We start from the raw sequence: 103,747 nt of genomic DNA on the forward strand, positions 1-103,747 counted from the left end.
GCAGGGGGGCGGTGGCGGAGGGGCGAACGCGTCGGCGCGCTCCGCGCTCCCCAACCAGAGCTCGCCGAGCGCCGCGGCCGCCGCCGCCGCCGCCGAGCCGCGCGGGTGCCCGGATGTGCGGCGCTCGCGGAAGCCCCGCCCCCGCCGCCGGCTCCGCGCGCCCCCGCCCTCCGCCCCTCTGCGCGCTGCTTTCCCCTCCCTCTCCCGCCCTCCCCCTTTTTCGTGCCTGGAGGTTGCGGGTCAGCGCGAGCCACTGCAGTGAGTCCGTCACGGCTCCGGCGTGAGCTTGAGCGCGAAGCTGCAGCCCGGGAGCCGCCTGGCCCTCGCCTCCATCTCCCGCGCCTCTCCGCCTCGACTCCTGCTCGCCGCCTCTCCTCCCGCTCTTTCGGTTCCTGAATCTCGACCTTAATTTTTCTTCTCCCCCGCCTGCTCCCGCGTGCCCAGTCACCCCGTCGGCGCGGGCCCCGCGGCGCCGCCTCCCCTCCCCCAGCCCGCACCCCCTCCCCCGCGGGTGTCCCGAGGGCCGCAGCCGCCCCAGCCGAGCGCAGCTGGGCCGCCACCGCCGCCGCTTCCTGCGGGAGCCCGTCTGAGCGCCGACACTCTCCTCCGTCCGAGCCAGCCGCCGACCGCCCGCCAGCAAAATGGTGAGACCTTCGCTTCCCCCGTGCACCAGCCCTCCCCCGCGCGCCGCGTCCAGGGGCGGGGGCGGAGGCGAACCCCGACGCCCCCGGCGGGCTTCCCCCGCTGGAAAATTCGAGAGACCCGGCCGGGCTGCTGCCCCGGCGGGTCCGAGAGCCCTGGGCGGCCCCGGGGGTGTCGGGCCGGTGCTCGGCGGCGCCCCTGCCCTCGCGGCCGCCGGGTTCCGCCTCTGCCTCGACCCCCACCCGCTCCGGCCGTCGGCCTGGAGCCGCCCCGGGCCGCCCCTTGGGACTCGGGGCGGCCCCTCCTCCAGGTGGAGCCCCCGGCCGCCCCCAGACTCTCCCCAGTCCGGGGCTCTTCCGAAATCCGGCGGAAAGAAAATGTGACAAATGGCTCTTTATATAAGACCCGCTTTCTCTCCGGGGCTGCGCCTGCTCCCACTCCCACTCCATTTTCGAGCAGGAGCCTCCCTCGGCAGCCATCCTGCCGCCCGCTTCCCCCTCTGCTGTCGGTGCGGGTTCCGCCGCCGGGAGCCGCCGTGCGGGGCTGCTCCCGCGGCGGCCGGTCTCCGCCTGGCGGGCCGGGAAGGGCCGACCAAGGTGCCGATTCACGGCCGCGGACCCGGACTCCGTCTTGGCTAAATGGGGATGCTGTCTTTTTTACGCTTTCTTCCTGCCCCGGGTTTTTGTTGTTGTTGTTGTTTTTTCGTTTTCTTTGTTGCCTCGTCAAGTCTCTCTCTCTCGGTGGTTGTTTTTGAATCATGGCGATTTAAATTTGTCTTTCCTTACCCTCACAGTCATCCCGAGGCAGAACTCCCTGCTGTAGTGTTTCCAGCCGACGCTAGGGGTGTGTCTCCCCGCCGCTGTCACCGCGGCCGGGAAGTCCACGACGCCCTGTTAGCCCGTTACCGGTGCTCTGGCCCCGGCCCGGGGCGGCCGGTGTCGCTGCCTTTTGTCGTCAGGGGTTGTGTGCCGGGCGGCCGAGGCTCGCCGTGCTCCCCCGGGGGCATCCGAGAGTCGAGCCTGTGATTTGGTTGGCGAATGCTTTTTCCAAAAGTCTTTCCCCAATTTGGCAGAAGGTTTTCAGAAGGATGTGGGGTGGTAATGTCTTGCACCTTTTCGTGGTCATTGCGTTTCATCCTGTGTGCAGAATTTCGGTAGCGTTTCAAAATAGAGTGATGGGTGAGTGAAGACATTCTGTGGATTGCAGCGTGTAAACTCCATTTGGCGTGATTGGGTGAGAAGAAAGTGACGTTAGAATAGTCAAGTAAGTCAGCTTTTATTTAAAACACAGGCCAAGTGATTTAAGTTCACTTACTAGCTACCTTAAAGTCCAACCTAGGAGCGGACTTAATACATGGTCAGTGATGTTGATACGCATAAGCTTTTCCCTGCCAACTTGGGAGGCGTCTTGGGCAACTTTGGTCACAAGAATAACAAAAAATGTAGGCTTTTCCAGGCTGTTACAGAAAACATCTTCGTTCAGTCATTCATATACAACTTCCTTATACATGTATTTTACTCAAAAGTCAGGATCTTGAAGATCATTGTGGATTGCAGGGAATATTTTTACCTGCATTTATAAACTAAATTTTCAGGAACAATCATCTTGTTGTTTGTACATTATATAGCAGAATGATCTAGTTTGCAAGTATTTTTCTTTCTTGTAGTGTCTTCCCCTAACAACCCCCCCACTCCCACTTTTTTTTTTTTTTTTTTTTTTTAACCACAGGCTGAATTTGGGAAATCATCTTTTAGCTCTTAAATTTTTATCTTCCCGGTACTCAGTGTTTTCTTATATTTTAAAAAGACTTTGAGATTTACCATACAATATTGTTTTCTTCCAGGTCATCATTTCCCTCTTCTTTCAGGTTTTCTTTTCAGTATTTATTTTCTGATTACTTGGCTCTTTTTTCTACCATCCTTTCAATATTATCTTAGGATCTACATTACTTGTTTTGACAGTGGCTTCTCAGCTTTAGTATTATTTTGGTCAGTTGAACACAGCACTGGTTTCAGAGTGGCAAGGCCAAGTATCTATAGCTCAGCTCTGCCATATGGGATATTGATTAACTCGAACGAATTGGGCTTTGGAAGGATCTGGTTCATTTTCCTAGCATACAATTTTGAAAATTTTCACTCCCTTTTGAAAATCTTTATAACTCTTACTGAGTATCATGAACATTTACATTTTTGTCAACATTTTAATTTATGAATTAATTTATGAGTATCAGTGATTAAGTAAGGGGAAAGTAAAAGGCTTATTAGGTTAGATTGAAACAGTCAAGAATCTTGACAGGTATTGATTTTAGTTGCTGTCTTAAAAGTACTGTACTTTTTCTTCTGAAAATTAAACCTCTAATTGAGTTTCATTTTTTAATTTTTTAAATCCTTACCTGAGGATATGTTTTGGTGTTTATTTTGTTTAATTTTAGAGAGGGAGGGAGGGAGGGAGGGAGGGAGGGAGAGAGAGAGAAACATCAAATGGTTGCCCTGACTGGGAATCAAACCTGCAACCTTTTTTTTCTTTGGTGTATGGGACTACACTCAAACCAGCTGAGCCACCCAGCCAGGGCTCTAGTTGAGTTTTAAACTGCCGAGCACTTGGGGAGGAATAGTGATTATGTATCTGACTACAAAACAATGAGTACTGACCTCCTGGGAATTTCCCCCAAATCACTAAGGGTCAGTTGCCTTTGATAAAATAAATAGATGTTATTGAAATAAACATATATCTTCACAATTCTCTAGGTAGGCATGTATAGTTTTAGAGTACTTAAATGTTACATGTAAAGTAATGGATAAAGAATAAAAATAATCAAATAGAAGAATGTTTAGGTCGCTGTGATTAAAAACAGTCTCTGAGTAATTTTTAAAGGAGTAAATTTTGTAGAGGCATTTTAAGAAACCTCCTTAACTTTTCACATATCAGAAATAGTTTTTACTATGTGCTTAGTATAATTTAGAAATATGACCAGGCTTTTTGTGTCTGTTCTTATTAGACTGGATAATATTAATTTTGTTTTGGATGAATATATGGCCAAGACCGGTTTGGCTCAGTGGATAGAGCGTCGGCCTGCGGACTGAGGGGTCCCAGGTTCGATTCCGGTCAGGGGCATGTACCTGGGTTGCGGGCACATCCCCAATGGGGGATGTGCAGGAGGCAGCTGATCGATATTTCTCTCTCTTCGATGTTTCTGACTCTCTGTCTCTCTCCCTTCCTCTCTGTAAAAAATCAATAAAAATATATTTAAAAAAAAATATATGAACCGAGTACATAAGTAATTTGCTACTTTAAATTTTGTTACCTAGAGCAACCTTGCATATAATAATGATCTTATGACTTTGTGTTTTTTACCTTTTTATTAAAATTATTGCCATGATACATAAATAGAATTTAAAACACATTTATTGCTGTTTACATTAACTGTACTTAGAATTGTACATCACATAGTCTATCTAGTTCAGATTCTCTGACAAAGAAAGAATAATCATAAAAAAATCGAACAACATATCTTATGGCCAGCAGAATTAAAATTCACATCAGTCATGAGGAAAAAATTTCTCCACTCATGTTTAATTTTCTCATCATAGTGGATGAGAAAATTAAGAAGGCTCAGAGTTCAAGGTAAAGAAGCTGACTTAAGGGTAGGTCAGTAACCATGGGGGACAGACCACTGTTGGAGGACCAGGCATCTGTCATAGATAGTAAGGCAAGCAAAAGTACAAAGCCGTATAAGGAAGTCAGCTTGGGCCAGAAGGATTAAGCGAGTTAAACAGACTATGGGCCCAGAATCTGGGCAAGCATAAGGGATTCAGTCATCCTATATAATAAAAGGCTAATATGCAAATAGACTGTACAGCGAAATGATGTATCTGTATGATGCACACTGACCACCAGGGGGCAGACTGCTCAGCCAGAAGCCTTTCTCACGGCTGGCAAGAGCCTCTCCCGCCTCCGTGGCAGTGCTAAGGACCCCTCGGGGAATATCTGCCTGCCGGCTTAGGGGAGTGAGAGGGTGCAGCCCGGGCTGAGGGACACCCCTCCCCCCCATGCACGAATGTCATGCACCGTGCCTCTAGTATTAACAAATATTTGCAGATTTTGTCTGTTGTTCACTGGTTATTGTGCTTGGGTGTAGAGAGTTGTAAATTGATTAAGGCAGGTTTCCTACCTTCATTTATGTAGAGAACATAAGGCAAATGTCAGTAGATGTGAAAAAAGTTAGCATGAGCGATCATATGAATAGTATACACAAAGCCCAATAGAAATTGAGGAAAAAGCAAGATCAGTTTCATCTGGGGTTAAGGAAAGTTTTATGAAGGAGGTGACAATTGAGCTGGGTCTGAAATGATTATTGGGATTGCAGTAGGCAGAGTTGCAGGCAGCTAGGAAAAGACTCTTAAAATCCTGGAGATAAGAACAGACAACATATTTGGAACACTGATCCTCAAAATGTGGTTCCTGGACCAACAGCATCAGCAGCATCTGGGAACTTGTTAGGCTCTGCACTAGAACAACTGAATTTAAACTTGGAATGGTGCCAAGCAGTATAGATGTTAAAGATCTTTCAGGTAATCCTAATACATGCTAAATTTTGAGAGCCACTACTTAGAGGATAGCAAGGATTGTATTTAAATTTTAGTTGAGTATCTTTTATGTTTGTACTGACTATGTAAACATAAGACATAATTGTAATTTCCAGAGAACTTAGGTAGAGTAAATAAACTAAACATGGGTGCTGTAAAAGCACAGGTCAGGGGAGAGACTTAATGTAAACTGGGGTGGGGATGGAGCAGGGAGGTGAATGTCACTCAAAGAAAGCTTCTCTGGAAGAGATGTTGCCTGAGCTGAGTTTTAAAATGATGATTATTTAGCCAGTGGGAAACTTGGCTCTAGATGAGAGTTTGATGTTTAAAGCCATGAAGGCTTAAGATATTCAAGCCTGTTCAGCATGGCTGGAGAGTAAGGGTTTAGGGTAGAAGGTTAGAGAGAGGTGGGTCAGGTAAATTGAGTCAAGATCTGGGGGAGAGGTTTGCATGTCCTATGAAGAAATTTACATTTTTCCCTTAAAGGCTGTGGGAAGCTATTATTTTTAAGCAGGAGAATGACATTATCACATTACAGTAGTTTCTCCCCTTTCCCCAGGGGGATACTGTACAAGATCCCTAGTGGATTCCTGAAACCACAGAGAGTACTGAACCCTATGTACCTAGGTTATGTGAATGTGGCCTCTCACATACAACCAAGACTGCTACTAAGTGACTAATGGACCGGTGGCGTATAAAGTGTGGACACGCTGGGCAAAGGGATGATTCACATCCTAGGAGGGAGGGAGTAAGACTGAGCAGGCTGGTGTGGCATTCATCACCCTACTCAGTATGGCACCCAACTTAAAACTTATGAACTGTTTGTTTCTGGAATTTTACATTGAATGTTTTTAGACATTGATTCACCACAGGTAACTGAAATCAAGGAAAGAGAAATGTGGATGAGGGGAGTCTATGGTACTTTTTTCAAGAGATCAGTTAGTTGGTCGTGTGGATAATAAAATAGAATAGATGAATCTGGACATGGGGATGATCAAGAAATTATGGTAATTCATGTGAGAAATCAGGACTTGAAAGGAGGTAGTAACAGTGCATATGGAGTGGAGGTATGAGAGACATTTAGGAGGTAGGAGATAGGACTTGGTGACTACTGGATTATGGGGAAGAAGAGGGGTGAATCCTGTTGTGGCGTCTGGCTTGGGTGATTGGATAGATGGTAGTGCCATGCATTCAGCAAATATTTATTGAGCATTTACTTCCATGGGAAGTGCTATCCCATACTCAAGAAACTTCCAGTATGCTGTGATGACTGAATTCATCTCTTGTCTTTTCTTATATTTTGGTAATTAACATTTAGAATGCTAAACATTCTAAGTTCAATGGGACAAGGTGCTGTGAAATATTAACAGTTCCTGCTGCATAGATACAATGGCCCAGGAGATAGCAGAAGGAACCTGATAGCCTAGCCATAGGAAGGAGCAACATGTTTGAGCAGTGATTCTCAAAATGTTGATCCCGAGCTGTTGATGCAGCATTAGCAGCATCTGGGACTTGTTAGAAATAACACTTTGTCTGCCTAGAAGATATAGGACAATGAAATTTGGGAGAGTGATGATTTCTATTTTGGACGTGTTGAATTTAAAGTAGTCATAGGACATCTGAGTAGATATGGCCAACAGGTAACTGGCTGTATCTGAAGCTAAGAAGAGAAATCTGGGCTTGGATTAAGGATTTGAGCATTGTCTTTGTATTTATATTAGGTAGTAGTTGAAGCCACGAAACTGGATGACATCCTATAAAGAATATAAAATGAGAAGAGTGCAAACCTAGAAGAACATTGCATTAAAGAGTCAGGATGAGAAACATGTGAAGGCTGTCTGAGAATAAATAGCTAGAGGGATAGTTGGATAATTAGCAGAGTGATGTCAGATCTGAAGGAGTCAGCAGTGTCTAGATATTGCAGAGATGAGGAAAGAGGAGAACTTAAAAGTGTCTTTAGGAGGGATCAGGTAACTTTGGGAACAGTACAAAAAACCCACACCATTTTGTACTGGTAGTAAGGAAAGCCAGGATGCTGTGAGTTGAGGAATGGGTGGTGGCCAGACGTTGAGTATAAACTGTTCCTTGAAGCTTTGACTACTAGGAGAGAAGATGAAAGCTACAGAATTTAGGTTTGAGTAATAATTTATTTGGAGATTGAGGGAACAAGCCAGGAAAGAAGGTGCAGTTGAAGATTCAGAGGGATAAAGATGGAATTACTGATAGTTTGAGCAAAAAGGCAGGAAGGCATATAACTCTTCTTAGACAAGATTTTTCTCATCTGTTAACATGAGGGAAGGAGATAAAAATGAAAGCTATTGCAGAGGACATAATCTTTAAGACAGCAACTCAGTTAAGTTTTGGGTAATGAAAATAAGATTTCAAGGGAATTTAAACAAAATTGTCTTTGTCTTTTCATTGTTATATTCCAAATACTTGGTATATTATAGATGGTAAGTAGTGTTTGAAGAAGGAATTGTGAATGAATAAATAGAATAAAAGAGTCAGTTCTAATGAGACAGTGGAGGCAATGAGTATTTTTTTTTTGAGACATTTGTGAAGAAAGGAAAAAAGAAAAATTAAGTGGTTTACAATTTGAGTAAGTTTTTTTTTTGTTAGTATAGGCGATATAGGTATTTAAAATTAGAAGAGAAGCCAGGAGAGGGAGCTGTAAGAAATGATTAATAGAATGAGCCCTAGAAGTGGTAGAAAGAGTGATAAAAGGAAAGGAGGGACTTCAAAAGAGGGCGGAAATCAGGGTGAGGAGAGTAGGCCATGGCAACAAATATCCTATAAAATAAAGAGGTAATATGCAAATTGACCATCTCACCATCACAAGATGGCTGTCTACAACCAGGCCAGCAGAGGGGTTAGTGAGGGACGACCAAATGAATGAACAAGCAGGCTGCGTGGGGCAACCAGGCCGGCATGGGGGTTAGTGGGGAACGACCAAACAACTGAATGAGCAGGCTGCGTAGGGTGACCAGTCAGGCGGGAGGGCTGTTGGGGGCGACCTGGCTGGCAGGGGGGCATGCAGTTAGGGGCAATCAGGCCGGCGGGGGGCATTTAGGGGTGACCAGGCAGGCAGGCAGGTGAGTGATTAGGAGCCAGCAGTACAGGGATGTCCTGGATTGAAGAGGGTGCAGGCTGGGCTAAGGGGGACCACACCCCTCCCCCAGCACGAATTTTGTGCACTGGGCCGCTAGTGTTTTTATAATGGAGTTCATACCAGGTGGCCTAAATCACCTCAGTAACTTGAAATAGTTTAAGGCAAGATTAACTGCTAAAGTTGAGATTGAGGCAAATGGGGTGAGATTTAGTATGGAAAAAGATTATAATATCCGTTTTGGGGAATTTGGTAGACAGGTAGCAGGGTATTAAGTAAATATTACTAAGCTAGAGGCCTGGTGCATGAATTTGCATGGATGGTGTCCAGCCTGCCCACCCTGATGGGGGCCTATGGGGCCAGGCTGGCGGGGGAGGGGCCACGAGTGGTTGGCCGGCCCCACCCCCAATCCGGGCCTGGATCAGGCTGGTTGGCTGCCACAGTGCATGTCATAGAACAGGTCATTCTGGTGGTCCCACTGTTTCGGTCGCTGGGCTTTTATATATTTAGATAGTAGGTGGACCAAGGTGAGGACAGCAGTGGGTCAGTGACCTAGGAAATGAGTCTGGGAAACAGAAGTTTTAACAAGAAAAGAGCTTACTGCCCAGCCAGCGTGGCTCAGTAGTTGAATGTCAACCTGTGAGCAAGGAGGTTGCAATTCGATTCCCAGTCAGGGCATATGCCTGGTTTTGGGCTTGATCCCCAGTGTGGGGCGTGTAGGAGGCAGCCAATTGATGATTCTCTGTCATCATTGATAGTTCGTTCTCTCTCTCTCTCTCTCTCTCTCTCTCTCTCTCTCCTCTCCCTCTCCCTCTCCCTCTCCCTCTCCCTCTCCCTCTCCCTCTCCCTCTCCCCCTTCCTCTCTGAAATCAATAAAAGTATATTTTTAAAAAGAGCTTACTGCTTTGTCTTTGCTTTAGTAGCTTCTGAGCAAATTACATGGATCTAAAAGGAACCATTTTCTGAGTTCACAGGGAAACATACAATTGTAGATAGATATTGTTAAAAAATTTTAAAGTTCTTTAGGCACTATTCATTTGCTTTAAAAATTAAACCACATGCCCTAACCGGTTTGGCTCAGTGGATAGAGCGTCGGCCTGCGGACTGAAAGGTCCCAGGTTCGATTCCGGCTAAGGGTATGTACCTTGGTTGCGGGCACGTCCCAGTGGGAGGTGTGCAGGAGGCAGCTGATCGATGTTTCTCTCTCATCGATGTTTCTCTCTATCCCTCTCCCTTCCTCTCTGTGAAAAATCAATAAAATATATTTTAAAAAAATTAAACCACATTGAAAAGTGTAAAATGGAAAGTAAGTCTTACCTGGTCACCCACTTGCCCTTGTATTGATCACTGTTGTGTTCCTTGTATATTCTTCCCAAAAGGGAGTTGTTTTTTCTCTCCTTTTTTTTAAAACTTATCTCTGTGTGTGGATTTATTAACCTTTGTATAATTTAGTTTTTATTTAAAAAATTACAAAAGGTCAGACTTGCAGATTTTAAGGATGCCATGCTCTAGATTTCTCATTACAGTCAGTTTATTTCAAGGTTTTTAATTGTATTTCAAATGTAAGCATTAAGTCAAAAACAATTGAGCATAATTTTTCTAATCAGGTAACAGTTTCATAATGATTGAAGTTGGTACTTTAAAAAGGGTCTGTACTATAACAGTATCATTATGAAAATACTCATAAGGACAATAACATTTTACTAAAACATTGTACTTTTTTCACTTATAACCTTACTAAGCATTAACTACATGGGTAACATTTTCTGAATATAAAAAGGAAACAACCTCACAAGTGTAGTGGATAAAGCATCTATTTTATTTCAAGTTTGCCAGATTAAAGCTTCTTCCTCACTTTTAACCTTCCAAATAATTATTTTCTTCAACAGCCTACAGCTACTCTCTCCCTTTCTGTGTTTTCTCCTTGGACTTCCTCTTTGTGGTCATGAGTTTGACAATATAATTAAAGCTAATGTATACCTCTGGCACAGGAATAAAGTTTTGAAATGAAATGTGACTGAAATATGTTTCTGTGTTTGTCTTTGGTTTTTATAAACATTTGAAGATTTCTATAGGAAATCCTTTAAAATTTAGCACTGATAATTCAACAAGTTATAGGTTTTTATGGGTTATTTCCTCAGAGGTTTTGTTTGTTTGTTAGTTACAGCCCTTTCTCAAGAGAATCATAAAGAGGGCCGTGCTAATAGTCCTATTGCTATCCCCAAAACATTTCTGTAAATAAATTACCACTTTGACTTGTTTTTCTGGTAGCATTATTAAATTCATCTGTGCTCTAGCCAGGTCTCTTGTGTTTTGTAAACAATACAGAGTATTTATTTTTATTTGCATGTTAGTTTTAGGCATATATTTTAACACCTAGCCACAAGAGAATGAAGCACAGCAACCCACAAAAGGATCAAACCTTTACCATTAGCCTTGTTAGAACTATTAGCATTTAAAAAATATATTGTTAAAATTGATTTTTAGAGGTAGAGGGGGAGAGAAAAGTATCGACGTGAGAGTGAGGAATGGCTCGGCTGCCTCCTGGACATTCCCTACTGGGGAGTGAACCTAAAACCTGGCACATGTCCTGACCAAGAATCAAACCAGCACCCTTTCAGTGCATAGGACAACACCCAACTAACTGAGTTACACTTCCCAGGAAATATTAACATTTTTATCCTTTTTTAAAAACAAATATTTATTGACTTTTACAGAGAGGAAGGGAGAGGGATAGAGAAGTAGAAACATTAATGAGAGAGAAACATGGATCAGCTGCCTCCTGCATGCCCCCTACTAGGGATCGAGCCCATAACCAAGGTACATGCCCTTGGCTGGAATCGAACTCAGGACCCTTCAGTCTGCCTAACATGAGGGACTTGTGAGGCACTCCAATATAGCCCTTGTAATAAGTGGATTAAAAAACTGGTACATCTACACAGTGGAATACTATGCTGCGGTAAAAAAGAAGGAATTCTTACCATTTTGCCCTCACCCTCCTGGTGTCTGTGTCCATTGGTTAGGCTTATATGCATGCATATAAGTCCTTTGGTTGATCTCTCCCCCTGACCCCCACCCTCCCCTACTTTCCCTCTGAGGTTTGACGGTCTGATTGATGCTTCTCTGTCTCTGGATTTGTTTTGTTCATCAGTTTATGTTGTTCATTATATTCCACAAATGAGTGAGATCATGTGATATTTATCTTTCTCTGACTGACTTATTTCACTTAGCATAATGCTCTCCAGTTCCATCCATGCTGTTGCAAATGGTAAGAATTCCTTCTTACTGCAGCATAGTATTCCATTGTGTAGATGTGCCACAGTTTTTTAATCCACTCATTGCAAGGGCTATATTGGAGTGCCTCACAACTTCCTCATGTTAGGCCACTGTATGTGCCTTTTCATGTCTTTGTAGCACATGATTAATCAGTTTGTAGGTGTTTGGTTGTTATCTGTCTTCCCATGATTTAATGTGAGCTTGTTGAGAGTGGGCCTTAGTTGTATTGTTCTTTACTCTTACTCTAGAATATATCCCCGGCTGCCAGCATAGGCCTCTACATATAATAGTAATTGTTTATTCTCACAGTTTCATTACATCTTATGTACTGATGATTCATATTTTGAGCCCATATCATTCTCTTCTGCTTCAGTCCATGGATCACATTTTTTACTGGATTTTTATCTAAATAAGGGTATCTGTAAGAAACCAAACTCAACATAACTAAAATTACATTCATTATTGTCTTCTTATTAGTGCTTCATCATTCTCTAGTTTTTCTTAATGGAAACTCTATCTATCCATTTACTCCTATCTAGGAACCTGGCATTCCTTTTTCTCCCCTTTACTACTACCTAAATCTTTTTTTTAAATATATTTTTATTGATTTCAGAGAGGAAGGGAGAGGGAGAGAGAGAGAGAAACATCAATGATGAGAGAGAATCATTGATTGGCTACCTTCTACACACCCCACACTGGGCATGTGCCTTGAACAGGAATTGAACCATGACCTCCTGGTTCACAGGTCCATGCTTAACCACTGAGCCATGCTGGCCAGGCACTACTACCTAAGTTGTAAGCCAGTGATGGCGAACCGTTTGAGCTCGGCGTGTCAGCATTTTGTAAAACCCTAACTTAACTTTGGTGCCGTGTCACATATAGAAATTTTTTGATATTTGCAACCATAGTAAAACAAAGATTTATATTTTTGATATTTATTTTATATATTTAAATGCCATTTAACAAAGAAAAATCAACCAAAAAAATGAGTTCGCGTGTCACCTCTGACACGCATGTCATAGGTTCGCCATCACTGTTGTAAGCAGTCATTAGTTGCAGTCTGTACTAAAAGAGTAAAACATAGAAACATGGCCTCCTGGTGTGGCAGTGGGAGGCTCAGTCATTTACTTGAGGGACTTTTGAGACATTACAGTCTGGCTCACATACTGTTGATGAAGAGGAAAATAAATGTATTTATAACGTTCCCAGCATCTTAGTGCTTCGTGCCATGAATTAGTGGCAGCTGAATCCAAAATATATTAACACAGTTGAAAGCAGTGAACTGAAGAATGCAGTACTGTATAATATCCATATAGCCTACATTTTTTCTCATTACTCAATTTGGCCATGTATTAGTGTTAGAAAAATTAATTTCACAATTTCCTCAGATGTTTGTGTATTTTTCCTTTGTTTTTATAACTTAACTTGAAATATACCATATTCTTTTTCCTGATACTTTGATTGGTACCTTTAAAAAGTTCCATACTTAACATCTTTCTCCAATTATTTAGACACTAGAATTCTATATGCCTATTGCATTAGCTTTCTAAAGTCTTCAAAAACTTGACACGTTTACTGAGACCTTTCCCCATACCCAAGTCAGCCCTAATACCACCCAGAAACTGCCAACTTCATATTTTAGTGCTTATCTTTCCACAGATTTTTAAAATCCTCTTTCTATAAATAAAAATTGGTTCAAACTGCAAAAAAAAAAGTTCCATACTTATTTAGTACATCTTTATGTTAGTACGCTTATTGGGATTTTTGTTGATTTTGTTAGTACTCTGGTTATTGAGTTGCTTCGGTTTTGAGTGTCTGCTTCCATCTCTTTCCTTAAGCCATGTTATTTTTAGTGTTAAGAACATGAAGTTTTTTCAGGAACATAAGTATCATGTTATAGCAAACATGTCCTCTCATTTAGATGCCAACTGCCTCTTGAATCAGCTTCTTTATTTCCATTACCACTGGCATTGTTGCAGTTCCATTTACTTCTCATCAGGACTGTTTCTATAACCTATTTAATGCTTTGGGTTTTTTTGCCTCCAGTTTCTTCCTTTTTCCTTCTGTCCTTAGTATTAGCACCAGAGTTTTTCTTCTGAAGAGGAAATTTAGTGTCACTACTTTTGTTTAAGCTAGTGCTACTAGAATTAATATTCTAGAATTAAAGAGTTAAGCTCCTTTCATGGCACTCATGTTCTATTCCTTATTTCTGGCTATCCTTATGCTATATCCAAGTCAAGTCACTTGGTTCTCAGATGCCTCATCCTTTTTCAAAAACCCACCTCCTCTAGGCAAGTAATAGCCATTTGTAAGTAAGTTATATTATAGTGCGTCATACGTTTCATTGTGTTTAATCGCCTTTCCTCCTAAACTGTGGGCTCCTTTAGAGCAGGGGATGTGTTTTTATTCATCTTTGTAAAGCCAGTTCCTATTGTAGTGTCTCTCATGGAATTTAAATGTAAGTGATGGATGGGTGAGTAGGCCCTTGTCCTGCTGGCTTGGGAAGCCAACAGAGGTGCAATTGAGTTAAGTTATATTTATCATTAGCACTGTAGGCAAAAATGACAAAACTGAAGCTGTCCTACTTCAGGCACATCGTGAGGATGGGGATTCTTTGAAAAAGATAATAATGCTGGGAAAAGTAGAAGGCATCAGGAAAAGAGGAAGGCCAAATAAGTGATGAATTAGTTCCGTAAAAGCAGCCATAGGCCTGAGTCTGTATTAGAGCCATTATAAGGTGCTAGATTTATTCTGGTCACTGTGCTTGCCCAGTTTGAACTTAACATGTAGCAGCTATTTGAGCATTTTATTATTCATTGTAATTAGTACTTTACTCATCAAATAGAGTTGTGTAATGTCAAACAATTATTTAAGTGCTGAAAGAATACTGTAATCATTTTGTTGGTTATGTTGCTTTCAGTGAATTTTTTGATACCATGAGATATAATATGATGTGATGAAACATGTATGGAATATAGAATTGGAAGACTTACATCAGAGTAACCTGCATCTATAAAATGGCCATAAGACTGTCTGATTTAGAGTTCTTGTGGGTATTGGGTAAGATAAAGTGCAAAATTCTGTTTAAATTTCTGAAAGTCAAAACTACTAAAAAGAAATATGTAGTATTCTTGGCAGATCTAGAATTCATATACTTCATTCTAATTTCTGTGTAGCTAACAAAGTAGAAAATATGTCAATGTTTTGGGTGACAAGTAACAGAAACTCACCCAAAAGTGGTCCAAAAATAGGGAATGTATTTCACAAAATGAGAAGCCCATAGCCAGAGTTGGTTCAGCTGTTCATCAATTTCATCAAGGACATAGGATTTGGTTTACTTTAAAGCTGGGCATATCAGGAGAGAGTTGATGCAATTTCGTATACTAGCATCTGTCTGAAGACATCACTTCCTCAAATTTCTCTTGGCTTTACAAAGATGAATGAAAACACATTCTTAATATCCAAAAAAAAAAAAGAAAAGAAAAAAAAAGAAACAGTCTAAATGTCCATCAACTGATGAATGGATAAATAAATGTGATATACCCATATGAGGAAATAGTTTTTGGTAGTAAAAGGAAGAATTTTCTTATAAGTCTCATAGCAGGTTTTTTCCTTAAGTCCAATTGTATTCTCCATGTGTTCTTATATACCAAAAAAAGATAAAATTCCTTACTCTGGCAGTTAAGTTTTTGTTTTGATTTTCAGTTTTATTGAGAAATAACTGACATATATCAGTATAAGTTTAAGTTATACAGTATGATGGTTTGATTACCACAGTAGGTTCAGTTAAAATCCATCCATTTCATGTAGATACAATAAAAAGAAATTTTTTTTCATGTGATGAGAACTCCTAGAATTTACTTTCTTAACTTTCCTATATGTCATATGGCAGTGTTAACTATAGTCATCATATTGTACATTACATCCTTTGTACTTACTTATCGCATAACTGGAAGTTTATACCTCCAGGGCAGTTAAGTTCTTAAAAACTGGTTCAGGCTTACAAGAGGTTAGGCCTTATAGAAAGTAGTAAAAACCTCTTCAGTGTTTTTTTTTGTTTGTTTGTTTTTAAATATATTTTATTGATTTTTTTACAGAGAGGAAGGGAGAGGGATAGAGAGTCAGAAACATCGATGAGAGAGAAACATCGATCAGCTGCCTCCTGCACATCCCCCAATGGGGAAGTGCCCGCAACCCAGGTACATGCCCTTGACCGGAATCGAACCCGGGACCCTTCAGTCCGCAGGCCGACGCTCTATCCACTGAGCCAAACCGGTTTTGGCATCTTCAGTGTTTTATTTCATACTTCACACAATATTTTATTTGGTACTCTGATGGGATTGTAGGTACTGAAAATTACATTTGGCGCCTGATAGTATACTTTATACTGTATCTCTTCCCTCACCAGTTCATAGCTATTACCCTTGTATTGTCTGTCTTTTCACAAAAAGTATTTTCTGTACCAGGTTAACCATAACCAAAATTCTGCTACCGTTCAAAGGATATCATCTCCCATGCAGCCCCTTTAATTGAGGGAAGTCTGCTCATTTTAAGTTAGGGGTGGGTGGGAATTGTTGGCATTGTGATAGATTAGGAGTTGGGAAACTTTTTCTGTAAAGGGCCAGATAACAGATATTTTAGGCTTTGTGGGCCATACAGTCTATTGCAAATTCTCACCTCTAGCATTGTAGCTTGAAGCAGCTATAGACAATACTATATAATAAAATGCTAATATGAAAATCAACCAAATGTGGAATGACTGGTCACTATGACGCACACTGACCACCAGGGGGCAGATGCTCAACACAGGAGCTGCCCCCTCGTGGTCAGTGCATTCCCACAAAGGGAGCGCTGCTCAGCCAGAAGCCAGGCTCATGGCTGGCGAGTGCAGCGGTGGTGGCAGGAGCCTCTCCCACCTCCAGGATAGCGCTAAGAATGTTCAACTGCTGGCTTAGGCCTGCTCCCCACAGTCCTTGGCAGTCGGACATCCCCTGAGGGCTCCTGGACTGTGAGAGGGCACAAGCTGGACTGAGGGATGCGCGCCCACCCCCCCGACCCCCCAGTGCATGAATTTTGTGCACCAGGCCTCTAGTATATAAATAAACAAGTTGTGGCTGTGTTCCAATAAAACTTAAATTTACAAACACAGGTGACAAATTTTTTCTAAAAGCACAGACAACAAAAGATTAAAAATAAATTGAACATCACCAAAATTCACAATTTAAGTACTTCAAAGGACACCAAAAAAATGAAAAGACACCCATAAAATGGGAGAAAATTTTTGAAAATCATAGATCTGATAAAGGACTTCTATTCAGAATCTATAATAATAAAAGCATAATAAGCTAATTAGACCAGATGTCCTTCCAGACAAACTTCTCTGAAGTGGCGGGGGCCGAGCCCCTTGCACAAATTTCATGCATCAGGACTCTAGTACAGTGGTTCTCAACCTTCCTAATGCCGCAAGCCTTTAATACAGTTCCTCATGTTGTGGTGACCCCCAATTTCATTGTTACAAACTGAACATAATTAAAGCGTAGTGATTAATCACAAAAACTATGTAATTATATACGTGTTTTCCGATGGTCTTAGGCGACCCCTGTGAAAGGGTTGTTCGACCCCAAAGGGGTCGCGACTCACAGGTTGAGAACCGCTGCTCCAGTATGTAAATAATTCTTAGGATTCAGGAACAAAGAAACACCCAACTAAAAAATGGGTAAAGAATCTAAGTAGACATTCTCCAGAGAAGATAAACTAATGTTCAATAAGCACATAGATGCTCAACATCATTAGTCATTAGGGAAATGCAAATCAAGCCACCTGAGATACCATTTCACACCCACTGGCATGGCTGTAATACAACAAGATAAGTGTTAGGATATAGAGAAATCAGAGCCCTCATAACATTACTATGAAAAATGCAAATGTTGTAGTTGCTTTAGAAAACAGTTCTCAAAATGTTAAACAGAATTACCATATGGCCTAGTAATTCCATTCCTAAACAATATATACCTGCAGAAATGAAATAAAAAACTTGTACATGAATGTTCATAATAACATTATCTTAATAGCCCCCCCCCCCCAAAAAAAAAATAAAGGAAACAGTTTAAATGTTTATCATCTGATGAATGGATAAATAAATGTGCTATATTCATACAAGGAAATAGTTTTTGGTAGTAAAAGTACTGATTCTTGCTATTATATAGATAAACCTTGAAGTTACTCTGCTAAGTAAAACAAGGAGCACACAGTGATTATACGTAATGTCCAGAATAGGCAAATATATATAGAGAGAAAGAATATTGGTTGTTTAGGATTGGGGTGAGGCAGGGAAATTGAACTGCCAGTGGATGCAGTCTTGCTTCTGGGGCGATGAAAATGCTCTAAGTTTGATTGTGGTAATGGCTTCTCAACTCTGGGAATGTAACACATAGCATGATGACAGTTAATGATAATGTATTGCATATTTGAAAGTTGCTAAGAGAGTAGGTCTTAAAAGTTTGCATCACGAGCTCTAGCCGGTTTGGCTTAGTGGATAGAGCATTGGCCTGCAGACTGAAGGGTCCTGGGTTTGATTCTGGTCAAAGGTACATGCCTGGGTTGTGGGCTCAATCCCCAGTGGGGGGCGTACAGAAGGCAACCAATCAATAATTCTCTCTCATCATGGATGTTTCTCTCCCTCACCCTTCCTCTCTCAAATCAATCAAAATACATATTTTTTAAAAAGTTTGCATAACGAGAAAAATTATCTTTGTAGATGTATGGTAACATGTTAATTGTAATTACTGTGGTGCTCATTTTGCAATATATACAAATACTGAATCACTTGAAACTAATATATGTCAATTAATATCTCAAAAAAGATACAACAGACAAACCCCAAACAAACCCCAAGAGGGTGTAGACCTGATTTTGCCTGGGGGCCATCATTACTTATTAACTCTTGTGCAGTCATTTCCTTCTATCTGACTGCACTTTTCTTTATTTCTTCTCATTGCTATCATCTAAAATCTTTCTAAATGCTCTAGTTTTTCATTCAGAATTTAGATACCTGTGTCACATTTTCCTACTAGGTTCCACCATCACTTTAAATTGTTATGGGCATCCTTGTTTTAGTGTTCCCTGACCTCCATTTTACTAACCTACTTCTGTTTACTTCCACTATTCCTGTGGCCATAGTCAAGATGGTCTCTTACCATTATCCAGAACTGTTCCACTCCTAGGACTTCATTTGCTCTGTTTTGAGATTATTTTCTCAATGATAATGATTTAAAATGCTATGTCTAGAATTTTCTGTTGTGTTTTGGGATTATATGTGTTTTTAAATTAAAATATAGTACCAAATTAGTATTGTTCCTACAGGAAGTTATTGGATAGTTTTCATGTAATAATATTTTATATTTTCCATCCCTTTACTCCTCCTCTTCTCAACTGTCTCCACCTATCTCACACCCTCTTACTGTCATGTTTCTGTGATTATGACTACTGTGTTAGATATATGAACAACACATTTTAAGTTGCTGTGCCAGTGTGAGTTGGCAGTGACGAACCACTTGAGTTTAAGTGTTCTGAGATGAAAAGAAAATGGCTCCAATACCTTATTGCTTTTCCTGTATAATATAGAAAGGGTGTGGCTATATGATATACTATTGGCAATAATACTATGGGAATCACTTTAGCTTGAATTCAAATTTGGTCTCTGCCACTACCAGCTGTGAGACCTTGTGCAAGCTGCTTACCCATAGCACCCTTGTTTATCCAGAAGATTGTTTGGAGAATAAATTAGATCATGTATATAAAGACTGTAACAGAGTGTCCATTATCATTTTCTTTTATTCAGTGAGTTTTCCTTTGTCCCATTTATGTTTGTATTCACAAAGATAATTTTTGAAGATTACTTTCTAGATCCATCAGTTTTTATCTTTTAAAAAAATCCATTAGAACTTGACACAGGAACAGCACTTACTGTATTACACATTTGGTTTGAACTAAAGTAAAGTAGTACTGAAATTTAAATTAGTATATATGAAATGTCTGAAGGATTTTAGGACTTTGTATAAAGAATCGTTTTAATACGAAGAAAAGTAATTTTATTGTTAGAATAAAACCAGATAATAAGAGCCAGCAGGTGTGCTGTTTATACATTGTTTTTAAAGAGCTCTCTGCTTTAATAAAGCTTTTGGCATGTGTCTCTTGCTTCTGGAGAGATATTTTGTACCTTTAGGAATGAAATCCTCTTAAATCCTTGTCTTTATTAATTGCTTACAGTGTATAAGCACGTTGTAAGATATCATTCCTAACCTTTTTGGACAATTACTCTGTCTTTTAAGAGTTTTCTTAAATGTTGGAAGCCTCATTCCTGGAAAAATTGTTGGTTGGCATAAAGAAGATGGTTAATTGGCAAATGGACTATGTATAAAGTTCATATACCAATTGTTTGGAACTCAAAACATTTTTTCAAAGAAATAACAAAGAGGGATAATAAAGAGTTACAAAAGCATACTTTGGAGATAATTCAAAATATTTTTTATATACAGTATATTGTTTATATATAATGTTTTCTATATATTAAGCACTGAAGGATAGTGAAAAAAAGTGCTTTGCTCTTATGGAGCTTACAGTGTAGTAAGGTAATCATAATGGGAAACTGATTCTTTAAAAGCAACTCCTCTTTGCTTTTAACTTAAGTCTAGTTAAGGTAGAATCTTGTTCCATCCACAGCCACATTAGTTGTGTGACTATTCAGAAAATAATTTTTTCTGACAGAGACCCAGAATAATTTGGTCCATCTTTGTGTGTTCATAAAATAAGGAAGTACTTACAACTGTGTGTTATAGTAAATCGGCAGCTGATTTTTAAAAATGCCATCCCTTAAAGTCATTTTAAAGATAGTTTTGTAGGGCTAGTGTTGGTAATTACTCTTACATTAGCAATATGCATAAGTTAGAGTTATTATTGATCAAATTAAAGTTATACTTTGCTTTTAATATTATTTAATAAAAAGAGAATAATTATTTTGTTCCTTTTGTGACTCTTAACTCCTTCCTACTTAAATTTTTTCTTACATGATTTCTAAAACTATATAAGAATATGAACCATAATTGAACCAAAGTAATATGTTTCATAGTATAAGAAAACTAAAAGAATAATATAGATTATGATAAATTCATAATAGAAGATTAAACTATTAGACTAGAACCATAGTCTACTGATTCTCTTCCAGTATTTAGTCATTCCTTTGTATTTGGTGAATTTCTCTTGTATTAGTTTTCTATTTTAATTTCATTTTCCATTTTTTATGAATTCTTCTTTGAGTGCTGATCATTTCCAAAGTCATTTTCTAATATGGTCTTTTCTTTTTATTTATTTACTTGTGCTCCGGTGCACAGATTTGTGCAAATTGAAATGAAATTAATTAGAGGGTGGCCGGCGGGGTGGGACTGGGTGAGATGGGCTGGGCACACCCTGGAGCCAGTCTCGCATGGTCCCTCCCCAGCCAGCTGGCCGCACCTGGGATGGTGCTGAGGCTCGAAGGGCATCTGCAGAGAGAGCGGGGTCCCTCTGGCAGGTGGGGTCCCTCAGCCTGGCCTGTGGGGATCGGGCTGAAACCAGCTCTCTGACATCCGCTGAGGGGTCCTGGATTGCAAGAGGGAAGTTCTCGGGTTACGCACCCTGGAATCAAGCTCCCTCCTCTCTGGTTCTGGAGTTTGCATCACCCAAGAACTGCCACTGCTAAGTCATCACAGCTCTAGCTTTGAGCATCTGCCCCCTGGTGGTCATTGCGCATCATAGGTACCGGTTGGATGGTCGCTTAGCCTTTTATATATATCAGTGATGGCGAACCTTTTGAGCTCGACGTGTCAGCATTTTGAAAAACCCTAACTTAACTCTGGTGCCATGTCACATACAGAAATTTTTTGATATTTGCAACCATAGTAAAACAAAGACTTATATTTTTGATATTTATTTTATATATTTAAATGCCAATTAACAAAGAAAAATCAACCAAAAAAATGAGTTCACGTGTCACCTCTGACACCTGTGTCATAGGTTCGTCATCACTGATATATATACTAGAAGCCCGTTGCATGGAGATTCGCACAATAGGCATTTCTTCCCCTGGCTGCTGGCACCGGTTTTCCTACAGCACCCAGGACCCAGACCTTTGGTCCGCTGTGACCGCAGTGAGGCTTGGCTTCTCTGCTGCGGCTGCAGTGGAGAAGCCCAAGCCTCTTCAGTCTTTAGTCTTCACTCTTCACTCTTTTCTCTTCACTCTGGCCGGAGCCTTCAGTCTTCACTCTGTGCCTGCATATGCAAATTAACCAGCATCTTTGTTGGGCTAATTTGCATAGTCACTCTGATTGGCTGGTGGGTGTAGCGGAGTGACACCAGTTTGCATGTTTCTCTTTTATTAGTGTAGATAGATTTTTAAAAATAATTCTTTATTGTTAACAATATTACATATGTCCCCTTTTCCCCCCAATAACCTCTTCTGGCCCTCCCCCTCCCTACCCCAGGACTTCACCACCCTATTGTCTGTGTCCATAGATTATGCATATATGCATATGAGGTCTTTGGTTGATTAACTTCCACCCACCCTCCCCTGCCTTCCCTCTGAGATTCTGTTCTCTGTTCCATGCTTCCATGTCTCTGGATTCACTCTGTTCATCAGTTTATTTTGTTACTTAGAGATCAAAGTGTGGGACAATTTATGCATCAAGTTTGATGATAATAAAAGATTATAACCATTAAAATAAAATCCGTAAGTCCACACTATAATATATACAGAAATGAAGGAGAAAAGAAAGCCTTTCCCTACAGGAGAAAGCCAAATAATAAATGTTGAAGAAATGAAAGAATTAGAAATCTCCCCTATGGCAATTGTATGAGTTAATCTATTGCTCCATAACAAATTACCCCAAAGTGTAGTGGCTTAGAATAACACACATTTATTATTTCACAGTTCCTGTGGGCTTAATTGGGTTCTCTGCTTCATGGTATGTCAGAAGGCTGAAATCAAGGTGACAGCTTGGGATTGGGGTGTCATATGAAAGTTTGATTGGGGAAGGATCCACTTCCTCACTCATTGATTGTTGGCGGCATTCAGTTTCTTGTGGGCTGTTGACTGCAGGCCGCCCTCAGTTTCTTGCTGTGTTAGCTTTATTAAAACATGTAAGCTAACAAAGCAACTCTTGGCAAAATAGAAATCAGTCTTTTGAAACCCAATCACAGAGGTGATAATATTGTCATATTCAGTTGGTTAAAAGCAAGTAACACAAGGGAAGGGGATTGATTATACAAGGCTGTACCAGGAGATGGGGATCATGTTAGAGGCTGGTTATACCAGCAGTCATCATAATGTAATTAACTGTTATTACATCTAATCATTGTGTATATATATCTTACTATTCCGAATGATAACATGATTTCTTTACAAAGCACCACTTCTGCATACTGAACTTAAGAGGATTATTTTGAGAAAAAACAAGTATGTGATTTTCAAGGTGAATTAGCTGCCTTTTTCATAGACCACCAAAACTACTTGAGAACATCTGACAAAATTTGGTTATTCACATTTGAATATTGGCAGACATTATGAGCAGTGAGCCTGTCACTTCAATGAAAACAGTTGATAGACATGAAACATGAAAAAAATAGAAAATTTTAGCAAATAAATAGAAGATATAAAGAACTGAAAAATATAATAACTGATAGAGTGGCTCAGTGAATGGCAGAATAGAGCATCTAGAACAAATGGAAATGCCTAATCTTCCTCTGTCTTACTTTTCTTTCCATATTTAAATATGACTAGCATCTTCTTTAATAGTAAAACAACTTAATACAGCTAGAAGGACCCCTTGTACTCATCTAGTCTAAGTTTCTTATTTCCTTCATGGAGAAGTCAGCGCCTAAAGAGATGGGTACTTGTGGACTCAAAGCTTGATAGAGACAGACTTGTCCACGGAATGCTATTGATATCAGCCATTTCTATTTTTTGCTTCTGCCCTTTGATCTTTTCACTTTCCCCCAAATTCACCTATCCAGTTTCATACTTCGTTTTCTAAGAACAAGGGATATCTGTTCTAGAACAGTTATTAAGGTGGTCATTGATTTTTACCATAGGAAAAAAATTGATTGATTTCATTATTATAATTCAATTAATTGGAAAGTTGGCAAGCTTTATCTTTCAGCAGATAAAGACATTTGGATATATTTAACTTTTTCTTCAAGTCAATATTCAGTATTTTAAAAATTTTATTATTATCAGGTTTGGTACACACTAAGTAAGAATAGAAAAGTATTTTCTAAAGAAAATTTCTGGCAAAGAAATGAAAATATTTTATCTTATTTTGTTTAGAGTTACTTTGATCTTAGAGTGTCAAGATATGAGAATAAAAATAAAATTTATAAGTGCATACTGTAAAGTTTAGAATATTTTCTAAGGCATGCTGTCAGAATATTTAGATATTTATCTTTATCGAGTAGACTTAAGAGATGGCAACATTGTCTTATTTGGTTATAGGCTCTCCTTGTGAACTATAAATATTACTTCACTGTTAAGAGTACTGCTTATTTAAAGTGTACGTAGAACCAAATTCTCAATAGATGCTCATTATGAAAAGTGAGCATCAAGGAAAGTGAAAATCTAAAGTTCTTTAGTAACTTGACTTTTAAGAATTTCTTGCCGTAACCGGGTTGGCTCAGTGGATAGAGCGTCGGCCTGCGGACTGAGAGGTCCCAGGTTCGATTCCGGTCAAGGGCATGTACCTTGGTTGCAGGCACATCCCCAGTGGGGGGTGTGCAGGAGGCAACTGATCGATGTTTCTCTCTCATCGATGTTTCTAACTCTCTATCCCTCTACCTTCCTCTCTGTAAAAAATCAATAAAATATATTAAAAAAAAAAAAAGAATTTCTTGAATCTGGCAATAATGCCCTTAAATCTAACCACGTTCTTTAACACATTGGTGCTTAAAATGCTAATTAAACCAAGTTCCTTAAGGTTATCTAGAGCAGTGACGGTGAACCTATGACACGTGTGTCAGAGGTGACATGCGAACTCATTTTTTTGGTTGATTTTTTTGTTGTTGTTAAATGGCATTTAAATATATAAAATAAATATCAAAAATATAAGTCTTTGTTTTACTATGGTTGCAAATATCAAAAAGTTTCTATATGTGACACGGCACCAGAGTTAAGTTAGGGTTTTTCAAAATGCTGACATGCCGAGCTCAAAAGGTTCGCCATCACTGATCTAGAGTTTTACATGCACCTATAAAATTCTTCCTTGAATAAATTTTAGGACATTGTTAAATCTGGCAGGGGGTATCAAAAGATAAGACAACTGTTGTCTTCATAGAATTTAAAATCTGAGGAGGGGACTAACAAAAGGATGAAAGAATCATAGTGGTAAAGATTACTATTACTAAGTTTCTGGCTTCTTGTGGTTCTGCAAGAGTAACCTGAAAAATATATATTTGCTACGTTGAAATGTATAGGTATCTTATAAAAACTATATTATTATTTTAAAGAAAATGATATTTTTATCTTAACTGAAGACTTTAAGTGTTATGAAACAATTCCATTATACTTGGACTCCTTGTTGAGTCTTTAAAAAATTAGCTTTATTGAGATATAGCTTACATATAATATATTTTAAGTGTACAGTTAACGTGTCTTAACGTATGTATATCATTTTGTAAGCACCATCACAATTAAGATGTAGATAATTTCTTTTACCCTAAAATATTAACCCAGTACACCTTTGCATTGAACACACTCCCCTCCCACCCATCACACACACACAACCCCTGATATTTCAATAACTGTAGCTTGCCTTTTCTAGTATTTGTAAATGCAGTCATGTAGTATGTAACCTTTGTATCTGGCTTTTTTCACTTAGCATATTGCTTTTGAGATTTATTTATGTTATTGTGTATATCAGTAGTCTTTTCTATTCATTACTGAGTAGTACTCCATGTCTTAAGACACCACAGCTTGTTTGTCCATTTGACAGTTAATGGATATTTAGATTGTTTCTTGTTTGGACTATCCTATCTAATAAAGAGGGAATATGCTAATTGACCCTCACACCATCACAAAGATGGCGGCACCCACAACCAATAAGTAGAGAATATGCTAATTGACTGCCCCACCCTCAAAGATGGCGGCACTCACAGCCAATAAAGAGGGAATATGCTAAGTGACTGCCCTGCACCCAAAGATGGCAGTGCCCAGTATCCTCAGCCCCGCCAGGGTGGCAGGCTTGTGGCAAGACCGGGCCCATAGGCCCGGCCACTCCACGTGCCTGCCTTCGGAGACCCCCGGGCCCCTCAGCTCCTCAGCTGCCCAGGGCTGGCCTGAGGTGCAGGCAAGCCTTGATGGTGGCTGCCCAGCCACCCAGGGCCGCCCCAGGCTCAGGTAACCAGGGCTGGCCGAGGCTTGCGCTGCTGGCAGTGACAGCAGCAGAGGTGTGGTGGAGCATCCCCTTCCCCTGATTGTCGGGTCGCCTCCTTCCCCTGAGGGCTCCCGGACTGTGAGAGGGAGCAGGCCGGGCTGAGGGGCCCCGCTCCAGTGCATGAATTTTCATGCACCGGGCCTCTAGTTAACAATAAACTTCTATGAAAATATGTGCATAAATCTTTGTTGAATGTTATGTTAAACTTAAGATCCACCAAACTTTTTTTCAAAATGGCTGTACCATTTTGAGTTCCCGCCAGCAATGTATAAAAATTTCATCTGCACTCCACATTTTCACCAACACTTGGTATGTCAACATTTTTATTTTTAGCCACAAATACTAAAAAAATTTAGCCACAAATATTTTCTGTTGCTGTGTAACACATTTTCATAAACTTACTTGCTTAAAACAATACCTATTATTTCATAGTTCTGTAGGTCTGAGTTCAGCACAGATTCTCTTCAGGGTATCACAAGGCCGAAATCCAGATGTCAGACTGAGTTCTCATCTAGAGGTTCTGGATAAAGTTCTGTTTCCAAGCTCTTTTAGGTTATTGGCAGAATTCAGTTTCTTGCTCTTTTTGGATTATGTCTGTTTCCTTGTTTATTGTCAGCTGGAGACCACTCTCAGCAGCTCCTAGAGACCTTCCGCATTCAATGGCACATAGCCTACTTCATCTCCCTTATGTTGAATTTTCATATTTTGCATCTCTGACTTTGCTCTGTTTTTAAGACTCTTATGATTACAGCAGACCCACCTGAATAATCTTACCATAAGGTCACCTGATTTGGAACCTTAATTACATATACAAAATTCCTTTGCAACAGTACCTAGATTATTGTTTGAATAACTGGGAGAAGGTGTATACCAGGTGCTAGGAATTTCAGAAGGCCATCTTAGAATTCTGCCCAACACAAAACCATTTATTTGTTGTACATTTTCAGCAGTACTTCACATGTTGGCATTTTTTAGCCATATACATACTAGTTGCACATATCCTGGTAGTTTTAATTTGGATTTCTCTGATGTCTAATGATGTTGAACATCTTTTCACGTTCTTATTTGCTGTGTATATATCTCTTGTTGTTAAATGTCCAGGTCTTTTGTCTCTTCTTTTTTTTTCTATAATCCATTTGTTTTAGCATCATTTATTGCAAAGATTGAATGTGGTTATATGGATATGTGACTGACTGTGTGTGGATAATTCTTTAAGTCAGATAGTGTAAGTTCTTCAACATAGTTGATTTTAAATTTTGGCTTCTTAGTCTCTTGCATTTCCATATACAATTTCAAAATTGATTTACCGACGTCTTTAAAATATTTTACTGGAATTTTGATTGGGATTGTGTTTTTTTGTTTTTTTTTTAAATCAGTATGTGGAGAGCTGTCATCTTAACAGCTAGTCTTCTGATCTGTGAATATGATATAGCTCTGTGTTTTTTAAGGTAATCTTTAATGTCTGTCAGCTGTGTTCAATAGTCTTTATTGTACAATCATTACATATATTTTATTAACTTTATCACTAAATATTTTGTATTTTTGATGATTTTCTGAATGGAAGTGTTTTCTTAATTTCCTTTTCCTGTGCCAGAATTTCTTGCATCTTGTCTTATTGTATGGTGCAAATATCTTTATGTATCTTGTTTCTGCTCTTAGATAGAAGGCATTTAGTGTTTACCATATTAAGTATGATGTTAGCTGTAGGCTTTTTGTAGATAGCCTTTATAGATTGAGGAAGATCCTTAGTTTGCTGAGTTCTTATTTTACCATGAATGGGTGTTGATATTTGGTAGATGCTCTTATATATCTGTTAAAATGACTATTAGTGGTTTTTTTACTTTGTAGTGAATTCCATTAATTTTAAATATTAAACCAACCTTGCATTGCTGAATAATTCTGAGTTGGTCATGATGTTTTCTTTTAATATGTTTTTCTGGATTTAATTTGCTCAAATATTTTTACGGATTTTTATATTCATGGTCATGAAGAAATATTGGAATATAGCTTACTGGGTTTTCTATGTTTGTTTGGAGTGTCATCTGATTTTGGTATCAGGGTAATGATGTTCATAAAATGAGTTAAGAATTAGTCCTTTCTCTTTTACCTTCTGAAGGAATTAATGTAGGGTTGGTATGTTTTGGAAATTCAAATATATGATAAAATTGACCAGTGAAGCCATATGGGTGTAGTTTTTTTTTTGTTTTTTTTTTTTTAAATATATTTCTTTATTGATTTCAGAGAGGAAGGGAGGGGAGAGAGATAGAAACAATGATGAGAGAGAATCATTGATCGGCTGCCTCCTGCACGCTCCCCACTGGGGATCGAGCCTGCAACCCAGGTATGTGCCCTTGGCCGGAATCGAACCTGGGACCCTTCAATCCGCAGGCTGACGCTCTATCCACTGAGCCAAGCCGGCCAGGGCAGTGTAGTTTTTTTGAGGGAAGGTTTTTAAACTCAAATTCAGTTTAACAACTATAGAGGTGTACAGTTTTTCTCTTTTTCCTTGACTTAGTTTCAAGAAACTCATCTATTTTAAGTTATAAAATTGATTTTTATATATTTAGACTATATTTAGAATATATTTTATATATTTAGAAAAACTTACATAAGTTTTTGGTTTTACTGATTTATCTTTCTGTTTGTTTACTTTCTATTTCATTAATTTATTTTTTCCCCTCTCTCTCCCCTTGTTTTGGGTTTAATTAATTAATTTTTACTATTATTTTAGTTTTTTAATGTGGGAATAGATCATTGTATTTTAGATTTTCTTTGTAAAATAGTATTTTCTTCAAAACACTGCTTATCCTGTATTCAAAATATTTTCTGATTTCTCATAACTAATTGCCTTTGTGACTTATAGCTTATTAGAATTTTGTTTTATTTCCAAATTCTTCCATAATTCCAAATATCTTTCTACTTTAATTCCATTGTAATGAGAGAATATATTCTGTATACAGTGGGGCCTTGACTTACGAGTTTAATTCGTTCTGAGACCGAGCGTGTTAAGGAGCTCGTTAAAAAGCTCGTTGACTCACATTACTCTATCAACTCAATGCAAAATATCGGCCAAGAGACAGCTGGTATCTCAAAAACTCGTTAGTCGGGACACTCAGTGAGTCAAGGCCCCACTGTATTTTAAACCTTTTAAGTTTATTGAGAGTTTTTTTGAGGCTCAGAATAATGTCGTCTTTGCCAGTGTTCCATGTGAACCGGAAAATAATATTCTGCTGTTTTAGGATCTGTTGATTGATAGTGTGCTCAGATGTTCTGTACCTTTACTGACTTTTTTTGGGGGGGGGGGGGGTGAGTGTCTACTTTTATCTGTCAGTTACTGTGAGAGAAATGTAAAAATCTAATATGATTGTCTATTTTCCTTTCAGTTCTGTTTGCTTTTATTTATTTGAAGCCTTATTAAGCATATGTATAAAAGGCTCTTGGGACCCAATTACTGTGTGTGTGTGTGTGTGTGTGTGTGTGTGTTTTCTCACATATCACACAATTATGAGACATTAATTGGGTGCCCTACAGTTTAACTCAATTCTGACAACTCTACCTGGAAATCGCACCAAATTCCACAAGTTAAGGAGTCATTCCTACAATACTACCCCCTTTTCGCCTCTTCAGATGCCAGTTGCAAGGCTAGGTTGTTACCTGGGGTTCTAGATGTTCAACTGGCTATGGATTGGAGGTTTCAAGGACCTCTTCTTTGGGTTTAATTAATTTATTAGAGCAACTCACACAACTCAGAGAAACATTTTACTTACTAAATCACTGGTTTATTTTAAAGAAGCTAACTCAGGAACAACTAAATGGAAGAGACACATAGAGCACGGTACAAGGGAAGGGGTGAGGAACTTCCATCTTCTCTCTAGGTGTTCCACTCCCCCTACATCTCCATGTTTTCACTAACTTGGAAGCTGCCCTTTTGGGTTTTCATGGAGGCTTTATTACATAGGTGTGATTGATTGGATCATTGGCTATTGGTGATTGATTCAAAATCCAGCCCTCATGCTCTACTTTTAAATAATGTTTTTCTCATAGTGTAAGATATTGACAATATATATCACATTTGTGCTGCCATTGTCAAAGAATTTATTTCTACACGTTATATACCACATAATGAATGCATTGTTAACATAAACACTATGTTTGTGCTAAATAGCTATGTTTTAAAAACCTTTAAAAATGAGGAAAATGTCTTTTATATTTACCTGGATAAAGCATTTTACCTTAATATTTGAAAGATATTTTTGCTTGGTATAAAATTAGACAGGTTGAGGTTGAACTAACCTTTTGGATATATGGATTTGAAGCCTAGGAGAGAGATGAAGCATTCAGTGATGGTAGAGAAGTTCTGAGGAATCCTGCTATTCCGTGGTCAGGCTATTCCTTGGCTCTTAGTGGATGCTGGCTAGCAGGGAGTGATATAAGATAGATGATATAATTTATAAAGAATTGATAACACTGTAAAGGTCAGGGGGCTAGAGAAATAAGGACCTGGTTTCGAAGTCTTCACTGAAATTCATATAAGCCTTTTGTCATCACATAAAAAACAATTATAGCATTAATTATTTTTTTAAAACTCCCCATGGTAATCCAAAGTATTATATTCTTCTTGGAGCCTTGAAAGAAACATAATTTTAGGTTGTGTGTAATAAGATTTTTTTAAAGGTGTATTTAAATATTTTAAGCATGGAAGAGTATGGTAAGAATTTCTTCCATCGTTAGTATATATTTTATATTTAAAGTGACCTAAAATTAAATTAATAGGTTCTGGAAAATTACAGTTACCCACTATAATTTTCAGTTATTGGCAAAATGATACAAATTGAAGATACTGATTTGCTGATATACTCTCATAGACCTTAAATTATGTAGAATAAGAGATACTTTTCAGAGTGTACAAGCTAGCCAGACAGATTAAATTGTTTTTTCAGGAAGTATTCAATAACTTAGGGTATATAAGTATATACAGGGGTGGGCACAAGTAGATTAATAATAATAAGTACAATAATTACTAAATAAATAATAAAAGAATAAACTCATAACTGTAAACCTACTTGTGCCCACCCCTGTATTTAAATGTTGATTCTGTCGTACACTTAATGTCAGTATTAGATTGATGGAATATAGGATGCATGGTACACAATTTTATCTCTGAACTTTAAAAACTCAATTTACATTAAATTCTGTGGTCTTTTTAAAAAAGATCTTAATGGCTTTAGTTTTGTTTTCCCTCACCAAAGGATATGTTTTTGTAATGATTTTAGAGATATGGAAAGAGAGAGGGATATATATATAGAGAGGATATATAGAGAGAGAGAGGATATATATAGATAGATTGCTTCCCATAAGTACCCTGGTCTGGGATCAAACCTGTAACCTGGATAATGTGTCCTGACTCAGAATTGAATCAGCAACCTTTTGGTGTGCGGGACGACGCTCCAGTCAACAGCCACATTGACCAGGATGATCTTAATGGTTTTTGCTTCGTGTGAATATGATAGTTGGAATTTTGACCATTTCAGATTTAGAACTACTACTGGTTCCATTACTAATCAAATGGTTTAGTTATCAAGATATATTTCAATGTAAGCATTGACTCAGGTCTGTAGTTTTTCTAGAGCATTTTTTTTCCTAAATAAATTTCACATAGAATCCTAGTATAAAAAACAGATACTAGTGGTTTTATATTTCTTTATAAGTTAGGGATTCAGATAAATTGTATTAACTTAGACCAGGGTGGGCAAACTTTTTGACTCGAGGACCACAATGGGTTCTTAAACTGGACTCAGAAGAAGGAGCTGCGGCCGTGTTTCCCGACGTTGCCATGTTAACACTGCTGCTGGTGAAGGAGCGGAGGGGAGAGCAAGAAAACCCTCTGCTCTTTCGGCTCCGCGGGTTGGATAGAACAGCCGAACGGGCCAGATCGCGGGCCGTAGTTTGCCCACGGCTGACTTAGACCCTACCCATGAGATAAGATGTCCCATAAAAAGAAAAATTGGAATTGGCTGTCTGACATTGGATCCACTTCCCTTCTAATATAGAAAATTATATTTCAATGTAAATATAAACTTTTTAAAGAAATTTACTAATGTTGTGTAACTAATAACTTTTTTTTTTCCTCCTTCAGGGAAATGAGGCAAGTTATCCTTTGGAGATGTGCTCACACTGTAAGTCAAATATTCTTGTTAATTTGTTTTATACTTACATTTCTCTTTATATTTATATATCACATACTTCTATATGTTTGTGTAGCAATGTTAGCACATGATTATTTAAAATGGGTAGTGAATTTGACTTATAGTCTTAATCAGAATAGAGAATTAGAATTTTTTTTTTTACAGACTTTTTTATTATTGGGATCTGCAGTATGCTATAGTTACAAACCAAACCTCAAATATCAGTGGCTTAATTGAACAATTAACTTATTTATTTTGTGTTTACATAAAATAAAGTACTTGCTGAAGGCAAAACTTTGGTAGTCCAAATAGCTATTGCAAAAAATCTTTTTGGGGGAGAATGAGGAATTTAAGCAGTGTGGGTGGGCTTGTTATTTCTGACTGTATTGGAGAATGTAAAAGCAGAACATGACACTGTTAGATGTCGATTCAAGGATCAGTCAAAAAAACCAAAAGGTTTTTTTGTGTGGAAGGCCATTGATAGGGGAAAGGGAGATCCTGAGAATTGGAATGGAGACATTTGGTAAATTTAGATGTCATGAGGCGGTCACAGAACACCGAATCATTCTAAACCTTCCTTGCCCTTTTCATCCCTGTTTGATGGAGCTGCTCCTGCCTTGTTTGGAGACCTCTTACCTTGCAATGAGGTACCTCTTCCTTTTTTTTTTTTCTTTCATTAAAACCATTTTACTTGTTGCTCATTATGTTTCATTAGTTTGCTTTCTTTTCCCCAAACACTTGTCAATTTCTTTCATTCTCATCAACACCTTTGCTTGCTTCTGAGCTCTGGGTAGAATGCTCTTGTGTCAAGTTTTTGTTTTGTTTTAACAATTGATAATTTATTAAAAAGGTTGATTTAAGTATCTGCAATGGTGTCTTAAGTCTTGACTCCTGTATCAATACTATTGGAAGTAATATATTTCACAACCTCTAACAATCTCAGAAGGGCTATACAAGTTAATGAGTCGCTTGTGGATCCTCATCTGAAATGGATCCCAAGTCTTAGAACATTTCCCACAGGGAGTTTTTCTTGTAGTGATCCTTAGAGTCTTGGTGGACATCCAAACTGGTCTTTTCACTTTTCCTTTGCTCCTCTGATCAAGTCAGCACACACCTTCTCCAAAGACTACATTGCAGCTAGTTAGAGTAATTCTAATTCAGTGAATCGCCACCTCTGGTTCCATGGATATCTTTCCTGTATCTTTAAAAGCCATGGCTGTGGCATGGTTTCCTGATGGATTTATTCCTCCGTAAGAGCAAACAGTGGTGAGTCAGGAGCAGAAGCCAGTGGAACAGAGCTCTGCTGCAGCTTCAACCTTGTCTTCTTTAAAAGGTTGTATCAAGTTCCTTACTTACTTGACTTCATTGTCTTTTAACTCTTAGATAAATGTTATCTTTCCTCTCCTAAGAATCTATCATGAGTAGTAAGTACCCTGTTTATTTCCTTGTAGCAAAGAAATTACTTGTTTTTATTCATCCATTTCTATCTTCCATTTTGTAAGTTATATAATTTATTTTTATATGAGTGATACTCTATGACCAATTACCCAGAATTCTGCCATTTGAACTACATACATTTTATTGTTTTTCTTCTCAGGCTTTCCTTTATAAATTTCTTACATAATTATGTTCACATTCAAATGTATATTTTAATACTAGAGGCCCAGTGCATGAATTCATGCACCCGTGGGGTCCCTTCAGCCTGGCCTGCACCCTCTTGCAATCCAGGACCCCTCGGGGAATGTCGGAGAGCTGGTTTCACCCTGATCCCTGCAGTTTTCTGTGCACCAGGCCTCTAGTATGCATATAAGATCTTTGGTTAATCTCTTCCCACCCTCTCTTCTCCCCTCCCCTCTTCCCTCTGAGATTCATCAGTCTGTTCCATGTTTCCTTCCATGCCTGTCGTTTCCACTCCTGCATTGAGCGTCTGTCCCCTGGTGGTCAGTGCGCATCATAGCTACCAACCAGTCACTTAGGCTTTTATATATAAGATAAAGATAAAATGTTGCACCTAGCATATTGTAAAAATTGACCTAAACAAAACCTGATTGTGACTATACTACCCCCTATCGGCAGTTTTGTTAATAAAGTTTTATTGGAACACAGTCAAGCCCATTTGTTTACATACAGCTGTTTTTATGCTACAGTGGTAGAGTTGAGTAGTTGCAGTGGAAACTATATGGTCCATAAAGCCTAAAATATTTACTATCTGGCCTCTTACAGAACAAGTTTGTTGGAACCCTATTATAGACAATAATGGTCTTCTGAATTTGAGAACTGTCACCTCTATCACTGCCTAACCTATCTGAACTATGGTCAAACTAGAGTTTTTACAAGCTAATGCTTTAGGTGTTAGCTACATCTAGAATTCTTATTTCTGGCAAAGTTAATATGTCGGTATTATAGTTTCTTTAGAATCAAAAGGGTGTGCTCAAAATTGTACCCTGCTACTTCGAGCGTGTGACAGTTATTCTTGCTAATGGGCAAGAAGGAGGTTTGGAAGTCTAATTAACCAGGCTTCATGCTGCAAATGGAGTTTAGATTGAGTTTTGGAAGTATTGTACAACTCTGATTGGAATGAGGTACTAGGAAATTAGTTTTTGTTTCTTGGTCAAGGAACAGAGGTCCTAAGTATTTCCCAGGTTCTTCTCTTCGCTTCTTTTACCTGGTTGCAAAGAAAAATATATTAGGGCAAAAGGCAAGATGGATGGCCTTCTGCACATCCAGATGGCAAAAGCCAAGTTCTTTTTTTTTTAATGTGTGGTATTTGAAATAAATGTCATACACTGTTAAAGCTCTTTTGGTTTTATCCTTAGAACTTAGTCTTCTTTCTTAAGACTTCATCTATGCTTAGTGAAACTGTTGAACCTTGTCAGGAAAGGTTTATACTTGTCAGTGAATATTCAACCAGCAATAAATCTATATGACTTACTCTGTTAGCCAGTATATAGTCCCCCCCGCCCCCCCCCCCCCCCCCCGGTTCCCTACTTGGTTCATCAGAATACAGTGTACTTTTGTATATTTTATACATGATTTGGATTAATTTCTCCAAAATGAACTTGTCCACATTAAAACCAACACTTTTTCCTGCAATCCATACATTGTAAATTTTTTTTTCTTATTTACAAACCTCTTCATTATTGGAAGAGCTTAATATTATCTATATATAAGATAAGAATGTTAAAACCAGTCTTTGAGGCACTTCAATATTTATACTTCCCTGTTTGGGTTAAACCCTGTCATGCCTTCTCATTCCTTTAAGACCCAGTTTGATTCTTTGTTCTCAGTGAGGCCTTATAATTGTCCCAGTTTTCATTGGTCCTTCCTGTTCTTCAAGTGGTTATTGTCTGTTTTGTTCTTTTAGTATTTAATTGTGCTACTTTTTAAAAGGTAAGGTACTATCTTCGGCCCATGACACAGATAAACAACACAAGGTGCTTATGGTCTAGCTACTGGGAAAAAGAGGAACGCATATATTATTATAGTGGAACTAAATCTTTATGAAAAACAAAAACAGGGGTCCCAGGGAGTGGAAATTATCCTTGGTTAAGGAAATTAAGAAAAGCTTCACAGAAGGACTGACTTTCGAAATTGTTTTTGAAAGCTGTATTAGTTTTCAATACTGATTAATTCTTTCACTTGTCTGGTCATTTGTCCCTTTCATTCTCCTTAAATTGCATCTAGATTTTCATCATTCTATCCAGACACCCTGCATAGTCATTCCCAATATCCTACTTTTACTCATTGATTTCTCTCCTAATTCTTAAGAAAACTGAGAACATTTTAAGTGTTAACCTCATTATCTCCTTATCTCCAACTCCCCCTACTTTCCACTCCTCCCCACTGCACACAGAAACTTTCCCAATCTCATGCTCATACCCCCTTATTCTAGGTCAGCCTCCTTGCTTGTGCTTTGGATCTCATCCACTCTCATCTACAGGACTGTTTTGTTAGGTTCTCCCTGTTTTTCAGCTGCTCCATCTCTCTTCAATTTATAGACAGGATTAACTTCCTTGATCCTGACCCTTCATGCACCTCCCAGTTTTTCTCCATTTTTTCTCATATTTGAGCTTCCTAGAAGAGCATAATCAGTTATCTCCATTTCAGTATTTCTGCTAATTTCACGGCCTGTAAACTGACTTTTATTCCCTACTATCTACTGAAACTTTAAGGTCACCTTCATTTTATTGCATAATTGCTAAATCTGATGGATTAAAAACCATGTACATAAAGCAGATGCTGAGTAAGTATCTCTTGACTGAATCAGCTAGTCAGAGCTCACAGCTGAATTAGCTGTGTTGGATAGACAACTAGTTGGGTAATTTTAAAGGCTGTACCTTTAGGAAAATTCCGTAGTTACCAATCATCACACTTATTTGTTTTATGAATAATAAAACAAATGTGCCAGGCACTATTCTAAGCATTTCACATACATCAATGTTTTTAATCTTCATGATAGTCTCATGAGAGAGGTATTATTACTTAATCCTTTGTACAGAAGAGAAAACGGGCAGAAAGATCTCAATCACACAGCCACAGGTAAAGGAACAAAGACATGATTTGATCTCAGGCAGTCATGCTCCAGAGTCATATGCTTAATCCCAATCCTATACAGCCTCCCTTATAATAAATGTTATAAGATTATGTTATGTTTGTCTACACATGAATTACTTTAGGCAAACTGGACTTGTCTAAGACATAGAAGTATTCTCTGAACCCCCCACTTCTCAGTTCAGTGTTCACTTTTCATTGAGTTAAATTATTCTAGGCCATTGTGACTTTGTTTCTGTCTGTTAGCTAACCTGTCTGGACTATAGTGGAAATGTATACTCTGTTGGGGTAATTTGCTCAAAGTTGAGACCTTACTTGTAACTTGGCATGATGACTTGGAAAAGTGACTGTGTAAGATACTACTTTAGATAGTTTAAACAGAACTAGATTGGGGCACAGTTGAAAGTGTAAATTGAAAATCAGATTCAACTATTTATTACTGTTAAAACCAGTGTAATTCTGAATGGTTTTGATAAAATGAAGTACAGGGCCTATTTTGTAGACTAAATGTAGATGAAGGACTGATAATAGTTTTTTATCTAAAAAGATTTCTCAATTTTCTTTGATTAGAAGGTGACCCAGGAAGAGCTGGCAGATTCTTAAACAGTGTTTTCTTTTGCATAATGAAGTATCTGTAGAAACCCTGAATACATCTTTAGCCATTAGGATAACTGCTCTAATTTTAAGTAAACAACCTCATATTCAAGCAATTTTTTTTTCTGATGTGAATATTTACAAGCGACTTGAAAATGTAGAGATAATTGACTTTGTGCTGTTAATTTCTGCTCTCAATCAGATTAGACTAGGGTTTTTCTTTGTTGTGAAAATAAAGCTTTTTCAGAGAAAAACTTAATCTGAACTTAATTTGATCTTTTCCTTCATATCTGCATTCCTTTGTTTCCTTTCTTAAATGGGACTAGAGCAGCCGTGGGCAAACTAGGGCCCGTGGGCCGGATCCGGCCTGTTTGAAGTGAATAAAACTTAAAAAAAAAAAAAAAGACTGTAGTGATGTTTACTTTGAATTTATATTAGTTCACACAAACACTCCATCCATGCTTTTGTTCCGGCCCTCCGGTCCAGTTTAAGAACCCATTGTGGCCCTCGAGTCAAAAAGTTTGCACACCCCTGGACTAGAGTAACTCCAATTTTTTTTTTTTTAAATATATTCTATTGATTTTTTTACAGAGAGGAAGGGAGAGGGATAGAGAGTTAGAAACATCGATGAGAGAGAAACATCGATCAGCTGCCTCCTGCACATCTCCTACTGGGGATATGCCCACAACCCAGGTACATGCCCTTGACCAGAATCGAACCTGGGACCTTTCAGTCCGCAGGCCGACGCTCTATCCACTGAGCCAAACCGGTTTCGGCGTGTAACTCCAATTTTTAAATAATGTGTGTTCTAATGACTAATATCAATAAAAATTCAGTTTGAATGTGAACAGATACAAATGTTCTTAAAACATTTTAAGCTAAAATGCCATTTGTTATTTACAGATTTTTTGTCATTAACTTTGAAATTGATATGTGCTTTTGTCACTTTAGATTAAAAACCTTCATAAATGTGTCACACAGTTCCTGCTTAAGCAATCTACCAACCTTGATTTATCATTTACTTAGTAATTTGATGATCCTAAATTCTAATTTCACTTAGTTCACTGAGAATTACTACTATTCTGCTTTCTTTCAGTATAGCTTTAGAGCTGGAAAGAAGAGAGGGATGAATGGTTTTCTAAAGTTTCGTGCATGAACTTGAACATATAAGCTTTGAGTTGTTACCTTATTTTGCTCTTACAGGGCCTTTTATTAAATACCTGGTTTGTCTACTGTATTCTAAATATTTCAGGTTTGTCAAATTTTGATATTATGGCAGCACTTACCAATTTGTAGATTCAGCAGTGAAGTCTATGACATAGTATTTTGGTAGTCTGCTAAAATTTGAATAATTTTGTATTTGTGATGTAGAAGTCAGTTTTTTTAGCTGGTAAAAGCCTAGCTAACCATTTAGCAAATGTATAAATTCTTGGCTCTCCTTCAGAATGTTAGAGCAAATAATATGGAAAAAAATACATAAGAAAAGAAGGACTTGGGACAAATAGAGAGAGTAATAGCATCTGTCTAAAAGAAATTTAAGGAAATATATTAGCTAAGATGAAAGCACAAATAATCAATGAAATAGTGGGTGAAAATGTCCCTCTCCTGAAAAGTCAAATCTGATTGAAAGAGCATTCTGATAGTCAACAAGGTTAGATGAAAAGACCTACATTTAGTCTCAGCCTATTTTAAAATTCCAAGAGTAAGCCCTGGCTGGTGTGTTCAGTCCATGTTCCAAAAGGTCGGAAGTTTGATTCCTGGTCAAGGGCATGTACCTGGGCTGCAGGTTTGATCCCTGGCCCCGGTTGGGGTGTATATGGGAGGCAACCAATCAATGTCTCTCCCTCTCCTTCTCTCTTCTTCTTTCTCCCTCCCTCCCTACCTTCCACTCTCTAAAAATCAATGGAAAAATATCCTCTGGTGAGGATTAATAAAAAACATAATAAGATAAAATAAAATCCCAAGAGTAAAAAGAGAACCCTAAACAAGGGGGGAAATAAGCTGCCTAAAAAGAATAGGCGTCCACTGGCATTGGATTTCTTAGCAGCAGCTGTAGATAATAGAAAACATGTGCCTGACTGGGAATCGAACCCGGGACATCTGGGTTCATGAGTCCATCCTTAACCACTGAGGCCACTGTCCAGACCAGAATTTATTCTTGTATTGTCTATAAATTACTGTATTATTTTCCATATAAGCAACTATAAACCTGCTTTTGCCCTATCCTGAATATAGATGATAGAAGAGATTCTTTATTTTACTACTTTGTATAATATAATTTAAATTGAATACAGAGGTATTTTCAACTATTAAAAAAGATAGTTCTCCCAAAGGTATCCTTACAAAAAGGAGACTAATAATATGTGTTTCAACTTGACAAAACTTATGAAAATGAGTATCTATCTGAGTCACAAGATGAGTCAGGAGGGTAGGGCTTGTTTTTATTCCCCTTGCCCATCTGTTTTAAAGGGAGTATGATACCAAGCAGTAGGAAAAATCTTTGATGAAATTTGATGACAGAAGTTGGAATTTGTTCTTTAATATTTAACTTGTACTAAGTGCAGATCTGAAACATTTAATGGTGCTGCCAAGATGGGTTTGATCTGTTTTAGAGATCTGTGCCTAATTTTTAGGAGATTGGTAAATGCTGATATTTCAAGACTTGAGACCTGCTTCATACTTTAGGATGTGTTTAGTTCTTTAATACATCTAGTCTGCAGTGCTGACAAGTGGAAGTGCTGATTGACTGCTCCTCTGGCAGCAGTAACAGCCAAATAAGTCAGTCTGTTCCTTCCATTCCTAAAAGAGGTATTTTTACCATTTGTTTTTGAAAGCTAGCTTTCTTAGTCTTGGCTTTTAAAAATAATTCATGGCATTGCCTTCTAAACTAGCCACTTAAGAATATTTTAATTGTTTAGGTATAGATTCCTTCATTGCTCAGCTAGTTCCAACTAGATAATAAGTACTGAGTAATGTAGGGTGTCTTACTCATCATTGTAATCCAAGCAGGAAGGGATGGACAGAAAGGAGGGAATAAACGGGTGGTTGGAGAATAAATAGGTACTGCCTTCTTAAAGCTCAAGGTGAATCTGGACTGTGTGAGGTATGTGAGAATGATTAGACAGAGCTTGTTCCTTTCAAGTCATACTTCAGGATCTTTTTAAAAAGCCAGTTATTGGGGCGGGCGCGAACACCCGCAGCAGCTGCTGAGTGGGCGGCCTCAGGCTCCGAACGAGGCGGTGCGGGTGGCAGCGGCGGCAATGGCGGTGGCCGTGTGCGCCATGGACTCGGACCCCAAGGGGTATGAGCTCAACGGTAACCTGCGGCGGGACTCGGCTGCAGCCGCGGCGGCAATGGCGGTGGCCGTGTGCGCCATGGACTCGGACCCCAAGGGGTACGAGCTCAACGGTAACCTGCTGCGGGACTCGCCCAGCGCCCAAACGGGCGCCCTGCCGAAAAGGCCCCTCAACTTGAACAGTTACGCTAACAAGAAGAGCGCAGCAGAGAGCATGCTGGACGTCGCCCTGCTGATGGCCAACGCCTCGCAGCTGAAGGCCGTCATCAACGAGGGCCCCGGTTTCCACTCCTTTGTCCCCCTGGTGGTCCTTATCTCCATCTCCCTTGTGCTGCAGATCAGCGTGGGCGTGCTGCTCATCTTCCTTGTCAAGGCCGACCTCAACAACCCAGCCAAGCACGCCAAGATGAACTTCCTCAACAACCTGACCACTAGCCTTGTCTTCATCATCGTCGTGGTCAACATCTTCATCACTGCCTTTGGCTTCTAGCACCTGTAGTGGACCTGGCGCCCCGGCAGTAGGGCTTAGATGCCCTGGATTGTGCCTGGTCACAGCCACACAGACCCCAGAAACTGCCTCAGCCTTGGGGCCCACCTGCCTCTGTGCTGCACTTCCTGAAAATGCCAGCGTCAAGACTAGACTGGAGAACAGTCGGACCAGTGTGAGTCCTGCTCCGTCCTTGGCTCCTCCTCCCCCTGAAGCAGGGGCAGCGAGGCCCAGAGGCAGAGCTAGAGATCCCCAAGCAGGGCCATGGCCAACATAAGACATGCAGCAGGCCTGAGGAGGGGCAGTTAGGGACCAGGGCTAGCCTTAGTCTTGGGATATTTCTAGAAGGACAGGAGATGCCCCTCTTCAGCCAACGCACCCGCTGGGGGACCCCTGTCCCCTGCCTTTCCTGACCTGGTACAATGAACCACCAGCTAATGTGGCACCGCTGTGGCCGTGGACCATGCACACACCTTCCACCAGCCCTGCTTTTCTAAGCACAAATGACCAATAAAACGAATGCATCTCCCGTGCAGCTTCCAGCACTAGTCTCCTTCCTGGGCCTGGGCCCTGCACCTGCCCCAGGCCAGGCCTGTAGTGGTCTCTCCTCTGCTCAGGGCAGTCAGGGGGACATGGTTGACACCTCAGGTGCCTTCTCCAGGTTGGCATCTCCAGTCAGGTTTCCAGGTGGAGACCAGGGTCTTGGATCTGCATTGCCCCAGTGTCTTTATTTTTACAGAATGATTTAAAGAGCTCCTGTAACCCTCGCTGGTTTGGCTCAGTGAATAGAGCCTGTGGACCAAAGGGTCCTGGGTTCGATTCCGGCCAAGGACACGTACCTTGGTTGCAGGTTCCTCCCCAGCCCGGGCCCTGGTTGGGGCTCCTGCAGGAGGCAACCAATTGATGTTTTTCTCTCACATCAATATTTCTCTCTGTCTTTCCCTCTCTCTTCCACTGTTTCTAAAAATCAATGGAAAAATATCCTTGGGTGAGGATTAAAAAATAAGTATGTATTAATAAATAAATAATAAATAAATAATAAACAAACAAACAAACAAATAAATAAATAATAAAAGAAAATAAAGAGTTCCCATAGCCCCGGTCATCATTGGCTCTATTGGGAGCCTTCCCACAGGTGTTTCTCCCCATCCAGCTGGGGCTTCAGTGAGTGATACGCACACACTTTGCTGTCAACAACTTTAGCTGTAGCCTGGACTGCAGCTCAGTTGGTAGGAGCGTAGTCCCGATATGCCAAGGTTGCAGATTGAATTTCCAGTCAGGGCACATACCCAGGTTGTAGATTCAATCTCTAGTGGGGCGAGTATGGGAAGCAACTGATTGATGTTTCTCTCTCTCCCTTCCTCTCTCTAAAAATCAATAAACACATATCCTCTGGTGAGGATTGAAAAAGTAAAAGAAACTTCAGTTGAGAAAAGAAGAAAAGTTGGTTGTTGCCCCACATGTGGCTCAGTGATTCAGCATCTACCTATCAGGAGGTCATGGTTCAATTCCCAGTCAGGGCACATACATGCCAGGGTTTCAATCCCCAGTAGGGGGCATGCATAAGGCAGCCAATCAGTGATTCTCATCATTGATGCTTCTCGCTCCCTCTCCTTTCCTCTCTGAAATCAATAAAAATATATATTAAAAATAAAATAGCCCTAACCGGTTTCGCTCAGTGGATAGAGCGTCGGCCTGCAGACTGAAGCGTCCCGGGTTCGATTCCGGTCAAGAGCATGTACCTTGGTTACGGGCACATCCCCAGTAGGGGGCATGCAGGAGGTGGCTGATCGATGTTTCTCTCTCTATGTTTCTAACTCTATCCCTGCCCCTTCTTCTCTGTAAAAAAAATCAATAAATATATTTAAAAATAATAATAAAATAGTCACATGGTTAAAAAAAAAAAAGCCAGTTATTATCAAGTTAAAGGATCGTCACTGTTATGTTGCTTTGCCTTTGAGGAAGGTTTAAATTACTCATCCAGAACAGGTATCAACAGTTTATAATATTTCATAAGATAGTTAAAGCTGAAGAAAGTGAATAGATTTTAAATGTTGCTTTTTAAGGACTTTTGCCAGAATGTGCGTTAATGATACTCATAACAACAGGATATATAATTAATAACCCCCCCCTTTTAATTAGAAAAATTGATAGTGGTTTCATAAATGGAGAATTCAAGGAAGGACATCCAATCAGAGGATTTATAAGGAAATGGAGGCATAAAATTTATCCTGTTGAATTGTGCCAAGAGCATTGTAGCTAAAGTAAAAGTAATGGGTAGAGAAAGATGGAAATTTAAATTGAGGCTAACTATTGTCAAGGACTTAAGACTTTTTTATCCTGTTTGTATTAGGAAGCCACTAGAAATTTTTAAGCACTAGCAATTGGGCTGAATATAACCTTTAGAACGAGTGCTATTGACAGTGTAAAAAGGATGGATTGAGCCAATACATTTATTTGATGGTTTATGATTAATTTTTATTATCTTGATATTCATAATATTCCTTATTCATTCATTAAGACTGTAGAATACTGTCTTCTGGATTACTGGTGTTCTCCAGGTAATCTACACTAATAAAAGACAAAGATGCTAATTGACCATACCTTCGCTATGCCTACCAGCCAATCAGCGACTATATGCGAATTAACCCAACCAAGATGGCGGTTAATTTGCGTATACCAGCTGGGAGCGAAGATTGAAGACAACGTAGAAGGAAGCCAAGCAGCAGAAGGGAGCAAAGTAGAGGCGGCGGAGACAGGAACGGAGCCAAGGTGGCGGAGGCGGGAGGCAGGAGGCGGGTGGTGGCTGGGAGACAGAATAGGCCCTTGACATCAGGGAGGGGCAGGACCTGAGCACTTGGCACAGAGGGATAGGACAGGCTCCTTGGAAGGGAACAGAGCGGAGCTGCGCTCACACTCAGCCTCGGACTTCAGTTTCCTGGTGTGTCAGGTGGCCCTCCCTGCCTTCACCGGGTTGTAAGGTTCAGCTCAAAAGACTGAGAGCCTCCAGGGTGGTTGGGAAGGCAGTTCGGGTGAGGCCAGTGGGCGAGCAGATTGGCTGGAGGTGGGGCAGCAGGGCTCCTGGATTGGCTGGATTCGACAGGGCGGGGCTAACCTTTGAGAGGTGCGAGGGGGAGTGTAAGAGAGTGTGCACTCGAGTGTGCCACCGGCCTGCCGACTTTACTCTTGCATGGCGACTGTGGTGGCAGCGGCGGTTACTACCCGAGCCCAGATGGAGCAGAGGCCAGTGGAGCAGAAGGACATCCCGGCATCCCGATACCAGATGGCGTGGCCCGCGGGTCATGGCCAAAGGGGAGGACGCCAAGAGTGGCTCCACAATGGGGCTGCTGCCTACAGGCATCCTCCAAGTGGGTGAACACCAGGCCTAGGGAAGGTGAGAACCTGGCATCTGGTGGAGGGCAAGTGGTGGCAGTGTCCGCGGAGCATGTGAGGTGTCAGGGGCAGTGGACATGGCCCTGATGGCAGGCTAGGCCTAGGGGACCCTACACGTGCACGATTTAATCGTGCGCTGGGCCTCTAGTCTATATATATAAAAGCCTAATGCAAATTGTCCCCACAGGACTTAGACCAGGAGACTGATCGCTTGCTATGACATGCACTGACCACCAGGGGACAGCACAGAATAAAGGGAGGCCCCAGCCAGGAGCCAGAAGGCCCTGATCGACCTTGTTCACCGGCCAGGCCTAGGGACCCTACCTGTGCATGAATTTCATGCACTGGGCCTCTTGTTAAAACATAATCCTTCAAGCACTTCATTTTCAGTTTTTTAATGTAACTTTCCAAATTGTTATTTATGTTCCTAGCTCAGTAAATGGAATTTCACAGATAGTTTCCATAAATATATGGCACTGTATTTCTACCTTTCCTCTTTTCCATTAATGATATATTCTAGAGCTGTTGTTAAATGAAAATGACCCCTGATTCATCTGTGTACTGTTTGTGGAAACACTGTCATCTGTCTTTCCTTTTCTGCTTGTAACCTACTTTAGTCATTCATTAATGTTCAGTTTTCTCATCACTGTTTGTGGTTTGTGGTTGTAAACTAAAGCAAACTAAAGATTTCTAGAAGGAGATAGTTAACTAATCCTTAGTATATACATAAAATTAAGGCAAGCATAGAGAGGTAGCTTTGAGCAACATGTATGAACTTTGAAAAAATTCTGAAAGTCTTGCTGGTTGGTGTCTGGTTAGATAAATGGTTTTACTTCAAATACTGATGGCATTTTGATCAATAAGCTTAAAATATGAAACATAGAATTAATACTCATGTAAGCATTTATTGAGCACCTGTTATATGTAATGTACAGAATGCCATTGAAAAAGTCATGGACTCTGCCCTGAGTGGTGGGAGACCCATGTAAATAAGTAAGTCAAAAGCATTTGTGGGACTTCATTATGTTCCGTACATGGTTATCTAATTTCATCATAGAAAATTGGAAAGTAAGGTTTAGTTGAACAGTTCTGCTTTTATCATCTATTCCATTAAAGAAGGAATATTGTTTCATAAGGGGATAAAATACTCTATGAAGTTAATGTGCTTGTGAGGTTTTGATTGAATTATTATATGTGTATTTTGCTGTTTGAAGCAGGGTTTGGATGAATCATTAACACATTGTTTGCGGGTAGTTTTTATCGCGCGCTAACAGGTGGCACGGGCCATTTTTGCTAATTTTTTGCGCAAATGGCAATGTTCAGTAAAATTACGATAACTTTAGTTTACGTATTTATACGTTACCCGCATTCTACCGCTAGTCTATAAAAAACGTATTAATACGTGTCCCGCGCTCTACTACCAGTCAACGTAAAACGTATAAGTAAAACGTATAAATACATTTCCCGCATACAATGTGTTAAAATAATGAATGTAAAGGCATTTCTACTATAATACAACATGTGCATTCCTGAATAACCTCATGTGCTGGGTAAACATGGCTAAGGAGACCACTCCTTTAGTAGCTTTGTAACCAAGTGCTAACAATAAAATACTAACACACACTTCCTCCCTCCCTCCCTCCTCAATAAAAAATCCTATATAATAAAAGCCTAATATGCTAAGTGTCTGGTCATCCATTCAACCAGTCAAAGCATAATATGCTAATGATATGCTAAGGCTGCTCAACCACTCCCTATGATGTGCACTGATCACCAGGGGACAGTCAACCAGTTGCTATGATGTGCACTGACCACCAGCGGGGCAGAAGCTCTAACCGGTAGGTTACCTTGCTGCTGGGGTTCAGCTGATCGGGACTGAGCGAGAATGGCCGGACACACCCTGGAGCCCTCCTGCAGTCCCTCCCCAGCTGGCCAACCACCTGCGTCTCTCCCCGGCCCCAATCGTGCACTGGTGGGGTCCCTCAGCCTGGCCTGTGCCCTCTCGCAATCCAGAACTCCTCGGGGGATGTTGAAGACCCAGTTTTTGCCCGATCCCGCAGGCCAGGCCGAGGGACCCCACTGATGCATGAATTCGTGCACTGGGCCTCTAGTAAAATACTAACACGCATTACCTCTGGCATTTGTACCATAGTTGTTCACTTACTAGCCTTAAACTTCAGCTGTGCTTTCTATTTTGAGATACAGGTTCTTGAGGGCATCTGCTTCAGCAGAAACTAATTTTATAAAAAGTAATGAACCAGGGTATAGTCACCATTGTTACTTGCTATTTTCGGGGGAGAGGTGGTAGATAAGAGAAATTGTCTTTGCACCTTGTTTCCACCAGATAACAATGTTGAAAAGCCTCGGAGTTCTTAAATCCACTAAAGATGCTGTTACTTTCTGTTAAGAGAGATATTTGTTGTTTTCACCTTTTTTCTTAGAGTTTTCATATTTTACTTAGACTTTCTCTTTTAATCTTAGAGAACTTGTTCCTGGTCCCTTTGTAGTATGTCAGAAAAAAATCCCTATGAACCAGTGATAATTCTGTGCTCTACTGACATCACTCCTTTACCAACTGCATATGAACTAATTTATATTGGAGCAGCATCTTGTTATACAGTGTATACCTTAGTAGTACATATAATTATAGTTCTTATTCCACTTTAACATATTTTTAGATTTTAAAAATACATGCTTTACCTTTGAAGATGCCATATATATTTGAACTTTCAAAACAGTTTGGAATTTCAGTCTCTAATGTTGTGGACCATAATACATGTGTACATAATACATGACATATGACTGAGAAGAGGGGCCTTACCTGATCCTGCCAGGACCCTGATCTTGGACTTTCAGCCTCCAGAACTGTAAGAGATAAGATTCTGTTGTTTATAATCACCCACCTTTCCCCTAATACATAACACGTGACCATAGTACTCATGGGCAGCATAACATTTAACTTGTTAATTTTTTTTACTGGTGATTGTATTTAAATTTTTGTATAATTGTTTTGTTTCTATTAAGCCAAGATCAAAATTATTTATACGAATTAGTTTTTTAAAGGAATGAAAATAATAATGTTATTTAGAAGACAGTGAAAACACCTTTTTTAAGAATGCATATGATAAGAGACCTGATACTGAATTTTGATAGAGTAATTATAAACTAATGCAAACATTTTTAAGTTGTTTCATTTTTATTTTCTCCTTTGAGCATTGAAAGGTGAATTTTGTTAGCTGTGGCTTGTGGGTCTGTTTTTTCTTACTATTTTTTGTTAAAAAAAAACAAAAAACAAAGCTGTATTTTATTTGCTTGTACTTAAAAAGAAAATCTCTGGAAGAATATTCAGGAAACTGGCAACATTGCCTCCAAGAAGGGGAATTGGATATCTAAAGGGTAGGATGGAAGGGGAGCTTTGAATTTTGAACCATGAACTATCTATACCAGTGGTTCTCAACCTTCCTAATGCTGCGACCCTTTAATACAGTTCCTCATGTTGTGGTGACCCCCAATTTCATTGTTACAAACTGAACATAATTAAAGCATAGTGATTAATCACAAAAACAATATGTAATTATATGTGTTTTCCGATGGTCTTAGGCGACCCCTGTGAAAGGGTCGTTCGACCCCCAAAGGGGTCGCGACCCACAGGTTGAGAACCGCTGATCTACACTAATAGAGGAATATGCAAATTATCCAGGACACTGTCACAATAATGACTGAACATAAGGCTGTGTGGGGCGACCAGGTCGGCAGGGGCGATTAGTGAGGAATGACTAAACGACTGAATAGCAGACTGTGTGGGGCGATCAGGCCAGTGGGGGCACATTTAGGGGCGATCAGGCAGGCAGGCAGGTGAGCAGTTAGGAGCCAGCAGTCTCAGATTGTGAGAGGGATGTCCTGGATTGGAGAGGGTGCAGACTGGGCTGAGGGGGAAACCCCCTACCCCCTGTGCACAAATTTCATGCACCAGGTCTCTAGTCCCATATAATAAAAGCCTAATATGCTAAATGTCCAGTTGTCCTGTCGGCCATTCAGCCAATCAAAGCATAATATGCTAATGATATGCTAAGGCCGCTCAACCACTTGCTAGAACGTACACTGACCACCAGGGGGCAGACAGTCAACCAGTCGACCAGTCACTATAACGTGCACTGACCACCAGGGGATAGACACTTTGACCGGTAGGTTGGTTTTCTGCTGGGGTCTGGCCGAATTAGGACTGAGCAAGATGGGCCGGACACACCCTGGAGCCCTTCCGTGGTCCCTCCCGAGCTGGCCAACCTCTGCATCCCTCCCCGGCCCTGATCATGCACTGGTGGGGTCCCTCGGCCTGGCACAATCCAGGACCCCTTCCCTGAGTGCATGAATTTTATGCACCGGTCCTCTAGTTAGAAACACAGTAGGTCCTCGGGTTATGTCAGAGATCCATTTCTATAGTGCGACGTAATGCAATTTTCGCCGTAAGTCGGAACCCACCTACATAAGCACCTACGTCACTCACATGGAGCACATACACAACAGTAATGAAGTGAAACAGTAAAAAAAATTTAAAAGAAAGATAATTCCTGACCATTATTTGTGGTAAATAAATAATAAAAAACATACGTCGAAATGACAGAACTTCTTTGGCGACATAAACATGAAACAACGTACGTCAAGTCCAACGTAACCCGACTGTCTGTAAAGTGAATCTGCCTACATGTAGGAACCACCTGACTGCCATGATCAGCTTAGCATTGTCAATCCTATTTAATGTCTTGGTGTACTCAGCATGTAGTTGGCTGTCTGTTATGGCAGGTGCAGAGAAGCAGAAGGGTAACCAAATAAAAATATTTATGATGTACTTTCTCTGTTAGAAGGAGCTAGTCAATAGTGTATGTCGTCCTTTTAATTAAATTGGAAATTAAACTATTGGTTAACTGCTGAATCTCCCTCCCCCCATAATTATCATAAAATCATTTTATGAATCATGCTATTATTTTTGTTTACTTTTAGTTGATGCTGATGAAATTAAAAGGCTAGGAAAGAGATTTAAGAAGCTTGATTTGGACAATTCTGGTTCTTTGAGTGTGGAAGAGTTCATGTCTCTGCCGGAGTTACAACAGAATCCTTTAGTACAGCGAGTAATAGATATATTCGACACAGATGGGAATGGAGAAGTAGACTTTAAAGGTAAGAAAATAGTTTTTAACACCACAAGTTAGAGTCTTAAAAGCTCTATGTACAAAAATGTTTGAAAACTTTTAGCTTTTCTTAAATGCCTTTTTATTACTGGTACTTTTATAATAATACAGTATGTTAAAATCTCAAAATCTGTGGTATATGAACCTTAATGAACTAAAAATCATTTACATTTTGGTTCATAAAGGATCACATTGTTTTCATAAGATAATTTAATGAGATTTAGTATTTTCTTTGTTTTTAGAAAATTAGTCTCACATGAGGGAAACTTATCACATGAGAAGCGGCATTTTTTTAAACCTTTTTTACAGAATGAGACTTATACCAAGTCAGCAGTAAAAAATAAACTGTAGTAATAAGCATATGGATATTATCATAAAATGATTAATTAATCTAGATTTCACAAAGACATTTGGCAGTGCTTTTGCTGATATTAACATGATGCATAATTTTATACTTGATTCTATACTTTAAAATAAATATTTCATTTCACTGTATATAATCTTTTTTAAAAAGCCCTTTTTAATAGTCATGTTAAAAGAAGAAAGAGTTAAATAGTTTGTGAATACGTTTTTGAATGTTATGCTCTGTGGTACTCAGAGAAACTTCAGGTTCAAATTTTTAAAAAATTAGAAATTATTTGTTGAAGTTTCAAGTTTGGCATTTTCCATCTTAACCATTGCTAAGTAATACTTTCTTTTGCAGCAAGAATATATCCTTTTGTGGATATGTAAGTTTTTTGAATATGTATTGTTCTATATAAAAAGTTGAAACTTCAGATTTGTAAATGTTTTCTATTCTTATTCAGAATTCATTGAGGGAGTCTCTCAGTTCAGTGTCAAAGGCGATAAGGAGCAGAAGTTGAGGTGTAAGTATTTTTCTTCGCTAAGGTATTTCTCTCTTATACCAGTACTACCCCATACTGCATTATAAACTCCTTTTAAAATAGTCTAAAAAATATCTTTTATTCTCAATCCTTAGTAGATATAATAGAAATTTTATATTCTGGAGAAAATCCTTTAGGACAGTGGTTCTCAACCTTCTGGCCCTTTAAATACAGTTCCTCATGTTGTGACCCAACCATAAAATTATTTTCGTTGCTACTTCATAACTGTAATGTTGCTACTGTTATGAATCGTAATGTAAATATCTGATATGCAGGATGGTCTTAGGCGACCCCTGTGAAAAGGTTGTTTGACCGCCAAAGGGGTCGCGACCCTCAGGTTGAGAACCGCTGCTTTAGGACATTTACAACTAGTACTTTTTAACAGTGTGTTGTCAATTTTTAATTGAATAGAAGGAAAATAGAATTCCCTTGTATTGAAAATAACCATATAAATGACATATCTTGAATAAGAGATTTTTTTAAATGAAAGTGTGAGTAGGTTAATTTAGTTTACACATACTGTTTTTGGCAATAGTTAGCCAGAAGTCCACTATTTTGGTTTATGTAGTCAGCCTCTATTATAGTGAACTTTTGATACCTTTTTAAATTACTCAACTCTTAACTAGGGAGACGGTTTATTCAATAACATTTCTCTGGAGCACAGGACATATGCAGGCATCCTTTGCAAATGAACTCTTGATTCATTTTTACAGAATGAGACTTACAGTAAGAGCAAGTGCTATCTTTTGTTGAGCTTTTACTATGTATCAGACACTTTTAAGCAGTTTACATGTGTTATTTCATTCAGTACTCTGAAGAACCTAGGAAGTAGGAACTGTTTTTAGCCTCAGTTTTATATGTACAGAAACTAAATGCTTATTGGTAAGGTTAAATAAGTTACCCTAGACCAGTGGTCGGCAAACCGTGGCTCCTGAGCCACATGCGGCTCTTTGGCCCCTTGAGTGTGGCTCTTCCACAAAATACCACATGCAGGCGTGCACATACAGTGCGATTGAAACTTCGTGGCCCATGCGCAGAAGTCGGTTTTCGGCCTGGGCGAGTCTATTTTGAAGAAGTGGCGTTAGAAGAAGTGGGGGTGTCAGTCAGGAGACGCGGCGCAGGCGGGCCACGGGATACGCAGCGCGGGGGAGGTGCGCGATTCATGCACGAGTTGAGTGAGCCAGTCAGTCAGCAGTCTCATGTGCAGTGGTTAGTGCTAGTCGCGTCCACAAATTGCACGTGGGTGACAAAAGTACCTACTCGAAAAATAAAGTTACCTATATTTTTCCAACCAGCTGCAAATCCTACAGGTATTTTTGTCATCATTTTAAGAATTGTAATTATTTTGTGTTGGTGGCTTTATTATTATAAAATGAACCATTTTTTTAGGTCCCCTGTTTGACATGGCTACACAGAAGAAGCAAACTACCTATATAGTTTAAGTTTAAAAAATTTAGCTCTCAAAAGATATTTCAATCATTGTACTGTTGATATTTGGCTCTGTTGACAAATGAGTTTGCCGACCACTGCCCTAGACTATACTAATTGGCCCAAGCACCCTTGATTCCATTGCCAACACTCTTAACCAGTTTGTTAAACTGCACTGAAGGGCAACATCTGTGTGTAGAAAGGAGCCATCCTCATAGTTACAATTCTAGATGTTTGGCAACTTAACAGGTTTTTTTTTCATTGAAAATAGTCCCTTATGATTGCCTTATACTTGTCATTGATTTTTTTCCTCACTCTTTTTTTAGTTGCTTTCCGTATCTATGACATGGATAAAGATGGCTATATTTCCAATGGGGAACTCTTCCAGGTGCTGAAGATGATGGTGGGGAACAATCTGAAAGATACGCAGTTACAGCAAATTGTAGACAAAACCATAATAAATGCAGATAAGGATGGAGATGGAAGAATATCCTTTGAAGAATTCTGTGCTGTAAGTACACAAGATCTGATTCTTCTTTAGTTTTGAAAACACTTAAAAAACCCTTAATAGAGAATTCCTTGTAGTTATTTTGCCTAATTGCCCCCATTCAAAGTTTTGAAGTGTTTTTTGTTGTAGTTGTTAGTGAATAACAATGTATTCTCAAGAATTAATACGGGATGGGTAAAAGTAGGTTTACAGTTGTATGGAAAATAATTAACAAATAATAATACAAGAATAAACTCTGTGTTTTATGTAGTCACAGCTATAAACTTACTTTTGGCCACCCCAGTATTCTCAGTGATTGATAACATACCATAAGACAGGTACTAGTAACTTTTTCTAATTGTTGGTAGCTCCTCAAATTACAATTTATGTTTTTTTGAGGTTCATTTAAAAATAAACATGCTTCAAAATCCATATTTTGGGAAATACGTGTTCGTGACTTTCAGCTAGAATCCAGATGCTTGATTTCATGAGGGCAACAGAGATGGAGTCCCTGTCCATCTTAAACTCACCAATTAGGCAATGTAAAAGGTGATTCCCTGCCCCTTCCATTTCCACACTATTTAATGGGTAGTTCTTATGTTTAGGGGCAAGGGCTCTATAGAGGTGAGGACTACAGTTAGGGGAGCCCTAGAAAACTAAGTCTAGGTTGAGATGGGCAACAGTTCAGCTTCCAACTTACTGCTTTTCTTCAGTAGATCCTGAGATTTGCCACCACTCATTGCTTCTAAGTAGGCTTCTCTTCTCTACTTCTAATGCAAAGATGTTAGCTTTTTTGTTATAACTGCAAGCTAGAGATAATAGTGAATCCAGAAGAATGACAAAGGCAAAAAAAGTTTTGAAGTTTTTCAGAGAGACTGGATGCTTTTATAGGAAGGTATTTCTTCTCCCTTTCTTTCCATTTTTTATTTAGACCACACAAGGAAAAATAAATAACTTTGGTTGTATTTTATGTAAGGACTGAAGTAGCTATTTGTCTTTAAGTAGAGGTTCACACTATCCTTTGCCATCTCAAGAGAATACTATCTTTGCATTTCGTTTCAAAAAGTAGGGTAGTGCTCTAATTAAAGAACAGGCTGGGTCTTTTTGGAAGAGTGTTAGACTTGAGATTTTGAACTCTTGCCAGGTGGTACTGCTACAGGTGTTTGCTATCCCTTCACCATTGCCAAAGATCACCATGGATTGGCCTCTGATTGAGTAGAACATGAAATCAGGTTGGTAGTGGCATCATAGAGAGCAGCCTGACCTATGACCTAAGAGGTCCCCAATTCCATTCCGTCAGAGTACATGCCCAGGTGCGGGCTCGATCCCCCAGGAACGGGTGTGCAGGAGGCTGCCAATCAATGTTTTCTCTTTATTGATGTTTCTCTCTTTCCCTTCCTCTCACTCTAAAATCAATAAAAACCTTTTTTAAAAATGTAACTTAAAATTACATATAAGTTACCTGTGGTGGAGGAAATTATAGTTTTAGTTATAGAAATACTATTTACACTGAAGACATAGCTAAGCTTTGAGTTCATTTTCCAGTATTTTTGATAAATTGCTTTTATTTGTGTTTTTGAGGGTTATAGGTCAGGAATGGAGAAAAATGTTTATTTTGTGTTTTAAAACAACCTTTCTGAGCATTGATCAAACCCATAATTTTGGCTTCATTGAGTAATCTTTGTATTCTGATTTCTCAAGCAATGACAGTAAAAGATGTGAGAAAAGCTATTTTAAAAGACTATATACACTATATGTATCTACTTTAAAATTTTCAGAATACTTAATATATACAAATAAAATTTGTAAATAATTAGTGACAAGATTAAAGTTGGTGGATTTAACATCTGTTTTCAATGTTGTTTCCTCTCAAAACTCCAATGAAATTAAATGAATTAAGAAGAAAAGGTTATGAATTCCCAGGGACAAAGTGAACAGCAGAGAGGATAGCAACTAGATTTGGCAACTTATAAGTGAGTAAACTGCTTTAGCAGACAGGAGAAAGTATGAATTCTAAGCTGTCAGCTTGGAAAGCTGAGAAGCAACCTGGTATATAATGCAGACAGGGCCAGAAATTGGTGTCACAAGATGACTGTAAGTAGGGGTAAAGGTGAGGTTCAAAACAGGAAAACTGCGTAAAGTTTAAGAAGAAATTAGAACATTAGATCTGCTTCCCTACTCTGTTCAGACTCTCGTGCCCTTTAAGTGGGAGATTGGAGAGGGTGAAATAGAGTCTCTAGGCAGGGAAACACAAGACATAGATGAGGGGTTTTTTCTGGGTTTGTGTGTTGAGGTGTTAGGTGAAGATAAGCATATTTGCATTTTGACAACTCCAGCCTTCTTCCTGACCAGGCTCCCTGCCAACTAGACATATTCTCCAGTCAAGAGAAGAAAAATTCTCTTTGAGAAATCTGATCTTCCCAAAGCAGATCACTCAGTGTACCCATAATCAACAGCCCCACCATGTACATGAAGTTCCAGTGTCCTTTCTACAGAAGCAGAGAGCCAAGGGTCACCAGACATGAGAGGAAAACTTCTAATATGAAATATAAAGATGAAGCCAAGCTTCAAAATGAAGCTTGGAAAAACTTTTTTTATGAAAATCTGTCATTATCCTCAGGGACATGATATATTGAATCATTGAAACAAAAACTGCATAATATTTACAAGAGCTCTTGAAAATTTAAATTTAGAGATTCATTTAAAGAAATTTAACACCTAATTGCCAGGTGTTCCAGAAAGAAAATGGAGGGAAGGAACTCATCAAAAATGAATCAAGGATAATGAATCAAAAGTAATGAGTTTCCTGACTGAAAGGACTCACTAAAAAGTACATAGCATAGTATACAAAAATAATCTGGACCTAGGCACATTGTCATGAATTTTTAAAACAATGGATACAGAGAAGTGGTTCTACAAATTTCCAAAGAGCTGGGGTGCTGGGGTGCTGGGGTGGGGGAGGAGCTTGGTACAAAGACTCAAGAATCATAGTGCCAATTTCTCAGTAGCAAATTAGAAACTAGAAGACAATAGAGCATTGCCTTCACAATTCTGGGGAATAGTTATTTCCAAACTGTAATTATCTACAAACTCAAACTACATGGAAGAATAAAGACATTTTCAGGTGTGGAAGGCCTCTCTTTTTGGCAAACTACTGGAGGATGTGCTCCCAGTGAAGTAAAGTTGTAAATCAAAAAAGAAATAATGTGGGGTCCAGGAAACATAGGGTCCAACATGAGAAAGAAGGAAATCTCTAGGATGGTGAAGGGAGATTCAGAGATGGCGGGCCTGGATTGCAGCAGGTTGGGAAGTTTTGGGAGTGACCTAATGACAATAAAATTGATAGAATTATGTAATATTGTTGAATGTATTTAGAACAAAAAGTTTGAGATTGAGTTAATGATAAATGCATAGAAAACCCAACAAAGGAAAAGAGCAGATAATTACTAACTGTAGCAAAACAAATGTTGGGGTGGGGGGGGGGGGTTACAGTATGCCCTTCGGTTGTAAATAGTATTACATAGTGATAATTAAAATGAGTTTCTGTCTAATCAAAATAAGGAGGTGTAAAAAAAATAAGAAAAAAAGGAGGTGGGAAGTATTATATGGGGTAGGAGATAGACGGAGTGGTTTGTGAGAAAGAGCTAAATCTTCTGTGCTAGGAAGTCAATGAATAATGCTTATAACTTCAAATACAATAAAAGACAATGTAGGAATGTTTACATAGCAGAAATTGTAGAACTAATTGATTTTAACATTTATTATTCAGGTAAACACTTTTTAATCAGTAAGTTTAAGTTAAAAATTAATACAGATGTCACTGTAAATGGCAACATGAATTAATCTCACAAACATAATGTTGAGTGAAACAAGCTAGACAAGAAAGAGATTTGATTTGTAAAAGTATAAATACTTCTTATAAATAGTATACTTTTTTTAAAGTAATGTATAAAAGACCCAACTAAAACATGGTGGTAAAGGCATGAGAGTGGCTAGCTACCTCTCTGGTGGGGCAGGAGGAGGGAGATGGCTGGTGCAGGACGGGGTTGATTCTCAGCGTAGTGATCTGGATGCTGATTACTTGGGTGTTTACTCTGGGAAAAGTCATCAAACTATGAACATTTATGACAACGCACTTTCTTTATGTAGGGTATACTTAATAAAGTTTATTCCCCAAATAATCAGATAATTACATGATTAGATTTCCGTGTTAGTATTAACTGAGATGTCTATAAGAATTTCATGTATATTTGATTCCATGGTAAAATAATGTGCAGAAAACCTTACTTGGTACTTTTTAATTTTTCTAAAATAGACTGAGAGTGAAGCCCATATTTGGTTTTCGAGCACAACTTTTATGGTAACATTTGGTGATCATTTACTCTTAAACTACTAAGGGTAGATAGGGGTCAGCAAACTACAGAGTGGACCAAATCCTGCCTATGACCTACTGTGTGCATCTTTGAGCTAAAAATGTTTTTGTTTTGTTTTGTTTTGGGGTTTTTCTTTTGCACTTTTAAGGGAAAAGAGAAAATGCAAGAGAAACTATATATGGTCTACAAAATTCTATCAATTTTATTTACTATCTGGTTCTTTACGGAGTAAGTTTGCCCACACTCCTGAAAGAAAGAAGCCATGAAAATTCTAACTAGAGGCAATGTAACTTCAACAAAAGAAAAAACACAGCTTCTGAAAATGGTTAAAATAGTATGTTTTTATATTATAGTTTTAATAAAGTGCTTAGACTAGTAAAAAGGAGTTTCTCCAACATGGCTAAGCTTGATTTGTTCCATTGCAGGTTGTAGGTGGCCTAGATATCCACAAAAAGATGGTGGTAGATGTGTGACTCTTTTTTAAAGAGTACCACCCAACACTTTTGCTTTCTTCTCCATCTCTGAAGATCTGCTCAAGACGTCCAGCAATGCTCTCTGTGTATTTAAATGGAAGTATTTTTCTCTGTGAAGCCACATTTTCCAACATGAGCCTCATGAAGCCAACTAAGTGTTATTGAACTCTTATTCTCTCAATAACTCCGTGTAGCACTTTAAAGTCTGAAGGACAGCAACATGAAAAGAGCATATCAATGTGGTGAAGAAAGGGAAGGGGTTGGCTTTTTAATTTATTTTTCTTCATCTTTTATAACAAAGTATCTATATATACATATGTAAATATTTATATATAGATATATGTAGCTTTCTATATGTGTAGTAGGTTGGCTTTAATTTAATATACTTGATTCAGAAACAAAATGATAGAGTACAAAAGTGCCAAGCAGAACATAAAACATCCTTACTTTTATTTCACACAGTTTTTTATATAGGTAGAAGATTGTACAATTTGAGCCGGGTGTTAGGCCAGCTACTTTCTTTCCTGGGCTTTCTCCTTTGAGAGATTGACAAAGCATTTGTTAACGTCCTATTATTTACCTTAAGTACATTTTTGTAACAAAGGAGTTTGTAACTTTATTTATACCTATGAATATATTTCCAGGGACTATGTCTCATTGCTGAGCAGCTTTTATTACATCTTTGCTTGAGGAGAAAGTATAGTCAGTGCTACTGCCAAGAGCTCGTTCTTGTGTTCATATAGTGCCTGCACAAAGCTTGCGGCTGCTTCATTCTGTTGCTTCATAACTGGGAGCCATTACATTTATTAAATGTCCCTGAGTACATGTAAGTTTCAGTTGTGATTTCATACATAAAGGCCAGAAGCTATGTGAGGCAATCATAATTTATCTTTGACATTACTTAATGAAGAGTACCTGAAGTAATCACGTAACTGCATATCCATTTGTTTTATTACGTGGGTAAATAACTTGTAATTAAACCTAAGTTTGAACTGCAAACTTCCCCTCTGTGTTTCAAAAGACTTGCAGCTAATTTGAAACTTGGGTGATATTTAAATTGCATGTATGTATCTAAACACCCAACATATATTTGTGACTTAAATGGGAGAAATCTTACTCATGTGTATGCCACAGAAGAGAGTTTTTATCCAAATTTATACCTCTTAAATTTCTTTAAATAAGGCATAAAGAGTGCATGAAAATTTTCTTCCTTGATTTGCTCATATTTGTAATGGGTAACTTAATAAATTTGTGTGATATAAAAGTAGTATATCATGTTCCACCACTTGTTATTGTCCCTTCCCTTTTCTGCAAAGGTACTGTTGGCTGGAAGAAAACGTTACGGCTAGCTTTCTAGGACAGTAGGCTTTCCCTATATAGTTTTTCAGTAAAAACTATAGTCACGAGTGGGAAAGGGCAGGTTGAGTCGAGGTGAATCTTAAATTGGGCATACCTGCCTGCTATTGCTGTTCCTTCAACTGAGTGCTGCACATCATGGGCTCTGTCTGTGAGAGAAAAATCTCGGTGCTTGGTGTCCTTGCATGACATGGAGTTTTGCATGTAGATCGATTTAAAATGTACCTCTTGTTTACATAATTTGCATAATTTTAAAAGATAATGTTGCCAAACTTTGGAAATGTTAATGTTCAAACTGAAAATCTCCACTACATGTAACTTTCTTCCTCTGGATCAGTACGTGGTTTATAATCCCAGCCAGTGGTTTGATCTGTTCCAGTGTCAACTGCCATGTGCTCTGCTTCAAGGGGGAACTAGTCTTTTGTGAATTTTTTGTACATAAGTATTTGTTACAGATATTTTAGCAAATGCTTTCTATTTCTCTTGCTTGTGCATATCTTGGCTGGCGTTACAGAAAAATAGTGCAAACATTATTTCCTTACTGGGGAATGAGGGTTTTTTTCTTTTTTTTTTTAAGTGCGTGTGGGTGGGGGGAGGGTGGTTTATGTTGAATGTTTAGTTTTTCTTCTGCATGAAACATCATGTTGTGGGATCTTTAGACAACTTCATACTGTATGAATAAAAAAAATAAAATATTTGGAACCTGAGTGTATTCACGGTGGTCTTTGGTGGGCTTCCACAGCCATTAGTCTTTTTTTTTTCATTCTTCTGGATTTTTTAAAAAACTGGTAAATTGATGTAATCCATAGGTAAAAACAAATCTGCCTTATCCCTTCTAGGTGTACATACTCTGAAGTTAAAAAGCAGGGACTGTAACGGGTGTGCCAGTCTTGCCACAGCAAGGGTTTGCTAAGTACTGTTCTTTAGCCTCCAGCACGGGTGTTTATTTGTATACCCACAAATACGTTCATAGCAGCAGCATTTACACTAGCCAAAAGGTAGAAGCAACCCAAATGTACCTGACAGATGGTATACATATAATAGAATATTCAGCTTTCAAAGGAAGGAAATTGATACATGCTACAACAGGGTGAAACTTGAAGACATTATATTAAACTAGAGGCCCGGCCCGATGCATGGAATTTGTGCAAGGGGCTTAGCCCTTGCAGCCCTGGCTGCCTCGGCCAGCCCTCGAAGCCCCAGCTTCATCCAGAAGGTCGTTCTGCTGTTTGGTCTAATTAGCATATTAGCTCTTTATTATATAGGATAAGCAGTTACAAAAGAACAAATACTGTGTGATCCTACTTATATGAGTTCCCGGATTTCTCAAATTCAGAGAAAGTAGAATGGTGGTTGCCAAGGGCCAGGAGGAGGTATTGGGGAATTAGTGTTTCATGGGTACAGTTTCAGTTAGGGAAGGTAAACTTCTGGAGATGGATGATTGTAATGATTGCACAACAGTGTATACTTATAAATGGTTAAAATGGTAAACTTTATGTGTTTACCACAATTTAAAAGTGAAAAATCATCTCAATCTTTCTGGATAGTTTCCAGGACTTAAATATTGTTCAAACTCATGTGTCTTGAAACATTATTCCTTAGTCTTCAAAAATTCCCACAAACTCAAAAATCTTATTGCATTACACAATGTTTAAAGTCCTTTGCCACTTCAACCTTTCACTTCCCCTGGGCATTATAAATCTATCAGCTAACCAGAGCAAATGAGCAATTCCTTATTCTCAAACCTACAGATTTACTTGGTGTATTTGACTAAATAAGTAATTAACATTTCCCCATGAGCATTTTACAAGTTGTAGGATGGCTATGTACATTGTCACTGTATACTTTCAGTAATCTAACATTAAGCATGCTGGCCCAATCTTAACATGGCTGAGATCAGGAAAGTTAGGTCCTTTTCCCAGATTCTTGAACATGAGCTTTCTTCTCTACCATCCTAATTCTAGGTAGCATGAGTATTGGAACCCAAATCTTCTGGAATGACTAGGAGGAAACACCTAAGCCTCCTCCCTTTCCAGCCACTAAGACTACTCATGTCCATTCTCCAGCTAATAAGTAAATTGTTAGTCAGAAATTGTGCTAGATAGTAGGATGAGAGGCAGACAACTATAATTACAGTATAGCATGACAAATGGCATAGAAACATAGACACCATAGCTAAGGTTTGAGGTGTTAGATTTAGTGATTTGATCCAGGTTCTTAAGATCAACTATCACTGTGATAATCAGATTTATCTCTTGATTCCTTCTTCGTTATTCCCATTACAAGAATTGAGTTTCCTCTAACATTTTGTCTCCCTTTCAAACCCCAAGTACTACTGCTCCCCTAGGGAGGTACCCAGAACCCAAGGTGCTAAATCAAAGTTGTGTCCCAAGTTTATGAATATAAAGAGATTTGCTACCATCTTACATACTCTTCATGCTGCTGCGTTGGCAAAGGATAAAATATTATTTGGGGTGGGAAATTCTTCCAGCAATTCCTCAATGGATTCCTACTAAAATATGTAAGTATATCCAATCCCATACAATGTACAGACTAGAGCAGGGGTGGGCAAACTTTTTGACTCGAGGGCCACAATGGGTTCTTAAACTGGACCGGAGGGCCGGAACAAAAGCATGGATGGAGTGTTTGTGTGAACTAATATAAATTCAAAGTAAACATCATTACATAAAAGGGTACGGTCTTTTTTTTTTTTTAGTTTTATTCATTTCAAACGGGCCGAATCCGGCCCGCGGGCCGTAGTTTGCCCACGGCTGGTCTAGACTGTAACAGTGGCACGTGTAACTGATATAAATGAAACAGGAGTTGAATACATTTTCTTACATGAACTTTAGTTATTTAGGCAGACACTAGTTAAAACAACTATTACACTTGTAGAACATATTTTCTTAGGAGTAAAAACATCACTTTACTACGTAGAAAAAATAAACCCAACTTAGATACTTATGTGGAAAATAACATGTCAACCTTGTATTGTGATAAAAATGTTTAATTTTACAAGTGGCAAAACAGGTAGATTAGCCTTTTGGTTCACACATTGTAGCCAAACTGCTGCTTATAACCTGATTCTAAAATAGTCACATCACCAGTACTGAGGGACATGATTCAGAGAGGTTTTCTGGGAATAGTTCTTTAATTACAACATAGGGAAGAAATGTTTATAAATCTATAATTTAAAAACAAATTCAAATAGAAAAATATTTCCTCCAAATAAGAGAACTAGAAATTATGCATGTAACTTAAAATAAGAGAAATTGTAATTAATGTTTAAGTATAATAATGGTATGAAATTTTGATACTTAAATTATCCTCAAAGCTGTTGAATGAATACTATCAAATTTTTCCTTTCGGGTTTATGCTTCTGGCTAAGAACTGACAAACAGAGACTGAGGTTTAAAGTGACCGAAAATTCTTCACATGGTTTCTTGGGACCATTTGTAAGCTCTTTTTCTCTACAGTCCAAAGACAAGAAAAAGTTTCTGATTTGAAATCAGAATCGATCTGCTGCTCTGCTAGCCACAGCTCGAATATTGCCATAAACCTTTGATGGAGGATTTCCTGTAGAGGAAACAAAACAAGCTTCTTTAGCTGTAGAAATATACTCACATATATAGAAACTACATGGAAAATGGTCTACAAAACTCTAAAAGAACAGGAACATTTTCCATTGGATCTATCTTTAATCAACAAAAGGCCTAAAAAGGAAACCATATCCAAATATTCTCCAAAAAAACCCATTTTAAATCATAAGAGCCAACATATTTAGGAAGGAAGCTAGTCAGACCTGGGCACCAAGGGAGAATCTCCAGTGTTTTCTGAGTACATTGCTACGCTCCCTGTAACTCCTGACCGAGTTACTGACGCTGATGCCGTGGGAAATGGGACCAAGTGGATTAAGCTGACGGGTGCTGATCAGCAGCTCCCTTTTCGTTGAACCTAAAATACGGTGTCATTGCCTGATGCTCTGGGATGGCTTTTCTGTGCACGTCACTCATCAGGGAAAGGCAGTGAAGATTTAAACAATATAAGCCAGTAAATCCTTTCGCTTTAGCAGACATGGAATCCAAGCAAAAAGATTCCTACTTCTCTCAGGGTCTCATTTGCCAGCCCCCAGGAGTCTCTATTTGCTATCTTTAACATTTCTCTAAACTGACTTGCAAATCTGGTTTACTCTAGATCCTCTATTCGTTGTAGAGAAAATACAAAGAAATTATTACCCAGGATGAGGTTGCAAATGGCAGTTCTTGCCATCTTGATGTTTTGGAAAGAGCCAAGGATATGAACTTTCCTGCAAGAAAAAGTGAGACAAGTTAGCAACAAAATACATTTCCTTTACTAAGTCTTGTAATCCAGAAACTGAAAAATCATAAATACAGACTTCTAAGTAAAGGCTGTGATGATGGCTGCAAACTCTGCAAATATGCTAAGAACCCACTTTGAAAGGGGGAATTTTATGGCATGTGAATTATGTCCCAATATAAAAAATATTAGAAAATACAAACATAAAAACAAAACTAAGACATTAGATTTTGGATAAATAATGACCAAAATAATGTGTTAGGGCTTCATACACTTGTTCTCCTTTAATCCTCACAGGAGAATCATTAGGTAGATGCTATTTACTGTTTTACAGATGATGAAAATGTTTACAAGAAACCTGTTCAAGATTATACACTGGCAGACCTGGGATTATTGATTACCCAGAAATGCAAGAAATACTGTACTTGATTAAAACATCTTTGGATTTCTACTATATAGCTTTCTAAGATTATCTAAATCTCTTCAGTACTCACACCCAGACCATTTTAATGGGAGTTCCCTTGCTGAATGACTTAAAGATCTAAAGAGAGCATTTTGCCTTTTCAACTCATCTTCCAAAATTTCAGTAAACCACCCGAAATCGGCATTGGGAACATCAAGCAGAACCCTCTCCCCGCTCCCCCCGCCTCACATAGGCTCAGGTATTTCTGAAATTGGGGTAAGAGTGAAGCTACTAACAAGAAAATCAGTTAAAGTCTATTCAGATGATCCCCAGGTTTTCTTCCCCATTCTGAGCAAACAGGCAACCACCCCTCTGTAACTCTGACGAAATTATTGGGGGGAGAGGGGAGTTTGTTGGAGAAGGTAAAAAACATGGGTACCAGACTCAGCTGAAGAAGAATCATGTTATAAACGGGCAATGTCAAGCAAACATTTGCACACTGTCTTCCATAACTGGGCTCCAAAGCCTGGCAGCAGGTAATACTGAACACTGGTCTAACAAAACCCACAATGTACGGACAGGATGGTTCGGAAGAGGAATAAACTGGATCGTGAGAAAGGCTGAGTGTGTGGAGGGGAGGGGAGGGGAGGGGGGAAAGAAAGCTAAATCCTTATCATTTATAGTAGTCAACAATGAATCGGAAAAAATTAAGAAGCTGGCCTATAAGATATTTGGAAATATGGAGATAAATAATTTTTAAAAATTCGCTGAGTTGAAATTGACTCCTCTAAAGAGGAGGAAAGGGAGGTAGGCAATAGAAATTTTTGGCTTTTTAAAATATGTGTATGTCTAACAAAAATAGAATTCTTTAAAGCATGAAAGATGAGAACACAGCAAGAATATATAAAGCGTCAGTAGTTTTCCTACTAAAACAAAGTAATGGGGCAGTAGTTGGAATGGCATGGAGGTCTCGGGACATACAAGCAACATGACTTCCTCTCCGATTTATCTGCATATATATGGAGCAAGTAGTTTTTAGTTTTATATCTTGCTCACATTATATTGTATTTTACCAGATTAGCAACTCATCCAAAATAACATTGAGAGGTGTACAACAGTCCACTTTATGGCTAGATCATAATTAAATTGTTCAACTTGTGAATTTCCAATTAGCCTATTTGTAGCAAAGACCACCAGATGGTACATTTCTTTAATTTTGAGTAATTCAATTTACAAAAATACACACAAAAGATCTAAGAAGCAATTCAATAGCAACATTATTCATAATAGCATCAAATTGAATATCCCAGTGTCCATCATCTGTGGGTGGATAAACAAAATGCAATATATCCATACATTGGACTGGTACTTGGCAATAAAAAGGGATTACTAATACATCCAACAAAATGGAGAGTCAAAACAACTAAATGAAGCCATATCCCAAAGAATACAGACTGTGACTTCTAGGAAAGGCAAAACCACAGTGACACAAAGTAGATCAATAAGTGCCTGGGTTTGGGTGCTGCAAAGGTACACGAGGAACTTTTGGGGTGAAGGAACTGTGTGAGTGAAGTGGGATTACAGGACTGGTACCTCTGCCCAAACTCACTGAACTGAGTACTTAGAACAGGTGAATGTTATTGTATGTAAATCATTCCACAATAAAGCTGTTAATTTATTTCAATGAGTACATTTTTTAAGGTAATGCTTATAAATACTTATAAGTTTAAGATGTACTACCCATAATATGATTAACAAACCAGTTCATTTTTAGATTTCTAAATTAACAAGTTTTTAGGGCTATCCTATATAATAAAAGGCTAATATGTGCCCTAACCAGTTTGGCTCAGTGGATAGAGCATCGGCCTGTGGACTCAAGGGTCCCAGGTTCGATTCCAGTCAAGGGCATGTATCTTGGTTGCAGGCACATACCCAGTAGGGAGTGTGCAGGAGGCAGCTGATCGATGTTTCTCTCTCATCGATGTTTCTGACTCTCTATCCCTCTCCCTTCCTCTCTGTAGAAAAACCAATAAAATATATTAAAAAAAAACACACACAAAAAAAGAAGAGGCTAATATGCAAATTGTCTCCTCAGGAGTTCAACTGCTCGCTATGATGTGCGCTGACCACCAGGGAGCAGCGTGGAACAAAGGAAGGCCCTGATTGGCCCTGATCATAGGCCAGGCCTAGAGACCCTACCTGTGCACGAATTTCATGTACCAGGCCTCTAGTATTTTAATATGTGGTATACATTTCACAATTTCTTAAGTTTCTAGTTCAAAAAAACTTTTCCCCTGGCTCCCTACTCCCAACTCTAGACTCAATTCATAAAAGATCAAAATTATAATACACCTGTCCTCAGGTACAGAGGTCCGCCAAAGTAGTACTATAGTTATTCTTTTTTTTTCTAAAATATATTTTATTGATTTTTTACAGAGAGGAAAGGAGAGAGATACAGAGTCAGAAACATCGATGAGAGAGAAACATCGATCAGCCGCCTCCTGCACATCCCCCACTGGGGACGTGCCTGCAACCCAGGCACATGCCCTTGACCGGAATCGAACCTGGGACCCTTCAGTCCGCAGGCCGACGCTCTATCCACTGAGCCAAACCGGTTTTGGCAATATAGTTATTCTTTAAGTACAGAAATAGTTGAACCTCTCAGTTTAGAGCAAAGATGAGACAATTTCAAATAAAATTATTTTTGGATTCGGTAGCAGGCAACGGCTTCGTCTCCCAACTTTGTGCATTATATAATCTCTGAGCCATCTGCTAGTTATCCCAACCTGGCAACAGAGCAGCTTCAACCTCACGGACGGGTAATTAGACTTCCTGCACCCTTACATTAAGCCTGTCTCATCTTATTTATGTCCCCATATGTTCTCTAGTTTCTGCCCAATGTGACTACTCACCTTCCTTTTAGGAAGGGCCTTTAAATACATATTTTAAAAGGAACTCTCACAACAGCATTTGCTCTCCCCTACTGACTTAATAGATTCCCCTGAGAAACTATTTACATTTTCACCTGTCCTATAATTCCTTTTAATACTGGTTCCAAACATTCCCTTCATGCTAACTGAGGAAAAAATTTCTAAGGTTTTCCCAACTTAATCTGCTTTCACAGTAAGTAACTATTCATCCAGAACCATATGCTGACAAAGATTTAGTGGCAACCCTATGCATAAAATACAACTTTTATGACCTTCTGAAAGGCCATTTTATCTTTATGACCAAGCAAAAGATCAAATGTAAATGACAACAATAATTTTCCTCAGATCACATACTTACACATCAGCTAGAACTATCCGCGTCCGTGTCACGTTCTCTATGGTGAATTTGGTTTTTCCTCCTTTGCCAGCGATTCTCCCTATTGCCCTTGACAGGTGGTCTCCCTTTAGAGGCTTCACTAAATGAGAAAAGCAAGACCTCAGGAGGCGAGCCATTCCAGTACTCCACCCACTTCCACATACAGTGTAATCTTTAACGCAATTTCCCTCCTAACAGACATGAAATATGCTTTTTTTTTTTAAAAAAGCTGCTAATAATCCAGCTCAACCAAAGCTTTAGGAAAGCTGAGAAACACACAATACAAAAGGACAGTATTTCATTACAAAAGACTGCCATACACTCACCATCTGTAATTTCAAAGGACTCTAAGAAGAGGTCATCCAACCTAATGAGAGCAAGTGCATCCTACAATATAAAAACAAATACGGTGAAGCCCTTCCATTTAAATCCCTGAGAATGAGTATTAAGCTAAAATACACAAATTATGGAATTAAAAATTCGTATTTAAAAAAGTCCCAATTCATTGAAACATTCATTTTGAGTATTTTTCAAGCCCCTATTTCAGATGTCGTGAAATCACTCACCTCTACCTGAAACCCGAGAATAAAGGCTTTCACAAAATCGGCGGCTTTTGTCAGGGCGCTAACATCCTTGGTTTCTTTACAAGTCTGTTTTAAAAGAGGCACACATTATAGGTGGTGATGAAAAAGATAATATTCTAACAGAATACTAGGAATGACCTTTCCCTTTATTGTAATTTCCTTCACCACCACCCTTTCCCCAGTGTATTCTCCGTGACCCAGTTTTTGCTGAGGTAAGTACTGTTTAACTTGCAAAATAAAACTTTCCCAACTCCAGAGGTAGACAGTCCCACCAGAATGCTGTCAAATGACTGTACTCCATCCAGATCTGACTTGGGCTTAACAGCAAGATCCCTGTGGCACAGCCGGAATGCTGAAGAACGTCCTCAGACCAGCCCCTCAATGCGCCAAGGCCGAAGCCAGTTGTCTTATCTTTCAATACAGTCTTCCCTGCAAGCTGTGATCTAATCTCCCAACTTCAATCATGTGTGTACTGATGTTTCCCACAGCAACAACCCCAGTACTAACTACTGAGAGTGGTTTAAGCAGGGATCCTGCCCTCAAAGAGTTCACTGGATAATCACAGGAACAGCTATTCCTAACATGCCTACCACGGTAAATGACATGCATTATAAAGGTGCTTTCCGTACTACAGCGCTAAGCTTCATGACAACCCTAAATATTAAGTGATATAAAGACCGATGTTCGAGGCAACTGAAGTACTAAAAGGTGAAAAAGGTAAGATTTGAACATAGGTCTGATTCCAAAACTGTTATTTCCACTCTCCCACATAGGCTCACCATCTAATTGAGGAGACCACATCCTTGACAAATTTGAAACCATACAGGGTTGTATAAAACTAGACCCTGTCTGAGTCTGGTTTTAAAACTGGATCCTATCCCAATCCTCTACATGACCTTGAACAAGTCCCATAAATATTCTAGGTCTTAAGTTTTCTCATCGTAAAATAAGGGCGCCAGGGTAGGAGATCCCAAGAGGTCCCTACTAGTATCAAAATTCACTTATCAGCTGGATGACTTTGGCCAAGACACTCCTTGGACCCTCAGTGTCCCCACATCTATAAGATGGGGATATGTCCTCTCCCTAACAGGGCTGTCCTAAAGGCCAAAATGTGTAGCATGTGCTAAAGCACCCCTTGTGCCTGGCGTATAGCAGCATCACAACTGTTAGTGGGACCCAAACTGAGGGTACTGCAATCCATATGACAGCGAAACACAACACAGTTTTGGCACTGAAGGCATGACTGAAAAATGGACTGATCATAAAGGAGAAAGGACGTGAGCTAGACCCTAAAAGATGAAGGGGACTGAGACAGGACGACAAAGGGGGGAGGGAGGAGAGGGTCTTCGTCACAGAGGAAAGCCACCCGGACGTATGGATATAAAAATTCAGAGAGATGGTGGGACAGACTTGGGACTGGGACTCCTACTTGAAAGGCAAGTTCAGTCCGAAACTTAACTCTTGTGTTTCAGAGACACTGACGATGCCAGGTCATCAAAACAAAAGCAGTGTTGTCTGGAAAATTAATCTGGCTCGGCACAGAGGACGGAGTGGTGAAAGACGATGGAAAGCAACGAAGCAAGGGAAACCTATAAGGAAACAGGAAGTTTGGGCATGACGCCATGAAAACCTGAATGAAAGTGGTAAGGAAGTCTACTGTCAAGTTCTCTCTTTTAAGCGTTACCAACGACTTAGAGTGCCTCTCGGCTTTATTCCATTGTTCTAGCCCAGCCGTAGGCAAACTTCGGCCTGCGGGCCGGATCTGGCCCGTTTGAAATGAATAAAACTAAAAAAAAAAAAAAAAAAAAGACTGTACCCTTTTATGTAATGATGTTTACTTTGAATTTATATTAGTTCACACAAACACTCCATCTGTGCTTTTGTTCCGGCCCTCCGGTCCAGTTTAAGAACCCATTGTGGCCCTCGAGTCAAAGAGTTTGCCCACCCCTGTTAGTCTCTCAGTGGAGATGAGTCTATAGCAGTCCTGATGACAGGCAGCACAACAATCCTCAAAAAGACAGACTATAATTGATTTTGGTCTTTGATTCTGATACAAAGTTGGCACTCAGAAAAAGAAGCTCTAAGTCAATTAATTTTGATTGTCGAACCACTGGGCTGACACCATGGGAAAAAATATATACATGTGTGTAGTACTGTCTATATGTGTATACAACATATATGTGTACATATGTAATTTGTACTTATTTCTAAGATACATTTTCCCCCAAATACCAATAAAATAGATAGTGCAGCAAGTACTTCAGCTCATTATTTACAAACTTCTGTTTATGACGACCTCTCTTTAGCTGGCCTTTTCTCAGTTCAACACAGAACATTATAACAAAAATATGCAGAGCATAACATAACCACTATTTTGGTATGATCTCAGGCTCAACTTATGAACTCAACTAATATGCGTGTTAAATGCAAACTCACTAAGTTAGAAAACTGGGAGAAAGTCATTTAACAAAACAAGTCCCACGGAGGAAAGTCTATTCCTGCATGTTCATCCCTGTAAACCGTATTTGGAAATGGTTGGCATTCTCCATACCCTGATTTCTACATTCCTCGATTTCAAGTTAAAGCGAATCTGAAGTCCCAAATGTTCTACGATAGGAGTAAATATCTTCATCCAGTTCTCTTTCAATGGTGTGTATCTGTTAGCTGGGACTGGAATTCTCCTTGTTTCTTCTTTCCCATCCTGCAAGGAAAGAACGCACAACTGAGATGCCTGAAGGAAGGGGGGTGGAGCTGTAACTTGACAACTGATCCGCACAAAAAAGCTCCCTTTCTCTGAACGAATTAAACGTCAGCGGAGTCACGTCTGGAGCTTCCGAAGAGCCCACGCAGCCTCACCATCACCACCGACTTGGCCTCCCCCAGGTCCCTACCCCACTCCCGTCCCGGGTCCCGCCAGTACCAGGAACCCGTCCCCGGAGAGGGGCGGGAACACGGGCCTCTTCGCCGGCCGGGCCTCCTCGGTGTCCATGCGGCTCGCGTCCCCGCCCTCCCCCGCCGCGGACAGCTCCTCCGCCTGCCTTTTCTTCGCCCTCCGGCCACCCTTGCGGGTGACCTGGGTGAAACCGTCCTCGGCCACAGCGCTCTGTGCCTCCATTGCGGCGGCCATCCTCAGGAATCTCCAGCCTCCGCAGGCGCTTCCGGGTGGAACACGTGCGCTGCTGCACTGCGCAGGCGCACCACGTGCTCGCCAACCAGCCGCAGGGCTCCGCCCCCTTTCCTAAGAGGTCCCCACGCCGGGGACCTGAAGCAGGATTTTTGTGTGAGTTTGCTGGGGAGGGAAGAGGGCTGTCCTAAAATATGCCGTATTCATACGGTCGCCTCTGGCCCCGCCACTCAACGCCAAAGCATCTTGTGGCCTGGGATCTGTGTATGTGCTAAAGGCAGTAGGCAAAGGCGATACCTAAGTTTGTGTCACCGGTGAAGGAAAAGCTCGTGGGATTTCAGTAACGCATCTGGTATTATCCGAGACAACTAAGTCCAACTGGCAGGGGGCGAGTACGGCGAGCGGAAGGGACAAACCGTCCCAACTGTTTGGGGTCTGGTTTCCAGGTTAGGGTTTGGGCAGGGGCTGAAAGTACCCGTTGGCGGAGGACAAGTCGGCTGGACCATGTCGGCCTTCGAGAAGCCCCAGATCATTGTCCACATCCAGAAGAGCCTCAACTACACGGTGTTTGACTGTAAGTGGATGCCCTGCAGCGCCAAGTTTGTGACCATGGGCAACTTCGCCCGGGGCACCGGCGTCATCCAGCTGTACGAGATCCAGCACGGGGACCTCAAGCTGCTCCGGGAGGTGGGTGCCGGGCGAGACTGTCCTCGTTCAGGATCCGGGGGTACCGTTGGGGGGCGAGTGCGGGTTCGGAGTGCGGGGACGCCGACGCCTCGGTCCAGAGTCCCACTAAAGCACCGCTCGAGCGGAGCGGAGTGGATCGCAGATGGAGCCGTGCTGCCGACGTACATGCTGTTGCCCGAGCCCAGAGTTCTCCTCGGCGGCGAGTCCATCCGCGCCCGCCCGGCCCCTCCTCCAGCGGCCCCTGCGGTGCAGCGCGAGGCCTCTGGAAGCGACGGGACGCGCCCGGGTCTGAATGCGAGGCCCTTCGGGGCAGCGCGCAGTTCGTGGAGAGTCTGCGAATGGGGGGCCTTGTTCGTAAAATGCTTTTTCATGCAAACAGAGCCAGAGCTGGCGCCGGTTTGCCTGCCGCAGGTGTAATTGCAGGAGACAGATCCCCTAACTTCACATTTATTCTTTCCACAAGTGTCAGTTGACTGCCTGGTATCCCCGGGCGTGTGAATGACAGTGTCCCCAATCTCAGGGGGTTTTCCTGCGGGAGAGAGAATCGGTCAAATAATCACACCAACAGTGCGTCAGTGCAAACCAAGATGAATTCTCAAACATGAAAGAGCACGGTGCTGTGAGAGTAAGAACAACCCCCTCTCTCCTCGCTGAAATCAATAGTAGAAACTAACGAGGCCGCACTAAGAGTCAAGGACGAGGTTTCCCTGGGAAACGGCCGGTGCGGAAGCTCAGCGACGGGAGAAAGTCTCTCCTTGAGAAACAGGAGTGGTAAGCAGGGACCGATCGTTGCGACACCTATACATACATCACGTAAAGTTTATGCCTGTCTCCCCCTGAGAATAACGGCATCACTGAAGGGCTTTAAGCAGTGTGTGGCATGATCACGTTTACACGTTTTGAAAAGACCAACAGTGAACGAATTTAAGAATCACGTTAACTCACGTTTTTTATACCTGTTTACCGTTTGAAAAAGCGCCTTGATTTGGGTTACCTGGACAAAACGATCGTGCTCAGGCGTGTAGGGTTGTCATAGACTACGCAGCGGTTCTCAACCTGTGGGTCGCGACCCCTTTGGCGGTCGAACGACCCTTTCACAGGGGTCGCCTAAGACCATCCTGCATATCAGATATTTACGTGACGATTCATAACAGTAGCAACATTACAGTTATGAAGTAGCAACGGAAATAATTTTATGGTTGGGTCACAACATGAGGAACTGTGTTGAAAGGGCCAGAAGGTTGAGAACCACTGGACTACAGGGAAGGTTGACAGCTCCGGGGATCAAAAGCTGTAGGGAGAATCTGCTTGGAGGAGTCGGAGGTTAAACGGGTAAGTGAAGGATGAATGTAGTTTGGATAGGAAGCCTAGATTAGAAGGTAGGTTGGGCCCCATCCCACTTCAAACGTCTGTGAGTGTCAGTTTTCTTGTTCAGCTTGTCTTCTCTAGTCAGGGACTCAGTAAATGTGGTTTGTTCTTGTCTCTGTTTGCTTAAGTTGCTCACCACTTGCCCCCAGTCACCTGTTGCTGTTGTAAGGTCCAGTTCAGATGATTTGATTTTTGGAGTCCTTCCCGATCCCCACACAAAGCAACCTTTCTTACATTGCGTTCCTGTGGTATTTACTCTCTGTGCCTGAAATACATCATTCTGTTCCATTTATCTCTAGATTGTAAGCTCCTGGAGAGTAAGGATGGTGTCTTTTTTTAAAAATATATTTTTTTTTATTGACATTTTAGAGAGAGGGAGAGGGCCAGAGGAGAGACTGAGAGAAACTTCAGTGTGAGAGCTGAACATCACTGGGTTGCCTCCTGCACGCCCCCTACTGGGGATTGAGCCCCAAACCCTGGCATATGCCCTGATCTGGAATCAAAACCAGTGGAAGGGACGACACCCAGCCAACTGAGCCACACTGGCCAGGGCAGTGTCTTTCTTTAATATGGTATGTAAGGAGCAGTAACTCAGTAAATTACTTGTTAAAAGAATGAGTAAATGTATGTCTGTAAAGGATATAACTTGGGTATTTTATTTTTTCCCTTTAAATTTTGTTTTGTATTGGTTTCAGGTGTACAGCTTAGTGGTTAGATAATCATACACTTTACTTAGTGTAACTTGGGTAATTTAAATATTAGTTTATTGATTATACGATTGGGATCAGGGGTCTAAACAAATGGGAAACATTAGAATAGCACAAAGAAATTTAAAGGTGAAGTATTAGAAACAAATACCAACCAAAGCTCAACCAGAGAGCATCTCCAGACTTGACTTCTTTTTTTTAAAAATATATTTCTTTATTGATTTCAGAGAGGAAGGGAGAGGAGAGAGAGAGAGATAGAAACATCAATGATGAGAGAATCATTGATTGGCTGCCTCCTGCACAAGCCCTACTGGGGATCGAGCCCACAACCCAGGCATGTACCCTTGGCCAGGATCGAACCTGGGACCCTTCAGTCCGCAGGCTGATGCTCTATCCACTGAGCCAAACCGGCTAGGGCTTGTGACTTCTTTTTTATAAGACTATGATTTGTATACATTGTAGGAATACACTTGTTCCAAAAGTGAAATAGTGCTCTTTGGTCTTTTCTAGAGTTTCTAGAGGATTCTAATGAGTTTTTCAAATAAATTTGCTTTTTAGCAAAAGTAATGAGTTAATGATAGAACATTTCAGAAATATACAGGGTGACCTCAAAAATGTATACACACTGTGAATAATTATAAAGGCAGTGTTTATTAAAATACATTTCATTTTCAAAATGTAATAGAATCAGCTGTCAAAGTGTCTATATATTTTTGGGGGGGGGGCATTCTGTAGATAGGAAAAGAGGAAAATTAATATCATCCGTGATCTTATATTTCACCTGTATCTAAGGACTATTATGAAGGACCAGAACTATTTAATTGATGAGTTCTTTCTCCTAAAGAGCCTGCTGTCTAAAGAGGATAAAACAAATGGGAAAACATTTAAGAATTTACCTTGTATTTGGATGTGATGATGCACTGGGAAAGAATATAGATTAAGTACAAGTTCAGTGATTCTCAACTCTTAACGTGTATTGTTGCTGTTTGTGTGTGTGTTTTAAGATATTCATGCGTTGGTCCCACCCTTAGAAGTTCTGGTGCACTGGGACTCTTGCATTTAGACTAGGGTGAGGCCTGGACATCGGTATTTTTTCAGCTTCCACCAGATGATTCTAATGAGTACCAGGGTTGACTTCAATGGGGCTAGAGGAATTATTTTATTACAATACTAGGTTACAGACTTGATTCTATCATTGTGGGACCACCTCAAGTCAAAGCCTGTGCATCCAAGACAAAAAGGAAGGAAGACAATGAATCTTTGTTGGTGCCTTCCTTAGCTTGTTATTAAAGATTAATGGAAATGACAGCAAGGCCTCCATATACAGTTGAGCAGTTAGTTGCATCACCCATGGATGTCTGGCCAAGAGTATGAGAGCTGAAATCTACCTCTTTCATCAAGTCTTACCCGTGAGACTTCATCAGCCTGTAAAAGGCACCTTTTTTCTAATTGGCACAAAGGACTAGGGGTAGTCCTGAAAAATGGCAATATAGTTGGGGATGTTTACACTTTAAAATTTAGTAATGAGCTAATACAGCTCTGCTTTTTAGCCCCTGTGGCACTGAATTCACTGCTTGTTAGCATTTGGTGGCTCAACCTTTTAATGTTAATTAAGTAGTGCCAGGATGTGGAGGAGGAAATACTGACAAGCTGTTCTAGACCCACCCACAGACAGAACAAAAATATCTCTCACTAGAATTATCTATCATGGGCTTCTTTAATCATGTTAACTTATTGTAGCAAAGAGAACCAACATCTGGGTCAAATACGAACATCATGGATGGTTACTTCCACTACCATATAGCAAAAGTTAATATATATACTAACTAGAGGCCAGGTACATGAAATTCGTGCATGGGTAGGGTCCCTAGGCCTGACTGGCGAGCAGGGCGGATCAGGTTCCCTGCCTCCCCGCCTCCTCCTTCCCTTGCTCCCTCAGTGCCCTGCCACCACCACTGGTTGCCCACCATGGTCCATGCCGCCCTCTGGTGGTCAGCGCACGTCATAGCAAGCGATCGAACTCCCGAGGGGACACTGCATATTAGTCTTTTATAGATAGATAGATAGATAGATAGATAGATAGATAGATAGATAGATATGAGGCAGCTCCCCATGGCCTTCTAACCCTCTGAGTTTCTGGCACCATGTTCTTGCCCATTAGGGCCCACCTACTTCTTACTGAGAGGGCTGTCTTCACCCTCTACCTCAGACTGTGGAAGCCATTACCCATGATTTAGAGCTGGGGAGACCCAAGCCCACTGTGAAATAAGTGGGAGGAGGGAGTGTGGAGCTGTTTCATCAGTTGGCATAAGCTGGAGCTGTGGATTAGTTTAACCATAGAAATTGTGTCCTCACATTGATTAGGTGTTGTATCACTATTACTATACTAGAGGCCTAGTGCACGAATTCGTGCACCAGTCAGGTCCCTTGGCCTGGCCTGCGGGATTGGACCGAAACCAGCTCTCCAACATCCCCCAAGGGGTCCTGGATTGCGAGAGGGCGCAGGCCAGGCTGAGGGACCCCACCAGTGTGTAATCGGGGCCGGGGAGGGAAGCAGAAGGTTGGCCAGCCAGGGAGAGACCATGGGAGGGCTCCAGGGCATGTCCGGCCTGTCTCAGTCCCAATCAGCCAGACCCCAGCAGCAAGCTAACCTACCAGTTGGAGCATCTGCCCCCTGGTGGTCAGTGCACATCATAGCAAGCAGTTGAGCGGCCTTAGCATATCATTAGCATATTACACTTTGATTGGTTGAATGGCCAACTGGACACAGCCTATTAGGCTTTTATTATATAAATATAGGATTATTTCAGGTACTTTTATTTGAAGGAAGGAGCAGGTGGGGAGGACGCACGTGATTTGAAAACTGACTCCTTTGTTTATTGACAAGCATTTTGATTCTCGGTATTATCCCATTGTAAGATACTCTTCTTCATAAAATTGGAAAAATAACTGAAATAATATCAATCTAATACAGTGAATAACTGATGTTATCTTGGATAGCCTATGCATTAAGAAGAAAAACAATTAACATTCTGTGGTTCTGTGCTTCTCATCAGTATGGTCCTTTACAACCATGTTATTGTAGATGACTGTTTTTTTTTTTAATCTTTATTGTTGAAAGTATTACATATGTTCTCTTTTTTCCCCCATCGACCTCCTCCAGCTAGATAACTAATTTTGTTTAGGACAATTCCAGGGAGTCTGTGAATGCTTTGTTTTATACCTGGCTACACAGTAACTGCCAATTTATCTAGATCCCAAGCCATGAGAAAGCTCAACAAGCTGAGGATTTCCAAAGCTTTGTACCATATAACGATGTCTTTTTAATCATGAAAGAAAAGTTTATAGTTTGTGTGAAGGGAATTTTCTTTTCTTTTTGTTTGTAAGTTGCTATGTAAACCCTATATGGAAATGCCCAGCCAAACGTTGAAAGTGGCAGGGAAATTATTTTTTAAATTGTGTGAAGCAGGCCCACCTTAATGGGAGGGATGAAGATTGGCACAGGAACTGAAGGTTTACAAGGGGAGGTGCCCTAGCAACTGGAGAATTCTGTGTAGGGAAAACAGTTTATCTGGATATACTGTTTGTTTGTTTTTTGTTTTTCTTTTTTAAATATATTTTATTGATTTTTTACAGAGAGGAAGGGAGAGGAATAGAGAGTTAGAAACATCAATGAGAGAGAAACATCGATCAGCTGCCTCCTGCACACCCCCTACTGGGGATGTGCTCACAACCAAGGTATATGCCCTTGACCGGAATCGAACCTAGGACCCTGAGTCCGCAGGCCGACGCTCTATCCACTGAGCCAAACCGGTTAGGGCTGGATATATTGTTAAGTGAAAAAAATCAAGTCAAAGACCAATATATGATGATCCTCTTTATACTAAAACAAACTTATGTGTGTTTGTAAGTGTACAGAAAAAGGTTTCGAAGGATGGGGATTACTTCCGGGGAGTGTCAAAGGGAGACTGACTTTTTGCCCTTTTGTCTTGTTTTGTTTGAATTTTTAGAGAGAACTATATTATATAAACATTAAGAATAAAAAATATAAAAGGTGTAGAGACCAAATATGAGGAATAGTTTTGCCCTATTGAGGCTGACAGTAGATGGAAGGTGATATTATAAGGCCAGAGTATAGTGTGGGACAGGCATCCACTAGTGGCCTCATCTAATTACAGATTGTCCAGCGTTTCCAGAGGCAGAACCAGAAGGAAAAGCAGACTGCAGGGGGGCTGTCAGTGACCTGGGAGGTGAGGTTGGGGTCAGTGGGGACCTTGGAGAAATTAGAAACATCAGGAAGTAAATGAGTAATGAAAGTTCCTCAGAGGTGTGGGAGTAGGTGAGAGTAGCATAATGCATGTGTATATGTAGGAGGAGTCAGGTAGGAACTGACCCAATAGTTCCCCCCCCATTCGCGGTTTTTGTTTTCCACAGTTTCTATTACTCATGGTCTGAAAATATTAAATGGAAAATGCAATAAATAAACATTCATAAGTTTTAAATTGCATGCCAATCTGAGTAGGGAGTTGAAATCTCATGCCATCCTACTCTGCCCCACCCTGTATCCGTGGTGTATATGCTCCCTGCCTGCTAGTCACCTAGTAGCTGCCGTGGTTATCATATTGATGGTTTCAGCCCCACAGCACTTGTATAAAAATAACCCTTATTTCTATTAATGCCCAGAGCCACTCACATAACTCTTACTACAGTATATTGTTATAATTGTTCTATTTTATTATTAGTTATTGTTAATCTCTTATTGTGCCTGATTTATAAATTAAACTTAATCATAGGTATGTATAGGAAAAAATCATATGTGTATATAGGTTCAGTACTATCTTCTGTTTCAAGCATTTACTGGGGGTCTTGGAACATATATCCCCCATGGATAACGGGGGACTACTGTATTTGGGCTGTAAACTCCTTGAGGGAATGGTCCGTCTTACTCATCTTTATGTCTTCTTCTGCCTAGTTCATTGACTTCCATATAATAGGGACTCATTACTAGTAAATGTTGAATGCTCGAGTTGGGCAAATCTATAAAGCTCTAGACTTGGATATCTTTATCTATGACGGGGTGGGAGGGTAGTATTAGATCATTTCAAGGATCCTTTCTGTGATATGTTCTTCACATGACTTCCATAAGCCACATGCCTTAAGTAGTGCATTGGTATATACAGTGGGGCCTTGACTTATGAGTGTCCTGACTAACGAGTTTTTCGAGGTACGAGCTGTCTCTCGCCTGATTTTTTGCTTTGAGTTGCGAGCTAAAATTTGGGTTACGAGCCAGCTTCAGATATCCCACCGCTAGTTGGCGCAGCGAACATCACAGTGAACGCCACAACATCAGCCCAGCATCACGTGTCTCACTCGTTCATTTTTTGATTTGACATACGAGTAATTTGAGCTACGAGCTCCGTCACGGAACAAATTAAACTCGTAAGTCAAGGCCCCACTGTAGTTATTTTACTAATGTGATTATATATAATACTCAGAGCAGTAGCCTTTTAAATGAAAGGAACCTGAGAAGATTGGCTAATCTATACTAATAGCAGTGCCTTTGGTACACACAGTTATACAAATCTCTGATTGAAAGGGTCCCACAGAGAACAGGACATAAACATTCTCAGTTTAGAGGGTTCTGCAGGGAAAACTATGAGATACTCATAACAATTTTTGTTCCTGTAGCCATCTGGAAAGAGCAATATCTTCATTACGTTCTCATTTCTACAGAGGATCTTAAAGAAGAATACCACATTAAATGCCAAGATGTTCATATTTGCAAACCAATGGAGATGGTAGAGCTATCAGCATTTGAAAGTCTCATTAGCGAGATGAAAGGAAAGGCAAAATTAAAACTCATTCTTTTTGACAGTTAAATACTTTTAAACTATAGAAGAACTAGAGGCCCCCTGCACGAAATTCGAAATTCATGTACTCGTGGGTGGGAGGGGGGTAAGATGGGGTTCCCTCAGCCCAGCCTGTGTCCTCTTGCAGTCTGGTAGCCCTCAGGGGATGTTTGCAGCAGTCGGGCATCCTTAGCACTGCCACGGAGGCGGGAGAGGCTCCCACCACTGCTGCTGTGCTTGCCAGCCATGAGCCCGGCTTCTGGCTGAGCTGCGCTCCCTCCGTGGGAGCACACTGACCACCAGGGGCAGCTCCTGCGTGTGTCTGCTCCCTGGTGGTCAGTATGCATCATAGCGACCGGTTGGTCTGCTGTTCGGTTGATTTGCATATTAGTCTTTTATTATATAAGATGACTAAAGGAAAAGCATGATCATTTTTATCATAATTTTAATTGCTTTTTATATTACCACCATATTTAAACCCTTTAATAAGGCTGTAAATATCATGATTATAAATAGCCGACATAAATAATGTATCTTCTCTCCCTCCCTTTTATCAAGATTGAAAAGGCCAAACCTATTAAATGTGGAACATTTGGTGCAACATCCTTACAGCAGAGATATTTAGCTACAGGAGATTTTGCTGGAAACCTTCATATATGGTAAGATTACTTAATTAGTAGTAATACCTGAGATTACAGTTTCTTTGATAGTCTTATTACTCTTACTCTGAAAGAGAATTCTAATTTTTCTTTAGGTATTTAAAATAATGTTATCAGTACATTAATGTTCTAGAGAGAAACCGTCTTCCCTACCTGTTTTCTAATGTGACCTTTTTTGACTTCTCACTTAGAATCTGCTACTTTGTAATTAAATTACTTTGACCTATTTATCTGTCTTAGGCTCCGAATATAAAACATAATGAAACTATTTTAATTTACCCTTGCTTTAACTGCTTAATAAGGAAGTTAGCATTTATTACAATGCATTAGTCCTCACATGCTACGTCATATACTTTCAAAGAAATGGGGAGAGAGACTAGTCTGAATGTTATTTTTTAAAATAAATATATTTCAGCACAAGAATATAGAACAAATGTAACTGTTGACTTTCTTCCTAATAGAGTAGAACAGGTACTACTGACTTGTTTTCATCGATAAGTCTTTTATTTATGTTTTAAAAAGTAATGTTTTTTAAAATCTGTAAAAAATAGTCTTTTAAGTAGAACCTCAATCCTGCTTAGTCTCCTGTTTCTTTCACAGTAATGCTATGAACGATCTCAAATTTGCTAAGTGAAATTTTACAAATTTTGGCTCATAAGTTGGGATTACATCATGAAAAGCTACATTCATTTTTGTTTAAGTGTAAGTTATTGAAACCTGACTTGTTAAAGAGAAATGTGGATAGAAGCTCCAGTAGAAAAGCAAAAGAAGGGGAGCAAGCGAGAAAAGGGATGTATCGCTATAACCTACTTGAGCCATTCATTATGCAACCATCTCGTGCAGGCTCTAGCACACATAGTAGTAGTTACTTTCCTGCATTCCTTTCTCTTAAATGACCTAGAATTAGACAAATTTCAGCCAGTTTGACTCTCATATTTGTGACCAGCATGATGATAAACTGAAAAATACATAACTAGATGAAAATCAATATGGAACTCAGTGAGAAAATAATACATGATAAAGTGGAAAATGTGTACCTAGTACACACTATTCATATAATAAAATAACCTCAGAAGATCTCTAGATGAAACTACCAAGGCCAACTTTGGAAACATTCTAAATCCTTCTACTTCCACAGGTTTGGGACCCCATCCCAGAGATCATTATTAATGATGTCTGGGGAGGAGCCTGTGAATCCGCACTTATTAATAAGCAGACCTGGTAATTCATATAATAAAATAACCCTCAGAAGATCTCTAGATGAAACCACCAAGGCCAACTTTGGAAACATTCTAAATCCTTCTACTTTACTCTATATTTAAAGCAGTAATTATCAGACTTCAATCAGCAAAGAGTCCACAGGTTTGGGACCCCATCCCAGAAATCATTATTAGTGATGTCTGGGGAGGAGCCTGGGAATCCGCACTTATTAATAAGCAGACCTGGAATTCATCTTTGAAGAACACTAAGTGGACATGGGTTTGAATTCCAGGTTGAATAATGACCAATCTCATTGAGGGCTTAAAAGTTGCTAAAGTGGAGGGAAGAAATTGGGATTATTTGTATAAATTCATAGTCAAATCCTTATTTTTAAACAAAAATCTAAATATGGTATGCATTCTTACATTTTACTAGTGAGCTAAATGTTTGGGATATGTGGCATAAGTAAGAAACTGTCTTCTGTTGTTTAGGAATTTGGAAGCTCCAGAGTACCCAGTGTATTCTGTAAAGGGCCATAAAGAAATTATAAATACTATAGATGGTGTAGGTGGACTAGGAATTGGGGAAGGAGCACCTGAAATTGTGACTGGCAGCCGAGATGGTAAGTCAAAGTATTTTATGTACAGTGTTTTAATTTTTTTAAGATAAATGTCTGTACAACAGTATATCCTCTCTGTGTGGAAATCCTCAGTAACCCTGACCCACTAAATCTAACAGTCTGCTTTTTTAATAGGCAGGTTTGATGGCATATCCCTAAATTGTTTCATTCTTGAGTATTTTGAGATAGAGGAAAAGCACTTAACTATTTTAGTTTTGAGCAAGTTCAACTACTAACAACCATAGTTTCATATGAACCTTGAAGGATTTCAGATTCCTTTATCGGTTTTTGAGGCAGCTGACTATAATGTGGGTGGCAGCTTTTCCTGTTTTAAAAAGCAGAATCAGTACTTGTGAAAATTGTCACGTTGACAGCTGTTGAACCCTGAAGTTCTGTGATCCTTCCGCTGAGCACTGTAGAAAGCTCCAAGGACACCACGCGCTTTTCTGCCCGCGGTGACCACAAATGGACAGGTCTTAAGAGAAAAGAGGTGAATTTTCTGATGGTTACTCAAGAGCGGCTGTTTTTGAAATGAAATATTCTTTCCCCCCCCTAGAAACAATACAGAATATAGAAGGAAAAACAGCATTCCGTCCACCATACCAGCCTAACTGCCAGGGGTGCTTTTCTTTCCCATCTTCTATGCAACAGTGGATAGCTGTCAGTGTGTGATGGTTGTGTATCTTACTTTTTCCACTTAATGTTTTGTCATATGTAAATGCTGCTGTTTTCATACTTACATGTTAATGACTGTGTCACATTCCATCCTATGGAGGTGTCACAATGTTCTAACCTGTTAATCAGCATTCAATTTTTTGTTTACCTCAAATTCTTTGTTTATTGTTTTGGGAGAGTGACTTAAAAATAATAAATAAGTATCATTATGTATATAACTCTTTTGGAATAAATGTGTGTTGTGGCTTTTAAAATTTACTGTCAATTTTTCCAAATTATCTTTTTACCTTATCAGCTACAATGGAAGAGATAGATTTCCAGTCTACCCTACCAGCATTGATTTTCCTAGTTTTTTAGATAAAAATGGTATGCCATTCCAACTTTATTAATTTCTTTCTGTATTTGTTTACCAGTTAATTTTGCTTTGTGAATTGTCTGTTTATGTTCTCTGCTCATTTAATTATTACAAACTTAATATAAATTTTATCAGTTTGTATGAAGCCAGTGGAGTGATACCTCTTGTCATATTTGCAGGAATTTTTTTTCTCCTTAAGGCATCTTCTTAATAACCTATTTTATTTTATTCTTGGAGATAAATCAAGTGGAATAGTGCCCCCTTTTCTACATTAATTATCCCTTTTAAGGATTTTTTTTTTTAATGCTTTTCCTATGCTCTCTCAGGTACTTGCCTTTTAGCCATTTTATTACATGCATTTGTATTTCTCATAAGCAATGACATCATTTACTTAGCAGTCCTATAATTTGCATTAAAATGAGGAAGTTGAAATTAAATTGAGAAGAATTATTTGTTAATTTTTAAAAATAATTCTTGCCCTAACCGGTTTGGCTCAGTGGATAGAGTGTCGGCCTGCGGACTCAAGGGTCCCGGGTTCAATTCCAGTCAAGGGCATGTACCTTGGTTGCGGGCACATCCCCAATAGGGAGTGTGCAGGAGGCAGCTGATCAATGTTTCTCTCTCATCGATGTTTCTAACTATCCCTCTCCCTTCCTCTCTGTAAAAAATCAATAAAATATATTTAAAAAAAATAATAATTCTTTATTGTTGGAAGTATTACATATGTCTCCCCCCCCCCCATTGACCTCCTCCAGTCCTCCCCTGCCCTGTTAATTTTATTTAATATTTCCCTGTTCTCTATTGCTACAGGGAAATTAAACTTAATTATGTATGAAATAGTATTCTAAAACCCAATGTAAGAAATCGTAGATGTAAAAATTAGTTTATTCCTCTGTATAAAGAATAATGCCAATGATTATATGAGTAGTAAGGAAATAATTTAAATGGCACTGGTATTATCTAAGTAACTAATAGATTAGTTTTAGGCTTAAGCAAAGAAAATGAAGTGTGGTTTGAATTGCATAACATCTGTGTTTGTCTTGTCAGTCATACCTTGTTGATAATTTAGGAACAGTTGTTGGCTTTTCTGTATATCTGTTTGGAAATTTAAGTCAGACATATGGGTTATATCTCTGATATTAAGTACAACTTACCCACTTCAAAGTTAGAAAAATGTGAATACTTTTTCAGATGTTGGAACATCTATAATATTACCATGTATACAGGAAGCCATAGGGAGAGAATGCAGAAAAGAAATGTCATTATTTGCTGTTGAATTTTGCCAGTGCACTTTTATGTATGGCAGGAACTGTGAAGGTGTGGGACCCAAGGCAGAAAGACGACCCTGTAGCCAATATGGAGCCTGTACAAGGAGAAAACAGGAGAGACTGCTGGACTGTGGCATTTGGTGAGTTCCTGAAGAACTCTCGGATTTGAAGTATCCCATGGTAAAAGCTTCAAGAAAGTCCTCCTGGTGGTCTGTTTACAGTCTGTCTGTGGATTATTCCTGGCAGCTTATTGAGGCAAATAGACGCGGTGGTTGACGTCACCCTCTGAGGCCTGGGTTTGAAGTCTCACCGTCTACTTATTGACTGTGTGACTTATTGGCGAGTTATGAAGCATCTCTGTTTCTTGGTTGCTTCATTTGTAAATGGAAGTAATAATTGAATTTACTTAATAGTGCTGTTATGAGGATTCAAAAAGTTAATACATGTATAGTGCTTAGAATTGTGCTTAGATTATTAAGTGCTCAAAAATAATTTGCTGTTACTATGTACTTCTGTTTAACTAGATGATATTGACCCAGTTAGAACCAAATGCCAGTAATGGAGCTAAGTAGAGCCTCAAGGGCAAATGGTAGCTTTACAGATCTTACATTATACTCTCTATAGAGTGTGTTTATTTTCTAGGAAATAGTTATACCATTACAAAATTATTTCTTATAAATCTGACAACTGTGTTTCTCTACTAGTATATTTAAAATGAATGCTGGTTTTGTAGGACTAATTGATGTTTACCCTTGTATCTCTTGCTGAGCATCAAAATTAAAATTATTTTTGCTAGTAAGAGGTACAGACCATATTTAGTTTTAAATCTCTATTTTCTTTCCCCTTTTTCTTAGTATAATCCTGTGTAGATTATAGACATTAAAAGTAGGATTAAACAATATATGTGATTTGTTCAACTTTTTATGTTATTTTACAATTGCACTGTTATTTAATTAGAGGAAAGTTTTAGACTTCCACTATAAAAAAATAAATTATTGTATGGGAATTACTATGTGTGTATATTTTATGAGCAATTATATAAACTTAAGACATATGCTTGGGGAGAAATTTCAGGGTTAGTATTTGGAATCATCATCTAAAACTTGGTATAATAATTAAAAAGTAATTACCTTTGGGTTCATTAAAGCCTTTCATCATTGATCTAAGGAACATAAGTACATTTTTAAATATAGGTGCTTAAGTTTAAAAAGAAAATCCATTGACTTGACAAATTTTTATGAATGCCAAGTAGATGCAAAGCGGTGGGCATATAAAGGTTAGACAGATGTGTTATCTGCATCAAGATGCTTATAGTTTAGTAAAGAGGACATGATATCTACATTAATTATAGTGCAGCCCTAGCTGGTTTGGCTCAGTGGATAGAGCATTGGTCTGAGGACTGACGGGTCCCAGATTCGATTCTGGTCAAGTGCACATGCCTGGGTTGTGGGCTTGATCCTCACTAGGGGATGTGCAGGAGGCAGCTGATCAATGATTCTCTCATTAATGTTTCTCTCTCTCTCCTCTCCCTTTCTCTCTGAAATCAATTAAAATATATTTTTAAAAATTATAGTACAAGGTAGGAGTGATAAAAGGTCATGAAAGACATGAACAAATGCAGGAGTCCCCAGGGAAAGATGAACAGGGTGAGAGGGCATTTTTGACCAAAAGGATATATAGAATTTGAACCCCTGAAATTGGAAGGAAATTTCAAGTATAAGGAATAGCTTGGAAAGTGTCCAAGTATGTAGAGGAAATATTGAAGTGGTAGAAATTGCTTTAAAGATGGCTCAGGCCCACAGCCAGAGTTGTTTAGAAGCCAATAATAGTCTCGCATATCCTTTCAGTAGAAAATGAGCTTTAAAATAACTATATCAAATACCAAATTAATAATCTGATGTCCTGCCAGGATCGGTAACATGAGATTCTACCCAATGTGATTTTGTAAAATCTGATTCAGTACAAATTATATGCATCGGTTCATAAAATTATTTTACCAGCCTTCAGATTAGCATTTATAAAGTTCTGAAATGATGTGTCTTGATCTGTAGGTAATGCTTATAATCAAGAGGAGCGTGTTGTTTGTGCTGGCTATGACAACGGGGATATCAAACTGTTTGATCTCAGAAGTATGTCATTGCGGTGGGAGACAAACATTAAAAATGGGGTAATGTACATTTGGATTCTTTTAATTTTATTTATGTATGTATGTATGTATGTATGTATGTTAATCCTCACCTGAGGATACTTTTTCATTGATTTTTAGAGAGAGTGAAAGGGAGAGGGAGAGACAGGGAGAAATACTGATGTGAGGGAGACACATCGATTGATTGCCTCCTGCATGTACCCTGACCAGGGCCAGGGAACCTGCAACCAAGGTATGAGCACTTGACCAGAATTGAACCTGGGACCCTGCAGTTCGCAGGCCGATGCTCCATCCACTCAACCAAACCAGCTAGGGGCATCTGGATTATTTTTAATTTCTCTGAGCATGTTGTCACCTACCTCTGAACTACTACAAAAGGAAAGTGATTCTAATAACTCATCCCAGTACAACCACTCTACCAGTGGTTCTTAACCTTTAGGGGCTCTGAGCCCTTTGGGAATCTGATGAAAATCATGGACCCTCTCTTGTTAAGTGAACACACACACCCAGATGTGGTATAGCAGAGCTGGTGAGTCGCCAGCCCCTGTGGCGGACTGTGAACACCTGTGCGCTGCGCATTGTCATATCAAAATGAACACGTAAGAGGCCTTTTTCTGCTAATAGGAAGCCTGAAAACAGTAATAGCCTCTCAGATTTTAGGGTCCTGAGTTGTACGCCTCTCAGGAGGAATGGGGCTCCTTCCTGTTTCCTAACGTCAGCCTTGACTTTACTGTGTACAGTAATTGGGGAACTCAGGTGGTTTGATCTTATTAACCAAGAAGAATTTTTTTTTATGGTTTAAAAGTTTTTAATGTATTGATTCAGTTTAAATGCTTTCACATGAGCTAATTACTTTAAAGTTGTTTTCCTTAGCTTAAAAGAATCTACTGAATAATATTCATTGGACCATCAATAATAAATATTCTGTATTTTCAGGTATGTAGCCTGGAGTTTGACAGAAAAGATATAAGTATGAATAAGTTAGTAGCTACGTCTCTGGAAGGGAAGTTTCATGTTTTTGACATGAGAACACAGCACCCAACCAAAGGTTTTGCTTCTGTTTCAGAAAAGGTAAATCTGAGGGGAATGCCTTTCTATGAAGAGGAATGTTCTTAGCTTGTTTTAGACTAATAAATAGACTTAGTCACCAAGGTGCCTTCCAGGTCTTTATGGGAAGGGAGCTATTTTTAATATATTCTTGTGGGATCTTGACAAGGTTTTCTCGGCAAAGAGTACTTTCAGAAAGCTTACCAGTTTTAGACTCCTTGATTATAATAAAGGCCTCAGTTGGCTAGGAATCTTATTTTGTAGTTAAGGAGCAATCATAGAAAAAGTAGCTGATGACAAGTATGTGATAAACAAAACCTAGCCTTGCATTTCCTAATAAACATATAGTATTTGTATTTATACCTAATTATATACTCTTAGGTGTATACCAGTATACACCTTAGTATAATACTAATTATATACTTTTCAAAATATATCAACATATATGTATTGTCATTTAACCACGTTTTATTTTACATTCCAGTTTGTTATATTAAATAAAATTATTTAAAGTGTTAATCACTCTGATTGATACATAGTGGGTGCTCAAAATGTATTCATTCTTTTATTCTCACTTATATACACACATACTTTGCCTTGTTTTGAATAGTATTTGACGAAGCTTAAAAGGAAATGTGGTATTACAATGTTAGAAAAATAGATGAAGAAAGCGGGGCAAAGGGAAAATACTTGTTAAAATGGTGTCAGAAGTAAGGGGATTGCATAAAATTCATGCTGAAACGTCCTCTCATTTGCAAGGGAGGGGTGAGAAATGTGAGTCTGAGCTTCCTCCGTTTTAAAAATAAAGGTCGGTTACAGATTTATAGTTTCCATGAGATTAAAATAAATAAGTTGTTCAGGAAATAAAAATTCACTCCTTTTCTCACTCTACTATGGATTCAGTAGTACTTCCCAAATGTTCCTATTTTGTCTTATTATTACAGCAATTATTATTGCATGTAAATTACTCCCACTGCCTGATGAACTAATTTCTTAACAAGATAAATATATTTTGTAATATTGTTTTTACTGTTGTTTCAGAGTATATTAAGTATCAACATAAATCACTTTACTAAGTTGGTTTATATACAATTGCAACATGTTTCTTATTATCTACAAATTATAGTGTTATCTTTAAAAATTTTTTCTTTTTTTTTTTTTAAACATTTTTATTGATTTCAGAGAGGAAGGGAGAGGGAGAGAGAGATAGAAACATCAATGATGAAAGAGAATCATTGATCGGCTGCCTCCTGCACGCCCCGCACTGGGGATCGAGCCTGCAGCCCGGGCATGTGCCCTTGACTGGAATCGAACCCGGGACCCCTGAGTCCCCAGGTCAACGCTCTATCCACTGAGCCAAACCAGCTAGGGCTCAAAATTTTTTTCTTACATTTAGTTAATCTAGTAATTGCTTAATCTGACAAATAACTTGTATTTTAAGAGATCATATCTCCTCTTGGTTTGGGGGTTTTTATCATCTTCCAGCTTAATTTTTTTTAAACTACAAAACAAATTAAAATAAGTTTTAAGAGCTTGAACCTAATCACTTGAGGACTCACACACTTAAAGTGTATATTTTGAGATGTGGGTTTTTTTGCAGTTTTTTTTTAAGTATTGCATGTCTCCTTTTTTCCCTATTGACCCCACTCCGAGCCACTCCCATCCCCGAGGGCAAGCTCCCACCGCCCCAGTGTCTGTCCATTGGTTATGCTAATATGCATGCATACAAGTCCTTTGATTGATCTCTAACCCCTTCCTCCCCTGCCTTCTCTCTGAGGTTGGACAGTCTGTTCAGTGCTACCTTGTCTCTGGATCTATTTTTGTTCATCAGTTTATGTTGATCATTAAATCCCACATATGAGTGCGATCATGTGATATTTATCTTTCTCTGATTGGCTTATTCCACTTAGCATAATGCTCTCCAGTTCCACCCATGCTGTTGCAAATGGTAAAAGTACCTTCTTTTTTATAGCAGCATAGTATTCCATTGTGTAGATGTAGATGTGTATTATGACCATAAACCCTGTACATAAGTTCTTATGGCCCTTATTTTGAAGACCAGACAAGTCTAATGGTGTAGATTGAAAATAAAGCTCTAGGAGCTTTCAGTTAAATTTCATTCTGTCTGGGAACTCTCAGTACTATCCACTCAGTTTTGCTGTGAACCTAAAAAACACTAAAAAATAAAGTTTATTATTTTTTCAATATATTTTTATTGATTTCAGAGAGGAAGGGAGAGGGAGAGAGAGTTAGAAACATCAATGATGAGAGAGAATCATTGACCGGCTGCCTCCTGCACGCCCCCTACTGGGGATCGAGCCTGCAACCTGGGCACGTGTCCTTTACCGGAATCGAACCCAGGACCCTTCAGTCCGCAGGCCGGCGCTCTATCCACTGAGCAACCGGCCAGGGCAATAAAGTTTATTTTTTAAAAGTTCAGTCTGTCTTTATTTTTCCCTTAGGAAGAAGTATGTGGTTTGTATTTTACGTTTTTTGTTGGTTTGTTTTTGCTCTTCAGAGTGAGCTAGAGGCGTAAATGTATGAAATCTATTTGCATAGTTTATATGATACTATAAACTTAGACTTTTAATCTGATAACGTATTTTTTTTAAAAAAAAAAAATCCAGTACAACTTTGTTTCATAAAGCAATAAAGAAAAATTATGTTTTTCCTGATTTCTGATGGTTCCTTCTAAATCTTTGGAGCCATTATAAAGAGAAGGGCCAGAAAATAATTACTTTTATAGCAGTTGAAAAGATAGAAGGAAAATTTCCTTATTTGCAGGGTTTCTCTTCTAGGGCAGCCTTTGTCATAAAAACTTATAAACAGGTTGTGTGCTTCTGCTGTTTAGGCTCATAAATCTACCGTGTGGCAGGTCCGACACCTGCCCCAGAACCGAGAGCTGTTCCTGACAGCGGGAGGCGCCGGCGGCCTCCACCTCTGGAAGTAGTAAGTCTCTGCTGTGCACCCGGCCCTCTGTGGGTCACTGGTGGGCATGAACTAGGAATAGAGTGAACTTTCCCCCTTATTTTCCTCCTCTGACTTAGTTCATTTTGCTATGATTTTAAATTTTATTGTATTATGTAAGTATTATTTTCTAAGCATTTTTAAAACAAATTTACTTCTTTTACACATACTAAATAGTAACCTTTTGACTCATTTAATATGTTTGTTATTTAGTTGTCTTCCATATATTGTAGTGTGGTCAGGGGGCAGGAACAATTCTTTTCATAGATTTGAAATCAGGGATTTTTGCTGTATTTTTTTTAAAGGAAAACTTTCACCAAAGGCTTTTGTGAAGTATTATAATCAGGTTGTTAGAACACTACCTCTAGAAGATAGGAAAAGGGTTGAAATTGTTAGTTTTAGAGCCTAGTAATTCAGTTGCCCAAGTTCAGATAACATCCTTGTGATAGAACCAGAACGGAGCCCGAGGGCCCTGATTGGTCTCCAGGAAAAGCCTTGTCATTGAGTTTGCTTTCTGCATACCACAGGCAGGGTGAGTGACGGAGAGCTTACCATGCACTGTGCTCTGAATCCCAAAGGCCTGAAGAGGGCAGTTACTAGTAGCTACTCATTTAAAAGGCCTGATAAAAACTGCATTAATGGTTATCTCTTTCTGTAAACATCACCCAAGGGGGGAGGGGGGGGGGAAGAAATAAACACAAGCTATAAATGAAAGATAATGTTTGAAAAAAAGAAATAAAAGAAAAATACCATCTTTAATGCTTCTGGGATTTTCACATTTACAAAATACTTTATTTTTTTTTTTAAAAAAATGTTTTTATTGATTTTAGAGAGAGGGGAAGGGAGAAGGATAGAGAGATAGAAACTGATGAGAGAGAGAGACATTGATTGGCCGCCTCCCGCATGTCCTTCGCTGGGGAGTGAGCCCACAGATGGGGCATGTGCCCCTTTTGGGAATCAAACTGGGGACATCTTGGTTCATGGGTCAACACTCAACCTCTGAGCTACACTGGCCAGGCTACAAAATACTTTTCTATTTATTAGCTCCTTGTAGACGTTAGAAGGGGTTCTAAAAAATAGGGCTACAAAAGCATTTAGGAATATAGCTGACCAAAAACCAGGAGTGAATGCTTTAGACCAAAATGATATAGTTTCTGTGAATAAAAAGCAGAGGGAAAGTGTTGAGAGATCTGGGAGAATGCCTGGTAGATAGGTCATTTGGTAATTTCCCTTTTCTCAACATCGTTGTCCATTGTTCCTCCCTGATTGTTCCAACCCCGTCTTTCCTCTGGGATCAACTCTGCAGATCCCTGTAAGCCATGCAGTGGCACCTCCCTGTTCTACCTGAGGACCAAACTCTTTAGGCTGCTAACTTGAAGCACTGAGTCCAAGTTTTCTTAGCAATCCACACATGGAGTTGTTTTCCTTATGATATGCAACCACGTTTATAGCTGGAATTTTGGACTCTTGTGGATTTAATTAATATCAGTGAAGTTGGGTCTGTATGCATTAGAAATTTGTATCTTATCTCAAAATAAACTTTAACCTTTACCATAACAGATATCTAGTCTAAACTTCAAATTGGTTTGGAGCTTTGCTCTCAGGTATTATACCAGCAAAGGAGATCTGGTTTTTGCCAGTCTCCCTTGGTAGTAATTCCATTAAATTCTAAGTATTTCTTAAGCACCTAACCAAGAATTCCTAAGGTAACTCATCTAGTTATTTAGAAATTGTTTCATGAATGAATGGCCCCAAACATGCTGATTTTTTTGTTATTGTTTTATATTTTGAAAATCTCAAAACATTAACAGACAGTCTGGTGGGTTTAAAAAGTCTTTGTTGCCCTGACCGGTTTGGCTCAGTGGATAGAGCGTTGGCCTGCGGACTCAAGGGTCCCAGGTTCGATTCCAGTCAAGGGCATGTACCTTGGTTGCGGGCACATCCCCAGTAAGGGGTGTGCAGGAGGCAGCTGATCGATGTTTCTCTCTCATCGATGTTTCTAAATATCTCTCTCCCTTTCTTTCTGTAAGAAATCAATAAAATATGTTTTAAAAAAATAAAAATAAAATAAAAAGTCTTTGTTATTTTTTAAATACTAAATTGCTTCAGCTTTTGCCAAGAGATATGAAAAAAAATCTGTTGACTATTTATTAAAAGGAATTGTAGAGTCTGAGAGGAAGAAAGAACAGTAGGTTATCTACCTACCGCTTCTTGTATTTCTGCTCTGCTTCTCAGTTGCTTTGTGTCCTGAAACTCGGCCTTTCTTAGCATTTATAAAACACAGATAGTATCATAGTTGATACCTCAGAGGCTTTAAAAGGCCTTTTAAGGAGGAGCAATACCCCAGTATTTCACTAGGAACACATCTCCATGTTGGGAGGGATGTTTCTTTTCCCCCTCTCTCAAATTTAGCCCAAATAGTACTTATAACTTGTTCACCTTCAACTCTTCTTATTTATAAATTTATATTTTCAGCTGAAAGAAAATCACAGGGTTCAGAATGGCTTTTTTTGCGTTTTGAAGCAATGATGTTTAGGTCTAAAATCTCCCAGCCGTGCCTGCCCATAGAGTGGTACCCAGAGGTCCTAGGATCTGGCCTGGAGCTCAGGGGATGGATGAATCAAGTGGATCAAGTGTCTGCCATCCATTCTGGAAGTGTTTGGACGGGTTCTGCAAATGGTAGTTGCAGCTTTTGCCTTTGCACACGCTGAATACCTTCTTTGTTCTTGCTTTCAGCGAATACCCTGTTCAGCGGTCAAAGAAAGATTCTGAAGGAGTAGAGATGGGAGTTGCGGGTTCCGTCAGCCTTTTGCAGAATGTTACGTTGTCTACCCAGCCCATTTCCAGTTTGGACTGGAGTCCAGATAAAAGGGGCCTCTGCATCTGTAGTTCATTTGATCAAATGGTGAGAGTACTGATTATTACAAAACTCAATAAAATTTGATCTGAAGATTTTGGACTTTGAAACCCTCCAGCGGAACACTCATAGAATTTTGAATGTACTCTGCATCCTCCGACTCTCCTTGGACAAGGCTGGATTTGACTGATGAAAAAGGCACAGATGCAAACCTCAGGCTCGCCTCTCGGTGTGGAATGCCCAGCGGTGAGCTCCGGCCACCTGGCTGGTCACTGCTTTGCTGCGGCACAGGGGGCGGTCTCCAGAGCCAGCTCGTTCCTCTCCCGCCATTTGTGATAAAAGCTGGTCCTTGTCTGTATTTCACCAGATTTAAATTTGTTCTGCGTCCCCAAGTCCCTATTTCATAATAAACACCTGTGTTGCACTTCAGTGTTCACACGGACATGGTAGGGATCACTTAGTTTGGTTAGGATGGTTTGCCTTGGTGAAACTACTGTGAATTAACCTTCATAAATACACTTTGAGAGCTTTCACAGTCACTAAGTTTCAGTACAAAACATTACTTCACAAAATTACCATAATGTGCAGTCAAAATAGATTTGGGTAACTATGTTTAGCATTGTAACTCATAAAATGAAATACTGTGATTTACAGAGACCTCTTTTTTACCTAGAAACGGAGTTAAATTAGTGAGACTTTCCATAGTTGACTATGGTAAGTGATGTTGAGATGTTCAAGTTTTGGGGGTTTTGTAACCTTTTTGTCAAACTTTTTAATATATTTTATGAATAAATTTTTGTTTTTGAAATCTATGGTAGATCTGATTCTTTGAACTTAGTAGTAATAAAATAAACACCATCACTTATTTTGCTTTATAAATGCTTAATTAGTACTTCTTACTCACTTTGTTTCTTCACTGTTCATATCTTTGGCTAACTCAGGTATTAATTGTATCAGTTTCATCAATTCTACCCTCCTTCCTGCATTCCATAGACAGCGCACCTAAAAAATTTGTAATATATGAAATTCATGTGATTTCAGGGGTTCTTGGAAAGTCACTTGTTTGGAATATTAAATTCAGAAAATTAACTTAAAAAAAAAGCCCAAAATCTTGGATAGAACAACACTATGGACATAATTATGAAAGTAAAATTAAATTGAACTTTAAAAATACGTATCCCTGCTTTTTGTTTGGTTGGTCTTTTGTTTGTTTTAAATCTTCACATGAGGATTTTTTTCCCATTGATTTTTAGAGAGTGGAAGGGAGGTAGAAAGGGGGAGAAAGAGAGAAATATCAATGGGAGAAAGACACATGGATTGCCAGACAAGGACCTGGCAAAAACTTGGAATTTTCAATTATGCTGAGACTCTACTGTCGCCTCTGCCTGACCGCTTTCAGTGCATTGTCTTCCCCGGGAAGGAGGCACTCACCTAAGGTAAAGACCCTGTGCTGCCCTGACCTCTTGTGGGGAAATGTGGGCATTGCAAAGCTTTCACCACAGAAGAAAATGATTTTTGTCTTTCAAGTGCAGCTGGCAAAATGTTTCCTGTTCAGTTTACTGTAAGCACACATGTCAAATTGGGCCTCAAAAAAGACATTATCTTAGAAGTTTCTTCCCCAAGTGGGAGTGTTTATGAAAAGTCACATTCTGTATGTGATAACATTTCAAAAGTCTTATCATTAGCTTTATTCTAGATTTAATCTTATTTTTAGTGCACCATGAGAGCTGACTTCCAGGAGGAAACATTGGGCTTTTTATAAAGTGAGGGCTTACCTTGTACACTAAAATAGTATATATGCCTCCACCTCCCACCACCAATTGATTCTATAAGTTCTCAGTATAATATGAAGAGGTATTTCTCAAAGTAAGGACTTCTTTGTACCACCACCTAACTTCCTGCAAACATTCTAGAATCCCCTCCCCGCCACCTTCCTTGCTCTGAATTTGCGTGGGATATGGTCATTGTTTTTTCAAGCTATTTCTGCAAGAACAAGCCAATGAGCAGGCCTCCCTCTAACCTCCTTTTGGCTCAGTGGACCACACAGCTAAAATAAGCAACACAAAATAAACAGTGTGGTCAGAGACTCACAACTCTCCCTCACCCAGGAGGCTGAAGGCACTCACACTTTCTGCTCATTTTAAATCTTAAACTTTCCTTATGCTGAAGAATGCTCACACTGGGTCTTTTGTAGCAGATTGGAATGTCAGCTCTGAGAGAGCCCTTGCAGTCCAATGAGCCCAGAATCCCTTAGAGACAGACTCAGGTGAGAGAGACTCAGGTGTGGCATCTCCTGACCCCCTCGTCCAGCACTCTTCTCCCTGTGCTACCTAAGGAGTCCACTCCACACTCCATTCCGCACCCCCCCCCCCCCCCCCGCCTCCCCACCCGGAGGAGCAGGGCACCTCTCAGTCTAACCAAGCCAGAAACAGATCAGGTGGAGCAAACAACACCACAGGTCAGAGGCGATAAGAGTAAGCAAATAAAGGACCAGGAAGGAACAGAAGCAGCAGTTTGGCTTTCAGCACCCTGCAGATAAACAAGTGTTTGATCTGGGCTGGGCACAGTCCCTTATCTGGTGAGAGATAACATTCACACTCAGAGGGCGCCTGGAACAGGTTTGGAACCCTGTGAGTGCTGGCCTGGCCCGCACTGGCTGAGCCAGGGCTCCCACAGTGGGCCAGGGGAAAAGGTTACCTCCCACCCAGGGTCCCTGAACTCCTGGGAGATCACGGACCCTGAGGAAGACAGACCCAGGAATCTGAGAAGAGTCTATTCACCACTAAGGGCCAATGGGGCTGCAGATTTCCCAAAGCCATTAGCAGAGCTCGGTGGACAGGAGAGACCGCAGAGGCCTCACTGGTTCTCCTCTGCAGCTGATGGAAGAGGGTGGTGAGGAGTGAGACCAGAGAGAAAGCTGCTGGCATGTCTCTGGAGAGGCTTGGCTGAGAGGCCGTACATAAAGATAACATTGACAATAGCCGCTGCTATTTCCTGAGCACTCACTCTCCCAGGCACTATTTTACGTGTTTCTGCTGCATTATAGTATTTGATCTTTACCACGAAACTCTGAGGTCAGTACCGTTGTAGACCTTGGCAATTGAGAAACAACCCGGAGAGGCTAAGCTGCCTGCCAGAAGCCCCACCACCGCTGACAGGAGGAGAAACATGGTTTGTCCATCTCTAGTACTCAGACTCTTAACCCATATATTTTTAATACAGTGGGGCCTTGACTTACGAGTTTAATTCGTTCTGAGACGGAGCTCGTTAAGGAGCTCATTAAGGAGCTCGTTAACTCAAATTACTCTGTCAACTCAAAGCAAAAAATCGGCCAAGAGACAGCTGGTATATCAAAAAACTCGTTGGTCGGGACACTCGTAAGTCAAGGCCCCACTGTATATAGATGGCAGCTATTTGATGCATTTTTCCCAAATCAGTTTCAGTATTTTAAGGTCATAAATCCTATTGATTTGCAAGGGATTCTGATGAAATCAGGAGAGAGCAAGGAAGCGCTGAAATGGGAGGGGTGGGGAGACCCTGGGTGGTGGCCTGGCAGGGGCTGGCACCGGTTCCCATCGCACCCTCCCCGCAGCCCCGTTATTGTCTCCCACTGTGCTCCCCCACGGCCACTCTCCTCCTTGCTCGGAGCCCCATTTCAGTACACAGTAAAGATGACATTGCCAGCCTCCCTCTCAGCTCGGCGTGGCCACCACAGACCGTGAGGATGAGCCTGTGCTGCAGGGGTGGCAGAACCCAGGAGGTGAGGAGCCTGGTGCCTGAGGATTTGGGGGCCACCAGGCCTGCCCGAGCCCGTTCACCTGCACTGCCTCTCCACAACTGGCAAATGAGCTTGTTTCTTGTTGAAGCCAGTGATAGCTTGTACGCACGGGTACCTAGCTCTTGTTATGGGCTCACTCAGCGAGATAGACCACCGACTCAGAATTTAAATTTAGGAGCCTTTATTAAGCTGCCCAGCTGCCTACCGCCATAGCACCCTGCGGAAGCAGAGGCTGAACTGCAGCCCTGACTGCAAGAGTTACATTTTACTATCAAATTCGGTGGAGGCCCAGAGAAAAATGTGTCTTTCAAATTCTGGGCCCCCCAATATGGAGGACACTCTCTTTATTTATACTTTTTCCAGTCCTTTGTCTCCCAAATTTGGAATGAGACTTCCCGGCCTTCTGAGAAAGAACGCCTGCGTGCTGGGAAGGGGCCATGAGACCATATCTCAAGGCCTGGCCTGATGTCAGTACCTTCCTATCTATGTGTTTTAGGAACAGACAGCACAGCATGACCTGTCTGGCCAAAGCGCCAGATATGCAGCCCAGCACATTCCCCACTGGTTTTATGTATATGAGTCAAATCATTGACTCTTTTGGGTCATTGTTGGGGAGGGAGTTGTATTGACCCCTCAGGACTATAAGCTTGATAGAATTAATGAGGGCCAGGAGTAATCTTCAGAGGGTCCGAAGAGTCCTAGGCTCTCTATTGTGCCTGGGCTGTCTTAAGCCGAGTGTGATGAAGCCACATCAGGATCCTGTCAACCTTGACTGCCGTGGGAGTGGTCCTTTCCAGGTAGGAGTCAGTCCTTGGGTGGCAAATTTCTTTACCCAAACAGAGTCACCAGGTTGGAAGGGATGAACCGGATACAGGCAGATCATCTCGGATGTGTTTCTGGTCTGCTTTCTGGGTAGACTGTAAAGCCTGAAAGAACTTGAGTAAAGATTAGTTATGGATTTCAGCTTTTCTAGACTGGGTTTTTATGTAAGCTGGTGAGGTGGGGAGGTCAGGGTCTGGAAGAGTCACAAAAACCTGTAGAGTCCCCGCTGGTTTTAGGGCAGCCTAGTTCCCTCTTGCTTCTGGGGAGTCAGTGCCAGTTGGCCCATCGTCCTTGCTCTGCTCATGTCTAACTGCCTACTCTATTACCTCAAGGATCCTGGCTCTGAATTCTTTTAGGGAAAATGGGCGTTGGATTTCTTCTGTAACTGCTTCGTACTGAGGAGGGTCAGAAGTTTCTCTCAGAGCCAAGAGATCCTTGCTGCCTGTCAGAGGTTACGTTGAGGCCTGGGCACAGAAGGAGGAGGGCTCGTGACCGGGAGAGACAAACTATAACAAATGGTCCGGTGGGAGGGAAAGAAAACATTTCAGTTTTAATAACCTCTATTGAAATAGATTTTTTTCTCCTTAAAATTACCTCTATGTTTATCAAAAAAAGCCAAATCAAGACCAATTTATCTATTGTATTTAATTTGGCCTGATCGTCTGCATAAACATAACAAGAATGGTAACTGACTACCTCTGCTGGAATTTAATGATCGAATGCCCCATAGGGCCAGGAAGCCAAGCCATCTAGCTGCCATCAGGCCTGCCTGCAGTATCTGCTGCCCATTGTTCCTGCTTTAAGGCCCATCTCAGTAGCCCTCCTACTCTTCGCGGCCCAGAGTGAGTGGGGATTTCGTGCTCCCCTTCTACTCGGACCAACCGCCAGTGGTAGGGCATGGGCCTGACACTCCAGTGCCAGCTATTTTCAGGGCTACCAAGCAAGATACCAGGCTTTCTCCATGGCACTCTTACTGGCTTGAAGTCTTCAGAGCTTAGACAGGGCTCTTTAAAACATGATACTCCAGTCAAAGTTTTCTGTCAATAAAACCACTCTAGATAACATACTACAGAGGACTCTATTGGAAGGATGTGCGTGGTGTAGCAATCGGAGAAGCCAGGTCACTAGGGATTTATTATAGGTGTTTGATTTTAGAAAATCGTGGGAGCTGGTGAAGCAGCTCTGTAAGGCTGCCGTCCAAGGTCCGATGCTGGGGCGTGGAGTCCACAGGGAAGAGCTGGGAAGGAAGGTGAGTACTAAGTGGGGCAAAGCCAGAACCAGCTGGGACCAATACATGCCATCCGGGAACCGCAGGAATGGGCCGAACTCCGGGGCCTCTGACCTTGGCCTCAATCAGGACTCTGCAGTATGGTGCTCAGCACACATGCCTGGCCCACATGTTGCAGATGCTGAAGGAAGGGCCTGGGAAAGGCAGGGTTGTGGAGGCAGGCCACTGGGTCATGCTAGCCAGGTGAGCCAGCAGATGAATGACGACAGGTGCTTGACAGAGCGAGAGAAGTCTTGACCTGGGATTGAAGGGGGTCGGACAGATCAGGGGAGGTTGCTTGGAGTGAGGATGCTGATGATGGATGAGTGTGCAGGTCAAGGAGAAAGAGGGATGGCTCAAGAGAACAGAAGGACACAGCCTTTTTGGGTTCAAGACACAACAACGTAACTCACACTGGGCTAATTCATTAAAAAGGAGTGTGTGACAGTGAATTCCGGGGTAAGTGATCTCCTGGGGTGGCTGAAGCAAGAGGCAAAGCTCACAGGCTGTGTCCCTGCAGTTCCCACCTGGCTGAACCTATGCCCCCATCTCCTTCCTGAGCTAATTCTGATGGCCGGGGAGAAGGAGTATTCTCCTTTTCAGGCCCATGGATATGCCCACAAATTCCAAGCAGCATGGAGGCGGTTGGGGTGGCTCCCACAGCAGTCAGGCTCACGTTGTCACGAGGAGCCAGGTGCCGGCGGGTGGTGGCCAGAACAGCAGACGATTTCAGGAGGTTCAGTCCCCGTACTGCTGCCTGCTCCTCAGGGGCTCTGGGTCTAGCTCCAGGTCGGCACCTATAACCTATAAAATGGACCCATCAAATGGGATAGGATGTGCATAGACCTTCTGGAAACTGAGGCAGGCCCCCTCATACCTAAAGGGCTAATGAGAGGAAACAAGCCAGGCCAGACAAGCGAGAAGATATCTAGAGCGAGAACCTGGGAAATAGACACTGGGGTAGGTGTGGGCAGAGCCCTGAAGAGGACATAGACACAAAGATGGCAACTCCCAGGGGGTGAGGGCGTGGGGGGGTGGTATGCCCCAGTGGTGTCACCTGTGGGTGCTGAGGAGCTGTTTGATGTTGGCCACAGGGCATATACCCCCGAAGGATTGACAGCTGGCAGAAGAGTCTACAATGGCTGCAGCTGCGGGCCTCAGCCCATACTCATTAGCCACGGCCCGGAGGCAGGGCTGCCGTTCTGCCTTCTGTGCTGGGGCCTTCTCTCCTCGCAGTGCTGTCAGCCAACCTAAAAGCCCCGGGAAAGGGGACCTGCTGGCCACGGGGAGGCGGCGCCCTGGCAGAGGCTGGTCCCTCGGCTGGGCTGTTACTCACCAGGCCCCCCCAGGCCCGAGGCAGGAGCACTCAGGGGAAGATGGCGCTGGTCCCCAGGGAAGAGCCATCCCTGAAGCCAAGATGGAAGGCAGTGGAATCCAGTGAGCCAGGCACTCAGCAGCTGCCAAGACACCTGCTCGGCACACGGCAGGCAAAGGCCTCCCAGAGAAGCCATTGAAATCTACGTGCCAGTGCTGCCCCATCTGGAGGGACCACCTTTCCTGGGGGCTGCTGGACTTTTAACGTGAGAACCAGAAGAGTCCCACGTAGACGGGGCTGCGTTGGTGACCCTACAATGCAATTCACCCTCTTTAGGCCTGAACTGTACTCCGACCCCTGGGGAGCGCAGCGGGGCGCGCCACAGAGTGTGTGAGGGGCCAATTCAGATCCTGCCTGCTCACGCTTTGGTGGCCTTAAGACAAGGAGAAAGCCAAGTTGTCCGCCCTCTTGTGGCTTGTCATGATCTTCAATGCCGGTGACACCATCTTGGCCATCGAATATGGAAGACTAGCAAGCTCAGAGAGTGTCCCACCGCCAGTTCAGAGGGGAAGCCAACCCCTGCCCACCATAATTCATGGACCAAAAAGAGGGATTTCCATCACAAAAGGAGGAACAGCAATAATAAAATGTTATGGAAATGGGGGAGGGGAACGGGAAATAAAGATAGCAACTATGGATGATTAGGTCCAACCTTCCTTGGGGCACAAGGCTCGTCCTGTCAATGTGCTCAATAGATTCAGAGCCACTAACTTTTCTGAATATCTGCTGTGTGCCAGAGGAATTACCATACATCTTCTTTTTTTTTTAAAAAAAAAAATATATATATATTAATTTCAGAGAGGAAGGGAGAGAGAGAGAGACAGAAACATCAGTGATGAGAGAGAATCATTGATTGGCTGCCTCCTGCACGCCCTCCACTGGGGATCAATCCAGAAACCCGGACATGTGCCCTTGACCAGAATCGAACCTGGTACCCTTCAGTCCACAGGCCAACACTCTAGCCACTGAGCCAAACCAGCTAGGAGGGTACCATACACCTTCTTATGCAATTATTCCAACTCTAGATATATCATCCCTATTATACTGATGAGCAGCCAGGATGTCCCTGTGGTCTGGAGCAGTCCCAATGCCGCAGGTAGCAATGACACATTACTCAGACATCCCCTGGGCTTCCCTGAGGTGACTGGACTTTGGTCCCTGTTGATTGCCATTTGACAAGTTCTACAGAACCTCATGCAGATCAAAAAGGGATTTTACTTGCTGTCCTTATTTGCCAAGAAAAGTGGGATTTGGTTTGGGGTCAGAACTCTTTTGTTGGCACTGCAAGGTGGGGTTCCTGACATGGGGTAGGTGAGGACCTGGTGAGGGAGGTGATGGCTGCTACAAGGGTCAGGAGTGGTCCTGTGGGGAAAGGTGATCACTCCCCACCAGGGACAGGGACAGGGACAGGCCTGTTCATCTCTGGACGGCCACAGCATGCACATTTACTCAATAGCAAGTATGGATTGTTAGGCCAAACCAACCATAACTCAGAGCAGCAGTCTCTAAGGTGTGCTGGTGGTGGTATTTATCACTGTAATAAAATTGTCTAATTGAAAAAGGCCATATTGACAAACCAACAGGAAAGACATTGATTTAACAGCAGTTTTGAATGATTGGTTCTGCTGTTTTCTTATGCCATAGAGATGCTACATTTTTTTCAACAGATGGGTCTCTTATTTTATTTTATTGATTTATTTTTTAAAATATATTTTTATTGATTTCAGAGAGGAAGGAAGAGAGAAATAGAAACATCAATGATGAGAGAGAATCATCGATTGGCCGCCTCCTGCACGCCCCCTACTGGGGATCGAGCCAACAACCCAGGCATGTGCTCTTGATGCCTATCGAACCTTCCCCGGCTGCTGCCATTATATTATGTAATCGGTGGATTTGTGTCCCCCTAAAAAGACATGTTGAAGTCTGTATTAGTTAGGGAAACAGAGAAACAGAACCAATATATAGAGATAGAAAGAAAGAGATGACTCGTGAGGGATAGACTCACATGGTGATGGAGGCTGAGAAGTCCCACAGTCTGCAGTCGGCCAGCTGGAGGCCCAGGAAAGCCTGTGGTGTAGTTCCAGTCCCAACCCAAAGGCCTAAGAACCAGAGGAGCCAATGTTGTAAGTCCCTGAGGGAGTCTGAAGGCCCAAGACCAGGAGCAACCGCACCTGAGGGCAGGAGAAGAGGCTGTCAGCTCCAGCGGAGATCAAGTTTTCTCTTCTTCCACCTCTTTGTCCTAGTCAGGCGCTCAGCAGACTGGATGATGCCCACTGCATAGGTGAGGGTAATCTTCATTCTTCTCTCTACCTATAGAAATGCTCATCTCTTCCGGAAACACCCTCCCAGACATTCCTAGAAGTGATGTTTTGTCAACTATCTGGGCATCCTGTGGCACAGTCAAGTTGACACACAGAATTAACCATCACACACCCTTCCAACCTTACAAGTTAGGTGCAATCACGAGCCCGATTCTGTAGGTGAGGAAACAAGGGCTGAGGGTTAAGCAGGTAGCTGGGGTCCCCCAGCTAGAGAGTGGGAAGGCCAAGACTCAAGCCAGCAAGTCTGACTACAGGGCCGTGCTCTTGGCCCACTCTGCTGGGAGGCCCACCAAAGGTGCTGGGGTGTGGTAGGCCCTTGGAATCTGTCTGAGCTGACAGCTGGGCAGTAGCCTGGGCAGCCCCTCTGAGCAAGAATCACCTGGGGGCGTGGGGCAGCTACTGGTGCAAATTTCGATCCACCCAGAAAGTCTGGAGAACGGCTAGGAGTCTACATTTTTAATCCAGTGGTTCAATAGGAGATCTACAAAGTCTGCAATTACAAGATAAACTTACTTTGAAGTAATGTCAGTTACTAAAGGGGTTTTGGCACCAATTCCAACATAAGGAGGGGATTTCCAAGCAATGCTCTGGACACCAGGTGAGTCTCCAAACAATTCAATTAAATTCTGACACTATATACCCAGAGATAGCTTCAGTTCCTACAGGTGAAGGACTCACTCCTACAAAACTGCCCCACCTCAGACACAGTCACAAGGTTCTCACCTGTACTTCCGACCTACGGGCTACAGATCAGAGGTTCCCACGACCCTGTCCCTGGGTTCAGTTCATTTGCGAGAGTGGCTCACAGAACTCAGGAGACCCGTTTACTCACTAGATTACCGGTTTATTATAAAAGGATATAACTAAGGAACAGCCAGATGGAAGAGATGCATAAGGCAAGGTTTGAGGAAAAGGGTGTGGATTGAAGCCCCCAGAGGCAGAGCCTGAGACAGGGGTTCAGGTGTGGGTAGTTTATTGAGGGGGTGCTCTTCAGAAACAAACAAGCAAGCAAACAAACAAACAAACAAATAAAAGAGGCAGGGAGCCCTGATCAGCATGACTCAGTGCTTAGAGTGCCAGCCTGACATCAAAGGGACTCAGGTTCGAATCCCAGTCAAGGCCACGTACGTACCTGGGCTGCAGGTTTGATCCCTGCCCCAGTTGGGGCCCATGTGGGAGGCAACCAATTGATTTCACTCTCTCTGAAAATCAATGGAAAAAATATCTTTGGGTAAGGATTTAGATGAAAAAATAAAGAAATAAAATAAAAGCAAGAGAGGCAGGGAAG

The 103,747-nt window shown here is 40.4% G+C and overlaps 4 protein-coding genes across 4 annotated transcripts; 3 read left to right on the plus strand and 1 right to left on the minus strand.

Moving 5' to 3' along the window:
* Positions 1-228: 228 nt before the first annotated feature.
* PPP3R1 (protein phosphatase 3 regulatory subunit B, alpha) lies at positions 229-59,465 on the plus strand. Its single transcript, XM_081100732.1, has 6 exons — positions 229-644; positions 32,203-32,242; positions 49,570-49,746; positions 50,564-50,623; positions 52,396-52,580; positions 57,355-59,465. The coding sequence occupies exons 1-6, from the start codon at positions 642-644 to the stop codon at positions 57,400-57,402; spliced, it is 513 nt and encodes a 170-aa protein (XP_080956858.1). The 5' UTR covers positions 229-641; the 3' UTR covers positions 57,403-59,465.
* LOC308525861 (ninjurin-1-like) lies at positions 38,788-42,187 on the plus strand. Its single transcript, XM_081100730.1, has one exon. The coding sequence runs from the start codon at positions 40,657-40,659 to the stop codon at positions 41,179-41,181; it is 525 nt and encodes a 174-aa protein (XP_080956856.1). The 5' UTR covers positions 38,788-40,656; the 3' UTR covers positions 41,182-42,187.
* Positions 59,466-61,481: 2,016 nt separating the features above from the next.
* Positions 61,482-70,548, minus strand: PNO1 (partner of NOB1 homolog). The gene is made up of 7 exons (XM_081100729.1): positions 70,289-70,548; positions 69,920-70,069; positions 67,351-67,434; positions 67,111-67,171; positions 66,767-66,884; positions 62,994-63,064; positions 61,482-62,334 (listed from the first exon to the last, which is right to left on the minus strand). The coding sequence occupies exons 1-7, from the start codon at positions 70,493-70,495 to the stop codon at positions 62,267-62,269; spliced, it is 759 nt and encodes a 252-aa protein (XP_080956855.1). The 5' UTR covers positions 70,496-70,548; the 3' UTR covers positions 61,482-62,266.
* Positions 70,549-70,887: 339 nt separating this feature from the next.
* On the plus strand, positions 70,888-93,708 carry DNAAF10 (dynein axonemal assembly factor 10). The gene is made up of 8 exons (XM_081100490.1): positions 70,888-71,179; positions 79,662-79,762; positions 81,454-81,584; positions 83,918-84,019; positions 85,931-86,046; positions 86,962-87,096; positions 89,924-90,021; positions 92,776-93,708. The coding sequence occupies exons 1-8, from the start codon at positions 70,997-70,999 to the stop codon at positions 92,981-92,983; spliced, it is 1,074 nt and encodes a 357-aa protein (XP_080956616.1). The 5' UTR covers positions 70,888-70,996; the 3' UTR covers positions 92,984-93,708.
* The last annotated feature ends 10,039 nt before the right edge of the window (positions 93,709-103,747 follow it).

This window comes from Myotis nattereri, assembly GCF_964212035.1.
Source record: "Myotis nattereri genome assembly, chromosome: 10".
In the NCBI taxonomy this organism is placed as follows: Eukaryota; Metazoa; Chordata; class Mammalia; order Chiroptera; family Vespertilionidae; genus Myotis; species Myotis nattereri.

Coding starts and splice junctions, on each gene's coding strand:
- PPP3R1 (XM_081100732.1), top strand. Junction 32,243..49,569: donor TTTGGAGATGTGCTCACACT/GTAAGTCAAATA, acceptor GTTTACTTTTAG/TTGATGCTGATGAAATTAAA. Junction 49,747..50,563: donor TGGAGAAGTAGACTTTAAAG/GTAAGAAAATAG, acceptor ATTCTTATTCAG/AATTCATTGAGGGAGTCTCT.
- LOC308525861 (XM_081100730.1), top strand. CDS start 40,657: ATGGCGGTGGCCGTGTGCGCCATGGACTCGGACCCCAAGGGGTATGAG.
- PNO1 (XM_081100729.1), bottom strand. CDS start 70,495: ATGGCCGCCGCAATGGAGGCACAGAGCGCTGTGGCCGAGGACGGTTTC. Junction 70,070..70,288: donor TCTCCGGGGACGGGTTCCTG/GTACTGGCGGGA, acceptor CTTTCCTTGCAG/GATGGGAAAGAAGAAACAAG. Junction 67,172..67,350: donor TTCTCGGGTTTCAGGTAGAG/GTGAGTGATTTC, acceptor TTTATATTGTAG/GATGCACTTGCTCTCATTAG.
- DNAAF10 (XM_081100490.1), top strand. CDS start 70,997: ATGTCGGCCTTCGAGAAGCCCCAGATCATTGTCCACATCCAGAAGAGC. Junction 79,763..81,453: donor GCTGGAAACCTTCATATATG/GTAAGATTACTT, acceptor TCTGTTGTTTAG/GAATTTGGAAGCTCCAGAGT. Junction 87,097..89,923: donor TTGCTTCTGTTTCAGAAAAG/GTAAATCTGAGG, acceptor TCTGCTGTTTAG/GCTCATAAATCTACCGTGTG.